At 43.7% G+C, this 110,888-nt stretch overlaps 8 protein-coding genes and 4 long non-coding RNA genes across 13 annotated transcripts; 6 read left to right on the plus strand and 6 right to left on the minus strand.

Moving 5' to 3' along the window:
* Positions 1 to 17,756: 17,756 nt before the first annotated feature.
* Positions 17,757 to 23,545, plus strand: LOC306828643 (methylcrotonoyl-CoA carboxylase beta chain, mitochondrial). The gene is made up of 13 exons (XM_079351180.1): positions 17,757 to 17,897; positions 18,514 to 18,618; positions 18,712 to 18,876; positions 18,989 to 19,185; positions 19,365 to 19,543; positions 19,963 to 20,043; positions 20,446 to 20,624; positions 20,721 to 20,937; positions 21,187 to 21,278; positions 22,060 to 22,216; positions 22,432 to 22,554; positions 22,660 to 22,890; positions 23,012 to 23,545. Exons 1-13 carry the CDS (start codon positions 17,878 to 17,880, stop codon positions 23,096 to 23,098), a joined length of 1,833 nt encoding a protein of 610 aa, XP_079207306.1. The 5' UTR covers positions 17,757 to 17,877; the 3' UTR covers positions 23,099 to 23,545.
* Positions 23,546 to 24,191: 646 nt separating this feature from the next.
* Positions 24,192 to 24,489, minus strand: LOC306828683. Its single transcript, XR_013779764.1, has 2 exons — positions 24,299 to 24,489; positions 24,192 to 24,256 (listed from the first exon to the last, which is right to left on the minus strand). It is a non-coding gene; the product is annotated as an uncharacterized lncRNA (long non-coding RNA).
* Positions 24,490 to 25,566: 1,077 nt separating this feature from the next.
* Positions 25,567 to 29,424, minus strand: LOC306828315 (alanine aminotransferase 2-like). The gene is made up of 11 exons (XM_079350700.1): positions 29,281 to 29,424; positions 29,105 to 29,197; positions 28,897 to 29,005; positions 28,680 to 28,813; positions 27,981 to 28,224; positions 27,812 to 27,891; positions 26,996 to 27,132; positions 26,707 to 26,881; positions 26,460 to 26,615; positions 25,908 to 26,020; positions 25,567 to 25,822 (listed from the first exon to the last, which is right to left on the minus strand). Exons 1-11 carry the CDS (start codon positions 29,362 to 29,364, stop codon positions 25,723 to 25,725), a joined length of 1,425 nt encoding a protein of 474 aa, XP_079206826.1. The 5' UTR covers positions 29,365 to 29,424; the 3' UTR covers positions 25,567 to 25,722.
* On the plus strand, positions 26,578 to 26,941 carry LOC306828316. Its single transcript, XR_013779723.1, has 2 exons — positions 26,578 to 26,639; positions 26,730 to 26,941. It is a non-coding gene; the product is annotated as an uncharacterized lncRNA (long non-coding RNA).
* A 2,705-nt stretch (positions 29,425 to 32,129) lies between the features above and the next one.
* rpe65c (retinoid isomerohydrolase RPE65 c) lies at positions 32,130 to 39,927 on the minus strand. 2 transcript variants are annotated; one of them, XM_079350412.1, is made up of 14 exons: positions 39,739 to 39,927; positions 38,875 to 38,957; positions 38,183 to 38,333; positions 37,568 to 37,675; positions 37,198 to 37,339; positions 36,292 to 36,439; positions 35,929 to 36,010; positions 35,677 to 35,809; positions 34,566 to 34,711; positions 34,349 to 34,478; positions 34,033 to 34,147; positions 33,818 to 33,912; positions 33,600 to 33,711; positions 32,130 to 33,507 (listed from the first exon to the last, which is right to left on the minus strand). In XM_079350412.1, exons 1-14 carry the CDS (start codon positions 39,747 to 39,749, stop codon positions 33,362 to 33,364), a joined length of 1,602 nt encoding a protein of 533 aa, XP_079206538.1. In that variant the 5' UTR covers positions 39,750 to 39,927; the 3' UTR covers positions 32,130 to 33,361. The 2 variants fall into 2 exon arrangements, with proteins under 2 accessions (XP_079206538.1, XP_079206539.1); XM_079350413.1 differs by lacking the exons at positions 38,183 to 38,333; positions 38,875 to 38,957; positions 39,739 to 39,927 and adding an exon at positions 38,151 to 38,154.
* Positions 39,928 to 42,795: 2,868 nt separating this feature from the next.
* On the minus strand, positions 42,796 to 51,203 carry depdc1a (DEP domain containing 1a). Its single transcript, XM_079349885.1, has 12 exons — positions 50,995 to 51,203; positions 49,501 to 49,766; positions 49,250 to 49,394; positions 48,982 to 49,106; positions 48,722 to 48,852; positions 48,574 to 48,621; positions 48,159 to 48,296; positions 46,701 to 47,699; positions 45,539 to 45,711; positions 45,279 to 45,455; positions 44,099 to 44,305; positions 42,796 to 43,426 (listed from the first exon to the last, which is right to left on the minus strand). The coding sequence occupies exons 1-12, from the start codon at positions 51,040 to 51,042 to the stop codon at positions 43,298 to 43,300; spliced, it is 2,586 nt and encodes an 861-aa protein (XP_079206011.1). The 5' UTR covers positions 51,043 to 51,203; the 3' UTR covers positions 42,796 to 43,297.
* A 2,986-nt stretch (positions 51,204 to 54,189) lies between these two features.
* aspm (assembly factor for spindle microtubules) lies at positions 54,190 to 68,874 on the plus strand. Its single transcript, XM_079349864.1, has 26 exons — positions 54,190 to 54,634; positions 54,778 to 54,921; positions 55,439 to 56,909; positions 57,079 to 57,174; positions 57,380 to 57,481; positions 57,571 to 57,714; positions 57,801 to 58,040; positions 58,150 to 58,217; positions 58,789 to 58,930; positions 59,060 to 59,190; positions 59,316 to 59,491; positions 59,722 to 59,867; positions 60,016 to 60,101; positions 60,195 to 60,407; positions 60,540 to 60,744; positions 60,961 to 61,109; positions 61,213 to 61,341; positions 61,601 to 61,795; positions 61,976 to 66,598; positions 66,856 to 67,005; positions 67,113 to 67,304; positions 67,388 to 67,580; positions 67,752 to 67,906; positions 68,074 to 68,250; positions 68,361 to 68,533; positions 68,629 to 68,874. Exons 1-26 carry the CDS (start codon positions 54,359 to 54,361, stop codon positions 68,729 to 68,731), a joined length of 9,879 nt encoding a protein of 3,292 aa, XP_079205990.1. The 5' UTR covers positions 54,190 to 54,358; the 3' UTR covers positions 68,732 to 68,874.
* Positions 68,875 to 71,165: 2,291 nt separating this feature from the next.
* Positions 71,166 to 76,137, minus strand: LOC306827810 (complement factor H-like). Its single transcript, XM_079349873.1, has 9 exons — positions 75,901 to 76,137; positions 75,445 to 75,624; positions 74,614 to 74,719; positions 74,189 to 74,265; positions 73,691 to 73,882; positions 73,352 to 73,540; positions 72,378 to 72,572; positions 71,941 to 72,120; positions 71,166 to 71,437 (listed from the first exon to the last, which is right to left on the minus strand). Exons 1-9 carry the CDS (start codon positions 75,968 to 75,970, stop codon positions 71,247 to 71,249), a joined length of 1,380 nt encoding a protein of 459 aa, XP_079205999.1. The 5' UTR covers positions 75,971 to 76,137; the 3' UTR covers positions 71,166 to 71,246.
* A 1,222-nt stretch (positions 76,138 to 77,359) lies between these two features.
* On the plus strand, positions 77,360 to 83,422 carry LOC306827812. The gene is made up of 3 exons (XR_013779674.1): positions 77,360 to 77,374; positions 82,648 to 83,161; positions 83,298 to 83,422. It is a non-coding gene; the product is annotated as an uncharacterized lncRNA (long non-coding RNA).
* Positions 83,423 to 85,124: 1,702 nt separating this feature from the next.
* On the plus strand, positions 85,125 to 91,152 carry LOC306827811. The gene is made up of 4 exons (XR_013779673.1): positions 85,125 to 85,188; positions 85,310 to 85,501; positions 85,638 to 85,811; positions 91,088 to 91,152. It is a non-coding gene; the product is annotated as an uncharacterized lncRNA (long non-coding RNA).
* On the plus strand, positions 86,261 to 90,697 carry LOC306828524 (complement factor H-related protein 2-like; the record flags this gene model as incomplete). The annotated part of the gene is made up of 7 exons (XM_079351041.1): positions 86,261 to 86,264; positions 86,421 to 86,588; positions 87,244 to 87,355; positions 87,398 to 87,453; positions 88,608 to 88,772; positions 89,875 to 90,057; positions 90,150 to 90,697. 7 exons carry the CDS (start codon positions 86,261 to 86,263, stop codon positions 90,428 to 90,430), a joined length of 969 nt encoding a protein of 322 aa, XP_079207167.1. The 3' UTR covers positions 90,431 to 90,697.
* A 2,546-nt stretch (positions 91,153 to 93,698) lies between the features above and the next one.
* Positions 93,699 to 102,650, minus strand: LOC306827809 (complement factor H-like). The gene is made up of 17 exons (XM_079349872.1): positions 102,491 to 102,650; positions 102,188 to 102,370; positions 100,981 to 101,086; positions 100,768 to 100,844; positions 100,460 to 100,642; positions 99,611 to 99,793; positions 99,283 to 99,474; positions 98,973 to 99,146; positions 98,421 to 98,588; positions 97,606 to 97,773; positions 97,207 to 97,371; positions 95,901 to 96,083; positions 95,623 to 95,808; positions 94,881 to 95,063; positions 94,562 to 94,753; positions 94,252 to 94,425; positions 93,699 to 93,826 (listed from the first exon to the last, which is right to left on the minus strand). The coding sequence occupies exons 1-16, from the start codon at positions 102,561 to 102,563 to the stop codon at positions 94,253 to 94,255; spliced, it is 2,589 nt and encodes an 862-aa protein (XP_079205998.1). The 5' UTR covers positions 102,564 to 102,650; the 3' UTR covers positions 93,699 to 93,826; position 94,252.
* Between the last annotated feature and the right edge of the window lie 8,238 nt (positions 102,651 to 110,888).

Below are 110,888 nucleotides of genomic sequence, written 5' to 3' on the forward strand. Positions count from 1 at the left end.
TGTGTGTGTGTGTGTCATGTGTTGATAATAAACATGGATGTCAGTGACTCTATCATCTGACCTCATTTACCACAATAAACGCTCTGTTCCTGAAGCGAGCTGAGCTCACAGTTCTGCTCAGAACGACCGCACAAGAGCTCCAGATTCAAAACTAATATAGCTTCACTTTTCCATGATACATGTTTGTGGTGGCCGGCAGAACAAACAGGAAGACAGACAACAAGCCACAAGCTGTGAGAACATTCAGCTGTGGCCATCTTTGCTTCCATAAAAAAAAAAAAAAATGCTTTGTGTTGAACTGGTGACAAAAAAAAGGAATTAATTCTTGTCCATTTTGCATTATGCATCACAAGAAATACATTTGCATGTGGTGCAACATAGAATTTACATTCCTTTCATGACATTGACGTGAATATGCACGAGCAAAATCAACTCCAGGAGGTGAAGCGTCCTGTGCAGCTCACATCCGAAGTGTCTCCATGGAGACGAGGTGAGAAGAGAGACGTGACAGAATCAGGAGTGTTCAGTCAAGATTTAACAACAGCATGAAAAACTATTTAATAAAACTGAGGGCCTTAATCTAGGCAGACCCCGCTATGTTTACTATCCTGTGTGTGGAGAACACACACACACACACACACACACACACACACACACAGACACACACACACCTACACACACCTTGGCACTCCTATATGTGGGCAGCTCGTCAGGTTTCAAAGCAACCTGATCCGTGTCATTGTCTTGATCTCTTTCTCACACACACACACACACACACACACACACACACACCCTGACAGACTGGTTAGGCAGGAGAGGCACAGTCGGAGGGAGGCGTGTGATTGGACATCTTGATAGATATTAAAACGAATGCAGACTCGATCGTGTCCTCGCAGGAACAGAAAACGACTTGTTGTTACGGCACAGTTTGAACGTCACAGGCGTTCTTTGTAACCTCCAAACCGATCCGCTCACTGCTCACTGCACTCTTTGGCTGACTGCTGTTACACTGCAAACACGGTTCAGCAGATCAGACCAGTGTGCCTCTATGACCTTTACACAAAGACAAACCTCCCGATAATAACCCTCAAACACAAACGGTCCACACAGACAGAACCTTTCCCTCTGACCTTTACATGAACCCCGGATCATGTAGAGAGCTGGACGTCCTCCACAGTCCAGGTTAGCTTTCTTAACCTTCAGATAAAACACTGTGAAAGGGACGCTGTCGGACTGATCTATTTCGTCTTAAAAAGGTCCCATCATTGGTTCCCCGTTTAAAACTTGACGACTGTATGCGTTCTTTGGCTGCCTTTGAAGACGTCGGTTCGCTTAAAGAGAACATCTGAAGCTCTTAAATCTAACGACTGATGCATCACATGATCAGTGAGGACGCTTAAACGCTGCAGATTTGTTGAAACATCAGTAATTTAAGGTTATCTCGGCGTGCTCCCATAAAAAGCCGAAGACTCCCACATTCTTTCCACTGCTTTATTTGTAAATGTCAGAGCGCTCCTTTCATGTGGATCCATTAGTCGGCCTCATCCTGAGTCTGACCCTCTTTGTCTCAGGTCTGGCTGCTCGGCGCTGAGCGGGCCGACTTCCTGGGTCTCTCTCCATCTGATTCTTCAAAAGGCTGAAACAGAGGAAACGCTGTTCTTCTGCAACACAACTGAAGGAAGTCTTTTCGTGAACTCATCTTTAATCGAACAGATGTGTCTCAGGAGGACGTTGATCCACCGAGTCGTCAGCTTCGCAACGAGTAAACGTGAAACACAGACGAGCGCTTTGTTTGGAAAGAGTCCAAACCAACAGAGCAGCAGAAGGGAAGAGTGCAACATCCATCAAAGTCAAAGTCTGTCAGTACAAAGTATAGACACTGGAGGGGTGTCAGTTCATTACTCCAACACTGCCGAGGTGCCCTTGAGCAAGGCATCAAACCCAGAGCAGCTTCCTGCTATAGAAACTATAGAAATTGGGTGCAGAGGAATAATATTTGTGTTCCTGTGGAACTTTCAATACCCTTTGACTTTTATCAGAATTTAATCAAAGTTTGAATTTCTGGGATTCTGATCATCTTATTTACAACCTGGAATTCAAACCGACATCCTAGTTGGGCAGTTTTCCTTCTCCCAAATTTAGAACGAGGTTTTTCCATCAAATACAACCCCGATTAGAAATCCAGTTTATTTGCAGCTGTGACATTTTAGCTGACGGAAAAATTCCAGGAGGCAAAATAATGATGCTCCTATCTACGCTGTAATGCAGACTTCACTTAGAAACAACAGACAATGGAAAAAAAAAAAAAAAAAAAAACATAGCCGGAGAGTTTTGGACAAATATTTGATCTGCAAACAAATAAGAGAAAAATCAGTCATTGTAAGAAAGTCTTCCTCCTGCTCCAACTGTTACAGCAGCAGGGTTTATTTATACGTGGAGTAAACACCAAGCACTGAAAAAAAGAAACTATCTGGGTCAACGGGCTGAACAGTCAGAGGCTCCATGTTTATTAAACTGTGGGTGCGGTGAGCTGCGGAGACGCATCAGGTCGACAAACACGAGCCTGAGCCGAGAGCCGGCCGAGTTTAGTTTGAATGGTGTGACGGGAAGAAGTCCAGCATGTCCGTCCTCTTCAGAGCATCTTCACCGTGTTCCCAGATCATGTCCACTCACTACACAGTGAAGCACTGGCTGTGTGTGTGTGCATGTCTGACTGTGTGTGTATGTAGAGCTGTGTTGTGCTCGCTCATGCAGAATGGGACGCTCGCATGACTCAATATTAAAAGGCACAAAATGAACAGCTTTATATACAGTATGTCGTCTCTTTAAGGAAATTCAGCTGCTGCCACGGTCGGTTGTTTTACAGAAAATCGCCAGTTTGCATAATTCATGAAAACATCTGCTTTTCTCCCGATCATCACCACAGGAACATTTCACACTAAACACAGCACTCTCGATCGGCCGGCTGCAGACTGTTACAAAAAGAGAAAAACAAGCGCTGACTGTTTGTAACCAGTCAAGTTGGCACAGATTAGCACAATTAGCTGCTTATCTTCACATTTGGCAGGTTGCAGGTTCACTGAGTGAAACGGCAGCAGCCCCTCCCTGCTCCGTCTCTCAGGCAGCAGCAGTATGAGCGAGGACTGAAGAAGAAGGAGAATTATTGTGGGGAAAAAAAGAAATGTTGTTTAGTAAAAGGAAAATAATGCAAAGACTGAAGTACCATGATGATTATCCTCAAGGCTCACGACATGCTGAAGTGTGACCGAGGTCTGTCAAAAATGTGAAAACCTGTCTGCAGCTCATGTTGAAGGACTGTTCTTCACACACACACACACACACACACACACACACACACACACACACACACACACACAGCAGGCCGAGTGAAGCATCATACAAACAGAATGTGACGTCTTCCTGCAGGGGAGAGTGAAGGTGTGGACATGCTCTGCTTCAAGCATCACCTCTGTAAAATGATCAGATCTATAATCGATTTATTCAACAACATTTTCTTTCATTATTCTGAAGTGTAACACGAAACATGATGCATCAAAGAAGAAGCGCTGACACTTCTGAAACACTAACCATAATAATTTTAGCACAATGTGTTTCAAAGTCGGCCACACTATTACCCACAGCACTTCCTGTGTGTGTGTGTGTGTGTGTGTGTGTGTGTATGTGTGTGTGTGTGTGTGTGTCCAATATGAAAGAGCAGGATGTCATGATTAAGGTATCTGTTCAACAATCTGCTGAGATGTATCATCAGACCACATGTGCAACACACACACACACACACACACACACACACACACACACACACACACACACACACACACACACACACACACACACACACACACACACACACACACACACACACACACACACACACACACACACACACACAATATCTGATTAATCCAACCACTCAAGAGTCCTTATCACAGCTGGGGTTTGCCATGAGGCTCCCAGCTGTGTGAGAGTGTGTGTGTGTGTGTGTGTGTGTGTGTGTGTGTGTGTGTGTGTGTGTGTGTGTGTGTGTGTGTGTGTGTGTGTGTGTGTGTGTGTATGTGTGTTGACCTCACACCTTTGGTTTGTGCGGCTGACTTTAAGCTATGACACTTTTGGTTGAGGTGCTGACAGCTGGAACTATTTTTGGGTGATGAATAAGGTCAGTTCAAGGTCATTTCAACGTGTTCTCACTTCTTATACGAACGTGACAACAAGTGGAAGTTCAACTACATTAAAATAATCCCAGTTTAAATCAAGTACAATGTTTGTGCAGGAAGAGTTAGGACCAAGACGTTCTTCCATTCTAATCAAATAGGTTGAAATATTTACGACATCAAGCAGCGCGTTAGCTTAGCATTACAGCAGGTTAGCTTAGCATTACCGCGGGTTAGATTAGCATTAGGACTGAAAACAGGAGGAAATGTTCTTCTCCGTTGTTTTGTTGTAGTGATGGAGGCAGCCTGATGAGCTTCATGTTGGTGAGTAGACTCCTTAACTTTTAGACTCGCTATGCTGTTTCTGTTTCTTATCACGCTGAGCTAAATAACTAAACAACTTTATCACCTTAAAGTCACCTCCTCGAATCTCTGACAAGATCAACTTCACCAAATGTCCATGTTCTTAACAATGCACCTTTAACAGCTCTAAACACAGAGTGCTTTCAAACTGTAAAATGACTCATCTGTGTCCAAACTTCTTTAAATGTTTGTGTGTTTATTCGTATCCCAGCATGCCTCTGGTTTAACCGCATTTCCTCAAAAAGTTCAAAATAAAAGAAGAGCTTTTTACATCTCTGGAATAATCTGTACTAAGTTTTGTTGAAGTCGCTCACACTGGCTCATGAAGTGCACGCACACAGTGGAAACATCTCAAATAAGCCCGGAGTATAAATAAGCATGTCGATTCAGAGAATGCCCTTTAACTTCCTGCTGCCGTCATGTGACAGATAACCTCTGCCCAGCTGTGTGCACGCTCCTTCATGCTTTAAAAGTTCAACAGCACAAACACTGTGAATGCCTATCATATGGATTAACCTTTAACTGCAGCCCACGTGACTAATATACGACAGGAGGCTTCAGCCTGGGCGTGCTGCACTACCACACTATGACACAGTCGACCACTGGATGAATTCTTCTCTTTTTTTAAACTTCTGCCCCAATAAAAAAAAAAACTTCTCTGAGTCAGCAGCTTACCAGAAATGCAAATCACTGGATAAATATCAGCTGTGACATCGGTGCATGCAACCATATCTGCAGCCGGGCCAATGTTGGTACTGCCGATACTGACGTCTGACCAAATCACAGCTGCATCCAGAAATATGAACACAGTCATCTTTAATCAGATGTCTGAGGCCCACCGTGTGTTTTACATCCGTTATCAGTCACGGAGCAGAGTGGACGTGGGTACAAGACTCGATCTTTAGGCAGCAGAAACTACGTCCAGGGAATGTCACACATTTGGAAAAGAGCGACGGTGACGTCGACGAAAACGCCTTTCGGAAAAGTTAAACGATTTTCAAAAGTAGCGCTCCTGAACGGGGCCGCGCAAAACAAGTGGAGCGCTGGTTCAGAAGACGCCGAGTCGTGCTCGGAGGCCTTCACATACACGTCGATGGTGAGTTTCAGTTCATCCGTGTTGGCTTTATTTCAGTGTGTTACTCAGAGGTTCATTGTTGTCTGCTATCTCTGCTCACAGCAAACACACCAACTCCTCCTCCTCCTGCTTCTGTGGCTGTTTGCATTTTTACTATCTGATACGACGAGCCGCTGCTGCTTCAAGAGTGTGTGTGTGTGTGTGTGTTAGTGCCTCGGTGACACACTTATGAGTAACACTTTATGAACATTAAGAGGGTTTAAATGAACAATGGGCTGACTAGCCTAGAAAAACACAAAGCAGTGTTTGTTTAATAGTGCAGCGGGAGACAATAGTGAGGTCAAACAAGTTCATTAAAGACTGCAGAAATCCCAGTCCTGTTTGAGACTGTTGCCGTCCGTGTGTGTGTGTGTGTGTGTGTGTGTGTGTGTGTGTGTGTGTGTGTGTGTGTGTGTGTGTGTGTTTGGAAATATTGTCCCTCTTTTGGGTGTCGAGTCTCTCGAGTTAAATCTTTTCCACTTCTACGTAACGTAAACACAGATCCAGCTCGGGTTCAATCAGCGTGTTCGCGTCCTTTATTCAGCTCTCTGACTACCTGAAATATTAAGGGCTGTGGTACCCACGGCAACCGGGGGCGGGGGGGGGGGGGGGCATCCAGTACCCCATGTACATGTTACCTAGGTAACCAGGAAGCCTCCATGTAGAGCAGCTAGTGTGTGTGTGTGTGTGTGTGTAATTGAGCAACACAGAGCAGTTTTATGGGGCTCTGAAACTACACTGAACAAATAAACAGCCTGGGAAAACTCCTCTGTTGCTTGAATTAACATTGTTTCCCCTGAATGCGAGCAGGCTGCGGGTGAGACGGGGCGGGAGACGGAGACTGTGGGGGGGGGGGGGGGGGGAGGAGGAAAGAGGGGAGCCGAGGGAGAGGAGAGGAGCGGGGGTGGGGCTGTCCTAGTTACGCTTGTCCCATGTGTATTTTCACATGATATTGAAGGTATGTGCATTCAGGCAGATCCCTGTCCTGCAGTGTTTCCCCAAACGTTCGCTTATCAACCGACGACTGCAGACAAGAGAGAAACTAAGATCCAGCTGCTTGATAAGGCAGCAGGGTAAAACTGCTTTTGTATAACTTGTACACAACATCAACTGCTTAAATCAGCAGGGGGGGCGGTGACCTACAAGAACCCTTGAGACTGTTCCTGGAAGTCGGCGGTTAAAAGACGAATCACAGCGCTGAGGAGGACACAACCCAACGTGTGGTTAATGTTACTGCTGGACTCAGAGGAGACTGAAGGAAACTAGTGAGCTAACACTACGAATAGTTATCAACAACAAACCTCGATAAGAGCTTCATTCTCCTATAACAAGCATGAATTCAACACCAGCTGACTCATTTGATGCTTTTTGATAACACAGCTGAACATCTGCTTTTACATGAAACAAAACAACAAGTTCAGGTCATTTAAGATGCTGAGACATTGTGCTAAAGACTCTCGGCATTAAAAAAAAAAAAAGCCCAGTGTGTTAATTCGGAAAACTAACATCCGATGTCAAGGCTGGCAGAGAATCATGGGAGTGATTCTCGCTGCTAGTTGGGTTCGGGACGGTACTCGTTTATCGGCGTTCCCACCGTCACATGTTGGGAATGGAACCAAAATAAGGGATCTGTACCGTCCTACTACTTTGGTAGCCTTGTGTTGGCGTACCGAGGGTGCCGATCCCACCCTGTTCTTCCTGAACCTTTAACTTGATTAATAGCGGGCTGCTGTGATGTCACATCTGGCTTAAACTCTGTTTCACAAATAAGGGTATGGTTGGCACAAACAAGTGCAGGGTGTACCGTACAGAACTGAACCAACCTGAACCAAAGCAGACTGCTCAGTGTAAACAGGTCTCTACATCAGTCCAATGTAACGCTAGAACAAATATAAATGCATCTACAGGGTTTTTTTTGTTGTTTAGTCCAGTTAGAGTTTTAGTCTCTATTTATCCCAAACTTTATCAAACAGCAGCTGTGCATCACTGAAGCCTCTTCAAGACTTTAAATGACTGTGAGAAACTCTGATAAGAAAGTGTCCACGCTGAAGAATCCTGACCACAGAGACACTCAGCGGGACGTCGCAGAACAAGACGAAGAGACGTCGGCGTTCGGATGACGAGAGCGCAACAATGGACGAGAAGAGGGAATGGTTTATTGTCACTCTGCAAACATTAACACACACACACACACACACACACACACACACACACACACACACACACACACACACACACACACACACACACACACACACACACACACACACACACACACACACACACACACACACACACACACACACACACACACACACACACACACACAGAGGGAACAGAAAAGTACCTGATTCATTCGTGCCTGATTTAGTCTCCACACGTTAACATTGGTAGCTAAGGGAAGTGATGGTGATGCAGAAACAGAAACGTGGAGCTGATCCAACAAACAGAGGACACAGGGTCTCTTTGTCTTTGTTTAAGTTGACACCTCTCGACGACACCATACATAAATGTGCTGCTGGCTGTGAGCGCGCTCTCTCTCTCTCTCCCGGGCAACGGCCTTCTGAAAGTCACCTCGGGGATCGTCGTGGGAGTGAACGCAGCTCGTGCGTTACGTAAATAACCCTCGTCAGGAGCAGGTACAGATAGCATCGGTGCAGCAGACAGCTGATGTGTTCAGTAGGGACATCAGCTGAGGGACGTGTTGCCTGTAGTCAACAGACATTAGCCCGCTAAAGGAGGTCATCTTTGCTAAGTCATGCAGGAGGCGTTGATGATGAACACGTCCGGGCAACAGAGAGCCTCAAAACCCCAAATGACTCGATTCATAAAAACACACAAAAACCTTTACAATTAAAAAGCTGTCGCTCGGATATTTAGCTTCTGCAGCAGTAGTATAGTTTCAGTCGATCTCATAGTACAGGGTTCAACAGGGTGGTTTGGCGTCCATATCAGCTCTACTGAGCGCCCTGGTCCACTGCTTTCAGCACGCTCGGTTCTCTGGTGTGAAATGCGTGCAGCTTTATGGCACCAGTTCAGACAGCAGCCTGCGACTGCGACGTAACATTAGGCTGTGTTTGTTATCTGTGTTTCCTGCAGCTTTACTGGGTGCAGAAAGTCCTCCCATCCCAGTTATGTCTCAGGCTGGCATTCAAAACAATAAAACGGAACGAAGTGCCAACGAAACACCAAGAAGTCGTCTCTTTCATCGCCAGTCTTTAAATTAGCCAGTACACATTCACCACGTGTACACAGTCTGCAAACGGGGGGGGGGGGGGGGGGGGGCCGTAGACGCTAGCAGAGTCACGTTAGCAAAAAATAAAAGTTGCATAATAAGGCTGTCGATCGCTTCTCAGTCCACGTGGTTGTTCGGCTTCTCACATCGTCTTTGGCTGCTTTGCCTCCGTCAACTTTGGGTTGACTCGTAGCAGCGTTTAGCATCAATCAGGAACATAATAGGGGTCGTATTGTTTTCAAACTGATCGTACTGAAAAGTATCTACGCATCAAACTTTCTTGAACAACCTCAGAATAAAAAAAAACACATGTCTTCAGTTCAACAGGATCAACAGTGTGGTAAAAGACTATTTGTTTTGACTCTGTTCTTTTGCACAATATTCAACCAATCTTCTCTGAGTCACTGTTAATAAAAAGCCTCTGACTGTGAAGTCGACAGCACGGTGTGTCTTCATGTTACACAAGCAGGCCTCGGATTGACAGCAGACAGACATCCAGCGCAGGCTTAGTGTAATGACTGGCTTTGAGATCCGGGGAAAATTCAACAGGACAAAAAAATTCCCCACATCTTCCAATTTTCCACATGTCCTGAAGCCTGCATTTTTATCCGCTGGCTAATAAAGAAAGTGACTAATAAACAGTTGACAGACGGGCTGACTCCTGGACGACAGCAGCTGCAGCGGCGGCTCCGACCGAAGCTCTGCGTCTCAACAAGTCGTGACGCGGAGACGTCTGGGACTGTTTGTGTCTCTGCTGATTCACATTTGGACTTCCTGGAAATAAATCGTGATAAATGCTGGGGAGGTTTTCGAGACACAAATCGGCAAGTTAGCCTGCAGGCCGTTTAGTAATCGTGAAGGTAAATAGAGCAGTGTGGTTTCCTGTACAACAAATGTAAACTATGCCACAACGGCAGGCCAAATAATAACCCATGTTGGCCCCTTTAGTCAGACAGGAAACGGGTTTATCCGAGGTCAGCGTAAGGAGTACAGGTGGGATGTTAACTGAGTCCATCCAGAGCTCGAGTGCCAAACAGCTGGCGGGTTGGAATCCAGCTGTGGTCACATCCAGAGGGAGGACGGAGAGTGAGGCAATGAGAGGAAGGACGAGAGGAGAGAAGCCTTCAGGGGGTCGAGGACGAAGGAGAGCAGCTCCTTTCCCAGGATACAATCAGGACTTTCACTGCGTCTCAGTGATTTGCTGCTGGATCAGTCACAGCTTCTCTTTTGTTTTCACAGGCGTCGCCGACCCATTTAGCCAAAAGCGTTCATCAGACAGTTGAAATTCTTGAGCGTTTACACCGCATACGATACTCTCCAGTTTAAATCAGGTCAGTGCAAACGTCAAATAAAAGCACACACTGAGATCAAAATGTTGTTTCTCTTGGACTACGGTGCTACAAAAGGACGATCAAGAATATAGAGGTAGAAAAATGGTGGCGTTATAGTGGCCAAGGTAGCAAAACAGCATACCTAAATAAACCTGTTTTAGGATTGGTCGGTCGGACAGCTGCACTAAAACTTTGATGAAGTGCTGCACTAAGTTTTAAGAGCCTGGACGAACGGAGAGCGTTGAAACCGGACCTTTTTTTTTTCTTTTAAACAAATGAATCATGAATATTCCTTTTGAGCCCATAAAGTACGTTTAGTCATTAAGCCTTCTGCCAAAAATCAGCCCAATTGGATCCATTTTCAGCATCACAGCAGACAAACGCCCTTTCACACAATGCATCCTGAAAACCTCCAGAGGCCGGACGTGTTGTGAAAAGAATCCCGTGGAAGTGACCGTGTTGGTGTTTATTTGCTGAGAGGAGCTGAAGACAGAGGACGTGTAGAGCGAGCAGAAGGACGAGGTCTGGATCCTCCTACGTGGGTCACCTGCTCTGCAAACGGACCTAAACCTGCCTTGGCCTGTTTATCAGTGCTCGGTGTAAAATCAGACTTCTGCACTGTGTGAATGAAACAGTGGAGAAGAGAAGATTGTAAAGCAGCTTCAAAAAAAAAAAAAATCAAAGTGGTCGCCCAGCAGTCCCACGATATTGAAACTTCGATCTTCATCTTCAACTCGCTGACGGGGTCACGTGACCAGCTCAGTGTCACTCACAGAGGAACATTTTTTCCGAGCGGGCTGAAGTCCAGATAACGTCCACCTTCAGATGCAGCTCTGGAGTTTTAGACTTTTTTAGGAGTCGTGTGCTTAAAAAATTAAGCTATTAAAATAAAACTATGATTTACCCGGTTAGTAAAAACAACAAAGTGCTGGTTTTAAGGTTTCTCTCATCCTGTGATGACTGATTTAGATAAACGTATTGTACATCATGTGTACAATTTTATACTAGTTTTATACTAGTTTGTTTTTTTGACTGGAGTCATTTGGGTTTTCTGACCATATTTGTATGTTTGGTCTGTTTAAACAGTGTGAATGTATTCGACTCTGACTGACTGACAGGCTTTCATTCATTCTGATGTATCCTCTTACTGCAGTCAACGTCTCCACTGGGATCATTAAAGTTGTATCTAATCCATTATATCTATAAACTCCTGTTGTCTCTGTGTCCATCTGCCTTCATATTAAAACACCTCCCCCCTCCTCTTATTAAACATCCCCTCCCCTCCCCTCCTCTCTCTCTCTCTCTCTCCTCCCCTGGTCTCTTAAACGAGTGTGTTAGCACAATTTTATTAATTAAGCACAACATCCCGTCCTCCTTCGCGCTCAGGACACAAACTAAACAACGACTGCTTCAGCCATCGTTGTCACTCATCCATGGGAGCATGTCCCCCCCTCCCCCTCCCCCCCTCCCCCCCCCACCATGTACACACAGCGTGTTGAAAAGCTTGGCTGGACTGGATGCAACAGCTTGTCGTGTCCAGGCCGGTGCCCTCAGCTCCAACATGACTTCATCCAAACCCGCTGTGGTCTGCTGAGACACAGACTGCAGGAAGCCTCCGACCTGCAACACTCAACGAAACAACAGAAGGAAGACTCTGTCCATATTTATTGTTTTTAAGAACACACTGCATCTATTTCTGAAACCTCTACCTTATGCATGTATAAACAATCCGCCTACATCACTATGTATTATTTATGGTCATCCTGTGCACTCTCTCTCTCACGGCACTATTACCATCTTACATACTTGTGTCAGTACAAAGAGCGCCTCGTTAACTACGGAGTAAAGTTCCTTTGCAACCATCACACATCAATAACTGCTTCAAAAGCTGCTCTGCAGGTTGCATCACGGAAGGATCAGCTTTATAGATTTATTCATCTCCAACATGACGCACCCTCAAATCGGACCGGCGACCCGGCAGTACACCTTGAAGGATGGGAGCTCATCCAAAGCGATGACAGAAAAACGGGGAGTAAACAGTCCACAGATTTGGGGGGGAATGGAAAACCGAGACGCTCCTCAAAAAGAGCGTGTGGGACAATGTGCAGGCAGGATTTCTATCCCTCGTCCTTCCTGTTGTCCTCATCTCCTCGCCGCTGAGGTGGAGGTCGGAGGCTGAGGGACGATAAGGTCTGATAGTGAAGGCAGTGTTTTTATAGGACATTTGTTATCTGTCACCTCTGCAGCCAGTTTGTGTTCAGCCAGTGAAATAACAGCGACAAGGCTCAGCTGCAAGGAGCAATATTTCCCCAATGTTTGTCTACTTTTCAGTTGCCATAAAAATCCCTGCACATGTAAAGATGAGAAGCTCGACAGTGAACAGACAACCCTCAGACCTTTGTCTCCTGTAGTCTGATATCTATAAATATCAGAGGAGTTCATCTCGCACTCCAACAAAAGTTCCCTGAGGACACGTGAGGGAAGACGTAGGCTGTTTTCAAATCCACACGTCGTACAAAGAAGGGCGAAGCAAACAGGAGCTCAGTGCTCTGACGCTCACACTTCACAGTCACTCTGAAGTGCTCCGTCTCTTCAACAGCTGAGCGAGCTCAACGTGAAGTCAAGAGTCCAGCCGGCCGCTCAGCTCCTCCTCTGCATCCTTTATCCTCTCATCTTTGTCTTTCAGGTCGACTGGTCGAACGTTCACACTCGGCTGCTCCGCTCTGCTGGCCTCCGGCTCACCTCCACACACACACACACACACACACTAACACACACACACACACACACACACACCACAGCACAGCATGGTAGCATCCTGGCAGCTCGCCGCACACACACAACGCACACAGAGCTTCGATTCAGACCAACACTTCCTACTCAATGTGTGTGTGTGTGTGTGTGTGTGTGTGTGTGTGTGTGTGTGTGTGTGTGTGTGTGTGTGTGTGTGTGTGTGTGTGTCGGAGGGCTGGAAGCCAGAGCGGTAATAGGATGTTCCTCGCTCGCTTTGTCGTGTCTCAAAGAGCTGGATCGGAGGCAAAACGCCGGGCGACAGCGAAGGCGCCAAACTAAACTGAAAGTGCTGAAAGAGCGTGACGTGTGAGAGGCTTCTTACTCAGACAATGACTTTTAAATTAAAACAAATAAAAATGTTAAAACCATGTTTAAACCAAATACAGAGTACAGCACTGTAGGTGCTAAAGAAACACAGATCCAACAGGGACTATGCAGCGTTACATGTGAAATATGTTCACACTTATTTAACATTTAAATGTGTTTTTTTTAATATCTAATGAGAATAAAAACATCACAAAAGTTTTTTATATTCTGAACAAATGAACAGACATTTTGAAGATTTGAAAAAAAAGCTGCAACCTGGTCCGGTTAAACGTCCATAAAGAATGATAAAACATATTGTGTTATCTTACACTGACGTTATTCAAGGAAACTTAAAGATAATAAATATTCACCTCCTGATGGGAAACGTTATCCACGCAGCTCCGACACACTTAAGCCTCTTAAAAACAACAATAAGAGACAATAACCTCGTGGTCATATTGACGAGCTCGACCCCCCCGCACACATTCACGCTGTGTGAGGTGAAATTAGGCAGACAATGAGTGACGCGTATTACATGTTTGGTATTAAAACAAGTCGGTCATGTGGAAGACACAACAGGCAATCGACTGTTTTAAATCACATCACACGGACGATCATCCATAATCTGACATCAGCCAGCCAATCATGTGTAATCTGACGGTCCACATTAATCTCCTGAGTGAGTGTGTGTGTGTGGGGGGGGGGGGGGGGGGGGGGGGGGGGGGGGGGGGGGGGGGATTACGACGTCCTTTAGCTCCGCTCCTCTCTGACCAAGAAGATGATTCATGAATGAAACATCTCTGATCAGACTTTATTTATTTCCAATGTGTAATCTTTTGATTGGCTCCTCATGTTCGTGTCACTTTACTTCTGCACATTCAAAACACTGACTTTGAATTCCATCTTTTTTCAAAGTCATTTTTCTTTCCTATGTCACAGAGGTTTCGAGAAATTACAGGTTATACAGAATTTTAGATGTTTAGAAAACGTGAAAAAAAAACCCAATACTGAATTTTGCAGATTCTGATAATTTTATTTTGCTTTTCTGCACACTGAGCTCCAAATGCAAACATGAATGTTTGGATTAGTAATGTTGCTAATGCAATACATGCTTCATAAATTAAAATGTCAGATTAACTGGAAATCATATGATCACAAAACACAGCATACACGTGTTTTTATTCATAAAACTGAATCAAATATTGTCAGATTTAGAGAAGATGAAGCGTAATCTTTTACATTTCTGATTTTAAAACCTTTTTTTTTTTTACAAATTTAAAAACAGACAAACTCAATTTCATGTCTGATCCTACAACGGTTGACTTGCCAACATTTACAAAAACACAAAGTGGAAACAAACACTCAGCAGACTAAATCAAACGTTATAAATATGGACGACACACAGAGAGGCGCTGCTTGGGACCCCCGAGCAAGAAGGCGTTCTGGGTTACAAAGCAAAAAGAGGAATTATGGGTCTAAAAGGAGAGGAAGAAAAAGAGGAAGAAGAGCATACGCGTGGGGACATAACGGCGGTGAACACTGGTTGGAGAGCGCAATTTGTTTTTGCCTCGGGCCTCAACAGACTCTCCACTGATTACACGTGTGGAGGGGGGAAACACTGAAATCTGGACAAATCACATCCTCCGTGTAGATGCACTAAATGTGTTTCAATCACAGAGGAGCACAGCTGGGTATCTCTTTGTCTGCAGCCGCAAGGTTAAGTTAAAAAAAACAACAACTTATATTTAAACGGCAGGTAATAAACCACTGAGGTCAGTTAGAGGAGCAACACACACACACACACACACACACACACACACATTATAAAACACACCCACCAGAGGATGCTGCTGGTTTCCTCTCTGGTTACAGCAGCCTACCGGCCTGGCCAACACCCCAACAAAAAAAAAAAAATCAAAGGTTGTATGCTCACCACAATGTCAGCAAATACTTAAAACAACAAGCCCATGCATCGAAAACAACTAAACAAGCCTCTTAATTTAATACAACAGGAAGTATCTATCTCATGTTGATCACAGCAGCACCAGGAGCTGGAGAAAAGAAAACTATGCTGTATATATACTTATCTTATAGTGGATATTATGATGTGCATCAGGCTAATTGTTGAGTTTTAAAGAGGAAAACTGCAGCAAACATTAAGAGGTGTTTTAAGAGCTAAGAGTCCAACCAACCAATCACAGGGCAGGAAAGACAAACCACTGTGAAAGACACTTTGATTAAATTATTGTTAATGATGCTTGATTTTAAGAGCAGCAAGGATCTCTCTCTCTCTCTCACACACACACACACACACACACACACACACACACACACACACACACACACACACACACACACACACACACACACACACACACACACACACACACACACACACACACACACACACACACACACACCCTGTTACCGGGAGTCCCTGCCAGCCTCTCATTGAACAGGGTGTGACACACACACAAAAAACGTCAACATACTACTTTATGACTTGCCAGTGACTTAACTGAAAAGACCATTTGAGTGTTTTAAGTTTAAACCGGCCCTCCCCTCTAACTAACCCGCCCCGGGTTTCCCCCCCCTCTCTGCCCCGTGCTGTCTGCCTTTTGTTCCGCCGCTGTCACCGGTGCACCGCGGATTAGCTTTTTAGCATTAGCTTGTTAGCACTCGGCGGCTAACAGCAACACAAAGCTAGAAAGGTAACACGGCACCTTTCTCCCTCTGCAACAAAAAAAGTCAACTCCCCCCACAACCAACACAAACAATAGAGCCAGTTTCAAGCAGTTTAAAGATGATCAAAACATACCCAGAGCTCCGTTCCCCAACTCATTGCGGATTCCCCCTGTTGACTTATCCCCGTAATTGACGCAGTTTTCCCGGATCAGATTCTCCCAAACTGCCGCTGAGACTCCCGGTGCTCACTGACTGACTGAGTGTCTGCCCGACAAACACACCCCCGTCCTCCTCTTTCTCCTCCTCCTTCTCTTTCTCCTCCTCCTCTTTCTCCTCCTCCTCCTGATCCGCCTGAATCAACAGGGCCGGTCCAACCTGGGGCCCCTGTCTGGGATTTAATTCACTAGAAGTTGGGTGGTATTGTTTATTTAATTACTCGTTTTATTAATTTACAATAGATGTTAGGTAACACCTCAGAGACAGGTAGAGGACCTGGGTGGGCAGGAGCCATGTTTTTCTTTCTTTTGTTTGCTTTCCTTTAAAAAACAATAAACACACCATACATTTCTCTTACTTTAAAATGTGTAAAGCTCAAAATAAACATTATGTGAGACAATAATAAATGAAACATTTAGTGGGGTAAGCATTATTTATTTATTTACCTTGGGACTGGTGTGTAAACTGTCCAGTAATGAGAAAAAATATTAAAATTGCCAAAAAGAAAGAAAAAAAAGGGAGAGAGGATTTTAATGTGAGCGTCTACTCACGGAAAGTTTTTAAATGTCTTAAAAAAAATAAAAAGATTTTAATTAATCTGGGATTATTATCATGAACTACATTAAGAGGCAGAGCTGTGACTACATGATGCAAACAAACCACACATTCAATTTGCATTTTGACACGCTTGGACATTTTACACTGTTTACATTATTCTATATTTTGGACATTCAAATATTCTTTTTTATTTTATTTTTTACATTACATTCTACCATACTGTATACATGTGCATTACAAGTTTGAGTCTTTATTGTCATTGCATAGCTTTGTGGAACAGTCTTTACATTTTACTGCACATCTGTATGAGTATGTGACAAATAAAATCTTAAATCTAGACTTTTACCTGCTGCGCATTGATTGTTTACCTGTAAATGCTCTTATTATTGAATTAACAGTTCCATCTAGCGGCCAGGATTTGTTACTACAGCTTAGATAGATTCGATAGTTTTACTCAGTAATGATCTCAGCTATTGATCTCACCAGATAATTTGAGAATGAGCAAATTATTATTGGGCTCTGAAAAATGAACAGACAGGCTGAACGAGACATTTTTAGTTGGCCAACTTGAATCAGCCAATAAACTAACTAAAACCCTACTGCCTCAGTAACTTCACTATAGAATTCCACACATAAAAATACATGCAAATCCTAACATTGAAAAGTGAAGCGATTCATCCCTTTTCAGCGTTGTTCCTATTTGTCGTTAACATCATTTGCTGATCAGTTTAGCTTAAAAAAAAAGATAAGATACTGACGGTGGGAAGTTAAATCTACGAGGATGCACGTTGTTGTTATTTTTGTAAAGAAAAGTAACAAAAACGTGAAATATTTCCTTTCTGAATGATTAGTCACATGTAAATACTCAAATTAAGTACAGAAAAAAACAGAAAAACACTTAAAAGGGTAATTCCTCTCCAGGTTGCACTTCACCTCCCGCTCTGTAGGTGGCGATAGTGTGTAACACGTGACTCTCACACCGCTAACAGAAGAAGAATGTCGCCGCTGCTGCAGAGTAGCTGTTAGTGTAGAAAGGTGTTAAAGGTGATTATTTGACACATTCACAACTTGTTACATTAGTGAGTCATAAACCGGGAACAGACAGACATGTACCGACACATGGCGAGGTAAGGTCATAATAATAATAATATTATAATAAATAAATACAGACACTTGAAGTGCACTCAGATGTCTTTACGACCTTTGACACACATTTTCTTTACATACACAAACTCTAAAGTGAACAATTTGTCTTTTCTTTTAGAAAATGTCCACACGTGTTTGTAATATCCTCCTGTCGTTTGTTCAGATTTACGAGAAGAAATAATATGAACAACACGTAAACTTCACAGCTCTACAGACAGTACGATGTTATTAAAGGAGAATATCACAAGTTAGTTGGTGTTTACCCACAGAAGCTTTTTTTTAAAACATATGTTGCTTGTTAGAATAGTCTGTTTTCAATAAATCACTCAGAATGACACCGTAACGTTTTATTCTTTAATTAGTTTATTGTTTTAGTTTGAAAGGGACATGAATGACACAGCTGTTCTATCTGTGGGATCTATTGTTATAAAAAACACATGATACAGTACTATTAAAATCAATTAACAACAAGACATTACAAATCATAGATCACAAAGAAACGACTTATTACAAAAACTGCATTAAATTCTTCTTCTTCTTCTTCTTCTTCTTCTTCTTCTTCTTCTTCTTCCGCTCCTCTCTCCATGTCCCTCAAAGGATCGTGTGCAGCGGAGGAAGAGTGTGTCCCGTCTCTGTGCCTGCGTTTACCGCGTCGTCATCATCATGGAAGACGAGAAGCACGACAGAGGAGAGACACTACAGGTGACCACGTCAGACTTTCTCCCACAACATTTTGATCTTACTCACACTCTGAGTTTGGTGTATTCACGTGCTGTTTGCATCCTGTGGTTGCAGTCTCTCTGATCTCCGTTGTCAGTGTCCTGTCCGCTGTCTGAGCTCTGCAGCCCGTAAGAGGAGATCTTTGCGTAGTGCCTTCCCGGTGCTGGAGCAGCCTCTCCAGCCCATCCAACGACACGTGTATGAAGCCAACCTCCGAAACAGCAACGCCTGCCACAAGAAGTTCGTCTTTGCTCTCATTGGCTGCCATATACTCCCTCTCTGATCAACTCAAAAATGACCGGATTTTGTATGACCTAAACTTTGTTGTCTGTCGTGTCTCGCCGTGTGAAAGGTACGTGGAGTTGAGTGAAAAGGTCAGAAAAGGTGGAGGGGAAAACGCCACAGCCAGACACACCCAGAGAAACAAGAAGCTGCTGGTCAGGGATCGCCTGAGACTCCTGCTGGATGACGACCACTTCCTGGAGCTGTCAGCGTTCGCTGGCCTGGGTCTGCCGTACGGCGACATCCCTTCAGCCGGCTGCCTGACTGGTCAGAAACCACGAGCTGCATCTGTACCTTTGGTGATAACTAACGGCTGTGATACGTGATGAGTTTAATGCAGCTCCGTTTCCTCGAGTGAGCTTTGTTTTCCCACTTTATGAAACTGCAGGAAGGAAATAAACGCACACGTGTTTTCTCTGTGTGTGTTGGTTCTCGTCTCTGTGCAGGCATTGGCAGGATCAACGGACTCTGGTGTGTGTTCATCGCCAACGATGCCACGGTGAAGGGCGGCACGGCTTATCCAATCACAGTGAAGAAGCAGCTACGAGCGCAGGAAGTGGCGATTCAAAATCGCCTGCCCTGTGTTTACCTGGTGGACTCTGGTGGAGCTTTTCTTCCTCTGCAGGTTGACATTCAAACACGCTTCTTCTTTTGTTTATGTGAAGCGTCGAAGCTGCTCTGACTCACTGTCACCTTTTGAAAACGCTAAATCTCAAATCTTACCTTAAAGTCAACTCGTCAAATTTCTAGATAAAAGTTTCACGTCGTGCTGAATCAAAGCTACATTCACAAGTTCAGATAAACCTTTTGTTTCTATAAACATATAGAGGTCTAAATATGCTCATAATGAGTAATGGGGGGGGGGGGGTTACTCAGGGTAATTGAATATTTATGACTGGAAATGATAAAAATACTCTCAGTGAGATTTGAGTCTTTGTAGAAAGTTCTTTGGCTACGTTTTAATGTTAGCGTCATGTCGGGAGGTTTGAATGTGAGTTGTTTTAATCTCTGACTCTCTTTGTCTGTGTTTGTACAAATATGCAGTCAGAGATCTTTCCGGATAAGAACCAGGGAGGACGGACGTTTTATAATGAAGCCATCATGTCCGCCATGAAGATCCCGCAGGTAAAGAAATCAAGAGCAGTAGGGTCTTTTTTTAATTTGAAAACAAGGCAGGTGTGAAAAGTAGATGAAGTCATTTAAAGAAGTACAAAAACAGAGGACAGAGCTGACTTGGCAATATCAATGGATTGTTCATGTTATCCAAAGCTGCAGTGTAACACTTTTCCGCCGTGCATTTTATCTTGGTAAGCTCAAAGACAAACTTTATTCTCAGTTTGAGTGGCATCCATTGTTCGTGTCATTAAGTCAGTGTTAAACGTGAGAAAAGAGAGAGAGAACATCTGTAACAGCTGCACAGAGAGAGAAGGCTAAACACTTCATGTCCTTCAGTCCCTCGACTTGACTTTCTATCTGTACCTGACGGCGTGAGGACGCTTTGACCCCTCCTTCTTTCTAATGTTGAAGGTTTCAGTGGTGTGTGGCTCGTGCACGGCGGGTGGCGCTTACATCCCCACCATGGCAGAAGAGGCGGTGATGGTGCACCGGATAGGGACCATTTTTCTAGGCGGACCGCCTCTTGTGAAGGCCGCCACGGGAGAGGAAGTGACACCAGAAGACCTGGGTGGAGCCAAGCTTCACGCCGAGTGAGTCAATTTAACGAGAAAAAAAACAACAACCAAAAAAAAGCACCAAATACTCTGATGTGAACTAACATGATCACGTCCGTCTCGTGGTGTCAGAGTGAGCGGCTGCGTGGACCATTTCGCCTGGGAAGAGAAGGAGGCGTACGACACCACCAGAAACATCATCTCTACACTCAACTTCCAGCTTCCCGACGAGGACGAGGATGAGGAGACGACGAAGAGGAGGAGAGCAGAGGAGGAGCCTCTGTACAGCTCAGACGAGCTCCCGGGCCTCGCTCCGAGAACTTACAACTACAGTCTGGATGCTAAAATGGTGCAGTGTGCAAAACCACAAATGAAGCTTTTCACTGTCTGTGTGTAGCAGCTCTGAGAGTTGTTTAATATGTCGTCATGCTCAGACACACTCCTAGAAACACTTTAATGACTCTTTGCCCTCTTGGTGTGTACTGAATGTTTTAGTTTGATGCCCTGAAAGCAGCTCAGAAGTGATCCTGACCTGTGCGCTCTGTCGATGAGTTTCTTCATGTGTCTCTCTCGTTAAATCCACAATCTGTGTGTTCAGGTAGTCAGTCGGCTGACGGACGGGAGTCGCTTCCAGGAGTTCAAAGCTCGCTACGGGACCACGCTGATCACCGGCTTTGGAAAGATACACGGGTAACACACACTCACTCATTACAGGTGGGCTGACTGAATCATCGATACAGTTTGTATTGCACGATGCGTTTCTAACAGGTAGGGTTAGTTAATCCTGGATACATTAGCTCGTCAGTAAGCATGGTCCCTTCCTCAGGATTAACAAACTGCCCTGATTGGTTGTTAATCAGACCAGTGCTCATCGACAAGAGGCCCAAAATTAAGCAGTGATAGATTCCCTCCACCAGTAACAAACAGCTTCATGAGGTTTGACCTTTAATTCTCCACCTCACTGATCTGATCCCAGTGTCCTCTCAGCATTGTTTGTGTTCCCCACACTCAGAGGAACATGTGTCTGAGCTCGTGTTGTAGCACCCCATATTTGACTTGGTCTCTGGACCACTTTCTGAAGGTCTCGTCTCAGAATTGAAAGTGTCTTAACTCGTCCTTCAGACTGGACAAACTCCAGATTTTAAAATCAAGACGAGCACCGATCGGCTTTTTTCCCATCATTTCTGTGATTAGAAGAAAACCGTCTCTTTATGAAAGAACGGCTGCAGCCTTCCTTGTGTTCCAGTCGAAGTGAGTGACTCGCCCCCTGCACACGACTTGAGGAATTTACCGTGATATTTATAGTCGTGGTCTCGTCGAGTCAGCTTGAATGTCTCAGTCTCGGAGCGCTCAGGTCTCGGGTCTGTCTTGGTCTTGGTTCATGTGGTCTTGACTACAACACTGAGCGGCACAGCTCCAGCTTTCATTGGTGCATTTTTCTGTTTAAATTCGACTTTTTTTTTTTTTTTAGTCACCTGGTGGGAATCGTAGCCAACAACGGCGAGCTGTCGAACGAGGCCGCGCTGAAAGGGAGCCACTTTGTGCAGCTGTGTGACCAGAGAGACGTCCCGCTCCTCTTCCTCCAGAACACGGCGCCCGCAGCAGCTCTGACGCTCTCCACAGCGCAGGTGAACACGTCAGCTCGGACATGTTTCACAGTGCGTCTCATCTTTAAACCGCCAAAGAGTGCGGCCGCTGATCTCCGATTCGTGATTCCTGTGGAGTCGAGTCAACACAGAACGTAGAAAAGAGCTGAACGAAGAGAGGAAAAGAAGGAATGATGTGAGAATAAAGAAAAACAGGACTTTTAAATGTTTTATTTGTGTTTGTGTTTGTGTGGCAGGCAGAAACAAACACTAACCGTCTGAAGGCTCAGGGTTCGATGATGTCAGCAGTGGCGTGTGCCTCCGTCCCCAAAATCACTGTTGTGATTGGTGGTTGTCACGGTGCTGACAGCTACGCCATGGTGAGAGCCTGAAGTGGAGTTTTAAATAGAAGTTTGAAATGTTCTCGCAGGAGAACAGACGTCAAAGAACAATCTTTTTAACTCTTTTTTTTTTTTGGTTTCTAGTGCGGACGAGCCTTTGATCCTAACTTCCTGTTCCTGTGGCCAAACGCCAGAGTGTCGCTGGTGGCTCCTGGTCACGCCGACTCTCTGCTCTCCTCTGACAGTGAGAAGCAGGAGGAGCAGAAGAAACAGGAGGACAAGCTAAATCAGAGATTAGAAGAGGAGAGCTCGGCCTTCTTCTCCTCCGGCAGGCTCTGGGACGATGGAGTCATTCTGCCTCAGGACACCAGGATGGTAAAAATCACAACATTTAATCAGAGAATGATGCATTCAAAGCCCCTTGCTCTTTCTGTGTTTTAAGACAAATCAGGTGGACAGCTACATCTCCACTCCTGTGTCGTGTTTGTGTGTGCAGGTTCTCAGAGACTGTCTGGACATCATCAAACAGAAGCAGTATCAGCTCTCCACAGAGAAACTCCAGTCGACTGTGCTGCGTATATAGAGAATCATCACCACAGCTGGACAAAACAAACCTCTGTATGTCTCTTAATTGAGCAATATGTAAGATATCTACTAAATGAAGTGATGACGCTCTCTCTCTCTGTGATCATGAAGGAAACCTGCTGTGTTGAAGCTTCTCTGACAACAATGCAGCAGCCAGTATGTCCTCCTTCTAACTTTAGATTCTGCTCCTGAATGCTCTGGATTTGATTGGACCAGAGAAGGTAGGCGGGGCTTTGAAGGCCGTTTTGGACGCCCCTGGGTTTGTCAGATGTGAGAGCAGTTATCAGGTCAACAGGTGTTGCAGCGATGGAAGCGGGCAGTGGAACTGCTTCAGATAGAAGTGATTGTACCCGAGCTAAAAAGCCTCTGCATGTTTCTAATAAGCTCCAGCAGCAGAAAGCTGCTCAAACTAGGATCAATGTTGGAGATGCTTTTGAAACATGGGGAGAGGTTAGAACGCAGAAAGATTTACAGACCCATGCTGAGCTGGCTAAACACTGAAGCTACAGTGTCCACCACATGCAGAGCTGGCTAAACACTGAAGCTACAGTGTCCACCACATGCAGAGCTGGCTAAACACTGAAGCTACAGTGTCCACCACATGCAGAGCTGGCTAAACACTGAAGCTACAGTGTCCACCACATGCAGAGCTGGCTAAACACTGAAGCTACAGTGTCCACCACATGGCGACCTGCCAAGAGGGTTTACACAAAACCCCGTCCTGCACTGACTAGTGACGGTGTCTCCTCCTCTGAACTCTGTGATGAAACTTAAACACATAAAGGACTTCAGTCACTTCCTGTTTTACCCACCTGTGAATTCGACCACAGCTGCTCTTTTAGTTTAGCAGCTTTGGGGTCGAATAGATCTGAACATTTTTAGATTAAAGTGTAGGTACTTTTCAAAACTATCAATCATTAAAGAAACTTCCGATTGTGTCATTTTAGAGCAGGTGGTATCAAGAAAGGACGAAGGAAGAAACTTTAGTCTGTGACGTGGTGAGAAATCAAAACACTGCAAACAAATGATTAAAACCCTGAAAAGTGGACTTTGTACTTCTGTTTAGAAACACTTTAAGATTTTTTCTGAGGGTAATTTAAAGTTCTTTATAAAATGAGTCTGATCAGGTGAATAAAGGAAGATGGCCTCATGGGTTCTTTAAGTTCAGGAGAGATTCAGCTTCTTTGTTTTTACAGACCATGTGACCAGAGCTTCAACATTTAGCACTGATTGTCGTGTCCTGTAATTTAACTGCTGTAATGTATTTTTACTGATTTGTATAAAAGATGACTAAAATAGTGTAAATACATTTTAAATGGCTGAAGCATGTGTGCGGTTGGTTATTTTCTTGATGGATAAAATTATGAAGTGCAATTAAAATATTTTCCACAAAAAAAATAAAAAATACATTTGTTTTGTTTTTTTGTGTGAGGATGAAGTTTGACCAAAAATACATGTATGCACTGTTTATGTGATGACATATATAGATTTATCATGCATGTACATGGAGGGAGCTGCCACTCAACCTCTTATTACTGAGCTTTTAAAAGTCTGTAGATTTGTAACTTAAAGGAACAACATGTTGATGTTTCTGTGAAGATATTTTGGTCTTTCTTCGTGGGAGTGGGGAGGAGCGACATGCAGCAAAGGGCTAAGGTTGGATTTGAACCTGCCGTCACTGCACTGACGTCTACTGGTCCCATACATGGAGCCATCAACCGGCCCCATGTGCCACTTTTTGACTGCTATAAGCTCATGTTTTGTTTGCAGTAAAATATTTATTTGCAAAGACAATGGAAGTCAGATAAATCTGGAGAAGAGTCAAATCAACTTAAGATAAGATATAACTTTATTGATCCCCAATGGGGAAATTCGGGCGTTGCAGCAGCAGCAGTACAGAATCAAAAAAAAGTCAAAAACCGAATAAAATAGTAGAAGGGGATATATACAGAGGGCTGTGATGGGGTGAACTCAACAGGACAATGAAAGCACAAAAGCACATTACAATATCTCTGACTTCAAATCAAATTTAAAAGTGACAAATAATTGAAGGTAGTTCTACTGACCAGTCTGTTTCTGACTGGGCGGGATCTACCTGGCCGTTGACCTATGGAGGGGTAGCATGAAGTTTGCATATTAACTTGGCACATTTACCCTTTCTTTCCCCATGAATGATCTGCACTGGTAGGTAACAACACATCCATCTTCTGTTTGAGTGTCTGTATAGAAGATGTGGTCAATGTGACTTTGTCGTCCCAAAGTCACATTTCAAGTGCTCGTCAGCGCTTTCAAAGTAGGACAGTGTGTAAGCGTTAGCGTGCAAATCTTTGTGGACTCATTTCCTAAGAACCTTTTTTATTAAAAGATAAATGTGCACAGTATTTATTTACAACAAAGAGAGCTGAGCAGCCACAATAGTTGAGTTTAGATTAAGTCCCTCCTCTGATAAGGTAAAGTAGTCCATGCCACCCCTCTGGGCACGCCCCTGCTTATAATGTTCAGCGCTTAAAGCTGTAATTTAATTTATTATCAGAAATATTAATAAGCTCCAAGGCAGTCTCAGGATCTGTGCTTGGCTTCATGTCTCTTTCAGAGTTTCTCCTCGTGTCTTTCACGCGTCTGTCAGGAAGTCTGAGGAAGTGTGTCAAAGAGGCGGAGGTGAAAAGAAGCGAGTCGAGCCAGGACTTCCTCCAGTGTGTCAGGAGGAACGTGGAAGCAGAACCTGAGAGAAAACACACGAAGCAGTCACTCTTTGGAGGGATTTAAAGACATACCTGTATCGACGTTTAAACCCTCTCGTGTCTCACCTCAGATGGTGTTTGGTTGTAGATTCACCATTCTGACATCCGGCTCCTAATAACACGCCTTCTTCTTTCAGCAACTTCTGACAGTACAGAATGTCAGCCTCGACCTCTGATATCTAAAAACATAGACGTAAATGTTTACAGTGTGTGGCTGAAAGGTATTATAGTGGACTAAAGGACTAAAGACTGGAAGCTCTTGACCTGCATCATGTTTTCATGAATCCGTCGGATTACATTCAGTATTGATATGAAGCCAGATGTTCTCATTAAAGCGTCTGCTATATTGTTGTTTTGACCCCTCGGCCCCTCCTCCAGTCTGACGGGGGGGTGATGTGTGCTCTATAGGTTAGGTTGAAGACCAGTTTTACTGCTGCGTTTTGACAGCTTAATCAGAGTGACAGATTGGGAGAATGTGTGTGATAAGAATCTGTGAGTATGAACGAGTGCGGCACGAGTCGTCAGCCTGAACCAGCTTGCAGCTGTCGCTCCGTTTACTGCAGAGTCTGATGATGATTTCAAATTGTGTTTGGAAATGTTCTTGATGTACGTTCCCACCTCTGCCTGCTTTAGAATCTCAGCCGGTAAATGCAGGCGGGGGTAAAGGTAGATCCCCCCCATCGTTGGTTCACAGCCGATCCCAGGTAGATCGTTCAGGAACTCCTGAGCCCGCCGAGCATTCTGGGACAAAGCGGTCTGAGCGAGAAGAATCTCCTTTGAAGAGGAAAATACATTTTAGTGAGTAGGAATGTAAACTAAGCTTGTATAGGGAAACATGCACACAGAGGCTCTACAGATGTGTCACCTGTGTGTATGTGTCATATGAAGGGTCTCCAGGTGCCGGTGGGTTGACCATGACATGCAGAGCGAGCTGTCCCGTGACCGGAGCGCAGACGTCAGTGCACAGACACGTGTTGACAAAGTGCTTCACCTCCGGGTCAATGTTGACCAGCTCCATGTATGCTGTCCTCAGACCGCACCTGGGACACACACAACTTTGTTTTTGTTTGTACACCATAAAAAAAATAAAAATCACTGCATTTGTTTCAATGTGTGTGTGTGTGTGGGGGGGGGGGGGGGGGGGGGGGACTCACTCTCCCATGGTGCCGTTGGACAGGGAGTTAAATGAGATCAACTCCACCTTCTCGGAGAACTCTTGGCCCATCTCAAACAGAACTTCCTTGTAGGAAATGAACTCTGTGCCCGCAGCGAACACACAGTCCTGGAACACCTGAAGCACAAGGGAAAGACATCCACGCATGAACCCACCGCTGCCATCCACAGAAAGTAAATATTACCATGTTGTGACTTGAAAAGTGAATTGTTCTAATGAGATGTTTGCCTTTTTTAAATCGGGATATTTTCACTTTATTATTTATATTTATGTTATAACTTGAAATGCTTCTTCTGGAAACATGATTTTTCCTCACTGGGACTCCTGAAAACTGTCAGGACCGTGTGTCCTTGCTCTTCCACACCTTCCCTGCTTAGAAACTTTCTGGGAGACCAGGAGCCAAATTATTCCCCCCGGCTTTATCCGTACTTAGTCCTGCCAGCTCCCTATATTTTCTGCAAGAGGTCGGGTTGAGCTGTGAACACAGCAGGAAATATTCTGAAAATTCCCCATAAACTGGCAGGCGCTGTTGCTGGAGTGCATGTCACACCTTTGTACAATTACTCTGATAGTAATTACATAAAAGGAAAAAAACCTGCCTCTGCATCCACTATTTTGGATTTCTGCTGCATGTTTCTCTGTCGAGTCTGTCTTCCTGAAACCCTCCCTGTCCGACAGAGAGAACTTCAAACTTCCAGAATAAGAAACTCTGGATTAATTCAGTGACAGACTTTCAGAAAAGTTGGAGACATTTTCAGCAAATATCTGTTAAAAAAAAAACCTTTTTTTTTTTTACCTCATCAACCAACAACAGGAGTCTCTCCGCTGCTGCAAACTGGATCACTTCTTGAATTGACCTTCTGTCCTGCACATGACCTGTGACCACAAACAGCAGCAAACAAAATGCAATGACAACAAGTCCATTTAAAGAGGGCGTGTTAATGTGGTTTTTATTTGTTGGTTACCTGTGGGGTTTCCTGGGTTGCTGATGTAAATAGCTCTGGGGTTACAGCGCCCCCGAGCAGCCTGCAAAGCTCGGTGGAGCTGGTTGAGATCGACAGCCCAGCCTTGGTCCTCCATCAGCTCGTACGGCTCCAGCGTCACCCCGGCCTCATCCAGCAGGGCGGGCATGGTGTGAGGACAGGGCAACGGGGTCAACACACCTGTCTGAGTCTCCCCCTCCACTGAGGAGATCAGTTTCAAGATCACCTTCAATTAAAAGATCCAAATATCATACCTATCCTTAAGTCCCTGACACTTTACAACATTAACAGTCTACAAAGATGGACAACACATCACGTCACTCAAAATGAAGCCAAAACATTCAACGTTTTAAAGGACGAGAAAAGACAGTTTTGTTTTTTTAAGTACTATTGTTTTATAAATTTACAATCTAGACTAAGCCTTTTTTTATTTCATTAAATTACATGTTCTTTTGTGTTTAAGAGTAATTTTTTGGAGCTTTTTTACATGGAAAAGAGGAGAGAGAGAGAGTGTGTAAAGAACAACATGCAAAGATTTGAACGCAGGCCGTGCGGTATTATGGGATATTTTTTACTTGAGTTTAGACGCACTTGGTAGCTGAAGATATGAATGTTTGCAGTCATGTTGTTATTAAGACAGCGAAACATTCATACACAGTGATATTAATGGTTTACTTTTACCATGAGGGAATTCTGAGAACCGCCAGAGATGAAGACGTCTTGAGCACATGAGGGGACCCCGGAGTCTCGTCTCGTGATGAACTCAGCGATGCTTTGCCTGATGTACCATATGCCAGAGGAGTCTGTGTATGAACCTTTTGGATCAAACATTAGATGTGTGATTTTTCTTTCCTTCTTTCATAAAAATAAAGGAGGAGGGAAACAGAAAATACCTCACCGATACTTCCTCCATCGCAGACCTCCAGGAACCTCTGAGCTCTGAGCCTGACATCCAGAGGCAGATCTTTGTCCTTTAAGAGCTCCAGGTACAAACACACTGACAACACCTGAGAAAAAAAAAAATATGGGATGCATGGAAATCACAGAGACAATTCTGAGCACTCTTTCTAACCTCATTGCTTAAACATCCAAACAAACAGACTGACCTGGCGAACAAATGTGACGGGTTTGATTCCTGCTTTATGGCGATCACCTGAGCTGACATCGATCACCTCTTTAAAGGGTTTCAGTGCCCCCTGCTGGTAGAAAAAAATATAACATCAAGATAACTTGTCTAGTTAAGATGTGATCACTGAATGAGCAGTGGGGCCCCTCCAGTTACCATTATGTCTGCCAGTGTCCTGACACTCCTCCCTTTTTTCTTTTTCACTCTCAGAGATAATTCCTCTGTCAGATGACGCCCCATTAAAGGCCTGACACAGCAAGCAGACAGCAAAGAGCGAGCCGTGAAGAAGGCCGCACTTCACTGAATCAGAGCTGTTGGGATGTGGAGACGCTGTTGGACCAGTGTTTTAGCATTTCAAAGACATTTTTAGTGGAACGGGCTGACTTATGATAGTTGAATTTCCCTCGGGATCAATAAAGTATCTATCTATCTATCTATCTATCTATCTATCTATCTATCTATCTATCTATCTATCTATCTATCTATCTATCTATCTATCTATCTATCTATCTATCTATCTATCTATCATCTGATAGTTTATTTTTCTTGATTGTTTGATGATGGAACTAAAATAATTCTTGGTATGGCTGCATCCTACGGTGGCCCTTAAGTGCAAAGCACAAAGCGTACAAGAGAAAAGAAAACACATTAACTTGTAATGGAAAAGGTAGATACCTGTGGTTGACATGAATCGTTGCTGATTGGATGAACGCGCTGTCCGTCTTTTTAACTGGGAGGATGTGCCGATTTCAAAACACGAGTGTAACCGATGATTCAGACTCAGTCTCTTCTATCAGAGAATATTTAACCACAATTTCGGCAATATATCATGATATTGTCTATATTTTCTCCTGCTCCACTTCCTTCATTAACTTTTTTTCTGTCTGGCGCCAAAGCAAATTAATCATTTACTTCCTATTAAAAAGACATCAGCAACAATTATTGTCGATCTCAGGTACCTGTACCTTTTCAGTTAGAAGTTCATGTTGTGTTTTCTTTTCGTGCATATATTTTTGTGTGTGCTTTGCACCGTAGTATCCAACCAATCCTTGCCAAATCGTGCCAATGCTGCTGTTTGGATGTCTCTGGTCGTCAGAGATTTGTGACATCACACTGGGGTCATGAACCAAAAAAGGTTGGGAACCACTGCTTAACAGGGTTTAGAACATATATGACCCCCTCTTATGGGCTACTATAATGACCGTAAACATTTAAAAAAACACATGCATCAATCCATTTTAATCAAGTTGTGTTCAAATGCACAAACAAAAGCAGGTAATTAAATCAATAGAGCAAACTACACTTATTTGGACATTCATGGTTAACTGTTTTATGTTTTAAGGTTTTCAAACACACCTCAGTGCACATGTAGAGACTTGAGCGTGCAGCTGGATGAACAGAATCAAATCATCTTCACTCACCTGCGTGATTTGTGCAGCCAGACTCTGCAGCTCGCCGTGAGATGAAACCCTGATCCCTTTCACTCTGGGATTCACAAGCTGCAGGCGGCTCATCCTCCCTTTTATGCTCAAATTATTTTTCTAAAGCTCTCCAAACCCTTCACATCAAACCCACAAAAAGGAGTGTTGCAGGACAGACGCTTCAGTCAAAGTTGCAAAATGTGAATATGCACAGGTCTGCCAAGCTCAGTGCGTACCAGAGAGTAAATATATAACCTCTGAGTGTACCAGCTAACCTGTTACATGAGTAATCCTTCAAACTTATGTTTGCTCTGTAAATCAACCTGCCTCTGAGGTGAACTTTGTCCTCGATGATGGAGGAAAATGTTCTTCTCCTCTTACATCCGAGGACTTTTCATGCTCTCAGTGGTGTCTCTTCCTGTTTTTTAAAAGTTCCAGTTTTCTGTTAACTTGCGTTGTTGTTGTTCCCCTGTTGGTTTCTGTGTGTGTGTGTGTTTGTGTTATTAAACTAGAAGTGTCAAGGTTTTGTGTTTGATTTAAAAAGGAAAAAAGAAAAATATTTATAATGTACCGTATACATAAATACATTTTTCGCGGGACCTCCCTTGAGTCCGTCTGCTTCCTTCTCCCACCGTCAGAGAGCAGGGAGGGATGCGAGAGGTTGCGGCGAAACAGTTACAATTTGAATTCAGTGTATTTGTATACATTCTCCTGTGCAGACATGTATGAAGGAAATTGTAATTGTTTGAATAAAAAAAAATAAAAACAAAAAAAAGAACATTTGTATGTGTACACAGAATTTTTTTTTGCGCGACCTCTCTTGACCCCGCATCTCCTCTCAAAATTTTGGGGAAAAAACCCCCCATAAAAAAAACCTATACAAAAATGTAGTACTTCTATTTTTCTAGTTTCCTTGTCAGAGTTTAGATATTATGCCCAGTTGGAACAGTGTGTATTCACTTGTGCTTGTGAACACTGAAAATTGGCCGCAGATTAACAGCAATTGCTCACAGTGTAAGTTTCCACATTTCTAAGACTTTTTCTCAAAAATAAGGACCTATGTTCACTCATTTCCTTTTACATAAATTTGTATCAGATTTTATCCCCCTTTCTTCCAATTTGTTAGCCAATTACACCCAAAAAATAAAATGACTCATTCATTTACTATAAAATGATTAAAAAAAATAAATAATCAGGGCTTAAATTGAAGGGAAATGTAGGAACACGAGACCTCATTTTAATAATGTCCTAGAAATGTGGGAATGCAGGGTTTAATTTTATTGATTTTCAAATGAAAACAGTTTGAATGAAATGGAGATGATCTCTAGGAAGATAAGGAGCAAGATGATGTTTTATAACGTCTTTATTCCTGATCCACAGTGAACAGCATGACCTGTTCATGAAGCTATTAAAGTAACACGTGTGTGTGTATATATATATATATATATATATATATTTTAGGGGTGGGACTTGAAAAGAAACCAACCAATTAACTCAGGGCTTTCTAATTATTTAATTGAAATTAATCACACTTTAAGTGCATCACAATAGTTGTCCTAAAAAGCAACCCTTCTCAATGATGAATGTAATGCATGACATTTTACTTGCTTCTCAGTTTCATAAAGCTGTTGAAGCTTCTTTGAAATAGTTTTTCTGCACAGCAGTCATTGAATTACTAGTTTTGGTCCTAAAGAGTCATTTGGTTAGGTTTAGGCTGCAAACGCTTCTTGTTTGTGCTTGTGACCAAGCTAGTGCGAAGCTATCGATAAGCTAGTGCGTAGCAATGCCAAACAGTTTCACGCTGTTCATGAGGCAAACTGTGATTAAATGCAAGAAATTAACACGTTATTTTCTTGTAAATAATGGTAATAAACGCATTAAAGTCCCACCCCATACATATATGTATATATACACACACACGTTATTAATCATTAAATATTTAAATCAGTGGAGCCGGTCACCTAGCGTTTGCTCCTTTCCTCCCTGGTTTCTGATTCTAAAATAAAAGGCATAAAAATCCCCCAAAAATTACTCTTAAAGAATAAACAAAAAGAACATTTAAATCAATCTCTTCAAATTTAAGGAGTAAGAGATTTTAAATCTTAGCCATTGTTAGTCACAAAACAGGTGAAATACTCATACCCGGTAATAATATATATATATATATGGGCAAATAGAAAGGACAACATAAGTTTCTTTTGCAGTACAATGAACAGTGACACTCGGCCAGGTGCCAGATCTCATACTTACAAAAACAACAGGAACAAAAAGATGAGGCTTGTGTAGGAAATGTTGTAAACATGTTTGTTTCACCACCTTGTCAGGAGCGTGCCCCCCTTCTTTGAAAACTGATTGGCCACCCAAAGTGCCACCCAATCCTGAACTATTTCACACATAGAGAAATCCCTGTGAAAGTCAGGGTAGCATACATCTGGTAGAATCTATTGTTTGAAAAAGAAAAATCTAAGTATTTAGATTTTGATGCTGGACGAGTTTTGAAAGAATTCGTCTGTGAAGATGGATGCAGATCCTTGTAAGTTGAAATTAGAAACGATAAATGGAGATAGATAGAGTAAATGAATACATATGACTACATTGTTGTGTGCACACAAACTTTATGCCCCCACTTCAAAAAGTCTGGACACACCCCTGCACCTTGAATCTATAAAAACCCTTAATAATCAAAAGATAAGATGAAGCATCACTTCTCGCTCTCTCGGTTCCATCAGAAACGACGGAACAGGCCTCGTTACAAGTCACTGTTCACAGTATGATGTGTTCAGAGATCCACTGTTTAGAGTCCGGGTGATGAAGGTTTATGGTTTGTACAGGCCGTGGAGGGTCACAGGGATGATGGTGTCGACCGCCGCCCGGGCCAGCACTGTCAGTTTCGTGGCATCCAGCACCAACAGGAAACCTGGTCTCTCTGCACCTGGCTTCACCACGATACTCAGCAGCACACCTGAAGCACCGAGACAGACGAGAAGTGTTTGAGTCCTTCACAGACATGACGAGGAGGACAAAACATGGAAACATCAAAGTGTAACTTTGTACCATCGTCCTCCTTTGTGGCTCCCGGTCTGGGAACAAACAGCGGCTCTGAAGGGTAACACTCTTCCTCCTGCCACAGCCAAGTCTCCTTAGTCTGAACGTTCAGCTTCACGATCTAAAACAAGGCAGCAAACACAACGACGACATCACAAAGAAGCTCTCCGGATTTCTTACAGGTCGGGAGGCAGACAACCTGTTTGCTGATGGCCGCGCTCTCTCACCCTGTCAGGGATGAAGTGGTTCAGTCCCAGGCCGTAAGCGAAGGAGTATTTCCTCCCGCTGCACAGAGCGTAGTTAATCTGGGGAAACTCAAAGGCTGCATGAGAGAAGGAGAGACACCAAGAGACACATGACCACACAGAAACTATAGCCAGGAGATCTATTTCACACACTTTCTGCATGTGTGTGTGTGTGTGTGTGTGTGTGTGTGTGTTACCCTGTCTGGGTCCAGAAAAGAGGATTTCAGGTTCGAGCCAGATGGTGCCATCGGTACGAAGAACAGCAGTAGCTGTAGTGTAGGGCAAAGACACGAGATTCTTCCCCTGCTCCTCCTGAGAACAAACACAAGAAATGTTCAGAGCTTCGACTTCAGTAAAAACAGTGTTAAAAGGAGGCGGGACCCCATGTGGTCTGGTCCTTTGTTGATTCGTATGCCAGAGCCTCCGACGACTGCCAGTCTCAAAGTCAAGCACAAGGATCACTCCTCTCCAGGATTTAATTATTTGCACGTGTGTGTAAATGTGTGGACTCACCCTGTGTATATCCAGAGGCAGGACGTAACGTCTGACCTCAGGCTGAGGAGCTCTCATGGCTGCTTTCTTCACCCCCTCCCAGTCCTCCCTCAGGTTGGCCAGGTACAGGTAGTTATACACAAAGTCATGACTGTGGGAACAAAAGAGAGAGAGAGAGAGAGAGAGAGATGTCACGCTATTCTTCAAAACACGAACAAACACGAGGTCACACGCTCACCCTTTCCAGGTGCAGACGTCGACCACGATGAATCCCTCCTCCTCCTCGTACGTGTTGATGTGGTGGAAGATGTTGAAAGCTGAAGTTCTGAACTTGTGGTTGCTCAGATAGTTTGCCGGGTCCTTCGTGGCGAGGTGGAACCACGTCTACGAAAACACACAGAGCATTCAAACAGGCCGTCGCGTGTCATCAACGAAACCTCATCAGAAATCCAAACAACTTTAAAAGACAGATTACTGCAGACTCTGGGACTCAGATGAAGAACGACTAGAAAGAGCTGCTTGTCACTTTGTCTTTTTGAGGTTATTTTGCTCCTTTGCTTTTCTTTGGACTCAGTTTGGTAAAATCTTGGTTGTTCTATTGCAGCTCTGGCATTTACTTTATGTAATGTTAAACTCGTAATGACCCACATTGAAACCCAAAGAAAGGTGCGAAAAGCTTCTGTCAACACAGTTGACACATGTTGATGTTTTCTGGGACGAAGGCCGTCCTGTCCCTTTGACTGGATCCGCCCCTGCTGCCTAAAGCCAAAATAACCAAAGCTCATCTACCTCAGCGCACACACCACTGCACACAGAGAAACACCTATCACACAATAGATGAACTCAGGATGGATGCAAATGAAGGACGACTGTTCACACTGAAGAGTTTGCATGATATTGAGATGAGATCATTTTGTTTGTTTTCAAGGGAAATGAAAGTGAGTGAGCTCTGTGTGTGTGTTTGCATAGGAAGCAGCAAAGTCCTGATTAAATTGACTAAGAACTATTGCACATGTTGTACATGACTCTAAATGAATGTAGATGTTGAGGTTTCCTTATTCAGCCTCTCTTCCACTTTTTGTATTTTCTGTTTATTTTGCATCTCAGTTACTTTTTCCTTTTTTGATGGAGCAAGCATCTTTGTGAGTCTCTTTATGCACATTTTTAAATCTCTTCATGATCATTCTGGCTTTTTGTTGCTATTGGTGTGTCGTTGTTTTTTGTCTCTTTAAGGTCATTTTAATCTATTTTGTTTGGTTTGATCTTCCTCCGAGTCCATCAGTGATACTAACAAACCATCTATCTCATCCAAACAGTCCTCTGACTTTGGTACCCTCTGCCAGACTTACCCCCATGCTTTCATTGGATTCAAAGCAGTCCATGTATGTGGCTCCTCTGAAGCTCCACGTTGAGAGGAACTTCAGCAGGTTTATCTTCACCGGCGGCTCCACGAACACAAAGTAGTTTTTCGTCATACCAAAACTGCAGTCACATTAAAAAAAATTTTTTTTAAAAAGCGAGAAAAAAGTGTTTATATGCAGCAGTTTTTTGAGGTTTGCACGAATTGTTTTGGTGAGAATATTAAGAAATGAAGTGTGAACCTGTGAATGTAGGAGGGTTTTAACCTCTCACTGCTGGGCAGCTGAACCACAATCTCAGATTTCTCCAGTGGATTTGATTTATCTGAAAACACAGGAAACGTGCTGTAGTTCATTCTTTCTTTTTTCTGACTTCTTCTCCCCTCTAACTCTATCATCTGTTTGTTTCTTTTTTCTTGCTTTCCTTCCCCCCCCTCTCATCATTTCTCATCAAAACAAATGTTCATATTCTCGTGTTTGCTTCCTCGTCCTCATGGTTGTTTTCATGACAACATTTAAAGCACCTCACTAACTCTTATAATAACTCACAGGCAACAACAACTCCTCTGAAACAAAACGTTTAATAACGTTAAAGAACAGACTCACCTTCCTGAGCAGGTGGGATCTTGATGATATTATAAGCCAGACTCATGTTTTTGCCAAAGCAGTTTCCGATATTGTAGACCGTACCATCTTCGTCGATGTGGGGGTGGGCGGTCAACCCGTTCACTGAGAGGTACTTACACAGGTCCACCTGTGTCAGGAATTCAGGGGGAAGCAGAAAGACTGTGTCAGACTGATGAGGGGTAGGTGCAGATCTTCAAATACAAGCATCTCCCAAGTTAAGTCTATTTTACAGAAGTCAGTCAGAGGATCCTGTGCATCACAAATCACAAATGGACACGTTAACAAGCGGCCTCTGCACAGTGCAGCAGGTTGGCCGTCTTAAGAAGAAAGATTAAATAAGTGATTTGTTACTTGTTGTTGATGGATATCCTCATTTTTTCTACGGTTAAATGTTTAATTTGAAATGGTAAATAGAGCTGAGCTTGTAAAGTGCTTTTCTAGTCTTCAGACAACTCAAAGTGCGTTCACATCTACACATTCACACACTTTTAAAGAGACCATCACAAGTTAACTAATCCCATTCATACGCTGCAGAGGAAGCAGCAGGAGCACCCCCCCCCCCCCCCCCAGGACACATCGGACATGTAACTGCAGGAGGCGGGCATTGAACCTTCAACTAAATTTAATTCAAAAGTCAATTAAAGTGCGGACTATTCATTTAAGGTTTACAGTAATCATTTTACTTTTATAAACCTTTATAATAACAGCATCAATAAAAAGACGAGTCAAATACATTTCTGCTGCATTCATACAAAGAACCCTGACGGTCTCTGAATTCAACGGGAATGTTGATTAATCCGACAATCTGGAAAAAAATTGCGTCCTTCATCAGAGTCACCTGCAAGTCCAAAGAAACGAGTGTGACGTAAACCAATCAGCTCTCACCTTCTCTAAAGTGTCCAGCGAATCAGGATCCACTTTAGTGATGAAATTGGTCTCCGTGGAAGCGTAGAAGTCTTCACCGATTGGATAGACGTTCACCAAGCAGTTATCAGTCACCTCCACGCCTCTGAAGTAAGTGAAGAACCTGAGCAGAAACACAAAAGGCGCACAAACAAACTTCACTATCAGTAATCATCTCTGCCATATCGCAGAGACGTGCAGTCTGTTCAGCTGGGAAAAGCTTGATGTCTGCCTCGTGATTCTTCATGGTTTAGCTCCCGCTCCTCTGACCTGAAGGTGGCAGGTGAGCAGCTGCAGGCGACGTGCTTGGATAACGTGGTTGGATAACGTGGTTGGTCTGTTGAGGGTTTACCTGGAGAAGATGTTCTTGCAGGGATCTGGGTAAGCTGCTGTTCCAAACTCAGTGACGACCACTCTGTTCTCCGTCATGGCACGAACATACGCGTCCGTCTTGATGAACCTGAGACGTGAAATGACGCGTCATCATTTTTCGCCAGAGAGCCGTAAATCCACGAGTTGTGTACGAGTAATCAAACTGTCAGGGTTTATTTTGAAATCCATCGAGCACACAACTGACTCGGCTAAATAAACAAAACGTCTTTTCAGCAGTTGGAAGGAGCTGGGTGAAAGATGTTTGTGGTTCGATGCTGAGTTTTGTTTTCTCTGGATGACATGTCAGCTGTTTTCCACTAACACAAATCAGATGTGATAAAATGCCTCCGTACCCATCTGGCCTAAAAATGATGAATATGATAAAAGGAAACATCTGCTGAAATATTTGCTGTCAACAGAAAAGATTTTTAAAAAAATGCGGGCACAGCAATTTCGAGACATCTTTAAAAACAAATTCCTGAGTTCACACCTTGATCAGATCCAAACCAAAAATCCTCAAGATGTCATTTCAGTACGGAGGAGGAAGTTCACGATACGCTTACTTCCTGTAGTGGGATAAAAGTGGTACGCTTACTTCCTGTAGTAGGTCACCTGACCGTCCTTCAGGTCAAACTTGTGCATGAGAGCCTGTCCGTCAAACAAGTGGTGGAAAGGTTCATCCCCGACCTCGAAAAGACCTGGACCCATCCTGAGAAGACTGCCGCCCAGCCATGACGGGATCCTACCTGCAACACACACACACACACACACACACACACACACACACACACACACATACACACACACACACACACACACACATACACACACACACACACACACACACACACACACACACACACACAGTATATAAACGAAATTTATATGTTCAAATGTTAGATTTACAAAAATTAAAAAACACATTTTGGACTTCCTAGAGTTTTCGCTTGTTGCCTAGCAACTGCTACACAACAAATGTAATGCAGTATCATTTCAGATATATCTCGCCTTGGGTGGATTAAACTGAAAATAATCCTTTTGGGTGGAACCTGGGCTATATGGTGTTTAAAAAGGTTCTGTTAAAATAAATGTAGAGGTCTGCCTTTAGTTTTGAGGTCTGCACTGAAAACCTCTTGTTATAATGCGTCCTGTAGGGTCACACAATCTGACTCACAGCTATAGAAAGTGTAAAGAAGAAGGTTTTAATGAAGCTGAAAAGCTTAAAATGAAAAGCAAACGTGTTCGCCAAACACTAAAAGCTCCAGCAAGCTAGCTGCTTCTTCCTACCCGTGATCTTGGCAGGTATGGGTTCGCTCAGCTCCTCCACCGTCTCAAAGATCTTCCTGTAGCCTGCAGCAGGATGCTCCACACTGAAGAGAAAAACATCAAACCAAATTTAAAACCCTGAACACAGAGAACAACTTCTTATTTGGCCCAAACTAATTCAAAGTTATCAGCCATTCCAGGGGGGGGGGAATCTGGTTTATATAACCACCATGTTCAGGACATATAGGCTTATGAGTGTGGCACAGGTCAGTGTCATTGTACTTTTTTTCTGTTTTCAGTCTCAGTTTGTGCAAAAACTAAGACACCTCGGTCAAAAACAAATTCATTTTTTAAATTCCTGCGAGAATGTAGATGTGTGTTGTCATATTTAGCACTATAAAGCACTTAGTCAATGAGTAAATAAATGCCTCTTAAAAACACCTTTGTGTTTTGCAGTCCATTGTTTTGGGAGGAAAAAAGGGAGTAGGCTATAGGATTATACCACCTGCAGAGCTAACATTGTGCATGTGTTCATTTCAGCCAATAACCAACTTGTATACTGAATTTCAACAACATATGACATTAAGGTAAGAAGCACTGGACCACTTGGCATGACCCAAAAAGTTTGATGTGACTCCTGCAGCAATCCTTTCCCCCAGAATGTAATATTCTGAACCAAAGCTTTTAAAAGCTTCAACACTTTGGATTGTTAGGTAACTTTTTTCCTTTCCAGCTTCTCTTCAATGTTTACTCACAGAACACAGATTTTTCTCTGCAGTGTTTTTTTTCCTGAACATCTACAGGTTGTAGAGGCCTTCTTTTACAGAACATGTTTGCATCTTTAAGTTTCTATCCTGCAGAGGAGAAAAGAAAAGTTGGACTCACCGGCTGACCATGATGCTGGATGTTCCTCTCACTCACAAACACAAGCTGCCTGCGAAAAGACTGGCTGGCATTTAAACCAGCCACAGATTTCCTGCGGTGAGGGATGGAAATTTAGACCCCTCCTCTGTTTTCTTCCTTCTCCGTTCGCTCATGTTCTCCTCCCCCTTTCTCTCCTTCACTTTTCCCTTGATTTCCTCTTCAGCCTTTTTTGCTCTTCTCCTCCTCCTCCTCCTCCTCCTCCTCCTCCTGCCGCAGAGCTGAACAGCACATCTTTGTCTCCCCTCCTTTCAGCCGTCTGGCCCTCGGCTCCTTGCAGAATGTTCTCCGGGACTTAAATCCACTTCTTTGTCGACCTGGGAACACAAACAGCCGCTCACCTTCCTTCCTGTCTTAGAAAGACTCCAACACACCGCTAATTACTTCCAGACAGCCTCAAAGTATTTTAATTGGCTCGCTTTGGCGGGAGAGAGAGAGAGAGTGTCAAAAAAAGAGGGAATGATTAACCATGTCCAGAAGTTTAAACACTGAATAGAATGAGAATGAATAAAGTTTAAAAGTACCACATCAATTTTAGTGTCAGTAAACAAGCTGAGATGCTAAAGTGTAATCTTACCAGCAAGATAAGAAATGTACAGTTACAGCAGCAAAGCAGGAAAGCAGAAGAAAAATCACACAGTGCAAAGTTAAATTAGATCGAAATGTGTATATGTGTATATGTATATATATATATATATATATATATATGTGTGTATATATATATATATGTGTCTGTGTGTGTGTATATATATATATATATATATATATATTTATATATATATATATATATATAGTAGCCAGTAACAAGATGGACATTTTAATAACTGACAAAAATGTATACTCACTGTTTGTTTCAGAGAGATTTTTTTCTATGTACATTTTTGCAAAATTTAGGACAACAAAAACAAAACCTGACATACATAATTTTCAATGATCCTAAAAGTCGCCCTTTTCATACTTTTGTATTGTAAGTGTTGTGACTGAGCTCATCCCCTCTTTGTACATTCACACTGATTCTATACTGTATAATAATACTGGTGCCCTATGTAGCCGGTGGCACCGGAAACGCTGCTGTTCCCTGATAGGTATAAAGGGGGGGCCAGCTATACGCCGGCTGTGTTTTATGTTTGTTTGTCCTGAGTTTGGGAGGACGGGTAAGCCGACATGCTTTGTAATTTATAATTTATATTGTATAGGGGATTTTGGTTGGGGAACTAATGTTTTTATTTCTGTTTTAGGGAGTCGGGCAGGTTTCCCTCTGCTGCTTTTACTGTGTGGGTTTAGTTTGGTGTTGTTTTGGGGTTAGTTTGGTTTCTAGTCCTTTTTTTTGGGGTTTTGTTTGTTTGTCGTTCCTGCCACTTCCTCAGTGGTCCCGACTATAATTGAGCCAGCTATTATTATGTAAGGCGACACGGGGATTTTATGTCATGATCAATAAACGTTTGGCACCTTTCTTTTTCTATCTAATTTTGTGTCCATTTCCTTTTTGTTTGGTCATTGATTTGGGATTTCTGTAGTAACCTGATAGCACCTGAGAGGGGGGTGTTACACCTAGTTAAGTTTACTTTGTGTTTTCTCGAAGTTGAAGAACCTCACTGCGGGAGCTTCACATACACATTCAGTCAGACATGCACACACGCGCGCACACGCGCACACGCACACACACACACACACACACACACACAGCGTGCAGCCTTAGCTGATACCCGCTTCTATCTATCTCTAAAGAAGTTCTGTGTATCGTTCAAGGGGCAACCACAAGTCCTGAAAAATAAAGCCAATGCAATTTAAAATCCTGCAGTTCATCCAGTGTCCGTTTTTTAAAGACGTTTTTAAAAGCATAAATAACCATTTAGTCTGCTACAATAAAACTAAATGTCTGATTAGTTATTGTCATGAATTTGTTTTAAAAAGCTCAGTTTTGATTTTATAAATGATGTGTTATCCATAATTAGGTGCGTGCTTACCTGCATTCACCGGTCTACTTTTCAAGAGGCTTAAAACTGCCTGAGCTGCAGCTCTCAGTCTGTCGTCAAGTTGACTGACAGCATTTCCAATATGGCGGCTGCTGCTGATGAGCCCTCTGCAGGACCAGTTTGGTGACGTCACCCGGGCTTCGTCCAATAATATTTACGGTCTGTGGCATCTTTACAAATATTCTGTAAAAATATCTTTTTTTTTTACATATTTTCCATGCATATGAGGTTTTATTCCCTCCATTTGTATTACTCTTAAAACCTGAAGAAATTGGTTACACATTTAAACCCACATAAAGCATCTGGAGTCTGGACACAAAGGACTTTAAATAGAACAGCTGAACACGTTTATTTCCCAGGGTTTGCATAGTAAACAATGTACATGAGGAGTAAAACTGATGAGTGCACATGAGCACATTTAATCTGAGGTATCAGCACACATCAGAAAAGCACTAATACTTCATATAGGATAAATAGAAAAGGAGACAGTGAGACAGTTTAAGTCAAGCTTAACATGACGGGAGCCTAGTTGAACCTTCTTAAGGGAGAATTAAATATTTATAAATTAACTTTATGGAGATTTGTGAGCTAACTTGTCTAAATCCAGTGCAAAATATCACTCTAGCCAACACACTAAGAAGGGATGAATCAAACATGACAAAAGAAAAAATCAAGATTTAAAACTAAAAATATCCAGATAGGAAAAAAAAAAAAAATCACATTAGAAGCAAAAGAGGAAGAAAGGGAAATTAAAAAGGACAAGAGTAAAAAGTTTGAGAAAGCAAAAAAAGGCTCAGAATGAGTTTAAAATAAAACATCAGACACAATGATACAAAATCTTTAAAGTCTAAAAACATGAAGAGAAACTCTTCGAGCAAACATGTCTCCCACTGTCATCGTTCGTATAAATATAGAAAATCTAAAGTCTAATCATTCCCAGGTGAACCAGTGATGTCACAGTTGCATCTTTCTCTCCCAAGTTGCTTCTTACACACAATAAAGTTGTGTTCACACACACACACACATACCGAAAACTCCTGGAAATGTGAGAGCTGCACGAATGCACGCACGCAGGCGAGTTGATGTAAGAAGGCAGCGGGAAATATGTTCAGGAAAATTCCCCGTGTGTAAAAGGGAGGTGGTAGTCCTGAACTTTTCTGGAGTGTATGTGTGAAAACAGAGTCACACACACGTACACACACACGTGTCAGTATCAGGTGAAGGGGGGAAATACAGGCTAAAAAGAAAATCCTTCTTTTAAAATTTAGAAGAAAAAACCTGCTTCATTACAACAACCCTAACATGTATTTTAACACAGTGCAGCTTTCATTACACTCAGCTGTCAAGACACGCACACAACATTAACACACACACACACAACTTTAACACACTAATATCATTGGAGAAGTCAGCTCATAAATGAAACACAACAGGAGTTAAAACACTTCCAATGTAACAAGGAAAAGATAAATGCTGCACAGAGGAGTCAGTTTTCCGATGTCTTCGTACCAGAGCAGAGAGCGGAGGCGTCACCTGCACACTTAAGTTTAGTTCCTGATGCTGAAAGCTTTGGTCTTCTTGATGCTGAGGAGCGGAGGTTTAATCTTTGGTTTGTTGTTTTCCCTTTCTGAGGGGGGACAGCGTCGGCTGTAGATGTCCGGGTACTGCTTCTGAAACTAAAAGAAGTGTGAATGATGAATGAAAAACAAAACAAAACTGAGAGACGGTCAGATATTCATTCTGATATCGTTGGGCAAAATGTCCAACAATGCTTCAATAAAATTCAGTAGATATGTTACAAAAAGTGCTCATGAATCCATCACAATCCAGCAGAGAGAGCCGTCCCATGAACTGAGACATAAAGAGCGAGGCGTGCAGCGTCACTGGAGCATGACTCAGCAGTTTTTTTTTTAGTTTTTTTTTTTAAAAGTCCGTCTCCACAGAGTCTGCCTGTATGTAAAAGAACATGGTGGTGTTTGTTGAGTATGTTGCAATAGATCATTTCCTACGTTTAGATTGTAGGAATGTTAATTCTGTTAGCCTGGTATTGGCATTTTCCAGCGTGTGTTAGCATCAAGCTAAGTAATATATCCAGGTCTATTTGTCAGAAGTTGTGACGGGTGAAGCTGTGCCTGTCTCAATCTGTGCTTTGTAAGAGTGCTCGGCTCGTGGTGAATGAAGAAGACCTGCTCTTTTTAGATTTGTCATGAAGAGACGCTACACAAATAAAGATTCATTTCCCGGTTGATGTAAAACATCGGATGAGTATGTCACAGGGGAAGTTAAAAATTATATTTGTGCGTTCATGTGAAAAGACTCAGGGCATTAAAGTGTGTTTTCATCTTCACCTGTTTCAGTTTCTTGCGTCTGTCCTTCTCACTCAGGCTCTGGTCCGTCAGCAGGATCTCCAGCAGATCCTCCATGGCTTTCTGAGAAGATTCTGCTTTTTGCTGTTCGAACTCGGCACCGCTGATCTGATGACAGAAGGCGTACATCGGCATCGGAGCGCAAACTGGATCGCCAACGTCAGCGTGAGTAACACCATCGACCGGGACCTGGAACCAGAGGAGAGAAAGAAACACGTGTTATAAATCATAAGCAGACTTTGTTTTCGATGAGTCAGACATGCTTCATCAGCTCTGACATTTTTCAGATAGTTACCCAATTACATCGTCTGCAACCACAACATTTCACAGCACAACAAGAGATGGTGCCAACAGGTCAAACATGCAGCTCCTCCGGTGAATATCAGGACTGTGTGTGTGAAGTGTGAACGCCTTCATAATGATGTCATCAATGAATGCATAATGTGTTTTTTTTTTTTTCCCCTTTCTCTCTACTGTAAATACTCTAATATTAAACTGGGAGATTGTTTCTAATGAAAGCGTGAATATTTTACTATTGTGAGGTTATTTATTGAATATTTTAACTGAAATCTAAGCATCGCTTGAAGTGAAATTAACACAGTTTAGTTTTAAAGTAGAAATTCATTTCTCTTAAACAGTACAAAATAAACAACTTGGATTTCTTGACTGTTTTTCGGCAGTGTTTACGTCTGACTTCTTTTTGTTCGGTGTCGTCTTCCCTAAAAACAAGATGTGTCAAGACGACAGACATTGCTTCAGTGTTGCAGATATGGACGTGTCGTCCCGTGACTCTGCCATGAAAATAACTGAAATAATTGACATGGGCAACATTAAATCGATTCATTGTTCCGAATGTCGATTTAGTTTAATTTATTGCCCAGCCCTACGTTCAGGGTGTCCCGATCTAGACGTGAGCTAATCAGACCTTTTTTTATTTTTTGAACCAGGCTGTAATCATGTTAATATCTGCTTTATAAAAAAGTTTTTTTTTTTAAATAAGATGTGTGTTTGACTTCTGTTGCTTCTGCAGCATCTCAACAACATGCAGAATTGTAAACTTCTGCATTAGCTTCCTTTTTTAAGGTTGCTGCTTGATCTGAAGAGGATGATGTTAAAAGCTGATCTTCGGCTGATGCCAGATCAAAACTTTTAAAGGGCGCACCTGCACTTCACGCAGGTACTGAATGTGGTCATTGATGGCACTGAGCAGGTACTCGGGGACTGAGAGGATGCTCTGCTGATGGTCCATGAGGAATGACACCAGTCTCGTAGCGAGAAGCTCGTCCAGATCACACTCCTCAGCGCTGCCCAGGACGCAGCCGGAAAACGTGTGAACCATCTGGAACAAAAAGTGCAGGTGACTAACGACACACACGAATAAAACAGCTACACAGGTGTAGGATGTTTGTTTTCGTCTCTGACCAGCGTTCGGGTGCCGATGGCGGGGTGGAGGCGGGGCATGTCCACGTTCTGGCTGATGCGTGACATCATCCTCATGAGGAGCTGCAGTCTCCTGCGGGAGGCGGGGGGGAGGAGCAGCGTGCAGAGCTGCAGGGCCTCGATGGCAACGCGCTCACAGTGAGGCTGGAGGAGGCCTAAATACACACAGTCAGAAAGTTACAGAGAGAGAGAGAGAGCTCTGCAGGGCGAACGATGAAGACACACTCCACATTCATCCATCCCCGCTACATCTCATTCACTAGATATGATGGATGAATGGACGGGTGGATGAAACTACAGCTACGGTGAGTCAGGAAATATTCTACAAACTATAAAAACTGAAAGTATGTTGACGGCGTAAAGCCCGTCACTCAGACGGAAACATTTTGTGATTGGAGGAACTTTCCCGTCGCTCAAACCAGGAAGACGGACGCCGCTACTTCTTCTCTTGTTCTCAGTCTGAACTGGAAATGACTGTAGCTCGTACGATGTTTCAGAGGATTTATTTAGCTCCTACTTAAGCGTTAACGCACACCGATTGGCTCGGACATGCAGAACGTTTCAATCAAGGTCACTTGAGCAAACGCAGCATCGACAAGGTCCATTTATAGAAAGCAGTGAAACAATCATTTAAAAAAAGAGAGACCTCGATGTTACCCTAACAAGGCTCACGAGTTTTCCTTTTTTAAATACACCTTTACAAAACGAGTGACTGCAGCGAGCAGCCAGCTATCATGGAAGTTAAGTTTTATTTACATCACTGCTGGATCATTTTGACTACTTTGGCTCGTGATGAAATTGTTTCCCCTTCAAGTCTTTAGTGCACAAAAATAACCACGCACATTTTGTCGCAGGAGAGATCCCAGCAGGAGTGTTCTGCTGAGTCATTGTATTTGTTTACAGCCATTATTACCGGAGACTTCCTTCAATAAATTACTGGTATTTCTGGTTTTCAGAGCGTCATAAAGCTGCATGGTGAAATCGAGCACCAAAAAACTGCTCCTCATTTCTGAACCTGCTCGTGTCTGAGTATGAGCACAGTTGTGTTATGAAGTTAAAAACCTGGCATGCTGTTAGATGTCAGATGGAGTTAGTGTGATTAGACGAGCAGACGCACAGACAGGGAGAGGGGAGAGGCTCTTACTTTGCTCAGGCTTGCTTTGAGCGGGCTGGGAGCTGCTGCTGCTGCTGCTGGGCGCTTTGAGCAGTGAGACGAGCCGAGACGGCTTCGACACGTCCAGGGAGCTGAGGCAGCGCCGCACCACAGCGGGTGCATAGAGCGTCCTCAGATTAGAGGTGCTGGCGGCGGGCCTGGGTCCACCGGGTGCGGCGGCGGCAGCGTGAGACCCTCGTGCTTTGGCGGCAGCAGATGAAGAGGAGAGAGGGTGATAGGAGAAAGAGGGAGGATGCAGGGAGGACAGCGAGGGGCAGCGTGATGAAGAGGAGGAGGAGGAGGAGTGATGCTGGAGTGCGGGAGTGTTCACGTTGAGGCAGCTGGCTGCTCGGTCTTGCAACTTGCTCGTTTCCTTCGCATCTTCCTCTCTTGTTTCTTCAACGATGTCCAGACAGCTGCCGATGCTGCGAGCCCGTGAGGAACGCAACCTATGCGTGACCCCCGACGCCCCCGTGAAAGACGCCACAGACAGTCTATTTCTGGTTTTGACTCCTGACGTAGATTCACGAGCGGCTGATGTTGCTTTGGGAACAGATGTGAAGTCGGTATGAGAGTGTGGCCTTGTGATTGCAGCGCCGTCCTCCTGGCTCCTGGCGCAGGACGCCAAGCTTTCATTGGACAGAAAGAGCTGCTGCCGGGTGAGAGGGGCAGAGGTGTCGAGGATAGTTTCCATGGAACAACTCCTGGATCGTGGCCTCGCAGAAACAACCGTACTCAAGCTGATGCAGCTTCCTCCAAACTGACCGTCACCTCCTTTCAACGCCGCCAGCCGGGACTGAAGTTTCCCGCCGAGCACATCTCTCATGGGCGACTCCGTCTCGTCACAGGTCCCCTGTCTGATCAGAGACAGGAGGAGACACTCCGTGGAGCGGAAAGACGCTTTGGGAGGAGGCGGGTCCGAGGGGAGGTCATGCTTCTTTCGTTTCCCACCTTGAGGTTTGGCGGGCGCTGCGACGTACCCACAAAACACTGAGAGCGGACGCAGAGAGACAGAGAGAGCAGAGCGGTGCGGGCAGAGTGTCAGTGCAAGCAGACAGTGAAGAGGAGGGGAGAGGGTTAAGTTAGTTCAAATGTTACTGTAAATGCAGAACCATGAGCTGGTTTGAGACAACAACAAAAAAACAGACAAACAGATTCAGAACATCCAGAGTTAGCGGTCCAAAGTGTTAGCATGCCTGCAGGACTCAATCTAATTGATCCTGATCTCCCTGCAACACAATCAGCATCCATTAAAACTAACAGTGTTCAAAGCACTTCCATCAAAAGCAACTTTACAGGAAACTCATGTTGTGTCAATGTGCCGCCCTGGTTGAAAGAACGCCTCTCTTCCATCCATCATGAGATCTGCTCCTCCTTACAGACAAACAACAAAGTTTGCACGGGAACACTGAAACATCACCGTCTGATGTTTTCAATGCGGATACGCACCCAGCACGTTGATGAACAGTTCGTACAGCTCGTACGTGAGAAGCGGCTGCGGGAGGCTGTAGAAGTAATCGGACACCGTTTTGAAGACGTCTCTCTCGAAGCCGGGATACGACGGCTGTTCGCTGTCGTACTTGGGCCCTGAAAATAAACGAGAATGTTACAGCGGCCATCAGAGCAAAGAAGGAAACAGGAGAGCTCGGCCCCTGAACTTAGAGCACATTTCAACCCAGAGCAGTGAACAAATCCCCTCGATAAAAACTCGAGAGGTGCACGTGACATTTCTAGTGCGCTTTGGGGAAAGAAAATGAAGGTGTTGACACGTTACGTGTAAACAAAAAAGAGAATCATTTTTAAATGTTCCTCCTCAGTGGCTCAATTCTTTGGATGTTGCCGTTAAGCAGCTTCTTGTACTCACAGTTGGCCAGGCTCTTCATGGCAGACAGCACCCAGTGAGGCAGGTCACCTGGAGAGACGAGAACAGGTCAGAGCGGTCCAAGGACAACGTTTGTAATTCAAACTGTCGGTAGGCGGCGGGGAACGTTTCAAATCAAAAATAAACCCACTGGTCTTGTCGTCCATGGTCACCACCCCGTGCTTGTTGACTTTGGTCATATTGTAGATGATGTTCTGTGGGTTTATGTAGCGCTGGTCCAAAACCTCATCGAGAGACGCAACTCCCAGAATCCTCTGCAGGCTGAAAAACAACACGCAAGGCTCGTCATCGTCATAAATCTTCTCTCTGGAGTTTTACAGGTTTTTAAAATATAACCAACAGCAGAGCATGTCTGTGACCATGAAAGTGTGAATGTGTGTGTGACTGTACTGGGTCAGGGCGATGTCTCTCCAGATCTCCTGTTCATCCTCCACTGTCAGCTCTCGTCTCGGCACCTGCTGCGCTCCCATTGGCTGACGCTCTCCGCCTGCTTGGAGGGCGGGGTCAACATTTTCCTAGAAAGCACAGAGACGGCAAGGACCAGCACCGATCAATTCTTGTTTCGTCATCTTTAGTAAACCTGCAACTATATGTCGCCATCGTGGAGGCGACTGATTAGAGAGCTTGTCTGCACACAGCAGGTGTCACTGGAGCTCACCTGTGTCTCCTTGTCCTGCTTCTTCATGCTCCTAAACTTGAAGAAAACGTCCTTGTCCCTGAATGAAGGCCGTTTCTTGATGGAGCGGGAGGCTGAGGCTGGAGCTGCACGGGGAATGGGCTTCAGCGGAGACGTGGAGGGAAATCTGGGAGAAAAAGAGATGACGAGGATGTTTTAACAACCTTGAAAAACATACGATGATCTTGTTTCTTCAAAAATGATTATCAAGCAAAAGGTTTTCTTCAGGGAACCTGTAGAGCGTGCTGTTGTCCTCCAGGTCCTCCGTGCCCCAGCGTCCCTTCACATCTTCGATCACGTGGTTCTTCAGAAACTTCTTCAGGAGCTGCAGCGTCTGCTGCCTCGTGACATCAGGGCCGAAGTTGCTGTTGTTACGGAGCAGCTGGTGCAGCCAGTCCACCGCGGCAGAGGACGTGAAGCAGGAGGCGTGGTGTCTGAAGTTCTGCCGGTGTTTTCTGAGGGGCATGCCGGCCCGAAACAAACGAGTCACCTCATTCCACTGAAAGAGAGAAAAAGGTGCCGATTGATGAGTGCATGAACAGAGAGAGATTTGATAGAGGGTGGCATCATGATCGCGTTTGCAATGCATAATAAATGCACTGTACAAGTTTGAATTCATAACAGAACTAATGATCTCCATTTTGTGTTTGCAAACATGCTTCGCTCTCTCGCCTGGCCGGTTGGAGGTCCGTGGTACCAGGACAAGGAACGCACTGCACATCGTTTGGATGCAGTCAGATGAAACTTTACTTTAGTTTTACTGCTGTCGATATAATGGAGAATAACCAACAGCTTTTGATGACTGTTTGATTCAGGAGGGACATGTTGCAAACACAGATTTGGTGCAGAAACAGAACATAAAAAAAACATAGAAAACATTCACTCATTAATCTTTGACTAATTACTTTTCCAATATTAAACAACTAAATTACGACTCTCCCCTTTTGAGTTTCCTGCTGTCTGCTTGTTCTTTATCTCTACTTTATATATTATATTTTCATATTTTAATGTTTGCTGTTGTTCTGCTTAAACACAACTGTCCTGTAAATGTCAACTTAAATGTCAGAATTGGCTCATACAGTTTTTCTAAAACACATGAATACTTTATTCACACTGCTGTGAATAAACATATTTACATGAAAGGAAAGAACATCATGGTGTATTTATTATGAGGAGAAAATACATTTCTCTATTTTTATGTAGGATGTTGCTTCAAGCACATATTCTCAATCTAGAGGACGGCATTTTTTCTTCTAGACATTATTTTATTAATCAATATAAACTTTTGCTGTGTCTCATCTGTGAGCTGCTGTGACAGTTTAATTTCCTGAAATATATTTTTTTAACTATCATATTTACAAGAACACATACAGGTTTAATTAAAAGACTAATAACACATGTAGAATGCATGATAGTCATTGTTCTAACATGTTCTATGTAAATCGATGTATAAAGAAATGATTGATTTAATCAAAGTGAAAACAGCCTACACGACGACTTAACAACCAAAGAAGCAGACAGATGTGATAAAAGAGCATTTTAAATCAGGAATAAAGACGGTTTAACGCTTCTACTTTGTTTTAAAGACCTGACTCCCTTTTGGTTTTAGATATAAACTGTTCAGTCATTCGGAGAGTTTTGAAGAGTTGATATTTCTCATGAACAGAGTTCAATGTTTGCAGCAGGTTAGCTAGCCTTTGACCTTTCCCAGTTCAGAGTGTACTCACCAGTTTGGTGGCTCGATATGGTCCAGGGGTGATAACATGAGAACTCATGTTTAACAGCTTCAAATCTTCATCAAGAGACTTAAAACATATCTATAAGTTTGTAAATGAGGAGTCGCAGGAAGTCTCGATAATAAATCCCTCTTAAGCTCGGCCTGGCTGCTCTCTTCTCTCTGTGTTCTGTCTGTGTTCAAAATTACGAGCCGTGTTCTTCTGCCACCTGATTGGACGGCGCTCTGGTCACGTGGCCAGCGTCAGTTTGATTGGACGGCGCTTGTGTCAAGTGACGAGCGTCAATCTGCGTCGGATAGAGAATCAAAACCTCAAAAGAGACTTTATTTTTTTAATTTTATTTTATTCTGTTACATTTCTCTGGATTGATTTTGATCATGTGTTTAAATGTTGTGTGGGTCTTTAAATTATTAATCATTTTATTATTAGTTGTGTAAATGTGCTTTGTAATGAGTTAGTTATAAATACTGAGACATTTGGACAGAAATGGCTTTTGTTTCAGGGTGGTTCATGTTTTGTTTTTTTTTGTTTTTTTTAAAGCCTTCTAGTTTTTTCAGTAACAGGAAACGATTAAGCTTTACATGGACAGACATGTGAGCAGCTCTTGTCCCAAACGATGTAACACTTAAGAATAATACATTGTGTGTTTTTCAACAAAGTAAGAATAAAGACACATTTCTCATAAGAGTTTGATCACTGAAATTCAATGCTGTTTGCTGTTCTAGTATTGAGGAGGACCAGTGAAGGCATTTAGCTGTGTTGCATTCACTGACTTGCACTGTAATGGAATTTACTACGTTAACATAACAACGGGAAGAAAGCTAAAGGTCAGACAAAAGGACAGTGTTAGTTAGAGGCATTTTCAAAGGGATGGATGCTGGGAGGATGAGGATTGTTTAAAAGACAGTTCTATAGACATGCTAATGTCAACAAAGAGTACACTAACACAATCAATCAATCAATCAATCAAGTTTCTGCCACAAAAAACCTAAAAGACAACTAAGTCAGAACATGCTGCATGGACAACATGCAGTGTCTGTTAAAGTATTATCATATTAGAACTGTTTAGTTACCTTGTAAAATACTTGACATTAAAAACACATTGAATCCCTCCCAATGAAAAATTCAGGATTTACATTTCTACAATTGGCTGAGCAGACACTTTTATTTAATTAAGCAACATACATCAGAGAGTTAGTATACAACACAAGAAAGGATCTATATAGAGAAGAACACAACAGCAGGAAGTGCAAAGAAATAGCTTTAAGTCTAAATTAGCTGTAGATTCAGCAGTTTGACCCAGAAACCAAATGTAGGAAGGCTCATCTGTATGAACTCATCAAGTCCATCATCAAACTTGTGGCTCTGGCATATTGACTCAAGCTGTGAATCAGAACGAGCTGTGAGAACATTGTTGTCCTAAAGTCAGATTTAACAGGGACTACTATTTCCCCTAAAATAATGAACATATAAAGGTAAACTCTGAAAACATCATCATTCTGCACAAAGAAGGTCAAGCACCTGAGTAAAGTTAGTTCATTTTAAGAATGGGTCGTCTTTTGTGAAAAACCTGGTGTGGTTACCTCTTCTCTTGTTGTGCTTGTTTTAATAAAGCCATCAAATTATTTGAAATAACTTCAACGGGAAATGAAGCCCTTAAGGTATCGATCCCACAGTGTCACTGATCTCAGAGTTAAGTCAGATCAATGTTAAAAAAACCCAAAACACATTAACATAGCACAAGGCCTGAGAACCATTTCAAATATCTGACAGAGAGCTTAACGTTTGGACAACGGCGCCCCCTGCTGGTCGGTACAACATGTTGTATTGTGTGTGGATGTATTTTTTTTACAGGCAACGTCACACTGCATGCAGACTTGTTTTCAAAGGGAATATTGTTGTTTTATCAACTAAAGTATGATATTAGCTATAGGCCTCCTAATGTCTTGGAATTTTATTGATAGATAAATCACATCTTGAAGGGTATACTAGTGTGTAAATAAAAACAAAAAAAAAAACATTACAGGTGAATGGATGAAAGGCTTCATTTCAAACCAAAAATTTCTCACTTTCTCACTTTTCTTCTATTAACCAATTAGGCCTACGTTATTACAGCAAAATCTCAAATTTATTTACAACCAATTTGCCACCTATTTAAATTAGTTTATATCAATGCAGAAAAGAATCATCCTCCAATATTAAAAGTATGAATTAAGCAAAAATAAACGTTGTTCCTCAGGAATCAATAAGGTCGAATCTTCACCAAAAGTAATCAAACAAAAACAGATTTTAATGTTTTCTTTTTATTTGCCTGACATTACAAATCAGGTATTAAACTGCATTTGGCTGCTTATTTGATGCATGTCTGTGTAAAAAAAAAGAAGAAAAAAAAAAGTACATTATATTATTCTGAGATAGAGTGGGTAGATGAGCAAATAGGATACTTTTAATGGATGATAATGGTCTTTTAAAACCAACACTGGACATTTAGCAGAGTGTAAAGCACGTTGTTGTATTTATACATGGACGCATTCATGAAGAATACCGACCCGTGACCCGGATTCGAACCGGGGTTGCTGCGGCCACAACGCAGAGTACTAACCACTATACGATCACGGCGAGCTGTGCTTCAGACGACTGCGTACACAAACTGCACTCAAAATGCACTTCTATAATTGGGGTAACAGCACAGTGACAGAGCGTAATTTCGCTAAAACGTGGGGGAAAAAAAATAAAGAGGAATATTTCGGCCCAACAGTTTTCAGTTGAGAAATGTTCCTCAATCCTTTATAAAGAAGAGATCATCACTCAATAAAAAATATATAAGATTGACATGATGTACAGAAGTGGATGAATTAAATACGCTTCTTGTTGACTTGTTCTTCTCCAAACGTTTGGTTGAATTTATATTTCTTCAAAAAATGCTTCAGAATAATGTGGTCATTTTCCTTTAAATATTTAAATAAAAAGAATAATGTGGTCATTTTCCTTTAAATATTTAAATAAAAAGTTCCGAGTGAGCCATCTTCTTTTTTTCGGTTTCCTTCAGCTGTGGGCGTGGCTAACGGGAGTTTAAACATGTACTCGCTTGCTGATTGGTGAAAGACGATGCATTCGTACGGATTCTGCGTTTTCTCTTTAGTTATTGGATAAGACGTCATCACCGCTGGCCTGTGATTGGCTGAACGCAGAACGCGAACGAATTCAAACCGGAGCAGTGTGTGTTGTTGAGGGAAGTGTGTTTTAACGTTAACTCGTGCGGAGCCGTCAACATCAGCAGCATCAGCATGGATTTGTAGACGTTTTTACCGACGTAACATGTAGCAAGCTATCAGGCTATTAAACTTTACTTAAAATGTCTGAAGCTTTACCTGCGACACGAGGGGGGTTTCTGGATTTTAGTCCGGTGAGGAGAGACGACGTGAACAAGGAGAATGATGTTCCTGTCTTGAGTTTGATCCAGTTTTCAAAGGCTCCTTTTGTGACATTTGGGGCCGTGAAGTTGGGGACCTCTAAATCGGCGGTCTTGCGGATTGAAAACCCGACAGAGGATGCAGAAGCGGACGTCGTTGTTGAAAAGATCTCCTCCAGTAAAGGCTTTTCTGTGGACTACAACAGCTTCACGATTCAGGTTTGTTCATCCATGCATTTCATACACTTTGTCCCTGGGAGCTGCAGGAAGAGTTGAGATCATATCCAGGAGCTTTGCAATGATTAAATCATGTCTGGAGCTTATGTTTAATCATGAATTAATCTTTGTGTGTGTGTTTGCAGCCTGAGGACTCGTTCACTTTAACAGTAACCTGGACCCCAACAGAAGAAGGAGGAATCAGAGAGCTCCTCGTTTTCAATGCCAATGGAGTCCTCAAGCATCAGGCTGTCCTGCTGGGGAGAGCAGAAGCTCCCAAAAAGAAAAAAGTAAGAGTCCCCAGCTTCACATTCACTCTGAAACATCCCACCCAAACTAATATATACCTTATATTTAATGTATTCTCCTTAGATTCTAGCAGACATGCACATCACTCGTTAGATTTGTTTAATGTAAAATAATTGCTTAAACCTCCTGGCAAAACCTGGATAAAAAGCCAAGCTTTGCAGAAGGTTCACTTACTAACATTTATTTATTTAATTTTATTGGCTACAAAAAAAACAACAGTTTGGTCCGTTGACAGATGGATAAATGTTCTTTTTTTTCTTTTTTTCTTTAAACTTTGTCTTGCGTGTACAGTGTTGAATCATCTCTGACGTTTATAGGGGAATTAATCTGGGCCTTAAATTGCATCCCATCATCTGTAGTCCTTTAAAAAAAGACACAATCCCAGAGCTGTAGATGCGTGAGGGACTAGAGGTAGGGAATATCAATGTGCCTGTAGAGCTTCTTAATACTTTAATTTAAAATGTATGTATGTTTTTATTTTCCTCTCGTGTTTTTTAGAAAAGCTTATGGGACACGATCAAAAACAAAAGAGATGGCGAGAAAGTAGCCGCACCCAGGAGGAAGAAACCAGAACAACTGCTCAAGATGTCGGCCAATAAAACCTTCCAGGTGTCCCGAAAACCGCAGTACAAGCGGGAGAAGCCGCGCAGCCCCCTCGCCTCTCTCAACGAGGGCAAAGCTGTTCGAGAGCGGTCTCTCTCCAAGTACAGTCCCGTCGTGGACGTCCCTCCACAGTCCGAGGAGCAGGCGACCTCGAAGTCCACGCAGAGGCAGCGGTCTCTGGCTTTGACGGACCAGGAGAACGTCCACCCTCGCTCTCCTCTCGTCTTGCTCGTCCCGACCGCCAAGCTGATGGACTCGTCTGACACCCCGACGAGCAAACCAGAAAACAAAGATCTACTGAGGATGCTGAACAGGACGCTGTCCCCCATCGGGACCCCGGAGAGGTTCAAGAAGCTCATGCCTCATATTCAGTCGGAAAGCCCGGCGCCTCGGAAGTCTGCGGCGGATTCTGAAGACGCCGACAGCGGGTTACCTGGAACCCCGGCTCTGTCTTTGAAGGATGCTCTCGCTCTCATCGACTCCGATCTGAGCCACAGGAACAACAGTCCCCGGGACACCAGTTCCAGCTGTGGCTTTTCAGATTCCCTGGAATCGAAGAGTGCGAGTCGTGGCTGCACGCCGGTGCTGACCACGTTGCCCGACAGCCCGCCGGCGCCCGAGTCCAATGAGCCCAGACTTACCTTCTTCATCAGCAAAGAGGTCGACGTGTCGGCGGCTGAAACGTCAGCAGAACGGGTGAAAAAGGCTTCTTTCACCTCGGCCACCGTGATTAAAGGCAAAGCGCCGGAGGAGACGAGCTGCTCGAGTGGAAGGAAAATAAAGAAGTCGAGGCGAAGGCTTTTGGAGAAAACGCTCGAGCTGTCCGACAGCAGCAGCCAGTCCGAGTCTGGATCAGGAACTCCGAGTCTCCCTGTCATAGAGCCAGGAACCAACGGGGGGCCAGAACCTGCAGCTGCCGACTCTACATGTAACGACGGGATTCAAACCCAGACGCTCACCTTTTTCAGCCCGAGTCCACGGCCCGTCGCCTCCCTCGCCTCTTTCTCTCCCGCTCGCTTCTCCTTCGCCGCCACTCCACCGCCTCCCTCAGTCCCCGCTTCCATCTCTTTAACCTTCACCGCTCCGTCGCCTCTGGGCTCGTCATCTCCTCTCCATCACGACGCCTCGTCGCACCGCGGGCCGTCTCCGCCGCCGCGTGTCCAGGAAGACCTGTTTCCTGTTCAGACGGCGTCGCAGAGCAAGAAGAGGAAGAGCGAGGAGTTTCTGAAAGTCGAGGCGAAGCCGGCGGAGGACGCGAGGACGGAGCGGGCGAAGAGGAGCAGGGTGGTGGCTGCCAAAACGGAGTCGACGAGATCGCTGCAAGAGAGGAGGCGTGCGTCGCAGAGACAGCCGCCGTGTGCAGCAGGTGAGCGGACGGGACGTTAGCGTGAGCGGCGTTATGACAGAGTGTTGACGTGTATTCAGTCTCAGCAGGTTGATGTTGTGTTTCACACGTTTCATAACTGCCTTTAAGTTTCTGTGCGGAGTATCGGCCCCGTCCTTTGACCCTCTCTGTGTTTTTTTTAACCTCCCAGGCTCCGTGCGCTCCATGACGACGCCCTCTCTGAAAACGGTGAGGTCTGCGGCTCCTCCGCAGGCCAAACAATCGAGCTCCAAACTCACCTCGAGAGGTATCCACTCCCCGTCTCTACAAACTAAGATTAAGAGTTGATCTCACACACACACACACACACACACACACAGACTAGATCACACCTCGGGATGTAAAGTGTGTGTGTGTGTGTGTGTGAGGGAGGGGCTCCTGTGAGTCTGACTTCATATTTTCTCTGTTTAAAAAAACCAAACTCAAAGTGTTTCGATGTCTGCGGCTCACAGGTGCCCCGTCTCTGAAGTCGTCCGGTGCTCGGCCTGTGAAGATGGCGAAGGTGGTCGCCGTGGCTCAGTCCAAGCTCACCTTCGTAAAGTCGGCGCAAACAGGTACGTGGACGCCAGAGCATCGGATGGGCGACATTTTGTAACAAAACAAAGTTGTTTTTAAACGTTTTTTTGACGTTTTTTGCCTGCAGTCATACCGAGGCACCCGATGCCGTTCGCTGCCAAGAACATGTTTTATGACGAGCGGTGGATCGAGAAGCAGGAGAGGGGCTTCACCTGGTGGATCAACTACGTCCTCACGCCCGACGACTTCAAAGTCAACACTGAAGTCAAACGTAACGACCTTATGTTTGCATCCAGACAATCCGCACATTTTGAAAAGTCAAACTGAGAGTCTCGGCCTAACAAACGTTTCTTTCAGTGAACGCCGTGTCCATTGCCATGGGCAGCGACGCCAAGTTCAGCGTCCCTAAAGCCCCCACCAAAGAGGAGATGTCCTACAGCACCTACACGGCCCGACGCAAGCTGAACCGCCTCCGACGCTCGGCCTGCCAGCTGTTCACGTCGGAGGCCATGGTCAAAGCCATCCAGAGGCTGGAGGTGGAGGTGGAGGCCAGGAGGCTGCTGGTCCGGAAAGACCGCCATCTTTGGAAGGACATCGGTAAAATGATGATGTGAAACCTGCTAGATTAGTTTTTATTTTTTTTATTTAAGTGCACTAAAGTGTCAAACTAGCTGAAAGTAACGCTGTTTTGTTTTTCGTCCTTCAGGTGAACGAAGGAAAGTCCTGAACTGGCTCCTCTCCTACAATCCGCTGTGGTTACGGATCGGCCTTGAGGTATTCTGACACGGGTTTTTATTTCTTTAAAGTGGCCATGTGTAACTTTTTAAAAAAAATGACACCGTAGGCCGCTACGCTAACTGCACCAGCATCCTGTCGCTCGCTCTTGTTGGTGTGCTCGTACGAACACAAGCGGCCGTGAAACCCACCGGGTCAAGAGGGATGATCTTACTTTTTATTTTTTAAACGGAAGTGAAGCCATTTCTGGGTTTGTTTGTTTTTTAATCCCTAAAAGCGATCCAAGCTCCCTCTAAGAATAAAAAGCTCTCCCGTGTTCACTCCAGTTTTCGCCCAACGCCGCTCAGATTCTACTTCTGGCTTCTTCAGAGTCAACCTCAAGTGTAGCTCTCCGTAAGTAGAGCACTGCGAGGACGACACACGAAAAACTCTTTCGTGGAAAATCAAACCCGATGTCGTCAAAAAAAAAAAGTCTGATTTGATCTCTGATCAGGTAACCGTTGTCTTACTAACAGGCGATTAAAACGTGATTTTTAGAAACGTGATGTGAGAAAGTTCCGTACTGGCCCTTTGAGCTCAGGAAGTTTAACACCGTGCTGCTCGTTCTCAGACGATCTTCGGGGAGCTGATCTCACTGGAGAGCAACAGCGACGCGTTGGGTCTGGCTCTGTTCATCCTGCAGCGGCTGCTGTGGAACCCGGACCTCGCTGCCGAGTTCAGGCACGCCAAAGTGCCTCACCTTTACAAAGACGGTAATTCAGCGTGAGAAATATAGAAAGTGCACGAAGAAAACGTTTGAATCCGACTGTAGTGATGGAAATGAAGGCGAGGCTTTAAAACGTAGGATTTAAATCAGTGTGTGTGTGTTGTTCCTCTGTTAGGCCACGAGGAGGCGCTGTCTCGCTTCACGCTGAAGAAGCTGCTCCTGCTGGTGTGTTTTCTGGACAAAGCCAAAGAGTCTCGTCTGATCGAACACAACCCCTGTCTGTTCTGTCAGGACGCAGAGTTCAAGGTATCAGCATTTATTTTATTGACTCAAAAAAAGCTTGAAAAATCACACGGAAGGATTTTTTTAAAAAAAATCTCAGATCGATGTTTCATGTGATCCATCGCTGTTCCCTCTCGTCTTCTTCACAGACCAGTAAAGACCTCCTCCTGGCCTTCTCCAGAGACTTCCTGAGCGGAGAGGGGATCCTCCCGCGCCACCTCGGCTACCTCGGGCTGCCCGTCTCCCACGCTCAGACGCCCCTGGACGAGTTCGACTTCGCGGTGAAGAATTTAGCGGTCGACTTGAAGTGCGGCATCCGTCTAGTGTGAGTCCAGACGTCGACGTGATGCGTGCGTTTCTCTGAAGCTCCGACTTCGGCTTCATGTCTCCTCTGTCCTCTGAAACATCTGTTTGAGCACTTTACAATCAGAGTAGTTTTTTTTTATTGCCAAACACATTTACAAGGAATTTGTATTGATGCAAGAACTGGCGCTCTCTCTGCAAAGTGCAACACAGAGGGATTCTCCTGAGTGTTTGTTGTTCTGCTGCTCGCAGGCGAGTGATGGAGCTCCTCGTCCAGGACTGGAGTTTGTCGGCTAAACTCCGCATGCCGGCCATCAGCCGCCTGCAGAAGGTCCACAACGTGGAGCTGGCTTTACAGCAGCTCAGAAGTAAAGGTGTGGACCTGAAGGACGAACACGGTAATTATTATTAGAAGAGACTTTCAGCATGACGGATGTTTCCATCGTTCTTTCTTTCTTTTCTTTCACTGAAGCTTATTCAGTGTTTTCTTTCCTCGTCTCGCTCACATCGTTTGTTTATAATCCGATCACGTCTTTATCTCTTCAGGGGCGGCCATTGATGCCAGAGACATCGTGGATGGACACCGAGAGAAAACTCTGAGCCTCCTGTGGAAAATCATCTTTGCCTTTCACGTACGTTTTTTTCCTTTTTTGCTTCCACTTTAAATCTTCCCGTCTGTATTGAGCGCGTGACTGACGTGCTCTTGTGTGAAACGATGCGTTCAGGTGGAGGTCATTCTGAACGAGGAGCAGCTGAGGGAGGAAATCTGCTTCCTGAAGAGAAGCTTTCGGACCAAACTGAGGCTGGCGTCCCTTAAAGCGGACCGCGGCCTCCAGTCGAGTCCTGCAGAGGCTCGGCCGGCGTTCGAGCACAGCAGCGCTAAGATCACTCTGCTCATGGAGTGGGTCAGAGCCGTGTGCGACTTCTACAGCCTGAAGGTGAGTTTGGTAAAAAAAAAAAGCTTCAGGTCCAGAGACTTTGTTTCACCTGAATCCATGATCTTACAATTCCCCCTTTGAGGAAAAAAAACAAAAAGTCTCTGACGTCCGTCTGTGTGTGTGTTTGTGCAGGTGGAGAACTTCACTGTGACCTTCTCGGATGGCCGTGTCCTCTGCCACCTCATCCACCACTACCACCCCGGCGTGCTGCCGGCGCACGCCGTCAGTCACAGCACCACGCAGACGGTAGAGTGCTCAGCGAGAGGCCGTCTGGAGCTCGACTGCTCCGCCAGCGACTCGGACAGCTCCTTCGACTACGTGCCTGCAGGACACAGCGGTAATTTCATTTAACTGTGGGGACGCCGCCCCAGAGCTCAGCACATCACTTCCTGTTTTCACTATGGAAACAGGAAGTCCTCGATTCACCGACTAATAAAACCCTTTGAATTGAATCACTGTAACTTCAGTTTAAAGATGTCGTGACTTTTTAAAGGAGATAATGAAGTGACCGTTCCTGACTTGTATCTGTGCGTTGTTTCGTATTTGCACACAGGCCCCGCCTCTCCGTCGGTTGAATTCAAAGAGCTGCTGGACAATGAGAAAAACAACTTCAGGCTGGTCAACACGGCCGTGTCTTTCCTGGGCGGAGTCCCCGCCATGATCAACCCGGCCGACATGTCCAACACCATCCCCAACGAGAAGGTGAGAGCAGGACATCCCCCCCCCCCCCCCCCCTTGTAAACACCAAGAGGAACATGTCTATTATTTTAGCTCTTTTCTAATTGGCTGGTGGGTTTACCTGCAGGTGGTCATGTCGTACCTGTCCTTCCTGTGCGCTCGTCTCCTCGACCTGAGGAACGAAACCAGAGCAGCTCGAGTCATCCAGGGCGCCTGGAGGAAATACAGACTGAAGAAAGACCTGCAGCTGTTCAAGGTCAGTTTAACTCCAGAGAGGGAGGGTCCATCTGATGGAGACGCACGTCGGTCATTTACAGAGACGGTCAAGTTTTGCTTGTGACTTGACTTTCAAACCTAAAGATGATTTGAATAAATGTGTGCAGTAATAAAGAGCTCTGTTTGATCTTTAAAAAAACGATCTAACAAACCTGAGTCTGTCGATAATTTGAAGTAGGATCTTTAAACTGTTGAACGCTGTTAAAGTCGATCTTGTCCCTGGTTTTGTTCGCTCACAGGAAAGAAACGCGGCTGCTGGGAAAATTCAGGTACTGGCGAGGAGTTTCCTGCAGAGGCGACGAGTTCGGAGGCGGAATGAAGCGGCCGTTGTCATCCAGTCGCTCTGGAGAGGCTTCGCCGCCCGACACAGGATGAGGCTCGAAAAGGAGGCTGAAGTCCGGAGTCGGCAGCACAAAGCGGCGACTCTCATCCAGGTACAAAAGAGTTAAAACAAGACCGACGTTTGAAATGTCAGAGGAGATTTTGCCGTTTCCTCGGGGGGGAAGAAAATGCATGACATCATCCGCCGGCGAAACCGTCCGAAAGCTTATTTTGTAACATCGAAGCCTTCGTGTGTGATTTAAACGATAAATGTTTGTCATGGTTTCCTGCAGGCTCAGTGGAGGATGTTTTCCGCCATGACGGCTCACCGGCGCCTCAGGTTCTACGCCATCCTGGTCCAGGCGCAGTGGCGAATGAGCAGGGCGGCGTCCGCGTACAGAAGAGTGCGCTGGGCGACGGCCGTCGTCCAGACGCACGCGCGAGCGTCGGCCCTGGGAAGAAAAGATCGCCAGCGCTATCTCTCTCTTCGAGCGGCGGCCGTGAAGATACAGAGAGCGTGCAGGAGGCGGAGGGCCGAGAAAACCGCCAAGGAAAATCACGCTGCCGGAGTGATCCAAGCGGCGTTCAAGAAATGGCACGAGAGGAAGATGGCTGAAAAGGACGGCGCGGCTGTGAGGATTCAGTCCTGGTTCAGGATGCAGACGTGTCTCCGTCAGTATCGGGAGGTCAGGAGGAGCGCGCTGCTCATTCAAGCCCGATGCAGAGGCCACGCGCAGAGGCGCCGCTTCCAGGAGTTGAAGCTGCAGCACCGCTCGGCTGCCGTCATCCAGGGCGCCTTCAGAGGCCACGCCGCCAGGAAGCGGCTGGCGAGGAGGAGGAGCGCCGCGCTCGTCATCCAGCGTCGGTTCAGAGCCTCTGCGAGAAGAGACGCAGAGAGGCGGGCGTTTGTGACGTTGAGATGCGCCGCCATCGCCGTGCAGGCGGCTTATCGCGGCAAAGCGGCTCGAGACTCTTTGAGGAAACGGCACGAGGCAGCGACGGCGATCCAGGCGGCTTTTAGGAAACACGCAGCCCGAAGCCGCTACCTCCGTTTGAGGAAAGCGGCGTGCGTGATACAGGAAAAGCACAGAGCCGCCGTGTTGGCGCGGAAGACGAAGGAGGATTACGCCGCTCTCAAGCGCGCCGCTCTGACTATCCAGGCTCAGTGGCGAGGCCGAGCTGACAGGAAGAGGATCGAGGAGCGGCATCGCTGCGCAACGCTGATCCAAGCTTACTACCGTCGGCACAGAGCCAGGACAGAGTACAGGTCCAAGAAGGCGGCTGCTGTCCTCGTGCAGCGCCGTTACAGAGCGCACGTGGCCGGGCGGGAGGCGAGGAAAGAGTACCTGCACGTGAGAGCGGCCTGTGTGACCCTGCAGGCCGCGTTCAGAGGCGTGAGAGCGAGGGCGGAGTTAAAGAAACGCCACCAGGCAGCGACCGCTCTCCAGTCTTCAGTCAGGATGTTTTTATGCAGGAGACGATATTCCCTCCTGCAGAGTGCCGCCATCATCATCCAAAGTCGATACCGAGCTCTTCTGGCGTGCAGGGCGCGGCAAAGCGAATACCGTCGGGTGAAGCAGGCGGCCTTAAAGGTCCAGTCCGTCTACCGGGGATTCAGAGTGAGACGAGAGCTGAAGAGGCGGCACAACGCGGCCCGAGCCGTCCAAGCTCAGTTCAGGATGCACAAAGTGCGTATGGCGTATCTCGCCACCAAGTGCGCCGCCATCATTATTCAGGAGCGCTACAGGGCCAAAAGGCTCCGGGACCAACACGTGCAGACGTTCAGAGCCTTGAAGTCTGCAGCCGTGGTGATTCAGGCGGCGTATCGAGGCCACGCGGCCAGGAGGGAGATCGCAGAGATGCACCGAGCGGCGTCGATCATCCAGAGGAAGTTCGCCTCCGTTCAGGAAAGAAAACGATTCCTGGCTCTCAGAGCGGCCGCTCTGTTCTGTCAGCGCAGGTACAGGTCGGTGATCCTGACCAGGCGTGAGCGTTTAGATTATTTATCAACACGCAGAGCGGCCGTTTGTTTGCAGGCAGCGTGCAGAGGGTGGCAGGCCAGGAAGCAGCTGCGTATCCAGCACGCCGCAGCTCTCATAATTCAGTCTCACGTCCGAAAGTACGAGCAGAGACGCCGCTACGAGAGGCTACAGTGGGCTGCAAATGTGCTGCAAGCACGTTTCAGAGCCAACAGGAAGATGAGAGCAGAGATGCAACGACTGAGAGACAAGAGAGGCGCCGCCGTCGTCCTCCAGGCCGCCTACCGCGGGATGAAATCCAGACGGATAATCAGACAGAGACGTCAGGCTGCTCGTGTCATTCAGAGAGCGTACAGAGCCCACTGTGAACACCAGCGGTATCTGACCTTAAAGTCCTCCGTCCTCATCATCCAGCAGAGATATAGAGCCACTGCAGCAGCTAAGCAACAAATGCAAAACTACCAAAAGCTGCGTAAAGCAGCAGTGAGCCTTCAGGGAGCTTTCAGAGGACAGCAGGTCAGGAGGGAGGTCACTCACCGGCATCAGGCTGCAGCTGTCATACAGTCTGTGTTCAGGAAACACAGAGAGGAAGTCAAATACCAGGCCATGCGTCTGTCTGCCATCATCATCCAGAGACGCTATCGGGCCTGTATTCTGCAGAGACAAGAGAGGAAGCTCTTCCTCCAAATGAAGCACTCTGCCGTCGTCCTTCAGGCGACCTTCAGAGGTCGTCGTGTGAGAGGCAGCATCGCTGAGATGCACAGAGCAGCGACCGTCATCCAGGCTAACTTCAGGATGCACAGACATCAGGCGGCCTTCAGGAGACGGCGCTGGGCAGCCTGCGTCTTCCAGCAGAGGTTTAGAGCTCAGAGACAGAGGGACACAGAGAGGACGCGTTACGAAGAGGTGAGGACGGCTGTCGTCGTCCTGCAGGCCGCCTACCGTGGGATGAAATCAAGAAACATCATCAGACAGAGACGTCAGGCTGCTTGTGTCATTCAGAGAGCGTACAGAGCCCACACTGAGCGCAGACAGTTTTTAAAACTAAAATCCTCCGTCCTCATCATCCAGCAGAGATATAGAGCCACTGCAGCAGCAACAGCTCAAAGACATCGATTCCTGAATATTTGCAAAGCAGCAGTCACTCTTCAGGCAGCTTTCAGAGGACAGCAGGTCAGGAGGGAGGTCACTCACCGGCATCAGGCTGCAGCTGTCATACAGTCTGTGTTCAGGAAACACAGAGAGGAAGTCAAATACCAGGCCATGCGTCTGTCTGCCATCATCATCCAGAGACACTATCGGGCCTGTATTCTGCAGAGACGAGAGAGGAAGCTCTTCCTCCAAATGAAGCACTCTGCCGTCGTCCTTCAGGCGACCTTCAGAGGTCGTCGTGAACGTAGAGGTGTTGCTGAGATGCACAGAGCAGCGACCGTCATCCAGGCTAACTTCAGGATGCACAGACATCAGGCGGCCTTCAGGAGACGGCGCTGGGCAGCCTGCGTCTTCCAGCAGAGGTTTAGAGCTCAGAGACAGAGAGACACAGAGAGGACACGTTACGAAGAGGTGAGGACGGCTGTCGTCGTCCTGCAGGCCGCCTACCGCGGGATGAAATCGAGAAACCTCATCAGACAGAAGCATGACTCGGCCTGCGTCATTCAGAGAGCGTACAGAGCCCACTGTGAACACCAGCGGTATCTGACCTTAAAGTCCTCCGTCCTCATCATCCAGCAGAGATATAGAGCCACTGCAGCAGCAACAGCTCAAAGACATCGATTCCTGAATATTTGCAAAGCAGCAGTCACTCTTCAGGCAGCTTTCAGAGGACAGCAGGTCAGGAGGGAGGTCACTCACCGGCATCAGGCTGCAGCTGTCATACAGTCTGTGTTCAGGAAACACAGAGAGGAAGTCAAATACCAGGCCATGCGTCTGTCTGCCATCATCATCCAGAGACACTATCGGGCCTGTATTCTAAAAAGAAGAGACAGAGAAAACTTCCTGAAAATGAAGCACTATGCCGTCGTCCTTCAGGCGACCTTCAGAGGTCGTCGTGTGAGAGGCAGCATCGCTGAGATGCACAGAGCAGCGACCGTCATCCAGGCTAACTTCAGGATGCACAGACATCAGGCGGCCTTCAGGAGACGGCGCTGGGCAGCCTGCGTCTTCCAGCAGAGGTTTAGAGCTCAGAGACAGAGAGACACAGAGAGGACACGTTACGAAGAGGTGAGGACGGCTGCCGTCGTCTTACAGGCGGCTTATCGTGGGATGAAATCAAGAAACCTCATCAGACAGAAGCATGACTCGGCCTGCGTCATTCAGAGAGCGTACAGAGCCCACTGTGAACACCAGCGGTATCTGACCTTAAAATCCTCCGTCCTCATCATCCAGCAGAGATATAGAGCCACTGCAGCAGCTAAGCAACAAATGCAAAACTACCAAAAGCTGCGTAAAGCAGCAGTGAGCCTTCAGGCAGCTTTCAGAGGACAGCAGGTCAGGAGGGAGGTCACTCACTGGCATCAGGCTGCAGCTGTCATCCAGTCTGTGTTCAGGAAACACAGAGAGGAAGTCAAATACCAGGCCATGCGTCTGTCTGCCATCATCATCCAGAGACACTATCGGGCCTGTATTCTGCAGAGACAAGAGAGGAAGCTCTTCCTCCAAATGAAGCACTCTGCCGTCGTCCTTCAGGCGACCTTCAGAGGCTGCTGTGTCAGGAGGGACTTTAGCCGACGGACGCATGCTGCGGTTGCGATCCAGTCACGCTGGAGGTGTTTGGTGCAGAGACGTGACTTCACGAGGAAGCGGGAGGCGGCGCTGACTCTGCAGCGGAGGGTCCGGGCGCTGCGGCTCGGCAGGTCGGAGAGAAACGACTACGTCCGGATGAGGCGAGCCGCGCTCACACTGCAGACTCAGTGCAGAGCCTGGATCAGCAGGCGGCAGGTAACCACGAGCACGAGGACTGTCCTCCTCAGGGGAGGGTTCGACACACGAGCATGCACGTCTCCTTTAAAAGTTAAAACAACACACAAAGAGACAAACTATAATTTGCCATACTTTTTCTTTCACTTAATCAACTCATCACCTGTTGCAGCGTTATTAATAGACAAATTCAGCTGAATTTAGTAAAAATCAAAGAAAGCAGCAGACTGCCTGGAAAGATGCTGCTCGTGGTCCTAATAAGGTTTTGAATGTTTCAGGCGTTGGAGGAAGCCAGAGCAGTGAGGAGGCTGCGTTTTACTTCGGCGCTCTTCCATCACCTCAGCGCCGTGAAGATCCAGAGAGCTGTCAGAGCTCACTTGGCTTTACAGTCGGCAAAAAGACAAATCCATTGTGTGATCACCGTACAGGTACGGAGGAGAGAAAAGAGTCCACGCCGCCGCGTCGCTCCGATGAAATGAACGAGCGAGGAGCACAATGTTTCCCTTTTTTAATGATTTTCTTGTTTCCGTTCCAGCGCTGGGTGAGAGCCAAGCAGCAGAGGACACGGTATCTGGAGGAGCGGAGGAAGGTGGTCACGGCCCAGAGAGCCGCCAAGCGCTGGCTCGCTCGCCGCCACGAAGCCGCGTCTGTCCTCCAGCAGGCCGTCCGCAGATTTCTGCTTCTCAGGAGGCAGAAGAGGGTCCAGCAGGGAATCATGAAAGCTCAGGTACTGCAGACGAGGCTGCACGTGAACGTGTCTTTAAAACGCTGTCATCAGTTCAGCTGTTAACACGTGATGAAATCCTGCAGGCTCTTTGGAGAGGACACCTGTCCCGCCGCCTGCACGACAACGCCAAGGTGGTGAAGTTAAGGCAGCGCCTACGCAAAGTGTCTGCCGAGGTCCGAGAGGAAGACAAACTTTTTAACAAGACGTCGTCCGCCCTGGACTACCTCCTTCGATACAAACACTTCTCCTACATCCTCGAGGCCCTGAAGAACCTCGGTAAGGCCGACGCTCCGCTCTGCTGCATCACTCAAGAAAGAATTTCTCTTTTACTGTACCGTTCAGTTTTTAGCAAACAACTCATCAACGTGCTTCTCACTGTGAGCGTGCTTTCTCCTGAGTGCTAAAACTGAACCGTGTGTGTGTGTGTGTGTCTGATCGTGTGCACAGAGACGGCCACCAGACTGTCCCCGGAGTGCTGCGAGCGGCTGGTCGAGAGCGGAGCCACCAACGTCATCTTCACGCTCATCCGCTGCTGCAACAGGAGCGTCCCGTGCATGGACGTCATCACCTACTCCACCCAGATCCTCCTCAACCTCTCCAAGGTATCGCCAACTTCCTGCACATTTAAGGCACTTTTGCATCGTTTTCCCCTTTTTTTTTCCCAAACTGGGAAGTTCACCCACTTCTTCCCCCCCCCTCCATATCGGACGTTTTCCACACAAGTGTTTTCTAATTCCACTCTTGTGCTTTTTCCTCGTCTCACTCTCAGTACCACAAGACCACCGAGGCCGTGTATTCGGTGGAGAACTCAGTGGAGACTCTTCTGGACCTGCTGCAGAGATACCGGGAAAAAGCCGGCGATAAAGTGGCGGAAAAGGGCGGCAGCATCTTCACCAAAGCCTGCTTCCTCCTCGCTCTCCTCCTGCAAGACAAACGCCGCGCCGTGGTCCGTCGCTCCATCACTTATTCACACGTTTATTCCAGTAAATTTAACAGAGAGACACCTGAGGTAGTTTTCCTAAATGTAACCAGTTTGTGTTTTTTTTTTCTTTCTAGGAGGTCATGAAGCTTCCGAAGGTCCTGGACAAGATCCGCAGTATTTACCGCCTCACCGCACGCAAACACAAGATGGACGCAGAGAGGACGGTGCTTAAACAAAAGATGAACGCTTCCATCAACGGGAGCTTTTATGTTCAGGCAACGCCTCGCAAATCCAAACCGGCACCAAAGTACGCGCACGCATGTTTTATTTTTTTGTGTCTGAGAAGTCCTGCTGGTCATCTTTTTTTGCTTCATGAATCAAACTCCTGTCTTTGTTTTTCAGATTTGCGCCGGATTGGGTTCTCCGAAAGGACAAACTCAAAGATATCGTGGACCCTCTTCAAGCCATTCAAATGGTGGCAAACACTCTGTCTATTGTGTTGTAAATATTCAAGCTTTCAAATCTGGATTCATCTCTCTTTTTTTTCTTTTTTTTTACCTGAAGAATTTATTGTCTTCTTTCTTTTTTTGCTTTTTAAAAACAAATGGATTGTGTACCCTGTAAATATTAAAATGGAATTGTTTCTTACTTTTGGATTATTTTTGTCCTGTTCTTTATTGTTTGTAAGAAACCTTCTCAGTGTTACGACATGCAAGTTTTTTCAGAGATATTTATGGTCTTGGTCTCAGTCTTGACTCGATCTCAATCCCTAAATCTTTTGGTCTTGACTCGGTCTTGGGTATACCCTGGTCTCTGTTAGTGTGGTCTCATAAATGACTAAGTAAATATGTATATATAGAAAAAGGACACCCAATGGTGCAAAGATTTTACTAAACATCTCATCCAATGACAGAAAATGTCAATCATTAAAACTTAAATGGTAAAAAATGTGATTTTAATAATAATAAAAAAAAGTTACTCTGCGAAAACAAAAGAGCCATGAGCGTCCTCAAAAGTATTCAAGCTCACATCATGAACTCAATGTAGAGGGTAAAATAAAAAATATGATTCTCGAGTGAAATATATATCTGAATAGTACAGTACTTGTTCAAATGTATTTTAATAGGAGATAGTTATCTGGTTTCAGGTTTAATTTTTTATTGGCCTTTGATGACCTTAGTTTTTTTTTTGGTTATAATTTTGGGCTGCTGTGCCTTTACAGGAGAGATAGGACAGTGGATTGACATCCTTATCTCGTGCTCTCCCCGTTAATCTTTAACGTGTTTGTCCAGCAGGCTCAAGTCACTTCCAGTCAACTGAAGATTTACTGGCAACAGTGTCATCACACCATCAAAACGCCCACAACGCTCTCACCAACATGGTCCATTTTCTTCTTCTTTGGTACATTTCGGTTCAAGTTCACTGCATTAGTGGTACATAAAGGACAGTGTTTGTTAACAGGCAGGAAGGGGTCACACACTGGTGATAAAGAGGAACTCGTGTTTTTGTTTATGTAGAAGTACTTTTACAAAAATGTCAAGTTACAGTCATGTGATCAGAATCCTTGTTATGTAAAACTGCAAAACAATCACTATTAGGTCGACTTTGTTGTCCATGCCAACAAGGCTCGAAGCAACAAACACAATTTACATTAAACACATTTAAAAACACAAAGTAGGCTATTGTGTCAAACAGATTTTGGACACACAAAAACAAAAGAACCTGTAGTGTGAAAATGTTCTTTACACTTAATGTAAAGTAAGAATATAGAACCTTTTCATCCAGTAGATGTCGCCCTCGAGCACCACGATGCTAACTTCCAGGTTTTGTGCAGCTTGGTTTGGATGCATCTTTTCAGGAAATAAATAGTACAGTATTTTAAACCCCTCAATGCTGTGGAAATCAAATGTAAAACGTCACTTCGTTTGTGGCTCCAAATCAAAAAACAAACGAGGATGAAAAACAACAAACGAGGATGGATGAGGTAACGTGTCTTTCAAATGTTCAATTGTTAAGTTGTTGACATGCACTGTGAAGTTTTGTATCATTTACTGAGCCATCGTGCACATCACATCTGAGTTGAAGTGTCAATAACATGATGCGGGCTCATGATGCCACTTCCACATTGAATGAATCAGGCGAGGTTGGAACAAACACCAGCCTACTGCGCCAACAGAAGGTCCTAATAGGACAGACGGGACGGTGTACTGTCACATTGGTTTGTTGGCACTTTGCAATTTGGAAGCTTCAAAACTGCCGCAAGCGACACATCTCCAACTGCTCCAGAGGCATAAAAAGCCACATTTAGACTCAGACTGCAGGATAATCGGGCCGATTTCATCTCACCTGTGCGCCGATGCGAGCGGCCGCACATTCAGTAGCTTGCTAACTTCTAGAAGGTCAGCACTTTGTTTCTCAGGCTCTTAAACTGTTTACAGGTCTCTTTTATTCAGCACATATGTTTTTCTCTCCTTCACAGGTTATGTACATTTATGCTATATAAGCATAATTCTAATGTTAATGCTAACTGCACAGGTTTAACCTGTAATTATGTTTACTCGTAGTCACATAGGGGGCTGCTAAATCTTGTTTGGGGATTGTTGTATACAGAGGGGAGGGGGACAGCGGGTGTGTATTGTAATGTCTTGTACACTGCTACTGAATGCCTTGAGATCAATAAAGTATCTCTCTCTCTCTCTCTCTCTCTCTCCCCGACAATCAAGCAGCCTGTTCCTGAACCGACTATTAACACAGATCCTTCTCCAATCCTTTCTTTAGTTTGCTCGACCACTCGTGCTCTACCTCCTGCTTACTGATCTCCCTCGTTCTCTCTTTTAAAATGAAATATGAATCTAGTGTGTGTCTTATTTAGTACTTGATTGGAAGAAGAAGAAAAGAAAGTTATTCAAACACGCCAGACACAAAAGAATCAGAAGAAGTTCATTTTGATAATTCTGATTTTTTTTATTCTGCCAACTGTGTCCTCTAGTTTATAAAGTAAATGTTCAAAAAAAAAAACTTTACTGGCAAGAGGGAAGCTCCATCACCCCATCCTTACAAAACCGGAACATTGCCTGACCGCGGACAGGTCTTCCTCTCTTACAACTGAACAGTATTCTGTCATTATGAGGTGCATACAGCTTCTCTGCTATAGGGTATTGGAAGCCAATATTGTGTCTGTCCATGATTTCTTTGGTCACAGTGCAGGGTTCTGTAAGAGGAAAACAGCATTATGATCATAAAGATAAATAATTACTGCTCGTTTTGGATACAAAATATCATGCTAAACATCGAAAAACATTGCAACGGTAGAGATTAAATGTTCAACTCGATTTAAAGGCTCTGGTTGTAATTATGAAACAAACATGGACGCGAGTAGTAACGTTGCTTTGATTGATGTTTTATGATCAAAGACAAGGAGCATGAAGCTTCTTTTTTTGCTTTACAGCTGAGTGACAACAGGGCTCAACAGTGTGGTTCCAGTTAACCACAATATTATAATCATCCAAGGTCGACTGACCCGAGTACAAAACGATGGTTTATGCTCCTGCAGGAAACACTGTTTGTATGATCTGTAAGATTTGTACTATTCTACTTTTAAATTATTGATATTTTGCTCCAGAAATATGATGATGTCATGGCTCGGGTCAATATGAGGATATGTATTGATACATTGTGCTATACAGAAGAACATTCTGGAGAATAAAAACTTACTGAGGCATTTCATCTGTCCAGTCCATTCACCATTGTTGCAGGTTTTAAAAGCTGTGCCAGCTATGATATATAAATTCTGACAGTCATATTCGACCCGGTCATTGTGTCTGTACTGTGAGCGGGCCCTTAACTTGGTGTCTCCATTTTCCAGGATTGGTGGTTTCCCACAGCCTACAGGAGCTGAATGAGCAGAAGCAATAACAGAGAAAATTCTAATTGATTATCATTTTATCCAGCTATGAAACATTTTCCTATATTATAAATATGTTTTACAGATATCTGACTGAAATACGGAGTGTGACAACATTTTGCAGCCTGAGGTTAGGATGGCACCGGCAGAGTAAAATAAGCACTCTGAGTTGGCATTATAATTCAGGAAACACCTGAAAGTAGGTCATGGCTCAAGGAGTTAAAAGATGAAGAAAAAGTTGACTTACGTCCGCATGTTGGGAACTGACCACTCCACTGTCCGCCTGCTAAACATTGAACCGTCGCATTTCCGTGAATAACGTGTCCGTTCCGAGTGCTGCGACATGCAAATGTTATCTTTTGTCCTTGTCTTACTTGGCTGTTAGCTGGTGGAGGACTGGTGACGCGTACGCTGTCTGGATACCCTGTAAGCTTGCATCTGACTGTCATGAGAAAAAAAAAGGTCTTTAAGATATAAACTGTAGAAGAAACCATGCTTTTAACTGATTAGTCATATAAAGTCAAACCATCATTTCTGCAACAATATTTTGTTTTTTCATGGATTTTTCCTCCTTCTCATCAAGATGACATGAACCGTGGATCAAACTCAAACGGTTTAGGCAGGAAAAGGAGGAGGCATTTAAGAGTGGGCACAGACAGAGTATTAAATACTAAACACATCGCAGGGTGAAGAGAAGTGAGTGGCCTGTGCCTGGCCAACAACCTGGATGAGTTCTACGTCCTTGGACCACCTACAGAGCCAACAGGTCTGTAGAAGATGCCGGGCCCCTGAAAGGCTCGGTGAAATGGCCCTCCATAGATGTGATTTAATAAAATCCATAGTATCCACTCAGCCTGGCTCAGATCACCTTTGGAGCTGACTGAAAGAAGTTTGTCACCAGGTTATTTGTTGGGCCGTAACTCTCTTTCTTTTCGGGCATTCTAACTTTGGTGCAGGTGTAGTCATGGCAACAAACAGTCCAACATTGCAGGCCAAATAGTTAAGTTCAATGGAGTAACTGTTGTGTAAAAGCAGTATCACACTCGAGGTAGAGATTCACTGATTGTCAGCAGTTCAGTGTTTATCGTCCCACTCGGCCTGCGACTGAAGTGCTGATATTCAGTCTAACATCGGTGCCTCTCCTGTGACTCTTTAAAAAGGTTGAACGCGAAAAAAGAAACCAACAAGAACTGGATTCACCTCCAGTGGAAGTCAACGTACCAGTGCATGTTGGAAAAGCCTTATTCCACCTCCCACTTTGTAAACATTGGATGACTTCAGCACCCTGCATTGAGTATTGATCATCGCATTGGAATCGTAGTTGATGTCCAACCTTCACAGTTTCATTTGCAATGATTGGTCCAGTGACAGTGAGATGGGGATGCATCTTGCCAACAGCACACGTTATATCTAAAACCAATAAAACAGATGTCATCAAGTTAAACACTCATTTTCAGTGGACTGGGGCTTTACAGGCTCTGCTGTTGTCATTTTAGAGTATTTAAACATTCTCTACAACTCAGTGTCACATAAATATACTTAAAGAATTGTTTGGTTCACCTTCACAAGTGGGAAATGGATGGTCCCACTCTCCGTCTTGACCACATATCAGCACTGAACTGCCATTTAGGTAAGTCCCAGGATCGTCACAGCTGAACGTGAGGAAACGATCAGGAAGTATGGGCTCTTGATTTTCTAAAAAGCCCTTTACTGTAATCCGTCCATCTGCAGGCGGATGCTCACAGTTCAAAGCTGCGTGGACACAAGCAAGTAGATAAAGGAAAAGAAAAGTTCTGAGTTAATTCCTGGTTTATAAGTTAGCTAAGATTTTACCCCTTCCTCATTGTATTCTTTTCACTGCACGATTTCAGTCCAATTTAGGCTTGATTTTCGAGATGATATATTTCAGTGGCGCCCCATTGGCTGGTTCGACCATGCTGTGTATTCTGACCATATAAGTCCTCCCACAGCCAGGGGTGTGAAATCTGATTGGCCAGGACTTTTTATATGACTTTTATTTTTTTACAAAATTGTTGCTGTGTCGCTTCCCAGACTTACGATCGCATACTGGCACGTGATTGGTCCATCTGTCCAGCAAACATGTCCTCGTGTCATCCTTGCTCACCATCTGATACCTGTTAAGCAATAAAACGTTACATTACTGGATTAAAACAATCAATCTGAGTTTACTTATTTACCAAATAATGCGTCAGGTAAACACTGCCATTTGTGTTCTCATATATCTGTTTTATAACATACAAGTAACACTTTGATTTACCCCTCTCCTTTTAGCATGTATATCCACAATAATAACCTCCAATGGTCTGTTACATGTGTTAACGTATTTGAATCTGACACTGTTGCACAGGTGTTTGACAACATTGTGTGTTTACTTTGGATATGGTTGTAATTACGTTCAAGCTGTGAAGCTGTCTCAACATTTGTTTTCTAGCGTGTCTGTGTGTTATCGTCGGTCCACATACCCTCTGTTGCAAAAGTATTTGATGGTTGTTCCAAAAACAAAGTCTTCACCCTTGATTATTTCATAATAGCCGTTGGGAGTATCATCAGGAAGCTCACATGGCTTTACTGAAAGAGAAGAAGAAGAGGACTCATCCAGTGAACATTTAGAGGTGAAGGATTTAATGTAACATCTGTTATTCAAAAATAAATAAAAGTGTTTTATTATGTTGTATCTTATATTGTATCATGTCCTATTGCATTGTTTGTATCATATCATCATGTGTCTTTCGTGTCATATCATATCATTTGTATGTTATCGCTTCATTTGTATCCTATCCTGTCGTTTCTTTTATATCTTATAATTTGGTTTGTATCATATCTTTAGATTTGAATTTTATGTTTATTTTGTGTATGTTTAATTTGTATCATATCATTTAGCATATATTATTGGTGTCACATCATATCATTTGTATCATATTGTATTGTTTTGTTTGTATCATATCTTTTCATATCACATTGCATTGTTTGTTATATTGTATCCCACCGGATTTTGTTGTATCATTGTTGTTTGTATATCTTAACATTTATATGATATCATATTGCATCATTTGTAACTTATTGTAATGATCATATGGTATCGCAAAATCTTTTTTTTAATTATTTATGCACAATAATTTGTAGTATTGAAAATGTGTCAGCAATCAATCAAACTTCTCCTCAGTTTACCAATTTTTAAAAAAAAAACGTACTAACGTCAAAATTCAATTGATGTTAAAAACACACATTCAATTTAAGATTTCAATAATTACCAAGTCGCCCCAGGAGGACAAAAGAATAGAAATGCAACTTACAGTAGCAGGTTCCTGAGTGGACTGCGATCCAGCCGCTTTCTGAGCACACATATCTGATGGAGGGACCTGATATATATCCTGTTTCACAAGTAAAGCGAATCACATTTCCTTGCTGATATTCGTCCTTTTTGGTGTCGTCTGAAACGTGGGCATGAGGAACATCTGGGAGCTGTGAGCAGTCTGATGAGCAACAGAATGGAGGAAAAAAAGAGTTATTGGATATTTCTTCTCAACAACTCAGAGTGTAAGACTGTCTGTTAGCTCTTTTACAACTTAGTTAAAGTATGTGAGACAATATGCTTATGTAAGTCAGCCACACCTCAGGAGTAACACTTTATGATTAAATCAAAACATACAATTATCTTGTTTTTTTTTTTTTAATGTCCCTTTTCTGATCCACCCCTCTCTCACTCAGTCAAAAACTGCAAAGTAAGTATTTTAAAAAGTCTGTCTTACCGCTCTGGGAGAAGGAAACTTTCACATTCCCCCACAGCTGGAGGAACAAAAGGATTAAAGTCGATCGCATTTCAACCTGCAGCCGAGCGGTGACACACACGAGTGTAGCTCTTTTGATAAACTCTGTTTTCTCTGCAGAGTCCCTGTGTGTATTCCTCAGCTGCAGCGCTCTGGGAACAGCAAGGGTCAAAGCATTGGACTGCCCAGTGGGATTGCACAAGCCGTATGAACACAACATGACACATAGAAAAACACTGCGATGCTGCACTATGCAGCTAAACTTTACTTAGAATTCAATTGTTGCAACAATAATGATTTTTCTTTCTTATTTTCTCATTGGAAATGCTGAGATGATGGCAACCTGTGAATGTGAATGAAATGTGTTTTAAAGGACACACGTCAGTTAGCAGCTATAATAAAATACATGAATCAAACTACTTGTAAATAATGGCACAAAAAAAGTAAAATAGAAATGCAGAAGGTTTGTTACATTTGTGTGTGCAAACATTAGACTTTCAGTTAGCAAATAGATTTCGATCTTACTGGAATAGAACTGGGACAGAACAAAGTTCATTGGGAAAAAAATCCCTCTATGGAGCAACCAGTCAATGAAGCAGTTAGATTGAAAATTTACCAACTGAGCAAGCAGAAACATTTTATGTAAACATGAATGATTCCTGCTCTAAAAAGGTTAAATGAGAAATGCTGCTGAGTATGAATTCCTTCAAAACACGATGTAGTGACATGTTCTCAGTTTGAGGACGTTCAAAAATGAGTTTTCCTGGTGGACATCACCCCTTCGCTAGTGAGAGTCCCAGTGTGACATCACAAGGGGAGCACATTTGAGACAGAGCATTTTTCTCTGTGTTGTAAGAATTATGCAGAGCACAAATAAAGGACTGGATGGGTTTAAAGACAATGAACATGTAAAAACATGAGATTTTTGTCTTAAAGTCTTAATGTTACAAGAAAAAGTTGAAATACAATGAGAAGAAAGTACATTCACCAGGATGGAGATTAAAATAGTAATTTAACTGGAATAAAGTTGTGCATTTGCAAGATTACAGCTGCAACTGTCTTCTTTTGAAAACAACAACAGCAAACCAACAACTCTGCAGGTGAGCAGAGAGAGAGAGAGAGAGAGAGAGAGAGAGAGAGAGAGAGAGAGAGAGAGAGAGAGAGAGAGGTGTCCACTGTGAAAGCTCACTGAATGCATCTGTTTCACTGCTCCCAGAGTGCTGCAGCTGAGGAAAACACACAGGGACTCTGCAGAGAAAACAGAGTTTATCAAAAGAGCTACACTCGTGTGTGTCACCGCTCGGCTGTAGGTTGAAATGCGATCAGCTTTAATCTTTTTGTTCCTCCAGCTGTGGGGGAATTTGAAAGTTTCCTTCTCCCAGAGCGGTAAGACAGACTTTTTAAAATACTTACTTTGCAGTTTTCAACTGAGTGAGAGAGGGGTGGATCAGAAAAGGCACATAAAAAAAAACAAGATAATTGTATGTTTTGATTTAATCTTAAAGTGTTACTCCTGAGGTGTGGCTGACTTACATAAGCATATTGTCTCACATATTTTTAACTAAGTTGTAAAAGAGCTAACAGACAGTCTTACACTCTGAGTTGTTGAGAAGAAATATCCAATAACTCTTTTTTTCCTCCATTCTGTTGCTCATCAGACTGCTCACAGCTCCCAGATGTTCCTCATGCCCACATTTCAGACGACACCAAAAAGGACGAATATCAGCAAGGAAATGTGATTCGCTTTACTTGTGAAACAGGATATATATCAGATCACTCCATCAGATATGTGTGCTCAGAAATCGGCTGGCTCGATGTCCACTCAGGAACCTGCTACTGTAAGTTGCATTTCTATTCTTTTGTCCTCCTGGGGCGACTTGGTAATTATTGAAATCTTAAATTGAATGTATGGTTTTAACATCAATTGAATTTTGACGTTAGTACGTTTTTTTAAGAATTGGTAAACTGAGGAGAAGTTTGATGGATGGAAAACTGTAACGGGTTCCCCTATCCCTGCCATTGAACGGCCTCCAACATCCAGAACAGGCGGGGGCAAGATGCGGGTCCCTGAACGAGCTGACTCATTGGCTGGCTGTACTGAAGGCCTCTACCCCGCCGACGAGAGCAAATCAGGCGCCGCACTGTAAACACTGGGCCACCATCAACGATTCGTGGAGGGGGAGGTGGTGGTGCCAGAGGGACCAAGGGACTGTTGTGGACTGGCTTAATCCTGGATACATGAAAGGTTGAGTGAACTCTCATGGAATGCGGGAGCTTCAAACGGACTGCCACTGGATTGATGACCCTCTGGATCGAAAAAGGCCCGATGAACCTTGGTGCCATCTTTCTGGACTCCACCCGCAGAGGTAAGTCTCGGGTGGAGAGCCACACTTGCTGTCCAACTTGGTAAGTAGGTGCAGGTGTACATCGCCGGTTGGCAGTGGCAGTATAGCAACCCACGGAACGAAGGAGGGTGGAGCGAGCTTGGAGCCATGTTCTGCGGCAGCAGCGGATGAAGGCTTGGACCCAGCAGACTGCAGAACTCCCTCCAAAACACGAATGAAAACTGGGGACCACGGTCTGACACCACATCAACCGGAAGACCGTGCAGGCGGAATGCATGGAGCAGAATCAACTGAGCAGTCTCTTTGGCCATGGGGAGCTTGGGCAGGGGCACAAAGTGGACCATCTTGCTGAAGCGGTCCACGATGGTCAGGATGACAGTGTGGCCCTCAGAGGTGGGAAGACCAGTAACGAAATCCAAAGAGATGTGGGACCATGGGCGATGAGGAACAGGGAGAGGTTGAAGCAGCCCAGCAGGAGGCCGGCGGGAGGATTTGTGTTGATTGCATACTTGACAGGCTTTGATGAATCCCTGGATGTCCTCCTGCAAGGTGGGCCACCAGAAACATTGGAGGCATGTCGTGTGCGTTGAACACCAGGGTGGCAGAACAGCTTGGAGGAGTGGGCCCATAGTAGCACATCTGACCTCAGGGCTGGAGGAACGAAAAGGCAGTTAGTTGGGCAGGTGCTGGGACCCGGCTGTCCTTCTGTGGCTGCTCTCACTCTCTCCTCTATGTCCCAATGTGGCAATTAGGCAAGATGGTGGAAGGATGGACTCAGATTTATCAGTAGAGTCTTCTGTCCTCTGGAACTGGTGGGAAAGGGCATCAGGCTTAACATTGCGGGACCCTGGACGGTAAGAGAGGGTGAAGTTGAAATAGGCAAAAAACAGAGACCAGCGGGCCTGACGAGAATTGAGTCTCTTAGCGGAACGTATATATTCCAAGTTCTTGTGGTCTGTCCATACAAGAAAAGGCTCCTTGGTGCCCTCCAACCAATGGCGCCACTCCTCTAGAGCCATTTTTACCGCCAACAGTTCCCTGTCGCCAATGTCATAATTTCTCTTGGCAGAGGACAGGCGTCGAGAGAAGAAGGCGCAGGGATGGAGCTTATTGTCAGTATCAGAGCGCTGAGACAGGACAGCCCCAACCCGAACATCTGAGGCGTCCACCTCGACCACAAACTGTCGTTCAGAGTCAGGCATCAGGAGGATGGGTGATGAGGTGAATCGATCCTTGAGGGTTTTGAAGGCAGCTGCAGCTGAAGGTGACCACTGGAAGGGCACTTTGGAGGAGGTCAGGGCGTTGAGAGGGGCTGCCACAGAGCTGTAGTTGCGGACAAAGCGACGGTAAAAGTTTGCAAACCCCAGGAAGCGCTGAAGCTGTTTACGGTTCTCAGGGACAGGCCAGGAGGTGACAGCAGAGACCTTGGATGGGTCCATCTGGATGTTGCCTTGTGCCACAATGTTCCCCAGGAAAGACACTGATGAGACATGGAACTCACACTTCTCTGCTTTTACAAACAGAGAATTCTCCAGGAGACGCTGAAGGACGGACTGGACATGATGGATATGTTGCTCTTTGGATCTTGAGAAGATGAGGATATCGTCGAGGTAAACAAAAACATATCGATTGAGCATGTCCCTGAGCACATCGTTAATCATTGCCTGGAAGACAGCAGGAGCATTGGTCAGGCCGAACGGCATCACAAGATACTCGTAGTGTCCAGTTGGGGTGTTGAATGGCGTCTTCCACTCATCTCCCTCTCTGATGCGGATGAGGTGGTAGGCGTTGCGCAGGTCAAGTTTGGAAAAAATGGTAGCCCCCTGGAGCAGTTCGAAGGCAGTGGAGATGAGTGGCAGTGGGTAACGGTTCTTTATGGTAATATCATTCAGTCCTCTGTAATCGATGCAGGGTCTTAATGTCTTGTCCTTCTTCTTGACAAAGAAAAAACCTGCTCCAGCAGGAGATGAAGAAGGACGAATGATACCAGCGGCCAGGGATTCATTGATGTAAGTCTCCATGACCTCTCTCTCGGGCTCAGAGAGAGAGTACAGATGCCCCTTGGGAGGTGAGGTACCAGGCAGAAGATCTATGGCACAATCATAGGGGCAATGTGGGGGCAGAGATGTGGCTCTGGCTTTACTGAAGGCCTGGCGAAAGTCATGGTACTCAGGTGGCACCCCTGAGAGGTCAGGTGAAGAACTGGAGTTGGAGCTGGAGGGGTGAAACTGAGCTGAGGCATGCTGCAGGCACCTTTGATGACAGGAAGAGCTCCACTCCAGAACGGCCCCCGTGACCCAGTCAATGTGAGGGTTGTGAAGACGGAGCCACGGAAACCCCAGGATGAGAGGCAGGTGGGAAGAGCTTAGGATGTGGAACTGGATGGTCTCATGATGATTACCAGAAAGCAGTAAGTGGACAGGAGAGGTCTGATGAGTGACTGTACCCAATATGTGTCCATCTAAGGCTCTAGCAGGAACCGGACGAGGCAAAGGGACCCTCTTGAGCCCCAGCTGAAGGACCACCTCCTCATTAATGATACTGGCATCTGCCCCAGAGTCAATGAAGATAGCCAAGGAGTGGGAGCCATCTGGAAGAAGAAGACGGCCTTGGAGCAGAGGTCTCTGAGTCTGGGGAGGTAACAAGGCAGTTGAGCTCACCAGGGTCCCCCCTACAACTGGTGAGCTCTGGCTTTTACTGGACAGTTGGAGATGTAGTGTCCCGCTGCTCCACAATAGAGGCAGAGATTGGACCTGCGGCGGCGCTCCCTCTCCTCCAGAGTGAGGGAGGTGCGACCCAACTGCATGGGTTCAGGATCCTCAACCTGCCGATGCAGTGGGGTGGAGTTGGCTGCAGTAGCACCCCCATGGGAGCGAGGTGGAAGAGAGCGTTGGGGCCCCCCCTTGGCGCTTCTCTCTTCGACGGGCCTGGATACGTAAGTCAATGCGGATGGCCAATTCAATCACCCTGTCCAAGGTGATGGGGGTGTCATGTGAGACCAGTTCATCTTTAATGTAGTCAGCCAAACCGTGGAGGAAGGCCTCACAGAGGGCTGGACTGTTCCAACTGCTTTGGCTGGCTCTGGTGCGGAAATCAATAGAATAATCGGCCACCGTTTGCGCGCCTTGCTTCAGTTCCATCAGTTCCCTTGTTGACTCAGAACCACAATTCTCGAACCCAAAAACCTTGCGAAGCTCAGCAGCAAAAGAGTCAAAGGAGGCACAGGCTGGAGACTGTCTCTCCCACTCAGCTGTTCCCCACAGTCGAGCTCTGCCTGTCAGATGACTGATGACAAATGCTACCTTTGCTGGTTCCGTGGCAAAGATGCGGGGCTGCAGGGCGAACAGAAGAAAGCAGTTTGTGAGAAAAGGGCCACAAGTCTCTCGGTCACCGTCGTAACGCTCCGGGGTTCCCACCCGAGGCTCAGGAGCATCCCTGGGCAGTGAAGAGACCGATACAGGTGCAGGAGTAGAGGCCGATTCTCCAGGAGGGGGAGCAGAGACAGCAGATGGAGAGAGCTGGGAGATGCAGGCTGCTAGCTGTTGCATCTGTTCAGCTAAAGCTGCTAGCGCATGTCCATGGGTCTCTGCAGCTTGTCTGGCTTCAACAGCAGACGCAGTCATCACGGCCTCATGCTGCTGCAGGACGCCCTCAATCGTCTTGAGGCGACTAAGTGGTGAGGGATTGTGTGCTGGGTCCATAGCTTGGCCAGATTGTACTGTAACGGGTATGGAGTGAACCCAATTGCAGGACAAATTAACCAGTGTTTTCGTTTTAAAACAGTCTTTATTTATCAGGTTCACGTAGGTAGACAACAGACCAGAAGAAGTGAGCTGGAGAGGCAAAGCTGATCTGTTGAGTCTTTCTGGTTGAGCAGGAACAGTCCAAACGCCAACCAGCCACAGGCAGACAAGGAACAGGGAACAGGCAGGCAATACTCGTGGTCATAAACAGAAGGCTAGTAGGTTTACCGGGGCTGAGACAAGAGACGATGGTCGGAGGCAGGTCGGGTCGATAACAGGTAGGCAATCCGGGAATAAGTGCTGGAGAGTTAGGCATGGCAATCTGGCAAAGAGTGAGTGAAGTGAAGCTGCATATATACTGGCTTGATTGGAGATGACGAGCAGGTGAGAGCAGTTAGACTGATGAGGTGTGTGACTGAGCAGCAGAGCCGGGGAGGAGCAAAGCAGACTCAGAAAACAGAGTTTGTCAAAAGAGCTACACTCGTGTATGTCACTGCTCGGCTGTAGGTTGAAATGCGATCGACTTTAATCCTATTGTTCCTCCAACTGTGGGGGAATGTGAAAGTTTCCTTCTCCCAGAATGGTAGGAGGGACTTGCTTTGCAGTTTTTGACTTGAAGAGAGAGGGGTGAATCAGAAAAGGGACATTCAGAGGGGACAAGATTTAATCTTCAGGACTAGTGTTTATCTGAGGTGTGGTTAATTTACATATGCACAGTATATTGTCTCACATATTTTTACCCATTGCAAAAGAGCTAACAGAGTGTCTTACATTTTGGGGATGACTCTGCGTCTGTCACACGCAGCAGCTGACACATTTCCAATGTTACAATCTATTGTGCATGTATGACAAATAGGTTTTATACCATAAGATCAGTACAATATGATCAATGCAATACAAACAACATGATACTATATGGTGTGCTGCCAGTTAGGCTTGACTCAGGGAGGAGGACATACTTTTTCTCAACAGAGATCAAATGTGTAATAACTCAGATTCAAAATGGACAATTAACTGGACAGCTCCGAGACTACAAAGAAAATGAAGTCTTACATTTTGAGTGCAATCTGAAGTTCAAAAAACAGACTGAGAGACCGTCGATATGCACAAAAATAGGAACTAAAGCTGAGTTCATTCCAGCGCCTGTGTGTGAGCGTAAGTATAAACTGAGTTATATGGGTTATATCACACTGACTGATGGGAGGTGAAGGGTTGGTCTGTGATTGGCGACTGTTGCATCTGTCCAGAAAATGATAAACAGAGTTTTCTTTTTCTTTTCTACAAAATGCAGCAGCAAGATGTAAACTGCCGCTGACGACACTCGAAGGCACCAGATACGACACTTCCTATAATGTGTTTTCACCTGGAGACACAGTTACAACCACATGTGGTTCTAGGCATTTTATCTCTACACCTCAGAACTCTAGAATACCAAACACCAAAGACCTGTGCCATTTTCAACTAATAATCAAAGACTATTCTCAGTTAGTGTGCTACCTGTACTAGGAGTGGTGAGTGACAGCAGTGTGAAAATGACGCTGTCAGTTACACACTCACACACTGCATCTATTACCGTAGATGATATCAATACATAAACATGACTCAACAATCACCTGTTACAATGCTGGATGTCCATACTAAATGTGGGCCTGCTTACAGCTCATGAGGTAAATGTATGTTGGAGTATTCCCAGGATGAATCTGCAGAGGGCGCTAAATGGCTCGTTCGGCTAAGCACACAATGGTTTCTCGATATGAAGCCAAGAATTTCAGGAGACGGCTTCAAGCCTTTACGTATAGACTCTCTGCTCCCAGCACCGGAGAAAAGAGCAGCGATCTCCTCGCAGTCCTGCAGTGTTCGGCCGTAAGTGATGCTTCCAGAGAGCCGGCCAATCAGAGGAAAGAGGACACACAGGGAGGGGGGGCTTAAAGAGACAGCAGCTGGCAGGGCCTGAAATAAGGGTTTTGACTGATGCCAGTTTAAAATTAATAAGGAGATTTTTGAGCTGCTACTTTAAATTTTGTATGTTGATTCTATTTTTGTGACATTACCGAATCTCTTTTTCAGAGAGGAAAAACTTTTCTTTTTGTAGCAGCGATGTAATTCAGTTATCTTTGTTATTATCTCCACTTTAGGGGAAAGTCGGTGCGGAGAACTTCCTGTGATTCCTAATGGCGAAGTTGAAGATCTAAACCTTCGTACCAGGCAAGAGGCGAGGATAACTTGTCATGATGGATACCGCAGTCACATTGACCGTTTTTCATGTGAAGATGGAAATTGGAATTTAGATGGATTATCACCAGAATCAATCTGTGAACGTGAGTCAATGTCCAGTCCTACTGTAAATCATAAAAGCCTTCTGAAAATGTGCAGGAGGTAACTCTGTGCTGTGTGTTTGTATTTTGTGCAGCTGTCTCTAACCTCTGCAAACCCCCTCCTAAGATTGAACATGCTCTAATTATGAATGCGTACCAAAAGCAATACCTGTCTGACTCTGAAGTGACTTATCAGTGCCGTGATAACTACACCATAGAGGGAGAGGACACGATTCGATGCTTGAATGGGACATGGGACAATAAGATCATTTCATGTAGAGGTAAGTACATCCTGAAGGAAAGTGAATTTAAAGAAAAAGAACAAACAAATTCTGAAGGTCTTTGTGAATTTGTGCAAAATGTGATTTTTGCTTGATGCTTCAACGGACTCGTGAATCGTAGCTGTGACGTTTATGACATCTTCAGGATTTGGTGTTCTTACCAACATAACTATATCAGAGATCAGATACGATGGAATTAAAAATGGATAAATCATACGCTTTGTGAGCGGCAGCAGATAAGAAACGCACAAAACACAGGCACATAGACGAAGGAAGGGTTGTCGTCAAGACCACAAGAACTGAGACCAATTCTTACCCGAGACAGAGTCAAGACCCCCCCATGCAGCTTGTGTGTCACTCACTTAAACCGTAACATCGGGAAGGTTGCCTCAGTAACTGGATGGTAAATCAAACTACTAATCATTTATTTGTTCTTTTAGAAAGAGGCGTTTCCTTCTAATCACAGTAAAATGAGCAGCTGATCTTCATTGTATTCTTTATGGAAAACAAGTGTAGTTATTCTGACCATCGAAATGCATAAAAATAGGAACTAAAGCTGAGTTCATTCCAGCGCCTGTGTGTGAGCGTAAGTATAAACTGAGTTATATGGGTTATATCACACTGACTGATGGGAGGTGAAGGGTTGGTCTGTGATTGGCGACTGTTGCATCTATACAGAAAATGATTTTCTTTTCCACAAAATGCAGCAGCAAGATGTAAACTGACGCTGACGACACTCGAAGGCACCAGATATGACACTTCCCAGAAAGTGTTTTCACCTGGAGACACAGTTACAACCACATGTGGTTCTAGGCACTTTATCTCTACACCTCAGAGCACCTCAGCTGTATCCACATGTAACAATAACGGAGAATGGGATCTCGAACCAGTTTGCCAAGGTACAGAACTGCATGGTATCACAGTCCTCAGATCATTAGACGCTTGTTTCCTGTATCAGTCATTAAACTGTAGGGATGATGGTTATTAATGCCATCTTGATTTAACAAACATAAACAAGTCTTTCTCTTGTTTTAGAGGTGTGGTGCAGAACTGAACAACCTCCATCTGTGTATTCTTGGGATGTCCGTTGGGGACAAATAAAAAGACTGGATCAGTATGTAAGATATGAGTGTAAAGGAGGACATAGCGTGACATCAAACTGGGCCAGATGCACCAGAGATGGATGGAGTCCAAATCCGCTTTGTGAAGGTATTGTGAAGTTTACTTAATAACAGGAATATTAATATTAAATCCGTGTCTGAGAAAATGGAGAAGGTCTAGTTATGATTAGCCTCTTTTTTTTTTTTTTTTACTGTAAAAAAATGCTAGACAGTTTCAGGAGCACTACCCAATGACATTGTCCAAAGTTGCTTCTCACACTTGTCCTTCACTTATCAAACGTACGTACGACGGAAAGTCTATGTGGGCAACCCATTTTACAATTTGATATATATTAAAGGGATACTTCACTCATTTACATGAAGCTGTGTATCAATAGAAACATGGTAGTAGTGTTGAATGGACGTGAATCCAGCCCTCATTTTGCCCTGAGACGAGAAAAATATGTTTTTCTTTGCTTGAAAGTTTTCTTCATGTGATGCAATATGACGCTTTTATTTTTTACTACCATGTTTCTAATGATACAAAGCTTCATGTAAATGGGTGAAGTATCCCTTTAAATTCTTTTTCATGTGAGACAATGCCTGATCCGCTCCTTGTTCTCTTTTTATTTCCATGATTTCCATTAGACCAACAGTGAGGAATAAATGTTCCATCGAGTGAGTTAGAAGTGTGTTTAACTGCAATCTTGTTTTTCAGTTCGAACATGCAACAGACGTGAGGTTCCAAATGCTTCAATTGTGAGAAATGACAAGCAGACGTACGTTTACGACGACCGGGTCAGGTACAACTGCTTGGATGGTTTTGAAGGACAATTCACTCTCACCTGTGGAGAAAATGGTTGGACTGGGAATGCAAGATGCAAAGGTAATAAAAAGGAGCACAATACGTTTGATCTTTAGAGATCTTTAGAGATCTTTAGAAAATAAGACTTTGATAAACCCTTCAAACGTCATAACTCCCAGTCAGTTAAAAACAGAAGATCTTAGATCTAGAAGTAAGAAAATAAATGCGGTGAATTTTACTTTATGGACATAATGTTCCTTTTGAGTTGTCGAGATTCCTACATCAGTCTGAATCAGAAGTTGTGTTATGCCGAGGTCACCCTACATCACTTTTTTCAATTTACATAGTTCAGTCTCGCAGCACCAATTGTCTGTTAGAAGGTCGTGAGGCATCCCTGATGCAGCCTGGATTTCGTGTCATGTGGCACACAGCACAGGATAAAACAAATCCATTTTCAAGGCAGAAAGGTTCTAAAACCGTCTTTTGGCCGGATCGAGGTACAGTCATGCTTACACGATGTAGTCTGACCTCAGCTTAAGGCTCTGACACACAAAGGAGATTGTTGACCGTCAGTCCTAGTTGGACCGTCGTTGAGAAATCGTCTCCCCTAGTTTTGCGGCGTCTCCGTCACAACCCACCAGCCCCCGTCGGCCTTTGATTGGCTGATATGAAATTTAGAATTTTTAATGTAGTCAAATTAAAGACTAACCGAACACTTTCACTTAATCTGTTTCAGAGGCAGGGTGTGAAAAACATCCCATCAACAATGCAATCATTACCTACAATGACAAGGCAAAATATGACCATGATGAAGTCGTACGGTACACCTGTGAGCACAATCGTGATAGGTACTTCTCCTATTTCGTGTACTTTCACCTATTTGGTGATAGGTACTTCTCTGTTACCTGTGAGAAAGGTAAATGGACGGGGATTCAGAGCTGTCCAGGTAAGAAACTTTACGAATCCAAAACTTAACATGTGAAGGATTTAAGTTGTTATTTGAAGGATAAAAGTTGCTATTTCATCCTTTTCCTAAATGTTGTTAATAGAAATCTGACTCCTCTAAATAATTACCTCAAATCTCTCTGCGCATTCTTTTGATGGGATGAGAGGAATGACTGGAGGCGTCGCTTTCAGGTTAACAGAGTTTATTAACCTGATGAATCAAGAATAGAAGTTACAGAGTCTCTGGGTTCAACACTACGCGTCCCTGACAACAGACAGATGCTGGATCAGTTCACGAAGTCTGAGCCCCGACTATCTTTCCCTGAACCCTTTTATACATTAGACAGAGAATATCTAACCAAATAATGCATTCAAGAATGTGCGGTTTCCTTCCTCCGATTGGGGCAACCAAATTCCAAATTATGCGTCTTCGGATGAGTGGTTCCCCATCTCTCATTGGTGCATCTACTCCCGAATCCTTTCACATCCTGTAGGGGAAGACACATCCTGCCTGGCCTGTTTCTTATCACAAGAAAGACATCTAGTCTAGTAACCAATTCCTTTTAAGGAGAAGACAATTTAGGTAATTAAGAATCAAGACTCACTCAACCTATATAAAAGTGGATGAGTAATTAACTGTTCAGGGCCATAAACTAAACCTATGTTTGAGTTGGTGAGTGATTCAGTTTAAAGGGCCACATCAAACACATGTTGGAATGTGCACTCACTCCTACAAGCCCTCTTCACACAAACACCTCACTGAAAAGTATGGCAATTTTATTAACACACACAAACCTGGAATAAAACATGATAAAATAACTGGTATAATATAAATGTAAGCGAACATCATTCAAACTGTAAATATCAAACCTTTCCTTTGGACCGGGTGATGAAACTTTATTGCAGTAAACACTTTGATTATAAGCAGAAAAAGGCCTAATATTCTATCACATGTGATTCTAGTCACTTTGTCTATTGGGCAACAGAAATACAGAAGAAAGCTCAAAACAAGCAAAAGAGACTGTTCTTCAGTTCTTAGATTCAAGTGCTGAAATCATACAGACGACTGTGGCCCTCCTCAAAGGACCTTTCATCATATCTTTCCATCAGGGCTGTCTGAATATAATCCTTCTTTGTTCTTTTTTTTTAATTTAGCGACAGCATGTCGTGCGCCTCAAATTCAAAATGGATTTATTGTTGCTCAGGAGGATAACAAGCTGTACTACACCTGCAATCAAGGTTTTAAGCTTCCCTCCAAAGGCTGGTGGGGAGAAGCCGTATGTGAAGGCAGAAAGTGGTCCGGACTTCAAGACTGCATTGGTAATTCTTTTTTTTTTTTTTTTGTTGGGGGGGACAGCAAACAAAACGTCTGTGCACACCATTGGTGAGTTACACAGGTAGAGTATACCCACTTTAAATCTCCTCTACATCACCTACTCTGTCTCTAATGGGCTAGTATGCACTGATTGAATATTCAAAACAAGCCCTGACACACCAATAAGATCGTCGCCCGTTGGTCCTCGTTGGACCATCGTGAGCCCGAGCTTTTGCGGTGTGTCACTACCCGTCGGCCCCCGTCTGCCTTTCTTCCGCCAATTCTTCATGTTGAATCGGCGTCGGTGAGAGGAATCTACAGTAAAGCTACAGTATCCATGCTTTCACCCATTGGTGCGCTTTCTCCTTATTTGTCGCCTCCACCTCTTCTTTTCTTTTTCCACTAGAATACGAAACACCAAAGACCTGTGCCACAAATCATCAAAGACTATTCTCGGTTAGTGTGCTACCTGTACTAGGAGTGGTGAGTGACAGCAGTGTGAAAATGACGCTGTCAGTTACACACTCACACACTACATCTATTACCGTAGATGATATCAATACATAAACATGACTCAACAATCACCTGTTACAATGCTGGATGTCCATACTAAATGTGGGCCTGCTTACAGCTCATGAGGTAAATGTATGTTGGAGTATTCCCAGGATGAATCTGCAGAGGGCGCTAAATGGCTCGTTCGGCTAAGCACACAATGGTTTCTCGATATGAAGCCAAGAATTTCAGGAGACGGCTTCAAGCCTTTACGTATAGACTCTCTGCTCCCAGCACCGGAGAAAAGAGCAGCGATCTCCTCGCAGTCCTGCAGTGTTCGGCCGTAAGTGATGCTTCCAGAGAGCCGGCCAATCAGAGGAAAGAGGACACACAGGGAGGCGGGGCTTAAAGAGACAGCAGCTGGCAGGGCCTGAAATAAGGGTTTTGACAGATGCCAGTTTAAAATTAATCAGGAGATTTTTGAGCTGCTACTTTAAATTTTGTATGTTGATTCTATTTTTGTGACATTACCGAATCTCTTTTTCAGAGAGGAAAAACTTTTCTTTTTGTAGCAGCGATGTAATTCAGTTATCTTTGTTATTATCTCCACTTTAGGGGAAAGTCGGTGCGGAGAACTTCCTGTGATTCCTAATGGCGAAGTTGAAGATCTAAACCTTCGTACCAGGCAAGAGGCGAGGATAACTTGTCATGATGGATACCGCAGTCACATTGACCGTTTTTCATGTGAAGATGGAAATTGGAATTTAGATGGATTATCACCAGAATCAATCTGTGAACGTGAGTCAATGTCCAGTCCTACTGTAAATCATAAAAGCCTTCTGAAAATGTGCAGGAGGTAACTCTGTGCTGTGTGTTTGTATTTTGTGCAGCTGTCTCAAACCTCTGCAAACCCCCTCCTCCAATTGAACATGCTGTAATTATGAATGCGTACAAAAAGCAATACCTGTCTGACTCTGAAGTGACTTATCAGTGCCGTGATAAGTACACCATAGAGGGAGAGGACACGATTCAATGCTTGAATGGGACATGGGACAATAAGATCATTTCATGTAGAGGTAAGTACATCCTGAAGGAAAGTGAATTTAAAGAAAAAGAACAAACAAATTCTGAAGGTCTTTGTGAATTTGTACAAAATGTGATTTTTGCTTGATGCTTCAACGGACTCGTGAATCGTAGCTGTGACGTTTATGACATCTTCAGGATTTGGTGTTCTTACCAACACAACTTAATTGACAATATCAGAGATCAGATACGATGGAATTAAAAATGGATAAATCATACGCTTTGTGAGCGGCAGCAGATAAGAAATGCACAAAACACAGGCACATAGACGAAGGAAGGGTTGTCGTCAAGACCACAAGAACTGAGACCAATTCTTACCCGAGACAGAGTCAAGACCCCCCATGCAGCTTGTGTGTCCCTCACTTAAACCGTAACATCGGGAAGGTTGCCTCAGTAACTGGATGGTAAATCAAACTACTAATCATTTATTTGTTCTAGTTTGACACAGATTTATATTCATGTGTTTTTAGATGAGTAAAAGTTCACAGCGTTAATTTAAGAGACTGTTCTTGAGTTCTTAGACTCCAGTGGTCCGTTATCATTGGACACTTGTTTTTTTTTCTCATATCCTTATAAAGAGTTAATCACTCACCTGCTCAAGTGGTGTTACATTTAAATGTGAATAATAAAGTCAAATATCTATCAGCTCAGACTTAATCAAATATGTTTGTTTTATTATAAAACTGGATTAAACTGGATGCATTTTGAGACGTGGTACTCATCGCCTTTTTTCTGTCTCCAACAGTGATGTGATGCTTCATTTGGTTCCAGTTCCAGCAGAGTCTCAATAAAAACACCATATTCACATTTTTCCCATGGTCCTTCTTTAATTTGTTGTGTGGTCAGAGCATTTAATAAAAACAGCTGTTTTGATTGTTCTCATTGTTGACGTTTCAAGATGAATAACCAACAATTCTGCTTATTGGAAAGGGTTGAATTTTGGTTTATAATGCTAACGATGTAAAGCATTGGTTTATAAAGTAAATATTCAAAGACTGTATTTAATTTCAAACCTTTATTTAGTCATTCACTCATTTCCATTGCTGTGGAGAGTACAAACACATTATCACAATCAAAAACCACAACAAACACTTCAAATCAAGAAGAGGCTAGAAATCAAAATCCTAGCCTCTGATTTACAGAGTTCAGTCAAAATTAGAAGGACTTTTGCCTTCAAGGTTAATAAATAAATAAATAAATAATCAAATCACCTGCACAGGGACAACAGATAGAAACGAGCTAGTTCGCTAAATCTAAACTAATTTAACAAACTGATGCCTGTCAAACAAGTTATATACACTGTAGAGGGCATGTTTAATCACAAATAAATTAACCATGGGGGTAGAAGCTCTAAAACCTGAGTGAGTGTGAAACAGCATATAACCCTGTGGGATCAATACAGTTATGAAAGTTTAAGGAAATTTAGATTCAAGATGAAAATGACAGGGAATAATGAGCAAGGAGCAAATTTTATTTCTGATTTAAGGCATCGTGCAGGATATTGAAAAAGCTTTTCAACATGTGACAAAGTTTCAACGCTGTTGAGTCCCTCCAAACTAAAAGGCAGCTATGTCACACAGTGCAAACATCTCATTAGCTTTTCTTGGTTTGGGTTTTAAAGGGTCTTAGAGCCGGTTGGCCCTTCAGTTGTCTGAGATGGGAGGCCCAGATTCTACTCTGACCCTCAGCCTCTTTCCTGCACGTCACATCCCTCCCTCCTCCTATCACTGTCCCATTCTTATTGTGACAAATCACAAGCGTTTAGCTCAGAAGACATGAATCAATCAGGAGAGACTTGAGTAAGAGTTTACAAATGTTTATTGAACAGTTTAGAACAAGTATGCAAAGTCTTTGGAGACGAGACTCCGTCATGATGCACTCAGAGAGGAAGCGACGCTCACAACAGGATATGACACCCTTCTGATGGAGACACTGGTGGTTGGTGATGGAAGAAAGCAATGCTGCATGTTTGTTGCTTTTATGTTTGCAAACATTAGACTTCCACTGAGCAAACAGATTTCGATCTTACTGGAATAGAGCTGGAACAGAACAAACAATCCCTCCATGGAGCAACCAGGCAATGAAGCAGTTAGATTAAACATTTACAGACCGAGCAAACAAAAACAGTTCATGTAAACATGAATGATTTATGCTCTAAAAAAAATAAATGAAATGAGCTGAGTACGAATTCCTTCAAAACATGACATAGTGACGTGTTCTCATTTTAAGGACGTTCAAAGATGAGAAAGTATCAGTGTTGAAAACAGTCTATGCAACTAAAACCTGACAGCAGAAGTGAAGTATGAGCATCAAATTATAGTCAGACTAACATGTCTCGAAGCATGTCTCTAAGATTTCCATCAGGGATTATAAAGACTATTAAAAAAAAAAAAAAAACTTCAATCACTCTATGATATAAAACAAAATGTAATTGATATATGGTGACAGAGGGTCAGAGTGGAACATGGGCCGCCCACCTCAGACAAACGAAGGGTCAAGGTGCGGTCTAAAATTTTAGACCTGGGTATTTTATGACAGTGTGGTGGCACGTACACGTTTCTATGCAGTGGTCTGCTGGGGAGGAGGGAGCACAGACGGAGACAGGAAGAGCCTGAACAGACTGGTCAGGAGGGCCGGGGTCGGTCCTGGACTGTCCTCTGTGGAGGTGTCTGAGAGGAGGATGTTAGCGAAGCTCACATCCATCCTTCAGCAGCAGACTGAGACACCCACCCTGCAAGACTGAGCACAGATCCTTTATTCCATCTGACTCTGTATAAATGTATCATTAATGCTGCATAGTGTTAATCTGATCTCTTTCCACAATTGAAAGTGCACATAGTGTTTATGCCAAGTATTACTTAATTCTACTGTAATGTTTCCCCTTTATTTAATTCATGTAAACTTGCTCATTGCTGTGCTACTATTTTTTTTGTTGCTATTGATGCTGTTTATATTCCCTGTTTTTTGGAGCTACTGTAACAACCAAATTTCCCCCATTGGGGATCAACAAAGATTATCCTTAACTTCTGCAAATTAAAAATCTCACTACCAAATTTACAAAATGCACCTTTAAATTTGAAATACTGTATTTATTCCACAGGGTAAATTCAGGTTTTAGAGCTTCTACCCCCATGGTTAATTTATTTGTGATTAAACATGCCCTTTACAGTGTATATGACTTGTTTGACAGGCGTCAGTTTGTTAAATTAGTTTAGATTTAGCGAACTAGCTAATTTTTGTCCCTGTGCAGGTGATGGCAAGAGTCCCTCTGTTTTCCACGATATTCTCTCTCCAATAAGCATACTGCTGGTTATTCATCATGAAGCTTAATAAGACAATAAGCAATACAAGAACAATCAAATCAGCTGTTTTTATTAAATGCTCTGACCACACAACAAATTAAAGAAGGACCATGGGAAAAATGTAAATATGGTGTTTTTATTGAGACTCTGCTGGAACTGGAACCAAATGAAGCATCACATCACTGTTGGAGACAGAAAAAAGGCGATGAGTACCACGTCTCAAAATGCATCCAGTTTAATCCAGTTTTCTAATAAAACAAACATATTTGATTAAGTCTGAGCTGATAGATATTTGACTTTATTATTCACATTTAAATGTAACACCACTTGAGCAGGTGAGTGATTAACTCTTTATAAGGATATGAGAAAAAAAAACAAGTGTCCAATGATAACGGACCACTGGAGTCTAAGAACTCAAGAACAGTCTCTTAAATTAACGCTGTGAACTTTTACTCATCTAAAAACACATGAATATAAATCTGTGTCAAACTAGTAAAACCTTTATATTCAACGTTTACTTCTTTCATGGAGGAAGCGTTTAGTATTTCTGTTGCCCAAAAGACAAAGTAACTAGAATCACATGTTAAGTATTGGATTTGCTGAATACCTTAACAAAGTGGATTTGGACTCCATCCATCTCTGGTGCATCTGGTCCAGCTTGATGTCACGCTATATCCTCTTTTACACTCATATTTTGCATACTCATCCAGTCTTTTTATTTGTCCCAAAAGGACATCCCAAGAATACACAGATGGAGGTCGTTCATATCTGCACCTCACCTCTAAAACAAGAGAAAGACTTGTTTATGTTTGTTAAATCAAGATGGCATTAATAACCATCATCCCTACAGTTTAATGACTGATACAGGAAACAAGCGTCTAATGATCTGAGGACTGTGATACCATGCAGTTCTGTACCTTGGCAAACTGGTGTGAGATCCCATTCTCCGTCATTGTTACATGTGGATACAGCTGAGGTGCTCTGAGGTGTAGAGATAAAGTGCCTATAATCACATGTGGTTGTAACTGTGTCTCCAGGTGAAAACACTTTCTGGGATGTTTCATATCTGGTGCCTCCTGGTATCCTTAGCGGCAGTTTACATTTTGGTGCTGCGTTTTGTGGAAAAGAAATTTCTGTTTATCATTTTATTGATAGATGTCGTCGACAATCACAGACCAACCCTTCACCTCCCATCAGTCAGTGTGATATAACCCATATAACTCAGTTTATACTTACGCTCACACACAGGCGCTGGACTGAACTCAGCTTTAGTTCCTATTTTTGTGCATATCGACGGTCTCTCAGTCTGTTTTTTGAACTTCAGATTGCACTCAAAATGCAGGACATCATCTAATTTGTTATCTTGGAGCTGTCCAGTTAATCGTCCATTTTGAATCTCGGGTATATCACATTTGATCTCTGTTGAGAAATATACACACAAGCATCAGAATAACTACATTTGTTTTCCATAAAGAATACAATGAAGATCAGCTGCTCATTTTACTGTGATTAGAAGGAAACGCCTCTTTCTAAAAGAACAAATAAATGATTAGTAGTTTGATTTACCATCCAGTTACTGAGGCAACCTTCCCGATGTTACGGTTTAAGTGAGTGACACACAAGCTGCATGGGGGGGTCTTGACTCTGTCTCAGGTAAGAATTGGTCTCAGTTCTTGTGGTCTTGACGACAACCCTTCCTTCGTCTATGTGCCTGTGTTTTGTGCGTTTCTTATCTGCTGCCGCTCACAAAGCGTATGATTTATCCATTTTTAATTCCATCGTATCTGATCTCTGATATTGACAATTAAGTTGTGTTGGTAAGAACACCAAATTCTGAAGATGTCATAAACGTCACAGCTACGATTTACGAGTCCGTTGAAGCATCAAGGAAAAATCACATTTTGCACAAATTCACAAAGACCTTCAGAATTTGTTTGTTCTTTTTCTTTAAATTCACTTTCCTTCAGGATGTACTTACCTCTACATGAAATGCTCTTATTTTCCCAGTTCCCATCCAAGCATCGAATCGTGTCCTCTCCCTCTATGGTGTACTTATCACGGCACTGATAAGTCACTTCAGAGTCAGACAGGTATTGCTTTTTGTACGCATTCATAATTACAGCATGTTCAATTGGAGGAGGGGGTTTGCAGAGGTTTGAGACAGCTGTAACATATACAAACACACAGCACAGAGTTACCTCCTGCACATTTTCAGAAGACTTTTATGATTTACAGTAGGACTGGACATTGACTCACGTTTACAGATTGATTCTGGTGATAATCCATCTAAATTCCAATTTCCGTTTTCGCATGAAAAACGGTCAATGTGATTGCGGTATCCATCATGACAAGTTATCCTCGCCTCTTGCCTGGTACGAAGGTTTAGATCTTCAACTTCGCCATTAGGAATCACAGGAAGTTCTCCGCACCGACTTTCCCCTAAAGTGGAGATAATAACAAAGATAACTGAATTACATCGCTGCTACAAAAAGAAAAGTTTTTCCTCTCTGAAAAAGAGATTCGGTAATGTCACAAAAATAGAATCAACATACAAAATTTAAAGTAGCAGCTCAAAAATCTCCTGATTTATTTTAAACTGGCATCTGTCAAAACCCTTATTTCAGGCCCTGCCAGCTGCTGTCTCTTTAAGCCCCCCCTCTGTGTGTGTCCTCTTTCCTCTGATTGGCCGGCTCTCTGGAAGCATCACTTACGGCCGAACACTGCAGGACTGCGAGGAGATCGCTGCTCTTTTCTCCGGTGCTGGGAGCAGAGAGTCTATACGTAAAGGCTTGAAGCCGTCTCCTGAAATTCTTGGCTTCATATCGAGAAACCATTGTGTGCTTAGCCGAACGAGCCATTTAGCGCCCTCTGCAGATTCATCCTGGGAATACTCCAACATACATTTACCTCATGAGCTGTAAGCAAGCCCACATTTAGTATGGACATCCAGCATTGCAACAGGTGATTGTTGACGGTAATAATGTCTACGGTAATATGTGCAGCTCTGTCCCCCCCCCCCCCCCCCCCCTGCAGTGTGTGAGTGTGTAACTGACAGCGTCATTTTCACACTGCTGTCAATCACCACTCCTAGTACAGGTAGCACACTATCCGAGAATAGTCTTTGATTATTAGTTGAAAATGGCACAGGTCTTTGGTGTTTGGTATTCTAGTGGAAAAAGAAAAGAAGAGGTGGAGGCGACAAATAAGGAGAAAGTGCACCAATGGGTGAAAGCATGGATACTGTAGCTTTACTGTAGATTCCTCTCACCGACGCCGATTCAACATGAAGAATTGGCGGAAGAAAGGCAGGCGGGGGCCGACGGGTAGTGACACACCGCAAAAGCTCGGGCTCACGATGGTCCAACGAGGACCAACGGGCGACGATCTTATTGGTGTGTCAGGGCTTGTTTTGAATATTCAATCAGTGCATACTAGCCCATTAGAGACAGAGTAGGTGATGTAGAGGAGATTTAAAGTGGGTATACTCTACCTGTGTAACTCACCAATGGTGTGCACAGACTTTTTGTTTGCTGCCCCCCCCCCCAACAAAAAAAAAAATTACCAATGCAGTCTTGAAGTCCGGACCACTTTCTGCCTTCACATACGGCTTCTCCCCACCAGCCTTTGGAGGGAAGCTTAAAACCTTGATTGCAGGTGTAGTACAGCTTGTTATCCTCCTGAGCAACAATAAATCCATTTTGAATTTGAGGCGCACGACATGCTGTCGCTAAATTAAAAAAAAAGAACAAAGAAGGATTATATTCAGACAGCCCTGATGGAAAGATATGATGAAAGGTCCTTTGAGGAGGGCCACAGTCGTCTGTATGATTTCAGCACTTGAATCTAAGAACTGAAGAACAGTCTCTTTTGCTTGTTTTGAGCTTTCTTCTGTATTTCTGTTGCCCAATAGATAAAGTGACTCGAATCACATGTTAAGTTTTGGATTTGTAAAGTTTCTTACCTGGACAGCTCTGAATCCCCGTCCATTTACCTTTCTCACAGGTAACAGAGAAGTACCTATCACGATTGTGCTCACAGGTGTATCGTACGACTTCATCGTGGTCATATTTTGCCTTGTCATTGTAGGTAATGATTGCATTGTTGATGGGATGTTTTTCACACCCTGCCTCTGAAACAGATTAAGTGAAAGTGTTCGGTTAGTCTTTAATTTGACTACATTAAAAATTCTAAATTTCATATCAGCCAATCAAAGGCCGACGGGGGCTGGTGGGTTGTGACGGAGACGCCGCAAAACTAGGGGAGACGATTTCTCAACGACGGTCCAACTAGGACTGACGGTCAACAATCTCCTTTGTGTGTCAGAGCCTTAAGCTGAGGTCAGACTACATCGTGTAAGCATGACTGTACCTCGATCCGGCCAAAAGACGGTTTTAGAACCTTTCTGCCTTGAAAATGGATTTGTTTTATCCTGTGCTGTGTGCCATATGAAACGCAATCCAGGCCGCATCAGGGATGCCTCACGACCTTCTAACAGACAATTGGTGCTGCGAGACTGAACTATGTAAATTGAAAAAAGTGATGTAGGGTGACCTCGGCAAAACACAACTTCTGATTCAGACTGATGTAGGAATCTCGACAACTCAAAAGGAACATTATGTCTATAAAATAAAATTCACCGCATTTATTTTCTTACTTCTAGATCTAAGATCTTCTGTGTTTTTAACTGACTGGGAGTTATGACGTTTGAAGGGTTTATCAAAGTCTTATTTTCTAAAGATCTCTAAAGATCAAACGTATTGTTCTCTTTTTTATTACCTTTGCATCTTGCATTCCCAGTCCAACCATTGTCTTTACAGGTGAGAGTGAATTGTCCTTCAAAACCATCCAAGCAGTTGTACCTGACCCGGTCGTCGTAAACGTACGTCTGCTTGTCATTGTTCACAATTGAAGCATTTGGAACCTCACGTCTGTTGCATGTTCGAACTGAAAAACAAGATTGCAGTTAAACACACTTCTAACTCACTCGATGGAACATTTATTCCTCACTGTTGGTCTAATGGAAATCATGGAAATAAAAAGAGAACAAGGAGCGGATCAGGCATTGTCTCACTTGAAAAATAATTTAATATATATCAAATTGTAAAATGGGTTGCCCACATAGACTTTCCGTCGTACGGACATTTGATAAGTGAAGGACAAGTGTGAGAAGCACCTTTGGACAATGTCATTGGGTAGTGCTCCTGAAACTGTCTAGCATTTTTTTACAGTAAAAAAAAAAAAAGAGGCTAATCATAACTAGACCTTCTCCACTTTCTCAGACACGGATTCAACATTAATATTCCTGTTATTAAGTAAACTTCACAATACCTTCACAAAGCGGATTTGGACTCCATCCATCTCTGGTGCATCTGGCCCAGTTTGATTTCGCCCTATATCCTCTATTACACCGATAGCTTACAGAGTCATCCAGTCTTATTATTTGTCCCCAACGGACATCCCAATAATACACAGATCGGGGTCGTTCAGTTCTGCACCTCACCTCTAAAACAAGAGAAAGACTTGTTTATGTTTGTTAAATCAAGATGGCATTAATAACCATCATCCCTACAGTTTAATGACTGATACAGTAAACAAGCGTCTCATGATCTGAGGACTGTGATACCATGCAGTTCTGTACCTTGGCAAACTGGTTCGAGATCCCATTCTCCGTCATCGTTACATGTGGATACAGCTGAGGTGCTCTGAGGTGTAGAGATAAAGTGCCTAGAACCACATCTGGTTGTAACTGTGTCTCCAGGTGAAAACACATTATAGGAAGTGTCGTATCTGGTGCCTTCGAGTGTCGTCAGCGGCAGTTTACATCTTGCTGCTGCATTTTGTAGAAAAGAAAAAGAAAATTCTGTTTATCATTTTCTGGACAGATGCAACAGTCGACAATCACAGACCAACCCTTCACCTCCCATCAGTCAGTGTGATATAACCCATATAACTCAGTTTATACTTACGCTCACACACAGGCGCTGGACTGAACTCAGCTTTAGTTCCTATTTTTATGCATTTCGTTGGTCTTTCAGTCTGTTTTTTGAACTTCAGATCGCACTCAAAATGTAAGACATCATGTTCTTTGTAATCTCGGAGCTGTCCAGTTATTTGTCCATTTTGAATCTGAGTTATTACACATTTGATCTCTGTTGAAAAATATACACAAAAGCATCAGAATAATGATTTTTTGTTTTCCATAAAGAATACAATGAAGATCAGCTGCTCATTTGACATAAAATATTCTACAATTATTCATTGAAACATGGGCATACATTCAATGTTACTGACACTAAATGACTATGAACATCAGATTCCCTTTAACAGATCTTTAACTAATATTCTTCTTTGAACACCACTAGACAATGACTTTATGGAAAGAAATTGCTGTGTCGCTAAACAAATGAATTAAGAGTTTAGATGATTCACAATCTCCTACTTTTTATGGGGATTTATTTGACCCAAATTTTTTCCATCCATGCTTGTACCATTGTCTAAAAATCATAGACTTTATAAAACATGGACGTCGTCTCAGTGACATCACCCACTGGTTTCTGAAAAGGCATTCTGAAGCCCAGCACAAAATCTGCCTCCACCTTGAATCCATTTACAAACAGGTGAAGAGGTGGAGCTGAGGGGGGCCTTAAAGTCCCCATGAAACAGAACTTGAGAGTGTCTAGCTGTCGTGGAGTACATAGAATCGTAACAGGATAAAACACAATATAAAAGGCGGGGCATAATGATGGGATAAATTTCATTGGATCGTTGGCGCCAACAGAGTGTGTTCGGCTGTCTCTTAAGAAATACTGCTTTACCGTCACAGCTTGGAGCCTTTGCACTCCACTCTCCATCTTCATCACAATAGATCTCCGACGTCCCATTCAGAACCTGCGTGTTAGACTTGCAGCTAAATCGAAGTACATTGCCGTAGGTTGCTTCCTCCGGGTCCCCAATCACCTGAACATTATCGTCCACATGAATCACTGGACACTGCTGAGCTGGAGAAGGAAACATGATCACATTTAACTGTATCACAACTTAGGAAGGTGAGTGATTAACTCTTAAAGGATATGATAAAGAAATCAAGTATCCAATGATAATGGACCTCTGTATCAGGTGTTACCTTCACATACAGGAACAACACCATCCCAGCCTCCAGCCATGCAGTGGCGAGCGCTACTACGAGTGACCATTTGATAACTGGAACCAGGATAACGTACAAAATATATCACACTATGTTGCATTTAGAGCCACATTTAAATGTAACTCCTTGTTATTGTCAACATTATACATGGATAATACGAACAAGTGCATTTATATTATCAGCTACTTTTACCCTTTTTGACAGGTGTATACAACTCGAGACCCAAACACAAAATCGTCGCCTTGTTCCAGATGGAAATCTGCAAACTGGGCGTCGCCAGGATGACCGCATGATTTAGCTGCAAACATAAAACAGTGAGAAAATTAGTCAAACAAAACAAAAAACCCAATTTGTATCTGTTCTTGCTGGGGGCTCCGGAGACTCGCAGGCAGCAGCCGCCATGTTGGAAATCCTGCTCAGCCTAACGACAGATTGAGAGCTGAGGCGGGTGTTAAACTCTTGACGAACGGGTCTTTGGTCTTTCCCCACTATATCTCTATTCCTGATTTGTGGTTCCTTCTATCACATTTGAAAGATTTTTTTAAATGGCAAAATTAAGATTATGTATAGGTAGTAACAGAAACATTTAGGTGTGGCAAAAAGCCCCTTCAACCATCCTGGTTCTTCTCTTTTTTCTTTCCTCACAACACTACACTAAGTGTATACAAAAATCTTTGGCATGTTCTTATTTAAAAGGCTTTACTTAACCTGCCTCCCTCATACTTGCAACCCAGTCGCAAAAACATATCGTTGTTGTCTGTCCCCAAAGAGCATTAAAGAGGGAAAAGGAAGTTCAGGGTTAGGGTTAGGGGTTACGTTGCTCCGGCGGCCTCCTGCAGGAGGATCTGTGTCTCTTCGGGGGAGCTGGTTTCTTCAAGTCTTTTTAAAAGCAGATCGAAGGTGTTGGAGGACGGTGCTCCAGGTTGTAGATTCTATGACTTTCTGCTCTGTGACTCGGTATCCTTTTGTTGTGCTGCTGCCTCTGTTGGCCAGGACTATTGTAAACCAGATTCTTAATGTCAATGAGATTTCTCCACATATTTCCCGCTGGGATTAATTAAGTATTTGTGATTCTGAGGATTCGGAATTAAAAATAAATAAAACAAATGTTTCTGGGAAGTCGTCCTCTATATTCCCTAGCTTCAGAGAAGTTCAGTAAGTAATGATGAATTGACCATTTTGACCATCTGACATCTGTTTTGTAAACTCTCCTTTAGGGACATGATGACAAATATAGATTCAACTTCCAGGTTCGGGTTGTGCTTATAGGGTTCCCTTCCAGACCCATCACCTATCCATAAGCGTTTCTCTTTTGAAGTCACATGTCATGTTTGATGTATATAGTGTTTAAAATCGCTGCTAAGTATCGATCTCCTAGAAGTAAAGGATTGTAACTTACCTTGACATTTGGTGCCTCTGGGCTGCCATCGTCCCTCCACACAGATCAGTTTGAAAAAGCCAGTGAAGCCAACATTACAGCCCACTCTCACTTGTTTCCCTCCGGGGTAGGACTCCTCCAGAGACGACGTGTCGAAGTTTGAGTCATAATGATCACTCTTTAAAAACTGTTCGAGTGTACAGTCTGTGACGCAGCAAGGGGGGGGGATACAAATAATCAACAGGGCAAATCCACACAACAACGATAACAACAAAACATTTCAAATTAAATTGTGAGAGAAGAAGGGAGCGTGCTCGATGTTACCTTGACTCTTCACCACCGTCAGCGTATGAATCCATAACAACAGGACACAACTTATTCTGATAATCACACGCATTGTTTCCTCATGGCCCGGAGCAGTCGAGTAGAAAGGAGACTGAAACACAGAACGAGCTGTGGATTTCAGAGGCCAAAAAAAAAAAAAAAAAAAAAAAAAAAATTGCTCAATAGATTTACGCAAGTCTGCTCCAACCTCTAAATACGATATGAGGCGCGCGCACAAGGGACAGAAAAAAAATCTAACAGAACCTTACATCCATAGACTGTACTAAGAAAACTTCACGCCACCTAAAACAGCTGGACTTTTAGGCTTTTATTCTGTTTGACCGTCTCTCTGCCTCTGTGTCATCAGGCTTTGTAATATTTGTCGTTCAGTGATAAAAAAAAAAAGAAGAAAAAAGGGCATTCCCATACTTTTTTTGCTTACTTCTAGGTAATGATCTGCAGAAATCAAAGCAAACAAAACATTTTTTAACAAGTCAACTCGAGTTTATGTAAAATTGTTCACTTCAAACTCAATCAAAAGTGTGAGCATATTATTTTAATATTATTTAAAGATTGAATCTTTTGAAAGTGTGGATGAATTTCACTGTTACACAGTTTATACAAATGTTTGTCTTTTGGTGTCCTTGGAAAGTTTGGAAACAGCTGCAAACAAATACTTTAACACAACAACAAGTTATGCAATGTAGGGTTTTTCCTATTTTACTCAATGTGGCTTCACATTAATCACACTGATGTTTTGGAACACAAGTTAAGTGTGGGTCTTCACATGTTTACATATTATACAAACTTTACTCAGAACAATAGTCATCAAGATACTACGATTGCTTAAATCTCTCTAAATGCATAGTGAGGATTCGGGTTGGTAAAATAACGCTCTGCCAATGAAAGGCGTCTGATCCAACCTTCATGACGAGTGTGAGTGCTCCGATCTGCGCTCAACCACGGTACACTTCCCACAACGTTGCATGGGAGTCGTCATTATTGAGAAATGTTCTGTCTGTTTCTGACAAACAATGACTCAAATTAATCAACAAAGTAAAGTAGTGCTCATGTTCTCTGTTCCCCTTTTTTTCCTTCTTCCTGTCTTGTAAACTAAGCACGCTTCATTATTACGTAAAGCTAGCTAGCAGGAAATGTTCCCACAATGTTCTAACTAACGTTCTCTAGAAGTTCTGTTGAACATATTAAGGATGTTAATCATAAACAATATGCTAGCTGTAAACAAAGGGAGAACGTTCTAGGTGCAGTAGAGTGAACAGAACGTAGAGGTTTCTGTTCCTGTAAAGGAATGCCATGTATGTATGTAGGTTTGCACTTTATTGCACTGTCAGCACGTGTGTGTTGTGTGTATGTCGTGTTATGTGTTATGCTGCAGCCTGTACGTCCAAGGCAAATTTCCCTCGGGACTGAATAAAGTAATCTGGAATCTTGAAAACGTTCCCACAGAAAGAACATAATCACAACAACATGATGAAAAGCTTTAAATGATGTGTTGGATGCTACAGAATGGTTGGATGGGTTCAAAGTTCACCAACGCACCGAAGCCCAACAAGCCTTTCATGTGTTGTATTATGATGTTGTGTACAAGAGGTAACATGGAGCGATCGTTCTGCAGAGTCCCGTTGCACCTTCATGAACAGCTCTACACTTAATATTGATGATGACGATGATGGTTTTGTTTAATAATGACAATATTTACGATGGTTTTGACGCTGATTAAAACTCTCGATAGCAGCTGTCGATGTTGTGCTTTGCCTCTGGTCACTTCCTGTCAGCACCTCTGGTCACTTCCTGTCAGCACCTCTGGCCACTTCCTGTCAGCACCTCTGGTCACTTCCTGTCAGCACCTCTGGCCACTTCCTGTCAGCAGCTCTGGTCACTTCCTGTCAGCACCTCTGGTCACTTCCTGTCAGCACCTCTGGTCACTTCCTGTCAGCACCTGTGTGTCTGATCAGACTTAAAGCTGTTTGTTTTTGCGCTTCCTGACGTTGTTTCTTCCTCTCTTGTGCCTTGCTTGTGTTGTTCTTACTCTCTGATGTTCGTCGCTTTGGATAGAAGCGTCTGCTAAGTGAATTGTAGAAGTGTGGAAATAAGATGACACTTTTATAAGGATTGTTTAATATCAAGAAATATACATTTTTTAAAGTTCAAAAGTTGAAATTAGGAGTTTAATTTACACAGTTTAAATCTAAAATTACTTTTTATTTAAAATGCAGGGAATGGGATCTGTGATGGGAAAAGTAATCTAAATCATCTAAAAATGATTCCCTCTGCTTTAAACTGTGTTTCAGAAACTGCTCCACAGCGCCCCCCTGAGGCCGCTGCACAGAGATCCCACACCTCAGGCTGTGCTGACAGGAATCACAGCACGTTTTAAAGCAGGGGCCCTGAAGGAGATATTTTCAAAGATATTGCAAAGTTAAACTATTCAGAGGTTGGAGTCACTATATTTTTCTGTTTTACTACAAAGCATCACAGCACAATTGCTATTAATCACAAAACTTCAACAGTTAAACATTAATCTCATTTTTCTTCATGTTTGAAATTCTATTGCATTTATAACTTAAAATTGTGGGGCTTTTATTTATAAGTGTTGTTGTTGATGATGATGACTTCTGATTTGTCTGCTTAAAAAGCTCGATAAAGTTTAAATGTGGATGTAGAATGAAGTGGATATCTATCATAATTATCATCATGATTTGTGGTTCAATCTTGTTCAGAGAACAGCTGGAAGGTAACTGGAAAAACAGAGGCGGATTCAAATCCCACAGGACCACACATGTAGGCACTTACACACACACACACACACACACACACACACACACAAACACACACTGCTGTGTTCCCACTGGGGTGTAATACGCTATTTATGGAAGCACTTCCTGTTGGCTTGCAGTACACTGATGGTGCATTCATTGTATGATGGAAATATCTCCTGTATTCATGGATTCTAAGGTTGAACAAAGAAAACACGTATGGCCCACAAAGAATACTTTCTGAATGTGTAATACAAATATATTTAGGCTCTTTATTATTTTGATGTAAGGGAACGAAGATTGATCCAATTACTTTCATATACTGGCTCCATATCTCTCCACTAGAGGGCAGGAACGATCCACAAAAACGCTGCAGCAGCAAACCGGGGTGCACAAATGGTAAAAAATGTATTTTATAAATAAATAAAATATATGAATCAACTGGAATATTTTAAATTACAGATTTTCAAGTATTAATGCCTGACTGCACAGGAATAAAAAGTCTCGCTGCTTTCATGACTTCCAGTGAGCACATTATTGACCTGAACTCTCCACCTCATCCTGTTAGTCTTGGTTGCTTGTTAAAAAAAAAAAAAAAGAAAATTCTATAATGCAGGAGAAAAAGATAAGTAATTCCATGGCTCCGACCTTTACGCTGTTTATATCTTTAAGGGAGCACGTTTTCTATTTTCTGTTTCAGTAACATTTAGCCGCCCTTTTGCACAAAGAGGGAATGACTGGAAAATATACAGAGAATAATTCAGACCTTTTAGTCTTTTTTCCCACTCTTATTGTTTTATGAACCTCTGTTGTGTGAGCCCTGTGAGCTGAGTTGTTGTCAGAGCCGTGTTTACGTCACGTTTACATGGATGGGACGGCCCGGCGTATAAATCTGCTTTAGTCACGGACTAGAGAGACGAAGAAAAACATACTCACTTCTTGTTTAGATGTCTGCCAGTATCTCTGGATGACGCTCATTCTGTGTCAATTTATGTGCAATATGAATCTACAAGCTAACCAAAGTGTGCTAACATTAGCTTAGTAACACAACAATATAAGACACAAGTGATTGCAGCTCGTTTTTCGTTTTTTTTCATGTTAAAAAAAACGACTACTGTTATAAATTAGCTCAACATAATCAATCTGAAAAACAAAAAAAAGAGCAGCTGCTTCTGATGTAATGGTGTGTAAACCTTTCTTAATAATATATGAACTAAGGGATAATCCCTGCTGGAGATGTGCACATGTCCTCATGTTTCTGTCTGCTTCATGTTTCATCTCAGGTCAATGTCAAGATGCTGCTGATGAGACGGCTCCTCAGTGGCTCCTATGTGCCATGTTTCGGAGCGGTTAGCGCAGTGTCGTTAACACTATATGATAATCCCAGCCTGTGTATTCAACATGATGGGCATGAATGTTTAAAAACAGCCGAGCCCTCCCTGAAGATTTCATCTTCATGCAATTGTTATACAGTGAGCAGAAACAATTTTCTCTCACAGGTTAATGAACTGTCTGTTAGTCGCCCGTGTATGAGATTTCATTCACAGCATCCAAAAGGCTGTGAAAATGAAGGATTGTCTTCGTCTTTCTGTATCTTATTGGCTTTCTACAGTCAATACTCATTTCTGTTCCAGCGCTTCTTCTTCTTTGAATCTCATGCGTCTGTCAAAAACAAAGATCCTGTTAAAACACACGGCTGACCGACTCAATTCACATCCATCTCGTCTCCACTTTGAGCCTCCTGCTGCCTCGTGCTCACAGTGGAATAATAAATGAGTCAGAGTGATGAAACAGGAGGTCGCTGCAGAGTTCACACTCTTTTTTTTTCCTTCCTAAAAAAGCCCAAACAAGGCCCATCAGTGCAGCGTGAACATCATTTATAAAAATAAAATTAAAAAAAAACAACCTGCAGAAAGACAGCGCAAAGCATTCAACACCTCAGAGACCGCCAGAAATGACTTCAGGAAGAAAGATGAAACAGATGATGAGGAGACAGTGAGAAGAAGTCAAATGGTCGATGCAGAAATGGCGCCTGTACTTATGTAATGTACTAACAGTAAATGTGTGAGTGGAGAAGGAGCACTTCCAAGTGTTTAGATTTCCAGACTTCCTAGTATGCAACAGAAGTTATCACTCCGACCTTCCTTTAACAAACGGTGTTTTAAAAATCTGTTCACCTAAACGTGCAAAACACTTAACCATGTTTTTCTAGCACTAATACATGTCTCTAGTCTGTCTATTATCCTATCTATCTATCTATCTATCTATCTATCTATCTATCTATCTATCTATCTATCTATCTATCTATCTATCTATCTATCTATCTATCTATCTATCTATCTATCTATCTATCTATCTATCTATCTATCTATCTATCTATTAACCCCCCAGTGATGAGAAAACCCCTCTCCGTCTACTCCCTGCTCCTCTTTTCAAACAATTTGTGCTCAAACAGGCCGTTTGGACATTTTCCCTCAATGACATCACAAAGGGCAGTAGCCCCTCCCCCAGGTGGGTGACACTCCCACAGCTCGGTGTTTGTTCTGCCCTCTGAGTCTGTCTTCTCACTGTTAACAATAGGACAGGGAGCGAGAAAGCCAGATACAGCTGAGCCCTTTCAGAGAGGGGGCGTGGTGAGACACAGCTCATTTACATATTTAAAGCTACAGGCACAGAAACAGCCTGTTCTGAGCAGGGCTAAAATAGAGGGGTTTATAGACATATAGTGGATTTAGAAAAGGAACTTCACACACACGTTTAGGTGAGCTCTGAGACTGATTTAAAGTGGTAAAAATTGAGACCTTTAAAGAGGCACAAAAGGAAATTGCTTAGCTTTTTTTGGGCTCATACTGCAGAAAGAGTCAAAATTCATCAACCTGGCCATAAGGACTGTTATGAAAAGCGACCATTCAACAGTTAAAGCATGCAATGAATTTCGTTTACAGCTTGCCGAAGCCAAATCCAACCACTGACTTTGTGTGCAGACCCTTTGTGTGAGGGAGAAGTACATAGTGGTGGTGGGGTTTTTCAGTGTGGTCTATTAAGTGTTTGTGGTTGTTTTTCCTCCAAAAGCAAAAGAAAAACAAAAGATTCATGTCTCTTCGAAATCCCACATCAGTCCAAACAGAGTCCGTTGCCCTCTCCATTTTTCTGCTCCGTCCACAGGAACTGAGAGTTTTGCAAAGCTCACTGCTCTCAGAGTTCCTGGTCTGCACAAATAATTCATAACAATGGAGCATGAGCGCTGATGTAACCAAATGAACTTTGTTTCCTGGAGGCAGAGGCTTTGACAGACAGGAGCTCGAGCCTGAAAGTCAAAAAAGAAATAAAATAAAGTGAGGTAATATTCAGCCTGACTTTAAAAGGCAAAATAACATGTGGACAACAGTATCATGTTTGAGTGAGGTATGTGAGTTCTAAGAGCAGTGTGGCGTTTGCATGTTCTCCGTGTGCATGCATGAAAAGGTTCTCGCTCCAAAGACACACTCTTCTGGGTCCATGTTTCGACATATCTGGTTTTATTAAATTAATCAAACATCATAGAGGAGATTTTGGCTTTTTTGTGCACAATGGAATGAGGTAAAGATGTTTCATCCAGCATGTTTATGCAGCCACTGATTAAAATATGCGTTGTTCTCCTAGAATAACAAAATGTGATGTTAACAGATCTCTTGAGCTACTTTTTATCAGCCATATATTTTACATATATACTTTTCAATAACACAGCAAAATCCATACAGGCTGATAAATTGGGATAAATTAATGGTTCGATTTAGGTTTTTACACCTGGGATTGCAAACTTGTTAATATTTTAGGCGAATAGATATCACTGTGGAAACGTTCAGGTAAATCTGTACTTTTGAAGTCAACCATTTCCTCTGCTCATCGTTAACAATATCCTCTCTTTCTTCCGGCTTCAACGTGTTTTTATTGCAGAAGTTTTTATCAGCTGCGGAGCACTAAAGCGCATCCGGATAATACCATAGGTGCTTCGTCACCACATGGAGTTGCTCGAAGTCGCTACCATTATAAAGGACAGTGATGTTTGAAAGTAATACTTTAGTTTGAGGATGTGGGATGACTTTGCACCTCAAACAGCAGAGTGATTTGGTTCCGTTCACACCTAATCCCCAATACAGTCAATTAACTTAATTCCTCAGCAAAGGAGACAGCGACAGGCTTTTCCTGTGGTTGACTAGCCTCAGTAATAACTCTTCATTAGTTCAGAGAGGCCTGAAAGGGAATAAAAGAATCGCTGTGTGTGTGAGTCTCCCTCTGAGCCTCACAAGGTTGTCCCTGATTCTTTTGATGAATGCCTCACATGTGTCCGTACCAAATACTTGTCACTTACTCCAGGGTTGCAGCTCTGTCACTGAGTAGGGAAATTGCTGTTGGTGGATTCACGTGCACAGTAAATTATGTCAAATGACTGTGAAGTAACATGCGGGCAATATAATAACTCCTCCAACAAATGCTTTGTATCTCGATGGTTAAAAAGTAAAGCAACATTTAATGAGGTTGTTTGTTCCTCTTGAACCGATTAAGCTGATTGATCACCTGAAAAATATACTTTGGAAGCAGAAATCTGTTTATTTATTAAGATTTGCTTGGAGAACATTGCATATGAATTAACTTGCCACCTTGAATGAAAAAAGAACTACATTCAAAGTCAAACCTATGTTTCCCCTGATTCCTGAGAACAGCAGTCTCTGTCGAGTTAAAAACAAACAAACAAATAACAACAAGGCGTCAAAGAAACGCAGTTCCTCGAATGGCCACTTGGGGCTTCACTCTAAAAGTGAGTCAATCCCCATTGCACCCCATATTTAAATGTCTAACTTTCAAGAAGAATCAAAACAACTTTGTACAACAACGACTAATTCTAAATGATCTTGAACTTGAGATTTATAAAGTATTATAAAGGTCGTTTGTCATGATGCTTTCAATGTCTCGTGTGAGCCTTGTCGTTGGAAATGTGCAATATCAATTCACATGCTTTGCCTTGAATTAATACACAATTAGGAGTGTGAGTCAACACCGGAGGTTGCCCTTTGAATGGTACTGTACTATTCATGATTAATTTTTTGATAACCCATCTGTTTTGCTATCAGCCCGCACGTCTTAACGTTTGGTCCAAGAAGTCTGCGCTCCAGTTATATCGTTGAGTGAAATGTTTATATTTTTATTCCTTATGTAATTGAAGGTTAATGTCTTTTCTGCACTCTCCGTACCTGGCTTGTTAACTCATTCAGTGTTTCTCATATTGATTGATGTACAGTATATGGCTGCCAATGCATAGGAGTCAGGGTTATGGTCGGCTTTTCCCTGCAGAGAATACAGGTGTGAATAGCTAACACAAATAAATGTCAATTTAAAACTGCTCAGCGCGTTTCACACACTCTGTTGTAACTCTATGATTCTGTGTGTGTGTGTGTGTGTGTGATACTTTGTTATTTTTGCACTTTCTACAACGCTTCACAGACATAGCATGATGACAGCACTTTGTTTGTTCATGTAATATGATGTTTTTATGGTATGGTTGATTCCAATGCTTTGCACTACAGTAACAGTTATTCAAATATGAAGCATTTTTGATAAAGCAGCAGAGCTATCTTACGTCA

The sequence above is a fragment of the Symphodus melops genome (genome assembly GCF_947650265.1).
Source record: "Symphodus melops genome assembly, chromosome: 8".
Taxonomy (NCBI): Eukaryota; Metazoa; Chordata; class Actinopteri; order Labriformes; family Labridae; genus Symphodus; species Symphodus melops.

Excerpts from the sequence above, each read along its gene's own strand:
- LOC306828643 (XM_079351180.1), top strand. The coding sequence starts at position 17,878 with ATGTACCGACACATGGCGAG. Across the intron at positions 19,186-19,364 it reads TTCAGCCGGCTGCCTGACTG|GCATTGGCAGGATCAACGGA; the intron begins GTCAGAAACCAC and ends GTCTCTGTGCAG. Across the intron at positions 22,555-22,659 it reads GTGCTGACAGCTACGCCATG|TGCGGACGAGCCTTTGATCC; the intron begins GTGAGAGCCTGA and ends TTTGGTTTCTAG.
- LOC306828315 (XM_079350700.1), bottom strand. The coding sequence starts at position 29,364 with ATGGGGCGTCATCTGACAGAGGAATTATCTCTGAGAGTGAAAAAGAAA. Across the intron at positions 28,814-28,896 it reads CTGCGATGGAGGAAGTATCG|GTTCATACACAGACTCCTCT; the intron begins GTGAGGTATTTT and ends TTGATCCAAAAG. Across the intron at positions 26,616-26,706 it reads CATATGACACATACACACAG|GAGATTCTTCTCGCTCAGAC; the intron begins GTGACACATCTG and ends TCCTCTTCAAAG.
- rpe65c (XM_079350412.1), bottom strand. Across the intron at positions 36,440-37,197 it reads CGCTGGACACTTTAGAGAAG|GTGGACCTGTGTAAGTACCT; the intron begins GTGAGAGCTGAT and ends TTCCTGACACAG. Across the intron at positions 33,913-34,032 it reads CTTTTCTGGACCCAGACAGG|CCTTTGAGTTTCCCCAGATT; the intron begins GTAACACACACA and ends TCTCTCATGCAG.
- depdc1a (XM_079349885.1), bottom strand. The coding sequence starts at position 51,042 with ATGAGTTCTCATGTTATCACCCCTGGACCATATCGAGCCACCAAACTG. Across the intron at positions 48,622-48,721 it reads GACCATGGACGACAAGACCA|GTGACCTGCCTCACTGGGTG; the intron begins GTGGGTTTATTT and ends TCGTCTCTCCAG. Across the intron at positions 48,297-48,573 it reads CATGAAGAGCCTGGCCAACT|GGCCCAAGTACGACAGCGAA; the intron begins GTGAGTACAAGA and ends GTTTATTTTCAG.
- aspm (XM_079349864.1), top strand. The coding sequence starts at position 54,359 with ATGTCTGAAGCTTTACCTGCGACACGAGGGGGGTTTCTGGATTTTAGT. Across the intron at positions 61,110-61,212 it reads ACACCATCCCCAACGAGAAG|GTGGTCATGTCGTACCTGTC; the intron begins GTGAGAGCAGGA and ends GTTTACCTGCAG. Across the intron at positions 67,006-67,112 it reads ATTGTGTGATCACCGTACAG|CGCTGGGTGAGAGCCAAGCA; the intron begins GTACGGAGGAGA and ends TTTCCGTTCCAG.
- LOC306827810 (XM_079349873.1), bottom strand. The coding sequence starts at position 75,970 with ATGCGATCGACTTTAATCCTTTTGTTCCTCCAGCTGTGGGGGAATGTG. Across the intron at positions 74,720-75,444 it reads CCACTCAGGAACCTGCTACT|TAAAGCCATGTGAGCTTCCT; the intron begins GTAAGTTGCATT and ends CTTCTCTTTCAG. Across the intron at positions 73,883-74,188 it reads TCACGTGCCAGTATGCGATC|CTTTGAACTGTGAGCATCCG; the intron begins GTAAGTCTGGGA and ends GTGTCCACGCAG.
- LOC306827809 (XM_079349872.1), bottom strand. The coding sequence starts at position 102,563 with ATGCGTGTGATTATCAGAATAAGTTGTGTCCTGTTGTTATGGATTCAT. Across the intron at positions 100,643-100,767 it reads TGTTGTTCCTGTATGTGAAG|CTCAGCAGTGTCCAGTGATT; the intron begins GTAACACCTGAT and ends TTCCTTCTCCAG. Across the intron at positions 95,809-95,900 it reads ACCAGAATCAATCTGTAAAC|CTGTCTCAAACCTCTGCAAA; the intron begins GTGAGTCAATGT and ends TATATGTTACAG.